The 109,449-nt window shown below is 44.9% G+C and overlaps 2 protein-coding genes across 2 annotated transcripts; both read right to left on the bottom strand.

The window, feature by feature from the left end:
* Positions 1–9,973: 9,973 nt before the first annotated feature.
* LOC309547931 (cell surface glycoprotein CD200 receptor 2-like) lies at positions 9,974–23,177 on the bottom strand (the record flags this gene model as incomplete). Its single annotated transcript, XM_082247929.1, has 3 exons — positions 9,974–10,242; positions 10,921–11,223; positions 23,126–23,177. 3 exons carry the CDS (start codon positions 23,175–23,177, stop codon positions 9,974–9,976), a joined length of 624 nt encoding a protein of 207 aa, XP_082104055.1.
* Positions 23,178–25,039: 1,862 nt separating this feature from the next.
* Positions 25,040–78,848, bottom strand: LOC309547930 (cell surface glycoprotein CD200 receptor 2-like; the record flags this gene model as incomplete). Its single annotated transcript, XM_082247928.1, has 4 exons — positions 25,040–25,191; positions 28,500–28,754; positions 64,243–64,545; positions 78,788–78,848. The coding sequence occupies 4 exons, from the start codon at positions 78,846–78,848 to the stop codon at positions 25,040–25,042; spliced, it is 771 nt and encodes a 256-aa protein (XP_082104054.1).
* Positions 78,849–109,449: the final 30,601 nt, after the last annotated feature.

Genomic DNA, 109,449 nt, shown 5'->3' with positions numbered 1-109,449 from the left:
ATCTGTCTAGGACATCATACAATCTGCTCGCATTCAGGAACACATTATTACTATGTTTTGACCTGCAGATACCATCTTTCAATCATCTGCTTCATTTTGTTGTCTGCTATAGCTACTGCTTGCAATAAAACCTATGTGGATAGAAAGAAACAATGTCTGGTGAGTTCAGCTATCTGATAACGATTGTCTGCAGTGATTGCATCTGCTTATACAGGCCAGGAATTTGTCTCAGCAAGGGATAAGTAACTATTACAACAATTGGAGTCAGAATAATAACATTCAAGCTGCATAGAAAATAGTCCAATAATATTCACTTTTTCCTTCATCTTCTGTACATGCAGTTTTGTAGGATGAAAATCTAAGCAATTTTATTTATAAATACACCCTTTAACCACTTAAGCCCCGGAAGATTTTACCCCCATTCCGACCAGGGGGTATTTTGCGATTCGGCACTGCGTGACTTTAACGGACAATTGCGCGGTCGTGCGACGCTGTACCTAAACGAATTTGACGTCCTTTTTTTCCCACAAACAGAGCTTTCTTTTGGTGGTATTTGATCACCTGTGCGATTTTTTGATCACGCGCTATAAACAAAAAAAGAGCGTCAATTTTGCAAAAATAACAATATTTTTCACATTTTTTTATATGAAATTCCCCCCCAAAAAAAAGTAAAAATCAAAATTTTTTAACATTTCCGGCCAATTTGTTTTATGCTACATATGTTTGGTAAAAAAAATCGCAAAAAGCGTATTTTGATTGGTTTGCGCAAAAAGTTATCGCGTTTACTAACAAAGGGAAAGATTTTTGTCATTTTTGTTGTTTTTTTTTTTAACGCGTAATGGCGGCGATCTGCGATTTTTTTTGCGGTACTGCGACATTGGGGCGGACAGATCGGACCCTTGACTGACATTTGTGACACTTTTGGGGTTACCAGTGACATTTCTACAGTAATCAGTGCTATACATATGCACTGTTACTGTAAAAATACACTGGTTGTGAAGGGGTTAACTTTATTTGGGAGGGAGGGGCTGTGTGTATCCCTAGGGGCGTGCTTTCTACTGTGATTGGCTGTGGCTTGAGCTGTAAGGACACTGATCAACGGATCTACATACTAGATCCGTTTGATCAGTGTCTTTACAGTGAGGAGAATGACAGGTCGCTTGTTTACACAATCTGCCTGACATTCTCCCTCTCCCCCGTCGATCGCCGAGTGACCGGCGGACATCGGGTCCGCCGGTCACACGCGCGGGGGGGTCCGTGACCACGCGGGAGCGGGAGCGCGCCTCCGGGGGCGCGCGCTCGCTCCCTAGACCCTCACAAGCTAGTGACGTAGCCCTACGTCACTTTGCCTGTGAGGGGCTGACTGCCGACGTAGATCGGCGTTAGGTAGTCGGCAAGTGGTTAAACTACACACCTGTATTCATTTTTATTTATTTATATGGAAACACAATATATCAGTTGTTTTTAATGTAAAGACTAATGATGGATCCCTTTTTTTGCCATTATAACTAAATCTTGTCTAATTACGGGGTGTAATTAAATTACACAGCTTTATACATTTTTAATTTTTTATATATAAAAACAAATTATACACTTTTTTAATGACAGGCCCCTTTTTATTTTGTTTTATTAAATTTAAATTTAATTTTTAAGCTACACATATTCACTACATAACCAAAAGTATTGGGACGCCTGCCTTTACACACACATGAACTTTAATGCCATCCCAGTCTTAGTCCGTAGGGTTCAATATTGAGTTGGCCCACCCTTTGCAGCTATAACAGCTTCAACTCTTCTGGGAAGGCTGTCCACAAGGTTTATGAGTGTGTCTGTGGGAATGTTTGACCATTCTTCCAGAAGGGCATTTGTGAGGTCAGGCACTGATGTTAGAGACAAGGCCTGGCTCACAGTCTCCACTCAAATTCATCCCAAATGTGTTCTATCGGGTTGAGGTCAGGACTCTGAGCAGGCCAGTCAAGTTCCTCCACCCCAAACTCGCTCATCCATGTCTTTATGGACCTTTGTAAAAAAAAAAAAAAAAAAAATGCACTTCCACCCTTGTGTTGACAGTTTTGGGGAAGACATTTTTCTGTTTTGTGGTGACTATGGATGGAACAGAACACTGTATGGGGGGGGGGGGGATGTCAGATTTTAGGCTGCTGGGAAAAGACACATGGCTGTACTGTTACTGGCTGTGGCTGTGGCTGGGAGTCCAGTACTACATGCTGCAGTGATGGGTCTATGAGACTATCTGCTGTGAGATTCTGTGCTAAGAGAGCTGCTGGGGTACAGTGACACCAGAGGGCCATGTGCTTTAAGACTGAGCTCTGCCATTTTCCAAGGCTGCTGGCGCTACCCATAAACTGAGCTGTTGTTCCAAGGAGCCTCTGTTCTATTGTTCTGGTCTACAGACATTGTCCATCATTGGACCATCAGGAATGGTGAGAGGCCTCTTATCATTTGCGCTTGATTTTTGTGATCCTTTGGATTCCAAATGCCCTCCAGAGTTCCACTTTAGGTTATGTTTCTATTCCTACATATGTATGACCTTGGACTTGTATCTGCAGCACAAAAAGATTGCTATGACAAGACAACTGAAGAGGATGAGTGCAACAATCCTCCAAAAATAATGAGTATGACCTAAAGACAAAAGAAAAGGCACATTGAAGGTTACTGTCATCATTTATCATCATATTTACATTCTTGTCTGGGTTGGTTATGTCAATAATCTAATAATGTTATCTAAAGAAACACATTGGGGTTGGTTTACTAAAGGCAGATAGACTGTGCACTCTGCAAGTGCAGTTGCTCCAAAGCTTAGTAAATTAGGTAAAGCTTTACTTTGCAATAAATACCCACGTGCAAAAAAAAAAAAAAATCATCTTTGCTTGGATATGATTGGATGATGGAATTTAGCAGAGCTTTTGCTCATTTACTAAGCTCTGGAGCAACTGCAAAGTGCACAGTTTATTTGTCTTTAGTAAATCAACTCCATACAGTTTACAGGCGGTCCCCGGATTACTAACATCCAACTTACAGACGGAGGGAGATAACAGGAAGTGAGTGGAAATCCGCCCCTTGTAAGGGAAATTCACTCCTGGAAGAGTTCTCATGGGAAAAAGGTGTCTCCACCGAAGCTTTATCACCAATCCTTCTTTCCACAACAACTAGTGTTGAGCGAACACGGACTGTATTATTCGTGTTCGTACCGAATAATTGGATTTTTGTTACCCGAACACGGATACGGACACTTTACTGTATGTTCGGGTAAAAAATCAGTGTTCGGTCGTTTTATTTCCGGGTTTTGCATGTTTTGGCGCTCTTTTCATGGCTGGCTTTCAACAGCCAATCAACAATCGTTTAACTGGTGTGCCTTAAGCTATCCCAGCCATGCCTGCAAATGTATGAGTAGCTGTGATTGGCCGTCTGAAGCATGTGACCAAGCCTTTATAAGTTCGAGGCAGCCGCAGTGGCGTCATTCTGTTGCTTAGCTCAGGGACAGAGCACACATACGTGCTGGCTGCTGATTAGGGAAAGACAGGCAGGAAAAACAAATTGGTGTCCGGATAGAATTTAGGGTCAGGTCGGAGTGTTTAGGCAGGGCGAGTTGTAGGCATTTTAGGGATAGAGTCTGCTGAATTATAGGGTCAGAGTGTTCTACAAACTACAATCGATATTGCTGTGTGGGGTGGGGTCTGCACTTAGTCCCGATCTACGATCTCTTCTCAATCCTGTTAGGGAGAGGCTGCTGCTGAATTATAGGGTCAGAGTGTTCTACAAACTACAATCGATATTGCTGTGTGGGGTGGGGTCTGCACTTAGTCCCGATCTACGATCTCTTCTCAATCCTGTTAGGGAGAGGCAGCTGCTGAATTTTAGAGAAAGTGTGTTCTACAAACTACAATCGATATTGCTGTGTGGTGTGGGATAGGAGATAGGCAGGTGTCAGTGATCCACATCCATTTTTCTGTGTGTGGGCTGCAGTGAACACAATCTTTTTGGGGTGCAGTGAACACAATCCTTTTGGGGTGCAGTGAACAAAATCTTTGTGGGGTACAGTGAACACAATCTTTGTGGGGTGCAGTGAAGACAATCCTTGTGGGGTGCAGTGAACACAATCTTTGTGGGGTACAGTGAACAGAATCTTTGTGGGGTACAGTGAACACAATCTTTGTGGGGTGCAGTGAAGACAATCCTTTTGGGGTGCAGTGAACACAATCTTTGTGGGGTGCAGTGAACAAAATCTTTGTGGGGTACAGTGAACACAATCTTTGTGGGGTACAGTGAACACAATCTTTGTGGGGTGCAGTGAAGACAATCCTTGTGGGGTGCAGTGAACAAAATCTTTGTGGGGTACAGTGAACACAATCTTTGTGGGGTGCAGTGAAGACAATCCTTGTGGGGTGCAGTGAACAAAATCTTTGTGGGGTACAGTGAACACAATCTTTGTGGATTACAGTGAACACAATCTTTGTGGGGTGCAGTGAAGACAATCCTTGTGGGGTGCAGTGAACAAAATCTTTGTGGGGTACAGTGAACACAATCTTTGTGGGGTACAGTGAACACAATCTTTGTGGGGTGCAGTGAAGACAATCCTTTTGGGGTGCAGTGAACACAATCTTTGTGGGGTACAGTGAACACAATCTTTGTGGGGTGCAGTGAAGACAATCCTTGTGGGGTTCAGTGAACAAAATCTTTGTGGGGTACAGTGAACACAATCTTTGTGGGGTGCAGTGAACAAAATCTTTGGGGGGTACAGTGAACACAATCTTTGTGGATTACAGTGAACACAATCTTTGTGGGGTGCAGTGAAGACAATCCTTTTGGGGTGCAGTGAACACAATCTTTGTGGGGTACAGTGAACACAATCTCATACTTCTGAAGATTTGAGGGTGCTGCCTGTTCCATACTCCTCCTCCTCCTCCTCCATCCTTTTAGGTGTACAAACAATAGTAATTGGGGCCTAGTGTGCTTCTGTACGTGTGAGATACATACACTTTTTTTGATCATATTTCCTATTCCGCTATTTAATAAAAACCTTTGGGAATCAATTAAATTGCGGGATAGTCTGTGTCGGTACGTGTGAGATCCACCTTTCCAAGTTTTTGGGGTTCATCTCATACTTCTGAAGCTTTGAGGGTGCTGCCTGTTCCATACTCCTCCTCCTCCTCCTCCATCCTTTTAGTTGTACAAACAATAGTAATTGGGGCCTAGTGTGCTTCTGTACGTGTGAGATACATACACTTTTTTTGATCATATTTCCTATTCCGCTATTCAATAAAAACCTTTGGGGATCAATTAAATTGCGGAATAGTCTGTGTCGGTACGTGTGAGATCCACCTTTCCAAGTTTTTGGGGTTCATCTCATACTTCTGAAGCTTTGAGGGTGCTGCCTGTTCCATACTCCTCCTCCATCCTTTTAGGTGTACAAACAATAGTAATTGGGGCCTAGTGTGCTTCTGTACGTGTGAGATACATACACTTTTTTTGATCATATTTCCTATTCCGCTATTCAATAAAAACCTTTGGGGATCAATTAAATTGCGGAATAGTCTGTGTCGGTAAGTGTGAGATCCACCTTTCCAAGTTTTTGGGGTTCATCTCATACTTCTGAAGCTTTGAGGGTGCTGCCTGTTCCATACTCCTCCTCCTCCTCATCCATCCTTTTAGGGGTACAAACAATAGTAATTGGGGCCTATGCCAATGCATGGATGTGTTTATGGGCTTCAGAGACAGCATCCCATGTTGAATTAGGCATGCATGGCTGCACCCTTCCTCCTCTGGGTGCATGCCAAGGCACGGCCCTTAAGGCCCTTCAAAATCCTCAGCACCAAGACCATGATGCTCTTAATCCGGCCCTGGTCCTCCTCCACCGCCGCTTCCACCTACACCGCCCATAGGTGTGCGCAGCCTATTGCATTAGGGTGTGCACCCCAAAGTTGAAATACACATGCATGTGTTTGCCTACATGTACATGGCCCGATACATTACTCTCCCTGCTGGCAAAGAGAAATAGAGCAGAGCAGGTCCGAGGGAGATCTTTCCCATCTCCTCACTGGCAAACAGAGCGATAATGCTATGTGCCCTAGGTGATTAGGGTGTGCCCAGGTACACCCGGCACACCCTGTGCGCACGCCTATGACACCGCCACATCCACCACCACCTCAACCTCCCTCCTACTCCATATGGGCCTCGTCCTTCAGAGATGAAGAACATTGTTTTATTTTTCTGTTTTTTTTTTGTTGTTTTAAGTTATTTCCCTATCCACATTTGTTTGCAGAGCACTTGCCATGCTCTTAACTACGTTTTGCTGCCATTTGCAGCACTCTAGCCCTTTCCATTGGTGTTTTAGAGCCATTTTAGTGCCTTAAAGTTCGGGTCCCCATTGACTTCAATGGGGTTCGGTGTCCGGGAAACGTTCAGTAAAAGTCCGGGACACGGACCCGGACTTTTTTTTAAAGTTCGGCCGAACCCGTCGAACACGGACATCCAGGTGTCCGCTCAACCCTAACAACAACCCAAAATGTTCAAAATCTAATTATCATAGGGACAGAAAGTTAGGTGAAATCTTCTGAACAGGGACATTGACAGCAAAACAAATGTTACAGGGGTGTCAACCCTTCCCTATGCTATCCAAAATACTTACAAATTATTTTTTGACTTTATTTTAAAGCATTTTTTCACTTATAGGTCACTAAAAAGTTCAACTTCCATAGCAACTTGACAGCAAAACAAATGTTACAGGGGTGTCAACCCTTCCCTATGCTATCCAAAATACTTAAAAATTATTTTTCGGCTAGACCTACACCTAAAAAATGTACTTGTTTCGAATTACAAACAAATTCAACTTAAGAACAAACCCACAGTCCCTATGTTGTTTGTAACCTGGGGACTGCCTGTACATTGCACGGTGCAGTGACCCTTGCAGGAAGCCCTTTTTTATTGCAGCATCCCAACATTAGGAATGATCGAACGGTTCGGGTCGATCATCGGTTCGGCCCGAACATTGGGTGTTCGAGGTTCGGCCGAATTTAGAACTTTTTGCCCAAAAAGTTCGGAATTCGGCAACCAGAACCGACCAAAATGCAATGGGACAGGAAATGGGCTTTAAAAGCCTGTGATTGGACCAGAACCATTAGCAAAAGCCAATTGAGGGGGCAGGAGAATGCTAGGAATGTGATTGGAGTGACTAGGGGGTCCCTAGGCCAATCAGTAGTGAATACGCCCCCCAGTATATAAGATAGCCCCCGCCAAATTCCTAGCATTGTTATACAGGACATGGAAGAGAATGGAAGCAGTTCTGTTAATTTTACTTTAAAAGTGTCATTTAGCATTTATTAGTGTGAGGAAAGGGATATCTAATGTAGTTAGAGTGCTCCTTTACACTTAAGTTAGCTTCAAAAATGTAGTTTCTGTAGGAAAGTGTGAAGTGTCAGGGTGACCGTAATGTAGTGTAGGTTGAACTGACAGTGACTGCTATGGCAGGGTGACCAAACCCTTCCATAGCAGGGTGACCGCTATAGAGAAAAGCTAGTTTCTCTTAAGTCACTTTCGCTGCAGTAATATGGCTTCGCCGCCGCCAGCACTCTTTTTGGCTGCAGGCGTTGCTAGTGATTTTTTGAGCACATGTTTGGAGTCAGACATGACATCTGAACATGTGTATAGGGGGTATATATACACACCCATGTCTGTATATATACACCTAGACATATATAGGTGTGAAAGGAGCAGAAAAAACTACTTGCGCTAATGAAATAATTAACACTAATATAGTTGCGCTCCTATCCCACCTATATATGTCTAGGTGTGTATATAGATATAAGTATGTGTGTATATACACCACTATACACAAGTTCAGATGTTTTGCCTGCCTCCAAAGAACCCAAAAAAATGCCCAAAAAAACGCTAGCGTCAAAAAAAAACAAAAAATGCCCAGGTGTGTTGTTGCAGGCATTTTTTGGGGGTTTTTGGAGGCAGGCAAAACATCTGGACTTGTGTATACGGGTATATATACCACTATACACAAGTTCAGATGTTTTGCCCAAAAAAATGCCCAAAAAAAACGCCTGCTACAAAACCGGCAAGGTGTGAAAAGCGAGAAGCCAACAACCTGTGTTCTAAGTGACAAAATACAAACAATCTTTTTTTTTATGGTTCTGGACATGCTACAGAGCTGAAACGTCACAGGTACACCTTTTAGACCCCCAGACACAAAATCACACAAAAAACAGTTCTTAAAAATTGTCATTTTTGATAGATTTTTGATAGAGAGCCAATTATTGAAAAAAAAAAAAAAAAACAAAAAAAATGAAAAAAATAAAAATTTCTTTGGATTTAGTATCGGGGGGGGGGGGGGGGGGTCTAAAGGGTGTACCTGTGAAGTTTCAGCTCTGTAGCATGTCCAGAACTATAAAAAAAATATTGTTTGTATTTTGTCACTTAGAACACAGGTTGTTTGCTTCTCGCTTTTCACACATTGCCGGTTTAGTAGCAAGCGTTTTTTTGGGCATTTTTAGGGTTCTTTGGAGTCAGAAAAAACATCTGAACTTGTGTATAGTGGTATATATACCACTATACACAAGTTCAGATGTTTTGCCTGAGTCCAAAGAACCCAAAAAAATGCCCAAAAAAATGCTAGCGTAAAAAAAAAAAACGCCCGGGTGTGTTGTTGCAGGAATTTTTTTGGGGGTTTTGGAGGCAGGCAAAACATCTGAACTTGGGTACACACACACACACTTATAGGTATTTTACATTTAGACATATATAGGTGTTATAGGAGCGTAACAATATTAGTGTAAATGATTTCATTAGCGCAAGCATATATTTCTGCTACTATCACACCTATATATGTCTAGGTGTGTATATACATATAAGTATGTGTGTATATATACCCGTATACACAAGTTCAGATGTTTTGCCTGCCTCCAAAGAACCCAAAAAAATGCCCAAAAAAACTTTTTTTTTTTATATTTTCAATAATTGGCTCTCTATCAAAAATGACAATTTTTAAGAACTTTTTTTTGTGTGATTAATAGTCCCTGGGGCATGACCCAGAACCCTAGGCACTATTTAGGGACATTTATTGGGTTTTTGGGGCTTCAAAATGGTGTTTTTGATTACCGAAGTTCGGGTCCCATTGATTTCAATGGGGTTCTGAAATCCAGGCCGAACTTTCTGGAAGTTCGGATGTTCTGGCCGAACCGAACTTTTGAAAAGTTCGATCATCCCTACCCAACATCCCTTTTCTATTGACACCCAGTCCCTAGTACAAATGGGATCCTATGGTAAGGTGGCCACATTTTCAAAATGAAATCTGGGATCCTCCTACTGGCCACATCCACTCACCCCCCCCCCCCCATTTATAAGACACCCTTAAACCCACAAGTCTTAGGAACAGGAGGCAGACATTCAAAGTACAAATGTAATATAAACTTCAATAGGAGACACCATGATATGCATGTAGCACATAGCGCACCACTGGCCGTACACCAGGAGGTGTGGTCAGTAAATCAAAGAGGAGAATTTCCTAATATGTATTAATAGAAATCAGTACTAGGAAAAATGGATTTTTCCATAACCAACCTGTAAGGGAATATTCTATCTATGGGGTATTTATAGTAGAACTATGGCCGCCCAGTGAAGTAAATATGTACTGCAGCATTTATAAAATGATAAGAACATTTATACATATACAGTTTTCTCTTAGCCATCCTACAAAGTCTCGCAAATACCTATTAGGCCTGCAAGTGAAGTCCACCTAATGCAATTTCTAGTGATGGGGTGGTAACACTGTTGCACTTCTGAATTTGGAGCAGAGTTGCCACTGTCATGTAGGCTGTGTCTGCTTGAGCTATATGGGAAAGAACTTTGAGGTCCATAGAGTGGGATCCTCCAACATTTTGGCTTTTGATTGTCCACCTTGTATAGTAAGAAGGTTGGATGTATTATGTCCATTAGAGGAATTTAACATACTTTACATACATTCACCATTTTTACCTGGTAATACAATTGACTGGCTCCAGAGATTCACAAATGTGGGATGAGACACAAAACATGTCACATCGTCTACATCAGACTTGTATGTGCTGATCACTGTCCAGGTATCATTCAAATCTTTCATTTCCGTAGTGTTTATATCATCTGAGTGGGGGATCCAGGAGATCTCTGCAGCTGGGAATCCACCAATGGCTCTACACTCCAGAGATCCATCACTCTTTATATCCAGAGACACAGAGGGCTGAGCTGGAGAAAGAAGAAGAACGCATTACTAAGCCATATATTACTAAATAATTGTTGCCATTGGTTTATCAGATGTACAGATGGATAAAACCTTCTTTGAAATATGCATCATAGGTATGGAAGAGCCCTGGGGCCTTAATAAAAAAAATGTCAAAGATTTCTGAGTTTGAAACATTTTTTATTATTTTACAGAATTCTGAGTTTGAAAGTCAGAATTCTGAGATTAAAAGTTTGGACCATGCTAAAATTTATTAAACACAATTCTGAGATTAAAAGTTAGAATTCTGAGATTAAAAGTCGGAATTCTGATTTTATAAATACAGTAGTCTCTATACTTCCACACTTCCATACTGGTCAGATCACCAGATGAAAAAAAAAAAAAAACAATGCAGCCATCACATCTAAGGACTGGTAAACTGCAATATTTTACATTTTTCTTTTAGAGTTAGATACACTTTAAATATAAATATCTGTATATATGTTAGATCATTGCATGCCATAATAAATGTATCAGGATCTGATTTTATTTTTTAAGAAAAACTATAACCACATACACAGTACATTTTAGGGATAATTATATTATTTTGGTTTTTGATTTGCTTTTATACAATATGGAAGACAGAAATAATAGCGCTGAATTGGATTGACTTTATCACAGTGGAGAAATCAGATATCACTCACCCAATACTTGTAGAATAGTTGTACTGATGAAGGTTCCTTCAGTAGTTGACAATTCACAGGTATAATTTCCCCTATCAGATATCTGGGTGTTGTGGATGGTCAGTGTTATATTGGTAAATGTCATTCTTGTGCTGCAGGTGTTGTATACCTGGGGTCCTTTTATTAATACAGCATATGAGAAAAAACATGAAGAATTATTATTGTGATGGATCTTCCATATTACTGCCGCTATTTGGTCTCCAGGATTTCCTCCACATTGTAGAAGTGTAGAATTCCCTCTTCTCCCCACCACAACTGTACCATCTGAAATCAGAAGATCGCATGTTTTAGCGCATTGTATGACCTACAAAGTCATGCGTTCTGTATTATCACCAGGATTTATATTTTGTCATGTAGATTTTGGTATGATATTTCTATACATATGAAGAGTCTTTTTAACCTCCCTGGCGGTATGATTCTTTTGGATTTTAGGTGCTGAAAGCGGTACCATTATTTTGCATGTAATTCTCGAGAATGAGCAGCCCAAACCAACTATTTACATATGATTTTTTTTTACTGTGCGTTCTTCTTTATAACATCTCGGGTATGATAAAGTTTTAAACACAAAATCATAAATTTTAATATAATAAAAAACTATAAATAAGGTAAAGTATGTATGTATGTATATATATATATATATATATATATATATATATATATATATATATATATACATAAAAAGTACAGTAAAACTGCCGGAAAGGGCACTGGGGGCAATGTAATGTGAATTTTTTTTATTTTGCATTGTATCAGTGTGTTTGGTGTGTTTTACATTTGAATTTGCCGCCGGTTCCACCCCCCTGCGAACGTCACGTCGCAGGAGACGGAAGCCGGGGCACGGAGAGGATCGGGAGGAAGATCCGCCGCCGCATACCGCTTGCATACATCGCTGGATCCCAGTGACAAGGTAAGTAACCTCTTTTACAGGATCCAGCGATGCTTCTGGTGGTACCCCGAGTGTGGCTCGGGGTTACCGCTTTTGGCTCTGAAATGTAACCCCGAGCCACACTCGGGAATACCGCTCAGAAGGTTAACAGATAGCGCTGGAACCTTCCCTGAGAAATAATTAAGATTTTTATTCTCAGTCTGGAAATGCTAATTACCTGGCTGTCATGCCAACCCTTGTCTATATTTCCAGTTACTGATTAGAACAAGAGTGATCCCTTCTTACTTTCCTCATATGCAAACTTGTTCCAGGGCTGCATATATCCCAAATTTAAAAACAAAAATACCTGTTGATCCTGCCAGAAACGTAGAACCTCCCTGTGTATTGTTCACTCAAGGAGTCAGATAAGCCCCCTTGGTTCTTACCTTAGAGCAGCCTTTTTCAGCCAGGGTACCCAGGCACTCTGGGGTGCCTTGAGGTTTCTCCAGGGGTGCCCTGGCAAAATGCTTAAAAATTGGCCAAAAATTGTATACAAGCCGGCGTGTGGATAAAGCTGCCTTTTAGTTCCACTAATCACAGGTTTTCATTGTGCACCATTACAACCTTCTAGCTGCCGGCGTCCCAACAACCAATGGCATCATCAGATGATAAGGAGGATGTCAGTCACCTGCATAGCAACCCTCCCCTGCCACTCTCCATCAAAGTTGGGGTCACATTAGCTGAGGGAGAAGAGAAACATTGGACTACTAGTCAGTACCAGTGTGCAAAAGTGTATTTGCTTTGGAAGAATAAATCACTAGAGATGTATAGAACTGTTCGCCGGCGAACAGTTCCCGGCGAACTTCGCATGTTCGCGTTCGCCGCTGCGGGCGAACATATGCGATGTTCGGTCCGCCCCCCATAATACATCATTGAGGCAAACTTTGACCCTGAACCTCACAGTCAGCAGACACATTTCCAGCCAATCAGCATACCTCCCTCCCACACCCTCCCACCTCCTATAAATAAGCAAGGGCAGCATCCATCTTAGATCATTCTGAAGCAGTGTGTGTAGTGAGAGTAGGGAGAGCTGCTGCTGCTGCTGCTGTTAAGCTAGGGACAGTTAGTCAGTGTTCCTGGTCTTGCAGTGTTCTTGGTCCACTACTGCTGTAAGGACAGCACCCCAAAAAGCCCTTCTAAGGGCTGGTATTTGTGTATTTTTTTTTTTTATATATATATATATATATATATTTCTAGCGTCCCCAAAAGCCCTTTTAAGGGCTGGTAATTGAGTTGTTTCTTCTTATATATATATATATATATATATATATATATATATATATATATATATATATATCTAGTGTCCCCAAAAGCCCTTTTAAGGGCTGGTAATTGAGTTGTTTCTTCTTATATATATATATATATATATATATATATATATATATATATATTTAGCGTCCCCAAAAGCCCTTTTAAGGGCTGGTAACTGGTAATAGAGTTTTTCCTATATATATATATATATATATATATATATATATATATATATATATTGTACACTGCAGTTGCCTGCCCGCTGTGTGTGAGAGGCCAAAGACCTACCACAGACTGTACTGTGTGCACACCACACTCATTTCGGGTGGCACAGGCACAGTACCTGGCATTTTAAAAAATATTTTTTTTTTCCTCTGTCATAATTGCAGTGAGTGCTGTGTCAGGTCCACAGAGTGCACTGTACCCACTGCAGTGCACTGCCCGCCACTGATATATATACGGTGGCACAGCATCTTGTTGCAATAAATTGAAAAAAAAAATATTTTTTATTATTGCAGTTGCCTGGGCTGCCAGTGACTGTCAGGTCCACAGAGTGTACTGTGCCCACTGCAGTGCCACTGTGTGCCCACCCACCACTGATATATAAGGTGGCACAGCAGCTTGCAAAGTAAAAAAATATATATATTTTTTTAAATTGCAGTTGCCTGGGTGCCAGTGACTGCTGTCAGGTCCACAGAGAGTGTACTGTGCCACTGCCCACCCACCACTGATATATAAGGTGGCACAGCAGCTTGCAAAGTAAAAAAAAATATATATTTTTTTAAATTGCAGTTGCCTGGGTGCCAGTGACTGCTGTCAGGTCCACAGAGAGTGTACTGTGCCGTGCACTGCCCACCCACCACTGATATATAAGGTGGCACAGCAGCTTGCACTCATAGTACAACAGTAACAACACATTAAAAAAAATGACAGGCAGAGGCAGGCCACCCCACAAGGGCCGTCGTGGTCGTGGTGCTGTGATTTCCTTAGGCCCTAGAATAATGCCCAGTGTTCAGAGGCCACCACAGACCCTGAACTCAAAAAATTCTGAGGCCATAGTTGACTGGCTTACACAGGACACCCAATCATCTACAGCTTCCGCTCGGAACCTTAATGTACCATCCTCCTCCAGCTCAGCTTCGGGCACCTCTCAATTTACCACTCGCCAGCCCGCCGGCACCACCACCAACACTAGCACCACAGCCGCTTCACTTGATCCATCAGAGGAGTTATTTTCACATCAGTTGGAAGAAATAAGTGATGCGCAACTATTAGTGCCAGAGGATGTAGATAACGGGGATATGTCTCAGTCAGGCAGCATTATACACATGGACGTACATTGTGATGATGATGATGTTGTACCTGCTGCTGCTGCCTTTGCTGAGTTGTCAAGTGAAGCGGCTGATGATGACGATGTGTCTGTGGATGTCACCTGGGTGCCTGCTCGAAGAGCAGAAGAAGAGGGGGAAAGTTCAGATGGGGAGACAGAGAGGAGGAGGAGACGAGTTGGAAGCAGGGGGAGGAGGTCATCGCAAGGAGCTAGTGGCGCAGTCAGACAGCATGTAGATTCGGCACCCGGGGTCAGCCAGACAGCACGCCAATCAACGCAAGCTGTTGCCACCACCAGAATGCCGTCCTTGCAAAGCTCAGCAGTGTGGCATTTTTTTTGTGTGTCTGCCTCTGATATCAGCGATGCCATTTGTAACCTGTGCCAAAAGAAACTGAGTCGTGGGAAGTCCAACACCCACCTAGGTACAACTGCTTTGCGAAGGCACATGATCTCACATCACAAACGCCTATGGGATCAACACATAAAGCAGCACACAAAGTAAAAGCCACCATCCTCCTCCTGGTCCAGCATCTTCAGCCACGTCAACCACTGCTGTCCTCCATGCCCCCTATCAACAACCCGCCCCTCCGCCTCTCACCTTCAGCAGTTCCTGCTCGTCACCTGCCCACAGTCAGGTGTCTGTGAAGGAAATGTTTGAGCGTAAGAAGCCAATCTCACAGAGTCACCCCCTTGCGTCTGACAGCTGGCTTGTCGGAACTCTTAGCCCGCCAGCTTTTACCATACAAGCTGGTGGAGTCTGAGGCCTTCAAAAAATTTGTCGCTATTGGGACACCGCAGTGGAAGGTACCCGGCCGAAATTATTTTTCACAAAAGGCAATCCCCAACCTGTACTCTATTGTGGAAAAGGAAATCATGTCCCGTCTGGCACACAGTGTTGGGGCAAGGGTCCATCTGACCACTGATAGCTGGTCTGCAAAGCACGGTCAGGGCAGGTATATAATTTACACTGCGCATTGGGTAAACCTGCTGGCGGCTGCCAAGCATGGAATACGTGGCTCTGCTGCAGAGGAGTTGGTGACACCGCCACGACTTGCAGGCAGGCCTGCTGCCACCTCCTCTACTCCTCCTACTCCATCCTCTTTGCTAACCTCCTCGGCTGAGTCCTCTTCTGCTGTTGCGTCTTGCTCCACACCAACTGCACCCCCCCAGCTCCCCAGGGGCTATTCCACATGCCGGATACGACAGTGTCACGCTGTCTTGGGGTTGACTTGCCTGAAAGCAGAGAGTCACACCGGACCAGCACTACTGTCCGCCCTGAACGCACAGGTGGATCAGTGGCTGACCCCGCACCAACTGGAGATCGGCAAAGTGGTGTGTGACAACGGCAGCAATTTGTTGGCGGCATTGAATTTGGGAAAGTTGACACATGTGCCGTGCATGGCACATGTGTTGAATCTGATTGTGCAACGTTTTGTGCAGAAGTACCCAGGCTTACAGGACGTCCTCAAGCAGGCCAGGAAGGTGTGTGGCCATTTCAGGCGTTCCTACACGGCCATGGCGCACTTTGCAGATATTCAGCGGCGAAACAACATGCCAGTGAGGCGCTTGATTTGCGACAGCCCGACACGTTGGAATTCAACACTGCTAATGTTCGACCGCCTGCTCCAACAAGAAAAAGCGGTCAACGAGTATTTGTATGACCGGGGTGCTAGGACAGCCTCTGCGGAGCTGGGTATTTTTTTGCCACGTTACTGGACGCTCATGCGCAATGCCTGTAGGCTCATGCGTCCTTTTGAGGAGGTGACAAACCTAGTGAGTCGCACCGAAGGCACCATCAGCGACATCATCCCATATTTTTTCAATCGTGCATAATATTTGCAATATTTATGATATCTGTGTTGTTTATACTAGTTTCTACCTTCCACACTTCTAACGCATATATTGGCAGCGCCAAGCACTTCTTCTTCTTTTTTCCTCTAATCATCCCATATGTTTTTTTCCTGGAGCGTGCCCTGCGAAGAGTGCTGGATCAGGCCGTAGATGAGCGTGAAGAGGAAGAGGAAGAGTTGTGGTCACCATCACCACCACCAGAAACAGCCTTACCATCGATTGCTGGACCTGCGGCAACACTGGAAGAGGAGTGTGAGGAAGAGGAGTCAGAGGAGGAATGTGGCTTTGAGGAGGAGGAACACCAACCACAGCAGGCATCCCAGGGTGCTCGTTGTCACCTATCTGGTACCCGTGGTGTTGTACGTGGCTGGGGGGAAGAACACACCTTCAATGACATCAGTGAGGACGAGGAATTGGACATGAGTAGCTCGGCATCCAACCTTGTGCAAATGGGGTCTTTCATGCTGTCATGCCTGTTGAGGGACCCTCGTATAAAAAGGCTGAAGGAGAACGACCTGTACTGGGTGGCCACACTACTAGACCCCCGGTATAAGCAGAAAGTCTGTGATATGTTACCCAATTACCGGCAGTCGCAAAGGATGCAGCAGCTACAAAATAAGTTAAAAAGTATGCTTTACACAGCATATAAGGGTGATGTCACAGCACAACGGGAATCCAACAGGGGAAGAGGTGAAAGTAATCCTCCTCCTACCACCACAACCACGCCGGCAAGGACAGGACGCTTTACAGACGTCTTGTTGATGGAGGACATGCAGAGCTTTTTTAGTCCTATGCATCGCCACAGCCCTTCGGGGTCCACCCTCAGAGAACGACTCGACCGACAGGTAGCAGACTACCTTGCCTTAACTGCAGATATCGACACTCTGAGGAGCGATGAACCCCTTGACTACTGGGTGTGCAGGCTTGACCTGTGGCCTGAGCTATCCCAATTTGCCATTGAACTTCTGGCCTGCCCCGCTTCAAGTGTGCTGTCAGAAAGGACCTTCAGCGCAGCAGGAGGTATTGTCACTGAGAAGAGAAGTCGCCTAGGTCAAAAAAGTCTTGATTACCTCACGTTTATTAAGATGAATGAGGCATGGATCCCGAAGGGACTGACAGTGGGGGATGCATTTGACTGAAAAAGGCCTGGTGATGACTGAGATGCCTTGGCCTAAAAATGGTCCACACGCTGCTGTATATAATCATTCTCTGCATGCCCGATGACTTACGTGACGTCTCCGCCACCAACTACGGTTTAAGCCGCAATTTTTTAGTGCACTTTTTGCCTTAAAACCTCAATTTTTCAGGCCGCTGCTACAGCAGCGGCTGCAACAATACCTACTTTTTCATGCATGTGTACATGCCTAATTTTTCTGGCCTCTGGTGCTACACTGTGGCTGCAAAAAAACAAAAAACAAAAAAAAAAGGCACATACATGTGTCAATTCCCCTTCGTGATCGTTACCTTGTCGTGGTGAAGGGGCTTACGCATCACAATGAAGCGATCACCTCTAGGATTGTGTTGGCACACCCCAGATGATAAGGTCGTTGCTTCATTGTGAACAGACCAAAAGCGATCCGCAGGATAATTTTTCATAGAAAAAACATTCATTTTCTTTCATTCTTTCTGCAGGGCTGGGTATTTTTTGGCCGCGTTACTGAATGCTCATGAACAATGGCTGTAGGCTCATGCGTCCTTTTGCGGAGGTGACAACCCTGGTGGTCATTCGAACCCAAGGCAACATCATCGACCTCATCCCATATGCGTTTTTTCTGGAGCGTGCCCTGCGAAGAGTACTGGATCAGGCTGTAGATGAGCATGAAGAGGAAGAGTTGTGGTCCCCATCACCACCAGAAGCAGCCTTGTCGTTGTCAATTGCTGGACCTGTGGCAACGCAGAGAGAGGAGTCTGAAGAAGAGAAGTCAGAGGAGGATGTTGGCTTTGAGGAGGTGGAATACCAGCCACAGCAGGCGTCCCAGGGGGCTTGTTGTCACCTTTCGGGGACCCTTGGTGTTGTACGTGGCTGGGTGGAGGAAGAGACCTTCAATGATGTCAGTGAGGACAAGGAACGGGGCATGGCTAGCTGGTATCCAACCTTGTGCAAATGGGGAGTTTGCGGTTGTGCAAATGGACTGACTGACTGTTAAACGGGGAGTTTGGTCTGTCAGAGTTTGGTCTGTCACTGTGAAGCGGGCGACGGGCGTAACCCTTACACTACTTGACCGATAAAACATCATACCTGATCGTATTCACACACTGGATGTTTTAGTGCTGGTTTACACTGCCGCTACCACTAAAGTAGCGTCGCTTCCAGTGCGACTTTGGCGCGACTTAGCGCGACTTTGGCGCGACCTCATCGCGAGGCGACTTTTTATTTGGCCAATCACAATATCATGTTTTGTGACCGTCACCTAATTTCCTTTTCCTGTTTTTTGTTTTACATATTTCCCCATGTGTGCAGTGTTGTCTGTGTCATAGCTCAACTGATAGGCATGTTTGCCTTGGCATATCATATTTCAGCTTGCCAGAAAGAAAAAAAGACAGCTGGAAAGACACTGCATTAGTTTTCTACTAAAAATTATAAGAAAAATGCTGTTTTTTTGGGGTTCTGGACATACTACAGAGCTGAAACTTGACAGGTACACTTTTTAGACCCCCCAGACACTAAATACAAAAAATGACATGCCTGCCTAAAAAAATGCCCGATAAATGCCTGCAAGAAAAAAAGCCAGCCGCAGAGAAGCCATATTCCTGAAAATATAAGAAAAATGCTGTTTTTTAGGGGTTCTGGACATGCTACAGAGCTGAAACTTGACAGGTACACTTTTTAGACCCCCCAGACACTAAATACAAAAAATGACATGCCTGCCTAAAAAATGCCCGATAAATGCCTGCAAGAAAAAAAGCCAGCCGCAGAGAAGCCATATTCCTGAAAATATAAGAAAAATGCTGTTTTTTAGGGGTTCTGGACATGCTACAGAGCTGAAACTTGACAGGTACACTTTTTAGACCCCCCAGACACTAAATACAAAAAATGACATGCCTGCCTAAAAAAATGCCCGCTAAATGCCTGCAAGAGAAAAAGCCAGCCGCAGAGAAGCCGTATTCCTGAAAATATAAGAAAAATGCTGTTTTTTAGGGGTTCTGGACATGCTACAGAGCTGAAACTTGACAGGTACACTTTTTAGACCCCCCAGACACTAAATACAAAAAATGACATGCCTGCCTAAAAAAATGCCCGCTAAATGCCTGCAAGAGAAAAAGCCAGCCGCAGAGAAGCCGTATTCCTGAAAATATAAGAAAAATGCTGTTTTTTAGGGGTTCTGGACATGCTACAGAGCTGAAACTTGACAGGTACACTTTTTAGACCCCCCAGACACTAAATACAAAAAATGACATGCCTGCCTAAAAAAATGCCCGCTAAATGCCTGCAAGAGAAAAAGCCAGCCGCAGAGAAGCCGTATTCCTGAAAATATAAGAAAAATGCTGTTTTTTAGGGGTTCTGGACATGCTACAGAGCTGAAACTTGACAGGTACACTTTTTAGACCCCCCAGATGCTAAATCCAAAGAAATTTTTTATTTTTATTTTTTTTTAATTTTTCCAATAATTGGCTCTCTATCAAAAAATTATAATTTTTAAGAACTTTTTTTTGCGTGATCCCTCTCCGGCATGCCACAGTCCAGGTGTTAGTCCCCTTGAAACAACTTTTCCATCACTATTGTGGCCAGAAAGAGTCCCTGTGTGTTTTAAAATTCGCCTGCCTATTGAAGTCTATGGCGGTTCGCCCGGTTCGCTGGTTCGCGAACATTTGCCGATGTTCGCGTTCGCCGTTCGCGAACGGCGAATTTTAGGTTCGCGACATCACTATAAATCACCCCTAACGTTGGGTGTCCTACTTGGACTTGTGGATGTTGTTGCACTATTAGAATAGTTGTTACATATTAGAAAGGGGTGCCTCAAGACTGTCCATAATTATTAAAGGATGCCTTGACTGAAATAAGGTTGAGAAACCCTGCCGTAGACTACAATACACCTCCTTCTATGGTATGGAGAGGGATCGGGATTCTCTAGTTAGAAAAAGGCAACTGGACAGGGCTGACATCATTTCTTTGGATTTTGGTATAGAAGAGACAGTGGGGTTTATTTGCTAAGACTGGAGAGTGAAAAATCTGGTGCAGTTCTGCATGTCAGCCAATCAGCTTCTAACTTCAGATTGTTCAATTAAGCTCTGACAATAAAACCTGGAAGCTGATTGGTCTCTATGCAGAGCTGCACCAGATTTTTCACTCTCCAATTTTAGTAAATAAACCCCAGTGTGTTGTCAGCTCACAACTCAAAATTAGGAGCTGAGTGCATTACTGCCGGGATCAACAGCCTGTGATTGGATAGTGAAGGAGAAGCGGGAGACTGATTGGCTCATCTTTCTGTCACTCTGCTCTCTCTTCTCCTATCAGATTGCCCCTTGTCAGCACACAAGCACTGGTAAACACCTGATTGGTTCCTTGTGCTGCTTTGTTTGCTTCCAGTCTACTCTGCTGTACAGGGATTGTGAGAGGCTGATAGCAGGTCACATTCAGGTATTTCCACTGCTTGTATTTAAAAAGAAATATAATCAATGACCAAAAGGCTGCATTCATTTGTGTCTTTTATATCTGCTGGAAGTTCAGCTTTCAGGATCCAAAACTACAAAGAAAGTTTCTGCTTTACGTAACATTAACACTTTCCCACCTGGCTGTCAGTCTGCTATAGGCTGGGTGGGAAGGTGTTAATGTTACGTAAAGCAGAAACTTTCTTTGTAGTTTTGGATCCTGAAAGCTGAACTTCCAGCAAATATAAAAGACACAAATGATTGCAGCCCTTTGGTCATTATGACTTTCCTCCTTGTGATTGGATGTCATATGATGTCCTCTCAGAAGGCGCAGCGGTGCGATCTGTCCACCAGACACAGCCAATGACTGATCACTTTACTCGCCGCCAGTGTCACACAACCTCTCTGACCAATCACAGCAAATCACATGGCAGTTGTAAACAATGATTGGCCTCATTTCATGCCATAAATTGTATACAATTGTGTTGCTAGCTGTGATTGGTCACAGTGATCACATGGCACAGACAGGGCTAATCACAGCCGATCTGTACCATGTGATTAGCTTTGGCCAATCACAGCTAATCACAACATAATACACTGATTGAATCAGTTTTATTCCGTAAAAATAGTTGCTTATACCAATAAAAAAAAAAATAATTATAAACCTGATCACTTCCCCACAGCAGTACAGTGTTATGTTACTATGGTAACACTGTATTACTATGGTCACAGTGTGTTAAAATAAAATTGTAAGAAAAAAAGTAATAAAAACATAAAGAAAAAATTGAAAACAAAATTAATTATTTTTTTTTTTTTAACATACTGTCACCAGTCAGTGACCATCATATAACAGTGTTATCATGTACCGGTGTTTTATGATAACAATGTACTGCACTGGTAACAGTATGTAAAAATGAAGGAAAAAAAAAATATTTTTTTTTTTTGTATTTTTTTTTCAAAAGAAATTGTGATACAAAAATGACAACTTCAAAACTTGTTGTCTCTTACTAAATACCATTGACTGCCTACTTTCCAAAAATGGGTCATTTGGGGGGTATTTGTACTGTCCTGGCATCAAGAAATGAGATAGGGTGTCAGTGCATTAGGATTAATCAATTTTCAGATATATACCATAGTTTGTGGACTCTATAACTTTCCTACATAATAATATACACTGATTTGGGAGGTTTTTTATTTCCAAAACTTTATAACAGAAACTAAGATTTTTTTTTTTCAAAAGAAAGCTCTATTTATGCAAAAAAAAAAATAAAATGATAAAAATATCATATGGGTACAATGTTGCACGATCGCTCAATTGTCATTCAAAGTGTGACAGCGATGAAAGCTGAAAATTGGCCTGGGCAGGAAGCGGGTGAAAGTGCCCGGTATTGAAGTAGTTAAAGTGACATTAAACTCTGGTATTAAAAAAAATGTAATTAAAGTACGCATTCTTGTCACTTTTGCTTTTACATACACTTTAAATACAAACTCCATTTTTATAGAAACATGGAAACATAGAATGTGTCGGCAGATAAGAACCATTTGGCCCATCTAGTCTGCCCAATATATCTGAATCCTATGAATAGTCCCTGGCCCTATCTTATATGAAGGATAGCCTTATGCCTATCCCATGCATGCTTAAACTCCTTCACTGTATTTGCAGCTACCACTTCTGCAGGAAGGTTATTCCATGCATCCACTACTCTCTCAGTAAAGTAATACTTCCTCATATTACTTTTAAACCTTTGCCCCTCTAATTTAAAACGGTGTCCTCTTGTGGTAGTTTTTCTTCTTTTAAATATGCTCTCCTCCTTTACCGAGTTGATTCCCTTTATGTATTTAAAAGTTTCTATCATATCCCCTCTGTCTCTTCTTTCTTCCAAGCTATACATGTTAAGGTCCTTTAACCTTTCCTGGTAAGTTTTTTCCTGCAATCCATGTACTAGTTTAGTAGCTCTTCTCTGAACTCTCTCTAGAGTATCTATATCCTTCTGGAGATATGGCCTCCAGTACTCCGCACAATACTCCAAGTGAGGTCTCACCAGTGTTCTGTACAGCGGCATAAGCACTTCTCTCTTTCTACTGCTTATACCTCTCCCTATACATCCAAGCAGTCTGCTGGCATTTCGTGCTGCTCTATTACATTGTCTTCCCACCTTTATAGCAGTGACCTCCCTGCCCCCACCCTCCTCTCCTCATCCCCAATATAAAGCTCTCACCTGAGGATGATACATCCCGGTATAGAAGCAGCAGGACAGCCAGAAGATACATTGTCTGCAGGTAAGACATTGACACTGAAAAGGAGAAAAGTGCTATGACCGTGTCACCGATACTCACAGCTATTACCGGAATCAAACATCCTGTGGTGACTTAACGGTAACCAGCAAAACCAAGAAAATGTTATAAATAAAATGTGAGAAAATACGGTATATTTAATGCTACAGTAAGAGGAGTATTTATAGAAAAAAAAAATTGTAGAGCTTTTCGTCCTTCAAAGCTGCATGTACAGTATGTTATTTTCTCTCCAGGTTGAATGTTATCCATTCCTAAAAAAAGTGAATAAGGAAAATAGCACATTATGGTAAATGGAACCGGTAATCATAGGTAATGAATACTTATTTACTATGATCGTCTTTTGGCCAAACTGGGGTATTTGCCTGATTCATTTTATCGTTTATGAATTAATAACATTCAAGCTGCATAGAAAATAGTCTAATAATATTCACTTTTCCCTTCATCTTCTATACATGCAGTTTCGTAGGATGAATAGCTACGCAATTTTATTTATAAATACACCCTTTGAACTACACACCTGTATACATTTTTATTTATTTATTTGGAAACATAATATATCATTTTGTTTTCAATGCAAAGACCAATGATGGATCCCTTTTTTTTTTTTTCATTTTAATTAAATGTTGTCCAATTACATGGTGTAATTAAACTACACATCTTTGTACATTTCCAATTTATTATATAAAAACAAATTATACATTTTTTTTTAATGACAGGCCCTTTTTTATTTTGTTTTTTACATTTGAATACATTTTTTTTAAATACACGCCTTAAAGCCGGTTCACATTGCCGCGACTTGTCAGCCTGACAAGTCGCGCTCCCTCACGGTCCATTGACCGCTACAGGAGCCGTTCTAATAGGAGCGACACAAGTCACTCCGACTTAGAAAAAGGGTCCTGTTCTACTTGGGGGCTACCTAGGAGTGACTTGCATTGACTTCCATTATGTGAAGTCCCTGCAAGTCGCTCCGAAGTCGTGGTTCATGGTAATGCACAAGTCTCCCCCGAAGTCGTGCAGAGTCGTGTCGCCTTAGTGTGAACCGACTCTTAAACTTCACTATTTTACCAAAAGTATTCGGGCGTCTGCCTTTACACGCACATGAACTTTAATGGCATCCCAGTCTTAGTCCGTAGGGTTCAATATTGAGTTGGCCCACCCTTTGCAGCTAGAACAGCTTTAACTCTTCTGGGAAGGCTGTCCACAAGGTTTAGGAGTGTGTCTATGAGAATGTTTGACCATTCTTCCAGAAGCGTATTTGTGAGGTCAGGCACTGATGTTGGAGAGAAGGCCTGGCTCGCAGTTTCCGCTCTAATTCATCCCAAAGGTGTTCTATCGGGTTGAGGTCAGGACTCTGTGCAGACCAGTCAAGTTCCTCCACCCCAAATTCGCTCATCCATGTCTTTATGAAAAAAAATGCACTTCCACCCTTGTGTTGACAGTTTTGGGGAAGGTCTTTTTCTGTTTTGTGGTGACTATGAATGGAACAGAACACTGTAGGGGGGGGGGGGGTGTCAGATTTTAGGCTGCTGGGAAGAACACATGGCTGTACTGTTACTGGCTGCGGCTGGGAGTCCAGTACCATGCTGCAGTGATGGGTCTATGAGAGTCTGTGCTAAGAGAGCTGCTGGGTACAGTGACACCAGAGGACCATGTGCTTTAGTGCTTTAAAACTGAGCTGTGTCATTTGCCAAGGCTGCTGGCGCTACCCGTAAACTGAGCTGTTGTTCCAGGGAGCCTCTGTTCTATTCTTCTGGTCTACAGACATTGTCCATCATTGAACCATCAGGAATGGTGAGAGGCCTCTGATCATTTGCGCTTGATTTTTTTGATCCTTTGGATTACAAATGCCCTCCAGAGTTCCACTTTAGGCTATGTTTCAATTCCTCCATATGTATCACCTTGGACTTGTATCTGCAGCACAAAAAGATTGCTATGACAAGACATTTGAAGATGATGAGTGCAACAATCCTCCAAAAATAATGAGTATGACCTAAAGACAAAAAAAAAAGGCACAGTGAAGGTTACTGTCATCATTTATAATCATATTTACAATCTTGTCTGGGTTTGGTTATGTCAATGATCTAATAATGTTATCTAAAGAAACAAATTGGGGTTGATTTACTAAAGACAAATAGACTCTGCACTCTGCAAGTGCAGTTGCTCCAAAGATTAGTAGATGAGGTAAAGCTTCACTTTGCAAAGAATACCCAATCACATGCAAGGGAAAAAAAAAAAAAAAAAAATCTTTGCTTGCATATTATTGGATGATGGAAGTCAACAGAGCTTTTGCTCATTTCCTAAGCTCTGGAGCATCTGCACTTTGCAAAGTGCACAGTTTATTTGTCTTTAGTAAATCAACCCTATACAGTTTACATTGCACGGTGCAGTGGCCCTTGCAGGAAGCCCTTTATTGCAGCATCCCAACCCAATTCCAGCATCCCAACAGTTCCCAACCTTTTCTATTGACACCCAGTCCCTAGTATGATTGGGATTCTATAGTAAGGTGGCCACATTTTCAAAATGAAATCTGGGATCCACCTACTGGCCACATCCACTCACCCCACATTTATAAGACACCCTTAAACCCACAAGTCTTAGGAACAGGAGGCAGACATTCAAAGTATAAAGGCAATGTAAACTTCAATAAGAGACACCATGATATGCATGTAGCACATAGCGCACCACTGGCCGTACACCTGGAGGTGTGGCCAGTAAATCAAAGAGGAGAATTTCCTAATATGCATTAATAGAAATTACTACTAGGAAAAATAAATTTTTTCATAACCAACCTGTAAGGGAATATCCTATCTATGGGGTATTTAAAATAGAACTATGGCTGCCCAGTGAAGTAAATATGTACTGCAGCATTTATAAAGTTATAAGAACATTTACACATATACAGTTTTCTCTTAGCCAGCCTACAAAGTCTCGCAAATACATATTAAGCCTGCCAGTGAAGTCCACCTAATGCCGTTTCTAGTGATGGGTGGTAACACTGTTGCATTTCTGAAGTCAGAGCAGAGTTGTCACGATCATGTAGGCTGTGTCTGCTTGAGCTATATGGGAAAGAACTTTGAGGTCCATAGAATGGGATCCTCCAGCATTTTGGCTTTTGATTGTAAACCTTATATAGTAAGAAGGCTGGACGTATTATGTCCAGTAGGAGAATTTTTTTTGTTTTAAATCAGAAAGGTTTTTATTGAACACAATAACAAAAAACATACACACTTTCCAATGTACAGATGTGTCAATAGCCTACAAAAAGCATAACAGATTATAGTCATCCCCGTGTCCCCATCAGCAGTCAAATCGTCCATTATCACTCACAGCACTGCCCACCCCCACCCAACAACAATATAGGAGAGTAGGAACAGTGCTTTGCTTATACATCAAACCCATCTCAGATTTATTGCAGTAGTCTGGACATCACAAGTTCCCCTGGCGTGTCCAGCCAGGGCGACCATATTTTATCAAATCTATGCGGGATGCCTCTATGATGATAAATATACTTTTCCATGATCAAAGTGCTTCCCATATGTGAAACCCAAGACGACACCGAGGGTGGCACGGAGGACTTCCAACCCAGAAGGAGGAGCTTACGAGCCTGAAACAGAGCTCTAGAGAATGCCACACGAACCGGCTCCTCCGGAACAACCCCCTTTAGAGCTCCCAGTATGCAGTCGATTGGATCTAGCAGGACCGAAATCTGGAACACCCGGTTAAGGGTGCCCAGCACCTCACTCCAGTACCTATGAAGCTTCGGGCATCGCCCACATTAGATGAATGAGATCCCCTGGTGGTGGCCACACCTAGCACATGAGGGGTCCGACCTCCCTCCCATCCTATGTAATCATACCAAGGTGTAATGCACTCAAAGGACTATGTACAACTGAGATACCCGTTGGGCAAGATAAAGTGAACATAGGGTAACAGAAAATAGGACGTCCTCCCATTGGTCATCAGTCAGTGGACCTACATCCACCTCACAAAGAGAGCACGCCCTCGTGGGATGGGACTTCAGATGGTGCCCTAGTAACATCTGATAACACTGCAATATGCTTCCCATAGTGTCTGGGCACTCCTGCAATAGATGGAAGATAGGAGTGCTAGACAAGGTCCAGCCGCTCCCCTCCCCCTGTGCGCCCAGTGCATGCCGAAGCTGCAGATAGGAGTATTGCATGGTGGAGGGCAGGTTGAATCTGCTCTGCAGCTCCGAAAAAGATAGCAGTCTGCCATCCACAAAAATGTGTGCCAACAGGGTCACACCAAACAGTTTCCACCTAGGACCGAGCTGCAACTTCGCCAGCTCGGCATAGGAAGAGTTGTGCCATATCGGGCTGTAAACAGTAAATCCTGTCTCACCCTGCATCTGCCTGCTTTTATTCCAGATTTTCTGAATTAAATTAAGGTGGGTAACTGTTTATTGGATTTGTGAAACTTCTGTGCCTCTACGTAAGCCCATAGTAACAGCAGCCGATCCAGACCCCAGCAGCATCAGCCGCACCAAAGAGCCAGCCGCATCATGAGAGAAGTAGCCTATCAGCTGCTGCAGCTGAGCAACAATATAGTATATCCAGGGGTTAGGGACTGCCAATCCCCCATTATCCTTGTGGCGCTGCAACTGTTCTAGTTTAATTCTAGGCGGACATGATTTCCACAATAATTTTCGAAAAAGGGTATTAACCACTCAAAATATCTTTAAGTGAATCACAACTGGGGAGTTATGCAAAAAAAAAGGCGCTGTGGCATCAATATAATTTTGATAAGGTTAGCCCTACCGGCTAATGACAGCTAAAGTGTATTCCACGTATTAATTTTGTCCCAAAAACGGTAAAGCAGGGGGTGTATATTTAACGGACTGTAATCCGCCAGTCGGGGTGAAACCTGTACACCTAGGTATTTGAATGAGCTCACTCACCACCAGTATGGGGCACGAGGTAGGAAGATCCGCACCCTGATCCCCATCCACCAACAACAGGGCCAATTTGGACCAATTAATAGTCAAACCAGAATACCATCCATAGTGCGAAAGTACCGACATCACCTCAGTAACCGAGGAGGCGGTGTGCCCCAAGAAAAGTAGCATATCATCAGCATACAACATGATCTTCTCCTGAAGGGACCCATATTCAAACCCTGAGATCCCCGGGTGAGCCCTAATTAGGGCCGACAAGGGCTCTATGGTGAAGAGCAGGTGAGACAGGGGTAGCCCTGCCTGGTGCCCCTGCCCAACGCAAAAACCTGGGACATCCTACCCGACACCATTAGGGGAATTTAACATACTTTACATACATTTACCATTTTTGCCTGGTATAGCAATTGACTGGCTCCAGAGATTCACAAATGTGGGATGAGACACAAGGCATGTCACATTGTCTACATCAGACTTGTATGTGCTGATCACTGTCCAGGTATCATTCAAATCTTTAGTTTCCGTTGTGTTTATATCATCTGAGTGGGGGATCCAGGTGATCTCTGCAGCTGGGAATCCACCAATGGCTCTACACTCCAGAGATCCATCGTTCTTTATATCCAGAGACACAGAGGGCTGAGCTTAAAGAATAAGGAGAAAGAAATTACTAAACCATATATTACTAAATAATTGTTGCCAATGGTTTATCAGATGTACAGATGGATAAAACCTTCTTTGAAATATGAATCTTAGGTGTAGGAAATTCGTTTTAATATAAAAAAGAAGTAGTATGGATATTTTTATGTAGTTACACTTGTCTGGATTGGACCAATGTAAGTATGTATGTTCCATACCTGTGGGATAGAAGCTGTAAATCAGTGTAGTAGACACCACTACTTCAGTGATCTCCACTAACTTCCAATTTATGGAGCAATGTAACTATGTAAAAATATCCATACCAGGAATTTTTGAAAGCAGAGTTCCACCCTGTATATGAAGTTTGGCCCCCAACGTTGCTGATTACATTTCCATTAATATTTTAGGTCACTAAAAAGCTTCACTTCCTCTGTACCTCACCGCTGTGAGGTACGTCCTTTTCGGCCACCAATTGGCTCCTGGGATATGTGTCATCAATCCCAGGACAAGTCTACGGGCAACCTGCAGTACCCAGAGTGCGCCGCGCTTTGTTCACACTGCACAGGTGCAAGATTGGGAGGTACACACTTGGTAGCCAGCTGCACCAGCGAGCTTCAGATGCCCACACTTAGGATGGAAGCTCACTGGATCTGGAGTACAGGGAGTACAAATAAACACATTAAAAAAGAAAACGTCTTAGATTTAGATTGCATAAGCTGCAACTATCACAAGGGTGAGGTGATATAAAAAAGGTCAGAGCTCTGCTTTAAGGATTTATGTAGACAAATGAGGAAACTTACTTTAATTGAATACGTTTATACAGAGACTGGGAGATACTGCTCCTGGATGTACTAGGAGTTACAGAAGTTATAAATGTCTTAGTGGGCTAGTATTGGTGCTGATAGGGTGGTCATGGATTCAATATTGTGAACTGTGAGACCCTGCGCTTATGGATTTTAGATATAGTTATTAGTGCTAAAAATAAATAATTATATATTTTAATCAAGCTGCTAGCTGCAAAAAAGTGCAAGTGCTCTTTAAATTGTGGAAATGTGAATGCAGCGCTGCTTAATAATATAAATAAATAAATACATACGAGTGATAAAATCTACTACCGATCATATACTCATATTAACATACAATTACCAAATTGAATAAAATTATATAAAACCAAATATATAAGATTAAATCAGTGTAATGTGTTTAAAATAAAAGTCCATAGGTTAATCCAGATGAAGCTGTGTGTCACAGCGAAACGCGTCTAGCGATAGGTAGAGCGAGTACCACGTGATCTCCGGCCGGAGGATTGTATGCTGCGGGAGCAGCACACCACTGAGCCGTCCTGTTATATTCTCTGCATGTTATTGTGTGATGTTTGTGAGTATAAATCCCCCTTGTACACCCAATAAATGTGATGTTTAAACGAACTTCACTATGAATAGTTTCTTTTTCTGAGGACATGGGGAATTTATCTTGATCTTCCAGCAACAGTCCTTTCCTGCTAAAGTGGAGACGCTGAATATAAAGTCTAATTGTTCATGCCTGCTTACATCTACTTAGTGGTAAGTAGACACCTGAAGGGGGAAACCCCATGCAAAGCACAGATCGAGCACTAAAGCACTTTATATATATTGGGGAAGGACACTACGGAAGGATTAACCTATGGACTTTTATTTTAAACACATTACACTGATTTAATCTTATATATTTGGTTTTATATAATTTTATTCAATTTGGTAATTGTATGTTAATATGAGTATATGATCGGTAGTAGATTTTATCACTCGTATGTATTTATTTATTTATATTATTAAGCAGCGCTGCATTCACATTTCCATGGATTCAATATTAATCATATCTGTACATAAGATAACACTACAAACAGTGACAAAGCCTAAATACTAGCACAATAAAAGGAAATTAATGGTAAATAAAAAGCAAAGTGAACAAGCAAAAAATTGGGGGAGCAAACCCTGAACATGTATATCTAAAGCCGGTGCAGCTATGGACCAAGCAAAATGTATATTAAAAAAGAATAGCGCAACCATGCAAAAGAAATGACTATTAAATATGGAGACAATCCATAAATAAAAATGGGGGTTTAGTCCCACCATATGGCCAAATTGTGCTCAAGCCCACCACTGCATCAAAGTACCCCATTGTCAGTGGGTCCTACACTATCCATAGAAAAGGGGTGAATCCAGCCTCTCCAACCCTTGGAGACAACACTCCTTGCTGGGATGGATGTGCTAATGCACTACAAAGGACTCCTCCTGTATCTACTTGATGGTGGACTCTGATAGAAAAAAAAAAAAGCAAAGTGCACCTATACAATATTTCTCCTAAAGCCTAACTCCAGGTGTGGCAACATTTCTCCCCACCCCCGATCCACCCACCCTCTGCCATTATATTTTTTACCTTTTCAGTGTCCATACCTTTATTCCCGGTGTCTTCTGGACAGTCACATGACAGCAGGATCCTTTTTTCCGACAGGGGCAATGCTAAATACTGCAGAGAACCGAGCTGACATTATGGTGTCAAAGCCATTCTCTGCAGCATTGTACTGTGTGAGCCCAAGCCAACGTCATATCATCTTTGGTTTTAGAGGACGTGGGTTGGATGGTGCCGGGTGTCATTACAGTAATAACGCAAAATGGGGTTCTAATCTTTGCCCACTGAAAAAAAAAAAATGGCTGCACTTGCAATTTAATTGTTTACCACTCCTGCACCCTAGTTGCTTCAAGTCAATCCCCCATTGGGAGTGTCAGAGCTGAAATAAAGCTGCGGCTCTGTTAGTCCCCAGGTACAGAGGAAGTAAAATATACACATAATTAAAATTAAAGCACACAGAATACAGTAAACCCCCCTCCATTGCGGGGGTTACGTTCCGGACCCAGCCGCGAAAAGTGAAAATCCGCAAAATAGAAAAACCCTATTAAAATGCATTGTAGGCATGTTTTTTTTACTGTCACTGTACGTGTAAAAGCAGTTTAAGGTCTCTAAACACACCTTTAAAACAATAGAAACTCATTTAAACACATAAAAGATACTAAGAGACATAGCAAGAGCTATGGAAATCACAAAAATATTTCATTTTTAATGATTTATATAGTAAAATAACATTACAAAAAAACCCGCAAATTACCGGGACCGCAAAAACTGAACCGCGATGGAGCGGGGGATTACTGTACTGTAAAAAGAATTACAATATTGGAAAACCTTGAAGTACACTGGTGCAAACAAGGACTGGCTTCAGGAAAAAGTCAGGAAGTGGCCTTTCTAACTGCCAAAGGGCTTATAGCAGGTGCAGTCTATTTTCTCAACTGCAGGGGGCGCTCACCCGCAATGGCAAAGTAGTGGAAGAGAATGTCAAGAGGAACATGGTTCGTCTATCTATGGTTTCCAGGGTCAGTGGGGAAGCTATCCAATTGGATGCTTCCACTTCATATGACTCTAGCAGCCACCTTGGATCAGGCAAAGCCTATTGGCCCTGGCTCCCAGGTTTGGAGTGCATTTCGTGTGTGGGTAGTGTAGGGAAAGGTCAGCTGTCTGTCAGGGACAGTATTAATGACAGGGAAACGTTCCAGATGAGAAGATAAAGCTAAGAGCTAAGGGTTTGCAATCATTTTGGACATCTTCCTGTTTGGGTAGGAGATGGCCAGGTCACATTATGCCCCCAGATACCTGCTCCACTACAAGCTGTTGGCATTGAGTGTTGTGAGTGTTCCCTTGTGCCGCAGGCTCTTTCACTCTGGTGAGGGGCTCCTGGCTGCCTACAACAGTTCTAACATTACTGCCCGACAAGGCCATTTTTAAACTTACCCATTGACATCAATGGTGTCACAACCGTGAGCTTGTAGTTGCGGCATGGAGGCGGCAGTAGTCGCTGCTATAAAGGAGGCAGCCTGCCAGTCGCTGTTATAAATCCCTCTGAAAAGTGGTAAGCGTTACCACTTGTCATTAAGAGCCATTAAACAGACTTTTCTTTTTACTTTGGTTTTGTTATACAGAATGTAAAATAGCAAATGGAGTTAAAAAAAACTTTGCAGTAATTTGCAAAGCCAGGATGTACATACATGTATAAATATTCTACTCTTTCTCTGGAAGAGCAATTTAGTGACTTCTTTTTCCTGTACCTTGTACCTTGTTAATTTGTATAATTATTTACAATATACACGCCTAAATGTAAACTTTATTTTTCCTTGTCTGGGAAACAGATTCAAAATAATTGTGATCACATTGTTTAGCATTAGATTAATTAACCCCGCACATTTTGTCTAAAAAACTGAAATTAGAATGGGTGTCCTTCCAATTTATCACTGATTTCTCACCCTATTACATTCCTTTCATGAGAAAGAGAAAAGGGAGGGGGTCATGTCTGGACACAGCTAACATGACACGCAGAAGATGTGGGACTAAAAGTTCCAGCATTCGCATACACAATTACCTCTCACATACATGTTTTCTAATTTTTTAAACAACACGTACTACCACCAAGCCTATTTTTGACACTTTTTGTTTACAAGTTTAAATCAGTATTTTTTGCTAGAAAACTACTTAAAACCCCCAAACATTATATATATATATATATATATATATATGTATATATATATATATATATATATATATATATATATATATATATATATATTTATATATATATTTTTAGCAAAGACTCTGGAGAATAAAATGGCGGTTATTGCAATATTTTTTGTCACGCGGTATTTGCGCAGCGGTCTTTCAAACGCTATTTTTTTGGAAAAATTACGAAAATGTAACGCCGAGTAAACAGATACCCAACATGTTACGGTTTAAAATTCCGCACACCCGCGGAATGGCGACAAACTACGGTCAATAAAAATCTCCATAGGCGACGCTTTAAAAAAATTTAACGGTTACCAGTTTAGAGTTGGAGTGAAGCTCTTTTTTTTTAAATTATTGCTCATGCTCTAGCGATCGTGGTGATACCTCACATGTGTGGTTTGAACAGCGATTTCATTTGCGGTGTGAATTCCATATACGTTTTCCTTTGTGCGCGAGCTAACGGCGATGGGGGTGGCTAAATGTATTTATTTATTTTTTCCTATTTATTTATGTATTTCTTTAAATTTTAACACAGGTTTTTAAAAAAAATAAATAAAAATCTGATCACTTTTATTGCTGTCACAAGCAATGTAAACATCCCTTGTGACAGCAATATGCAGCGACAGGTACTCTTTATGGAGGGATCGAGGGTCTAAAAGACCCCAAACCCCTCCTCTACACTTCCATGTATTTAAAACGCTGAAAATGGCATTTTTGAATACTGTCACTTTTTGAATCTGTCGCCTTTAGCAGCAGAGTAACCCGGACGTGACGTCATGGACGCCGCCTCCGGGTTACGTAATCGGAGACCCGATCAAAGCCTCTTCCGGCTTTGATCGGGACTCCATCCAGCCGGCGGACATGCAGGCTGGGTGCTCGGGTCTCCCGGTGGGACGGGAGACCCAGGCAAAGCCGCGGAAGGCGGCGGGAGGGGGGGACGTCCCCTCCCGCTCGCTGGGGTAATGATCGAGCGACTCCCGAGCTGCATCAGTCATTACCGCCGGAAAGCCGACTGCCGGCTCTAAAAAACGGTACTGGGATGATGCCTCTAGCTCAGTGGTTCTTAACCTTGTTGGAGGTACTGAACCCCACCAGTTTCATATGCGCACTCACCGAACCCTTCTTAACCACTTGCCGACCGCCGCACGACTATCTACGTCGGCGGTCAGCCCCTCACAGGCAAACTAACGTAGGGCTACGTTGCTTGCTTGTGAGGGTCTAGGGAGCGAGCGCGCGCCCCCGGAGGCGCGCTCCCGCTCCCGAGTGGTCACGGACCCCCCCGCGCGTGTGACCAGCGGACTCGATGTCCGCCGGCCACTCGGCGATCGGCGGGGGAGAGGGAGAATGTCAGGCAGCTTGTGTAAACAAACTGCCTGTCATTCTCCTCGCTGCAAAGACACTGATCACTCGGATCTAGTATGTAGATCCGTTGATCAGTGTCCTTACAGCTAGAGCCACAGCCAATCACAGTAGAAACCACGCCCCTAGGGACACACACAGCCCTTCCCTTCCAAATAAAGTTAACCCCTTCACTACCAGTGTATTTTTACAGTAACAGTGCATATGTATAGCACTGATTACTGTAGAAATGTCACTGGTAACCCCAAAAGTGTCAAAAATGTCAGTCAAGGGTCCGATCTGTCCGCCGCAATGTCGCAGTACCGCAAAAAAAATCGCAGATCGCCGCCATTACGCGTTAAAAAAAAAAACAACAAAAATGACAAAAATCTTTCCCTTTGTTAGTAAACGCGATAACTTTTGCGCAAACCAATCAAAATACGCTTTTTGTGATTTTTTTTACCAAACATAGGTAGCATAAAACAAATTGGCCGAAAATTTTTAAAAATTTTGATTTTTACATTTTTTTGGGGGGAATTTCATATAAAAAAATGTGAAAAATATTGCTATTTTTGCAAAATTGACGCTCTTTTTTTGTTTATAGCGCGTGATCAAAAAATCGCACAGGTGATCAAATACCACCAAAAGAAAGCTCTGTTTGTGGGAAAAAAAGGACGTCAAATTCGTTTAGGTACAGCGTCGCACGACCGCGCAATTGTCCGTTAAAGTCACGCAGTGCCGAATCGCAAAATACCCCCTGGTCGGAATGGGGGTAAAATCTTCCGGGGCTTAAGTGGTTAATTGAAAAAATAAAATATGATTTTTTCAAATTCAAAACATAGGTATATATTTAGATATATATTTATACATAGGTGCACAAAATGAACAAAACCATTAAAAAACAAAACCACAAAACCATAAAAAAAAAAGGCTCCATAGCTCAGGGGTTAGAGCACTGGTCTTGTAAACCAGGGGTCGCGAGTTCAAATCTCGCTGGGGCCTCCCTGCAAGTGTTGGCGACTGTATCTCAAAAAACAAAACCACTAAGAACAAAACCATTAAAACATGGGGTGTCAGGAGGGCACACACTGGGGTGGGGGGTTGGGAGGGCATACCATGGGGTGTCAGGAGAGAACACACTGAGGGGGGAGGTGTTGGGAGGGCATACTATGGGGTATCAGGAGGGCACACACTGGGGGGGGGGCTGGGAGGACATACCATGGGGTGTCAGGAGGGAACACACTGGGGGGAGGTGTTGGGAGGGCATTCCATGGGGTATCAGGAGGACATACACTGGGGGGGGGGGGTTTGGGAGGGCATACCATGGGGTATCAGGATGGCACACACTGGGGGGGTTGGGAGGACATAGCATGGGGTGTCAAGAGGGAACACACTTTGGGGAGGTGTTTGGAGGGCATACCATGGGGTGTTAGGAGGGCACACATTGGGGGGAGGTGTTGGGAGAGCATTCCATGGGGTATCAGGAGGGCACACACCAGGGGGTATTCACAATGCTTTATTGAGCTAAATTAAAAGGACATGCATTTCCATCTGTCAGCTAACAGCACCTCTATGCTAAGCTGCAGTAACTCAGCAGACGTAGCATAGAGGTCCTTGTAAACAAATCCACCATGTACAGCTAGCTGAGCCTACCTCCAGGAACATTCACTCGGCTCCCTCTGCTCAGCTGCTCACACTTCCCTCTTCCAGGCGGGTGCGATCTCCGTGGTCAGGTACATCCCCATCTCGCCCACTCACGCAGCAAGCAGCCTGCAGGAGATAGGCTGGAAACCTGCTGGGGGAGGTACAGGGGTCGGAGTGTCAAGTGTCTATGTATAATGGCTGTGAGTTGTCCCGACCGCAGCTCTGATTTCCCGGGGTGCACTCGGCCTCACAATCAGTAATATTTTCTCGGGAGGAGCAATTGCCCCTTTGTCCAACCCCCCCCCCCCCCCCCCCCGCCGAACCCCGGAGACTGACTCACCGAACCCCTGGGGTTCGATCGAACCCAGGTTAAGAACCATTGCTCTAGCTAGAGGTATCACCCCGGCACAACCAAGCAAAGTCAGCCGACGTAGGTCTACGTGGCTAGACGTAAAGTGGTTAACTTATTTCCCTGCTTAAGTTAGTTTTACCTCCCTAAGATCTGCTTTCCTTATTTTTTCTAAAATGCCTTTCATGCCATCTACTGCAATAAACTTAACTCTAGCTTCTATAAATCAGACAGGTCTGCCATACTGCTCATCCCATCTACCTTCTCTGACAACATATAAAGCATTTTGTATTGGGCCAGAGAGCCCCAAATTATGTTATTCCTATACATTTTCACTCTAATTTCTCTGTTTTGTTTTTTTCTGAGGTTTTAAAATTTACTAGATGTAGTGCCTGACTCTCAGTTCAACTAAACTACTTAACACTTCTCTTTATGTCTAGTATGTTTTCTTGTCACCCTTGATCCATCCTGCTCACATAGATGTTTCTATAATTATTTACCATATAAACTCTAGTATAAGCCAACTTTTTCAGTATGTTTTTTCATGCTGGAAAAGCCCCCCTCGGCTTATACTGGATTCACGGTCTCACTTACCTTTTCCCCTGTCAGTGTAATGTTCTGGTACCTCTGGTACCCTTGTTCCCTATTTCTCTCTTACTAAATTGCGTCCCATCTTGTTATCCAAGAGACGCATACACCTTTAAGACCGGATGACATCATTGCAGAGCGCCGCTATGAGCGACTATTTCAATCCCCGGCTTTCTCTCACTCATTGCTCGTTCAAACCACATGTTCACCGCACCTTCTCCTGTGAAGTCGGAGCTGCTGACATTTCCCTTTGCTGAACTGAAGCCGGAACCTCGCTGCTGATCCGTATCTCGCTACGGGATCACCTCTCTCTAAGGACACTGTTACTACTAACCTATCTAAGTGATAAGTACCCCACAGGGGATTCTTACTAACCAATCTCCTACTGTCATCTACTGCAATTACCAGGACTATCTGTATCTATCTATTTACTGTCATCTACTGCAATTACCAGGACTATCTGTATCTATCTATCTACTATCATCTGCATAGACAGTTAGCTCTTGGGACTACCTTCAACTATCTTTGCACTAGGTTACTCTGTCTAAGTATACTCCATCTGTGTCCTCTCACCATCTGCACTATACTTGACATCAGAACCTATCTGCTTACCATCACCTGCAACTCTCCTAATACTACTCTTAGTGTTCACCATACAATTGCCTGTCTCTCATCTATACATTCTCATATATTCTATCCCTCCATTAAACATCTGATTGAGTGTATGTATATTGCATAACAGGCTGTGCACTGTGATGAAGTCCTGAGAGTTGGATATGTTGTTCAACAGAATCTCTACAAGGCTACTGAGTGTAATAATTCTGCAGCTGTAAATCCATCCACTAACAAAAACGCATGAAAGTTACAGATTGAACGAGCCTTTAAAAAAAATATGGATTCAGCAGAATTACCCACTCATGTACTACAATTAAAACAGCAAGTAGATGCATTGATCCTTGCGCTCACAGAGGCACAAAACGAAAATCAGACCTTGAGACAGCAGGTTGGCCGTCTCACACAGCTTTCTGCTGCTCAGCCCCGTGAGCCTAAGATAAACCCTCCTATAGTGTTTTCTGGTGATCGGAGCAAATTTTGTGAATTTAAAAACGCATGTCGTTTGCTTTTTTTGTTAAAACCTCTAACCTACACCACTGACCAAATTAAGGTTGGTACCGTCATCTCCTATTTAACGGGTGAACCCCGGGCCTGGGCAGACGCTCTCTTTGAAAAGGATGATCCACTCCTTAATTCTTACCCTTTATTTTTAGCACAACTCGCTAGTTTATATGAAGACCCCAATAAGCAGAGTACCGCTGATACCCAATTACGGGCCTTAAAACAAGGAAGGAGACCTGTTGAAGATTTCGTGGCAAATTTTAAAAGATGGTCCCCTGATTCAGGGTGGAACGACACATCTTTGAGAACGCAGTTTAGACTCGGCCTATCTGAGGCCGTTAAAGACGAGCTCGCCCGAGCGGATTTACCTGGCACTCTAGAGGGACTGATACAGACCAGTATCAATATTGACAGACGACTACGAGAAAGAAAGGCTGAGAAGATGGGCTCACCATTTTCCAGTCCTTCGCGGATGTTGCCTGCTGACCCTACTCCTATGTAAGTAGGAATGATACGCCCACCTCTGACCCTTTCTGAACATGCCAGGAGGAAAACCGAACATCTTTGCATGTACTGCGCATCCCCGAATCATTTGATAAGCGGCTGTCCCCTTGTCCGCAGGAAAGAGGGTGAGTGTTCAAATGTCTTGCTAGGGGGACTCACAACTTCCTTTTCTAATCCTTATCTTTTTGTTCATTTAACATTGCAGTGGGACCAAACTAGGATTACCACCAAGGCTATGATCGACACAGGATCTTGTGGAAACTACATTGACATTTGTTTTGTCTCCCTTAATAAAATACCTATTGTTTCTAAACCCAAACCTGTCTCCGTTAGTTTTATTAACGGTACCCCTTTATCCTCTGGTCCTATCACCAGTCAGACACAGGCACTCCTTGTAACTGCTGACGAGTCTCATGTGGAGACCACCACCTTTGATGTATTAACTTCACCACATTTTCCAATCATTTTGGGACTTCCCTGGTTACACATACATCAACCAATCATCGATTGGAAAACAAGAACGCTAGCCTTCTCTTCTCACTATTGTGAAACGACGTGTAATCTCCCCACATATGATAGGATACTGTCTGTAGTGCCGGATGACATTATACCCAAGTGTTTTCAGGATTTATCGGAGGTTTTCCTTGAGAAAAACGCTCAAATGCTACCTCCCCATAGGGACTATGATTGTTGTATCGATCTACTCCCTAATAGCAAGTTGCCTTTCGGACATGTTTATCCTCTCTCGCAGGATGAACTCTCTCATCTTAAGGAGTATCTGGATGAGAACTTGGCAAAAGGATTCATCCGACCTTCTACTTCCTCCACTGCTGCTGGACTCTTCTTTGTCCGCAATAAGGATTCTAGCCTTAGGCCTATCATTGATTTCAGACAATTAAATGCCATTACAATAAAGGATCGTTATCCTTTACCTCTTATTCCTGAACTTATCGAACAGGTGCGTGGAGCTTCTTTCTTTTCAAAATTGGACCTAAAAGGGGCATACAATTTAATTTGAATCCGTAAAGGGGATGAATGGAAGACGGCATTCAGAACCAGATACGGACTGTTTGAGTACCTTGTAATGCCATTTGGGCTATGTAATGCTCCCGCAGCCTTCCAACGGTTTATAAATGAGATATTCAGAGACTTGCTTCATGTTTGTGTGGTAGTATATTTAGACGATATACTTATCTATTCTCATTCCTTACCTGAGCACATAAAACATGTGAGACTTGTGTTGTCAAGGCTACTTGCACATAACTTATACGTTAAATCAAAAAAATGTTTGTTTCATAAAGAGGAAGTACTATTCCTAGGATATATTATATCTAAAAATGGAATCAAAATGGACATGAGCAAAATATCCTGCATTCTGGATTGGCCTGTGCCAACCACTCGCAAAGCATTACAAAGGTTCCTAGGATTCTCTAACTACTATAGGAAATTCATTAAGAACTTCTCTGCGATTGTGAAACCTCTCACACAACTCACAAGCACGAAGAAACCATTTAATTGGTCAACAGAAGCAAATGGAGCATTCTGTCTGCTGAAATCAAGCTTTACTACTGCCCCCATACTATGCCATCCAGACCCATCCCTTCAATACATCTTGGAGGTAGATGCGTCAAATATGGCAGTAGGAGCAGTTCTCTCACAACGACCAACAAACACCTCACCTCTTCACCCAGTTGCTTTCTTCTCAAAATCATTAAGCAGCCCCGAGGTGAACTACCCAGTAGGTGAGAAGGAGTTACTAGCCATAAAACTGGCATTAGAGAATTGGCGACATCTACTCGAGGGCACTCAATTGCCAATCCTGATATATACTGATCACAAAAACCTTCAATACCTTCAGACTAATAGAACTCTTTCCCACCGACAGGTACGGTGGTCGTTATTCTTTCTGAGATTTAATTTTTTAGTGACTTACACGCCCGCAGACAAAAATAAAAAAGCAGATGCACTTTCACGACTAACCGAGAAGGATTGTACCGAGGTTCCCTCAGTTCCTATAATACCACTTGAACGTATTATCGGTGTCATTCGCTCCCTGAAGGAAGAGATTTTGCACAGCATAGGACTGGACTCACCTCCTGGACAACTAACTACTGACGCAGAAGGCTTCCTCTACTACAACGATAAATTATACATACCCCCTACTATGCGAACCAAGATCTTGGAATTGTCGCATGATGTACCTATGGCAGGACATATGGGTATGACTAAAACTTTCAATCTACTTACTAGGCAGTTTTGGTGGCCAGACATGAAGACACCCGTAAAAAAGTTCGTTTCATCTTGTGATATCTGTGCAAGGTCTAAAATTGACAACACGAAACCATCGGGGTTACTTTGTAGTTTACCGATACCCCAGGTTCCGTGGGAAGTGGTATCCTTAGACTTCATAGTGGAACTACCACCTTCCAAAGGATTCAACACCATCTTGGTGTCAGTGGACCATCTGACCAAGATGGCACATTTCACTCCTATCCGAAAACTACCTTCATCCAAACAAACAGCGGAATTGCTTGTGAAACATGTCTTTAAGTTACATGGTATTCCAAAAACACTGCTGTCTGACCGTGGTTCACAATTCATCTCAAAGTTTTGGCTAGCTCTATGTCAGATACTACGAATAGAGCGTAAACTTACTTCTCCTTACCACCCTCAGACCAACGTACAGACAGAGAGAGTTAACCAGTGCATTGAACAGTATCTGCGTTGCTATACTTCGTATCTACAGGACGATTGGGCAGATCTCCTCCCGCTAGCGGAATTCGCCTATAACAACGCGACTCATAGCACTACTAAACAAAGTCCATTTTACCTAAATTATGGGTTTCATCCCACACTCCTTCCTCCACGTATCTTGCCATCAAGTAATCCAGTGGCATCTGATTATCTTGCCCAGATAAAGGATTCTCTGGGATTACTCAACAATACCATATCCCATGCTCATAGCCAACAAAAGAAGTACTACGACCTCTGTAGGAAACCCTCTCCCCAATATGCCATTGGGGATCTTGTTTGGCTTTCTACAAAAAATCTGAGATTGAAAATCCCTAGTAAAAAACTTGGACCTCTATTTCTGGGACCTTTCCCAATAGAGAAGCTTATTGGAAAAGCTGCAGTACAACTCACATTACCAACGGACCTCAAGATACATCCCATCTTCCATGTGTCGCTACTGAAGCCCCATGTTCCTAACCAAGGAATAAGGCCTACTATCTCACCTCCACCTCCTGTACAAGTGGAAGGTGGAGAAGAATTTGAGATAAAAGAAATTTTGGATTCCCGTTTCCATAGAAGAAGACTCCAGTATCTTGTACGATGGAAAAACTATGGGCCCCAAGATGACACCTGGCTGGATACCTCCGATATACATGCCCCTAGACTGATTCACAATTTCCACTCGAAATATCCAGAAAAAACAGTTCTAGAGGCCTTCCGGAGCCGGCCTTAGGGGGGGGGGGTACTGTAATGTTCTGGTACCTCTGGTACCCTTGTTCCCTATTTCTCTCTTACTAAATTGCGTCCCATCTTGTTATCCAAGAGACGCATACACCTTTAAGACCGGATGACATCATTGCCGAGCGCCGCTATGAGCGGCTATTTCAATCGCCGGCTTTCTCTCACTCATTGCTCGTTCAAACCACATGTTCACCGCACCTTCTCCTGTGAAGTCGGAGCTGCTGACATTTCCCTTTGCTGAACTGAAGCCGGAACCTCGCTGCTGATCCGTATCTCGCTACGGGATCACCTCTCTCTAAGGACACTGTTACTACTAACCTATCTAAGTGATAAGTACCCCACAGGGGATTCTTACTAACCAATCTCCTACTGTCATCTACTGCAATTACCAGGACTATCTGTATCTATCTATTTACTGTCATCTACTGCAATTACCAGGACTATCTGTATCTATCTATCTACTATCATCTGCATAGACAGTTAGCTCTTGGGACAACCTTCAACTATCTTTGCACTAGGTTACTCTGTCTAAGTATACTCCATCTGTGTCCTCTCACCATCTGCACTATACTTGACATCAGAACCTATCTGCTTACCATCACCTGCAACTCTCCTAATACTACTCTTAGTGTTCACCATACAATTGCCTGTCTCTCATCAATACATTCTCATATATTCTATCCCTCCATTAAACATCTGATTGAGTATATGTATATTGCATAACAGGCTGTGCACTGTGATGAAGTCCTGAGAGTTGGATATGTTGTTCAACAGAATCTCTACAAGGCTACTGAGTGTAATAATTCTGCAGCTGTAAATCCATCCACTAACAAAAACGCATAAACGTTACAGTCAGTGCGCATGTGCTGCCGCCGCTCGGGTAAGCCCATGCATGTTTGGCTATTCCCGGGCAGACGGCGCATGCGCAGTGAAGTGTTGGCGCCAGGGGGCGCCATTTTTAAATGTAAGGTGGAAAGGTAAGTGAGACTCCTCCGCAGCCCCTGCATCTCCTCAGGAGATGCAGTGCTGCGGGCATGGTACAGGAGATTCTCCTGTACCATGCCCGCAGCACTGCATCTCCAGTACCATGCCTGTACCATCAGTGCCATATATGTGCCATGCCTGTACCATCTGTGCCATATCTGTGCCATGCCTTACCATCTGTGCCATGCCTTTACCATCTCCTGTGCCATGCCTGAACCATCTCCTGTGCCATGCCTAAACCATCTCCTGTGCCATGCCTGTACCATCTCCTGTACCATGCCTGTACCATTTCCTGTACCATGCCCACAGCCCTGCATCTCCGGTACCATGTCCGCAGCCCCTGCACCATGCCCGCAGCCCCTGTTTTGGGTCTCGTGGTGGTCCAGTTGGGTCAAGTAGCTGCTGCATTTTCCACCCTAGGCTTATATTCGAGTCAATACATTTTCCCAGTTTTTTTGTGGTAAAATTAGGTGCCTCGGCTTATTTTCGGGTCGGCATATACTTGAGTATATACGGTAATCTGCTTCATATAACCTGTTAACAGCACTATTCTTCCTTTTCTTATTTATAACAGTCCGGTGGACAGCAGACAGTGACAACATTACATATGACCACCAATAAATACAGTTGTAATACGGAGAATAAAATAGGTACCCTTTGTCCCGAAAATGCCTTACCGATCAAGGAAGTCGGATAACACAAAAGTAAGCAAAGGCTTACCTCAGGCGGCGGATTATTAGAAATTTCCAGATTGTCTCAAGCTCTTCATTTTGGATACCCAGGGAACCATTAATTCATCTTCCTAATAATTTACTATTTGCATGCGTACACAAACAGTTATGACTTAATTGGAACTGCACTGCATCTGAGCACCACAAACCAAAAATGCCATTTAATTAATTTTTAATATTCAAAGCAAACTCCCCCATCTATCCATGTCTCCATGCTTTATTTTGCTGAGAAATCATTTTAAAAAATAGCCCCTAGCAGGCCCGGACTGGGACAAAAAATAGGCCCGGGCATTTTAGACTGAGCAGCCTTTTTTTTTTTTTTTTTTTTTATTTAAACCAAATTACAAATAATGACAGCTACCAGTTTCTCAATGTCTTTCAGTTCTATTTAGCCTACTACAGTCACTGCTCACTGATTGCTAGAGGTTACTGCACATTTTTAGCACTAACCCATTGGTGGCTGGGGAGGGGGGAGGTGTAATCAGTGGCAGTACTGGGGAGGGGGGAGGTGTAATCAGTGGCAGTACTGGGGGGGGGGGTGAATTGAGTGGCAGTGCTGGGGGGGAGGAATGAGTGGCAGTTCTGAGGGGGGGGGGGGTAAGAATTAAGTGGCAGTGCTGGGGAGGGGGGGATGGAATCAGTGGCAGTGCTTGGGGGATGGGGTCAGCGGCAGAACTGGGAGGGGGGGGTGGAATCAGTGGCAGTACTGGGGGGGGTGTAATGAATGTCGGGGGAGTTTGGATGTGATCAGTGTGGAGGGTAGGATGGAATAAATGGCAGTGTGAGGGGATAGGATGAGTGACAGTATGAGAGGAGGGTGAAATGACTGGTAGTGCTGGTTGGTTGTTGGGATGAGTGGCAGTGCTGAGGGGGATGAGATCAGTGGCAGTACTGGGGGGATGGAATTAGTGGCAGTGTTGGGGGGGGGGGGGGTTGGAATTAATGGCAGTGCTGGGGGGGATTGGATGGGATCAGTGGCAGTGTGGAGGGATGGTGGGATCAGTGGCCGTGCAGGGGGGGATAGGATGAGTGACAATACGTGGAAGGTGGAATCAGTGGCTGTGCGGGAGGACGAGATGAGTGGCGGTGCTTGGGGGAATTGAATGGGATCAGTGGCAGTGCTTGGGGAGTGGGATGAGTGGCAGCATGGAGGGAGGGGATGAGAGGAGTGGCAGCGTGGAGGGAGGGGATGGGAGGGGATGGGAAGAGTGGCAGCGTGGAGCGAGGGGAGGAGTTGCAGCGTGGAGGGGAGGCAGTGTGGAGGGAGGCAGCATGGAAGGAGGGAGGAAAGGGGAGTAGTGTCAGTGTGGACAGAGGGGAGGAGTGGCAGCATGGAGGGAGGCAGTATGGAGGGAGGGAGGAAAGGGGAGTAGTGTCAGTGTGGAGGGAGGGAGGGAGGGGAGGAGTGGCAGCATGGAGGGGATGGGATGAGTGGCAATGCTGGTGGTGGGTGGCATCAGTGGCCATGCTGGGTGGAGGGATGGGATCAGTGACAGTGTTGGGGGGGGTCAGTGGCAGTGCTGGGGGGATCAGATCAGTGACAGGGCTGGGAGGGAGGGATTGGATCAGTGACAGGGCTGGGGGGGATCGGATCAGTGACAGGGCTGGGAGGGAGGGATTGGATCAGTGACCGGTCTGGGAGGGATCGGATCAGTGACAGGGCTGGGGGGATCGGATCAGTGACAGGGCTGGGGGGGAGGGATTGGATCAGTGACAGGGCTGGGGTAGGATCGGATCAGTGACAGGGCTGGTGGGGGGGTCAGATCAGTGACAGGGCTGGGGGGGAGGGATCGGATCAGTGACAGGGCTGGGGGGGATCGGATCAGTGACAGGGCTGGGGGGGAGGGATCGGATCAGTGGCAGGGCTGGGAGGGAGGGATCGAATCAGTGACAGGGCTGGGGGGGATCGGATCAGTGACAGGGCTGGGAGGGAGGGATCGAATCAGTGACAGGGCCGGGAGGGAGGGATCGGATCAGCGACAGGGCTGGGGGGGATCGGATCAGTGACAGGGCTGGGAGGGAGGGATCGGATCAGCGACAGGGCTGGGGGGGATCGGATCAGTGACAGGGCTGGGAGGGATCGGATCAGTGACAGGGCTGGGAGGGATCGGATCAGTGACAGGGATGGGAGGGATCGGATCAGTGACAGGGCTGGGAGGGATCGGATCAGTGACAGGGATGGGAGGGATCGGATCAGTGACAGGGCTGGGAGGGAGAGATCGGATCAGTGACAGGGCTGGGAGGGAGGGATCGGATCAGTGACAGCGCTGGGAGGGAGGGATAGGATCAGTGACAGGGCTGGGAGGGAGGGATTGGATCAGTGACAGGGCTGGGAGGGAGGGATCGGATCAGTGACAGGGCTGGGAGGGAGGGATCGGATCAGCGACAGGGCTGGGGGGGATCGGATCAGCGACAGGGCTGGGAGGGAGGGATCGGATCAGTGACAGGGCTGGGAGGGAGGGATTGGATCAGTGACAGGGCTGGGAGGGAGGGATCGGATCAGTGACAGGGCTGGGAGGGAGGGATTGGATCAGTGACAGACCTGGGAGGGATCGGATCAGTGACAGGGCTGGGAGGGATCGGATCAGTGACAGGGCTGGGAGGGATCGGATCAGTGACAGGGCTGGGAGGGATCGGATCAGTGACAGGGCTGGGAGGGAGGGATCGGATCAGTGACAGGGCTGGGAGGGAGGGATCGGATCAGTGACAGGGCTGGGAGGGGGGGGGGGTCGGATCAGTGACAGGTCTGGGGGGGATCGGATCAGTGACAGTGCTGGGAGGGGGGATCGGATCAGTGACAGGGCTGGGAGGGAGGGATCGGATCAGTGACAGGGCTGGGAGGGGGGGTCGGATCAGTGACAGGTCTGGGGGGGATCGGATCAGTGACAGGGCTGGGAGGGGGGATCGGATCAGTGACAGGGCTGGGAGGGGGGGTCGGATCAGTGACAGGTCTGGGGGGGATTGGATCAGTGACAGGGCTGGGGGGGATGGGATCAGTGACAGGTCTGGGGAGGATCGGATCAGTGACAGGGCTGGGAGGGGGGATCGGATCAGTGACAGGGCTGGGAGGGGGGGGTCGGATCAGTGACAGGACTGGGGGGGATTGGATCAGTGACAGGGCTGGGGGGGGATCGGATCAGTGACAGGTCTGGGGGGGATCGGATCAGTGACAGGGCTGGGAGGGGGGGGGGGGTCGGATCAGTGACAGGTCTGGGGGGAATCGGATCAGTGACAGTACTCCCTCAGGGAATTCAATGTCCATTCTAGGATCTTGGGATCTTCAAGGCTGAAGCTCTCATGGCAACTTTACAGCTAAACAACTTCTTCTTCCCAAGATCCTAGTGAGCCTCAAAGTGGGACACAACGTTGTTGTAGAGGCTAATCTGTGTGACTGACTGTCAAAATAGGAATTATTTTTTGTGGCATAGTAGTCACTCAGTCACTTCACTTACTTTGCAGGACAGGGCAGGCCTTGGGGTGGTGCGGCGCCTGACACTGTTCCTTCCTTCCCGCCATCAAGCACTATGCAGAACTCAGAAGGGGTCTCCTCTAGCTCCACCCCCTTCCTTCACAGACAGTGACGAGACTCACGACGAGTCACCTGCTGACCTGACCCCTCGTTTCCAATTCCACGGTGGTACGGTCCACCCCTCCTGACTGAGCTGCCTAGAGAAGGCTGGATGGCTGCGGAGCCGGCCGCAGTGAGCGGCGCTGGGCTCAGCATCAGCCCGGCTGCTCAGTGGGGAGTGGACTGTCACTGGGACATACCCGGCCGGCCACAACAATATGCGGCTGCGGCCCTCTCCGCGGAGTCGGCCGCGGAGAGGCCAGCGGCCGGCAGCAAGTGATTGGGAATCAGAGGAGGGACGGTCACGGAAGTGAGAGTGACATGCGGTGCGGGCGGCCCACCGGGCATATGCCCGGTCTGCCCAATGGTCAGTCCGGCCCTGGCCCCTAGCATTTCTGGCAGTGGCCATCCTGAGTAAGGGCTGATGATTCATGTATCATTTACTTCCTGAGATCCATTTGCTCTTAGCTCAGGGATAGGCTGAGCTTCGAACCCTTCCTCCCCTCCTGAAGACTGATGGGATTTATGATATAATTTGCCTTGGCATAAAAACCAGGAAGTAACTAAAGAAATGTAAAAACAAAGTTTAAAACAAGTAAATATTATATACTTTCCTGTGACAAACTCACTCAGGACAGAGACTTTTGGAGGGGACTGCAGGCTAGCCTCTTGCTTACTGACTATGGGCCCATGGAACCCAGCTTGCCTCAGAGGGATTGAGAGATCCCTGTCTCAGCTCCCTATGTCCCTCTTATATGTAAAGCCTAGTACACACGCAACGATTATCGGCCGACCAGTCGTCCATATTTTGTCCAGAGTGGTGTTTTGTTGGTTGCAATGTGCCTAGACTGCACACGAATTTTCTCGCCCGACAAAATTCTACTTCAGAAGTGATGTCATGTGTTGGATTGCTTTCTTTGTGTTCTTTCTTCTCTGAGCATGCCTAGACTTGCTCATAAGATTTTTCCCTGTCGAAATCTGTACTGACTGCATGAAAATCGGCCGTGTTTTGACAGCAGACAAAAATTTTATAGCCTGCACACCAGATTTTTTTCGGCCGAAAAGTCGGAGTCAGTTGTCGGAAGCATCATACTAACAAGCCGAAAATTGGCAGATCGGTCATCGGATGAAAATTCCCTGCCGATTTTCGACGCGTGTGTACGAGGCTTAAGTCACCCTGTACATAACCTGAGCTAAGCTCACTTCCCAACTCCACAAAATATTTAAAATAAAGACATTATCTTAAGGTGCAACTCTACATCTACTATAAAACATTATTTTACACTTAATTTCTCTTTATAATTTACAATAGCAATGTTTTTAAGAATTAAATCTATCTGATCAGGTTCCTCGGGAGAAGAATTTCGGTAGCCTTAAATACATGCAATTTAGTAGTGACAACACGTTTCTCACAAAGTATTGAAATTAAACAGTGCATTGGAATAGGCTCAATAATATGAGCTCATCACATTCCATAAACTTACCAATAGTTGTTGGAAGCTGCAAAGTCTTAACACGCAAAAACTATAATATGTGATGAAAGCTTACTATAAATAAATTGTGAACACATTGAATTACTTACATTTCCCTTTTCCTGTTATTAGTACACTTAACTAGAGGTTAGCCCAGTTCTGTTACGAGGCAACGGTACCTATCCAGTTACGGTTGTCTTTTTATTATTATTATTTTTGTTGGCTGCCCCTGCTCTACACAGTTTCTTGTATCCCCCATATGTACTGCTGTATTCCCTCCAAATCTCCCCTGATAGACAGAGAAATGTAAAGGGGCCCTAGTCTCCAGAAACTCTCAAGAACAGCCTCAAATCGAAGCGGGAAACACCCCATATTTCCTAACTCACATTCATTTATGGAACTGCGGTACTCACCAACCCTGGGCTTATGGATATACTAGAATGGGGTACATATAAAAATTTGATGTTTTTCTTGAGGGTTTTTAATATATCAAAATAATGTTCACACTGGGCAAGGAAATCCCATGTTGTTTTCAAAAGGGTATTTATTGTATTCTGTATTATATCCTTCCGCTTTTCCTTCAACTTCATTTTATACTTCAAGAATTGAGCAATTTGTGAACCTTCCTGAACCTCCTCTATTAACTGTACATTTTCCCTATTTTCCTGTGACTCATCCCAGTAAGGGAAGAGCGCATTATCTCTCTCCTTCTCAGAAGGGAATGATATAAAACTGTCCACTGACTAAAGGGCCATACACACTATAAGATTTTCTGAAGACTTTTTCCTTCAGATTTACCTTTTCTATGTAGTTCAAGTGCCTGCCTGATTGCATACAAATTGAAAGTGTTTAGGTTTGACCTCATATTATATGGTTTTGGTAAATCTAAAGGAAAAAGTCTTCAGAAAATCTTATAGTGTGTATGGTCCATGAGTCCTAAAAAGACCTTCCTCATTTCTAATTTCTGTTCTCCTCTTAGCAACCTTCCTGGTTATTCTCTTCAGCACTTTCGCTTTTTGAGTTCTCATTTTAGTTAATGATTAAATTCTAGTTTCCAGTGCAAAAAAACCTTTCCTTACATAGTTTCTGTAACAATATATGTTTTCTTAACACCCTATACGATGCTATAGATAAATGTGAGACCCTCCCTTTACCTAAGGAACCCTTCACCCTGGAAGGTAAAAAAAATACAAAAAACAGATTATGCGAGCAGGCCTATGTACTGTATTTCTGATAGCACAACTACTCACTGGCTAGGATGTTCAACCAACCAGGTGTCTCTCTCGAAACTTAAAGTTGTCACACTCAAAAATATGCTATACTGATTATGTCAATCTGCCTACTGGCATTCACAAGACCACGGTCAGGCAAACCTTTGCCGAGGAACGTGGTGCGCCCCGACAGTCCCTAGAAATGTATCAATAAAGCTACTTAACAATTACTAGTTGTATGCATAAAATAATCCCTTATCACTTTAGGATTATTCACAAACGTACATACATAACACTTACCACTCAATTTTCTGGGTGTGTGGAAGGGAGTTTCCTATCTTACTTATGTCTCTATGTCCCTACCTGCCTAGGCTTCATAATATCCCCACAAGCTCCAAGCTTCATGGTTCCTGCACAAGCTTTTAGCTCAAGTACCTGCACGAGCTCCAAGCTCCAGTGCTTCTCTCAGCGCTACCACAGCGGTTGAGGCTCTTGTCCGAGAAGGGAGGGCAATTGGGTGCAACAATATGCACTAAAGCATCTTATCACTAAAAAAAATCCCAATCGATCATGTCCAACTCCACAAAAACAATACTAAAAACACTGCTAAAATTACGGACAATATGCTTTTGTGATGATCGCCATGCAGTTCTTCTGAGCAACCAGAGAGGACATATGCATTTAAGCAGCTGCCGTCCACTTCTCTTTTACTCTTAACCCACTTTGAGTCCATTATAGAAGGGCAATCAAAGAAGGTGGCCTCTACCTACCCCAAAACACTTCGGACACCAAAAGTGAAAGGATACTACAACCTGACTTACAACAATCCAATAGTACCTATCTATCATTAACCACTTCAGCTCCAGAAGGTTTTACCCCTAAATGACCAGGCCATTTTTTTTGATTCGGCACTGCGTTACACTAACGAAAAATTGCGCGGTCGTGCGACGCTGTACCCAAATAAAATTGAGGTCCTTTTTTTCCCACAAATAGAGATTTATTTTGGTAGTATTTGATCACCTCTGCGGTTTTTAGATTTTGCGCTATAAACAAAAAAAGAGCGTCAATTTTGGAAAAAAACACCATATTTTTTACTTTCTGCTATAAAACATTACCAAGTTATAGAGTTTACAAAGTAAGGGATAGATTTTTGGAATTTTTATTTATTTTTTTGTTTATATCAGTAATGGCGGCGGTCAGTGTTTTTTAGTGGGACTGCGACATTGCGGCGGACAGGTCGGGCCCCTAACTGACATTTTTGACACTTTTTGAGGACCAATGACATTCATACAGTAATAGAAGGGAAAAAGTCGCGCTAATGAGATCTGATAAATATATTACACCAATCTCAATATTGAATGATGAAGGTTATTTTAGGGAAGACAATAATGGCAACAGGTGCCAGATGTGCATCCAAAACGTTATTAAATAGACAAATATCTGCTAAATCATAAGCATTGCAGAATGAACATATACATAAACAAATGTGCCGCAATAATATTGAATATGTTAGGCCAGGAATCAAAAACATATAAAGTTCATATAAAGTTCATATGCAATAATCATAAGGTCCCAGAAATGAGTTTCAAGATCGGTGGAGTGAAAGAAAATCCAAAAAGGCTAATCACCACGGTGCTGCACACAAGTGACATGCATATCTTCTTACCAGATGGATATGTAAATGAGCATCTAGTGGTAATTCCTCGCGGTGCCACTCAATGGATCACAGCAGCAACAAGCCTCCAGGACACAGCCAATAAGATGGTGATACCAATACTAGCCACAGGATGAAGCTCAATGCGTCATAGAAAAAAGAAGGGGACTGGATAGTGTAACACCGTACAGCCTTTATTTAATAAATATTAAAATAACACTCACATTGTGGAAGAGAGAGAATCGCATAAACAAGCCGGCCGGCTCTCATGTAGCCCGTTCCTCGGGGCAGCGTAGTGACGTCAGCACGCCGTACCCTATGCGCTCGTCTGCAAAGACTTCTAATGGGGAAATATTATGCACTGTTACTGTATAAATGACACTGGCAGGGAAGGGGTTAACACGGGGGGTGATCAAAGGGGTTAATATGTACCTAAATGTGATTGCTAACTGTGTATGGAAAGGGATCTGTGACAGGCACAGAGAGATCGAAGTTTCAGCTTAGCTGAAACTCCTGATCTCTCCCTGCCTGTGTGACAGAAGACTCGCCTGCTTTGTTTACATAAGCAGCCAGGTCTTCTGTCAGTTTATCTGACGATCGCGGGAGGAAGGCACACAATTGCTAGAGTATCAAAGGTCTCAGGTTTCTCCGTCACTGGAGAGCTGAAGACAAGCTTCATGGGGATGTATCCATCATAAGGGAACTTCTGTGTCCCAATTTCCCAAATCTCTAGTTCTTCTAGCTTTTGGAGGGATATGTGCTTCAGGTATTTATCATATAAGTCTCGATCCAGCAGTGTCATTTGGGTGCCTGTAACTAACAGACCTTTTGTATATATTCCTTCAACTTGAATAGAAATTACTGGCGAGGGGCCCACTAATTGTTTGGGCAGTTTTTTGGAGATGGGCTTTGTAGTCTGCACCCGCACATTTTTCTTGCCACCTATTTGTCTCTGCTGAGGCCTTTTCTTGAGCCCAGCAGAATGGTGTGCATCGATCTCCCTTGTCTGTTCACCTGAGGGCATTTTGCAAGAATTTGGCTGTGTCCCTGTTGGGCAGTCTTGAGACCAGCTTCTCAATCTCCACCTCGAATGTTTGAGTTTTTCTAGTCTTGGAGCTTTCGGGCTGTGGCTCCTTCACTGAGGCCCCCTGAAGTTTCCCTTCTGCTTCCTGAGAAACAGCTTCTTTAATGCTTTCACAACTTCTGCTGTAAGGTCAGCCACATTCTCGCTGTTGGGACATTGTGCTTTGATGTGACCCACTTCCCCGCATCCGTAGCATCTTATCCTAGATGAGGTTGAAGTGGAACTAGGTCTAAGTTCTTTGGATACTTTCTTTCCTGTGGCCAAATTCACTGTTGTCTGTTGGATATCTGAGAGAGACTTCTGCAAGTTTGTCTGGGTCTCCACTACTTGCATAACGTTTTTTGCATCTCAAGCTGTGCCTGCATTACTTGAGCTAATCCTCTATATCTATGCTATCCCCATTCCTCCTGAGGGTCCACTTTTTCTTTGATAGAGCATGTAAGAGCTTTCTCTTTCCTGGGTGTTTGTTTGGTTCTGATGCAGGGGCTTGGGTCTCTCTTTTACAACAGAGCTTCCTCTTCCCTCACAATCCTAATAAGCTCTGGATATGTTAAGGACTGGCATCGCTCAGAGGTTTTTATCTGGATCCATATTGGATCGGAGTGTAGAACGCCTCTCAGGATTTGTTTTATTCTGGCTTGGTCTAGAGCTGTAGATTCTATTCCTTCCTTAAAGCGGAGTTCCAGCCTCAAATACCTTTTTAAATTAAAAATACCCCTATAATACTAATCCATTGCCCTTTACAGAACCGCTATTCTCATACTTACAAGGTGTACAGTATTGAATTTTAGTCAAAATCTTACTTTTAAAAACGCTGCCTGGGCGTGGCCATCTTGGATGTGGGCATCTGAAGCCGCAGTGTAATCTGCTGTGTCCTTCTTCCTGATTCCAGGGAGTGTTCTGGGAGTTCTTCCTGATTCCAGCCTCCTGGGAGTGATGACAAACTCCCAGGATGCAATGCAAAGGCGGAAGTGATGTCGGTGGTCGTGGCCACGGGGGGGGGGGGGGGGGGAGGAAGTACAATCAAAAATGCCCTGAAAATAAGGTAAGGGACCCCCGAAAAAAATTTAAAATGCCCAATTGTTGATCAGCATAGAATCACTAAAGTCGCAAAATAGGCTGGAACTGCTTTAATACAATTTGATTCAATATTTTGTTAAGCCTTCTGGTGTACTCAGACAAAGGTTCACCTTGATGTTGAAAGGTGTGCTCAAATTGATAAACTAGATCAGAAGTCTTTTCTGTTCGACCAAACTCTTCCTGCAACATACGATAGTCGTAGGCCGTGCAGGTCTTTTAGCTGAATTTAAGAATTCTAATGACCTCAGCAGCAGCTCCCCTTACGCACTCGGTGATCCATTGTTTCTTCTGAGCTTCAGAAACATCCCAGTTTGAGGACCTGCAGAGCCTGCGCTATCCAAGTCTAATTCTTTTCCTCCCGTTTTGGCACTGGCTAAGCTCCCAAAAAGAGTCCCAGCTTTCTGTAACCAGCTCTGGAGTGGGTGACGTTGGTCTGATTACACTTAGTCATGAAATGCCATCAGTTAGTTAGATGTTTGGCCCTTGAAAGAAGGCAGGGATTCCCCTCCTCCACTCCAATAGCACGAGAGTGTGGGAAGTGTCCTGACTCATCTTCAGATTGAATACCGACACCTTCCTCCCAGGGGCTAAAGCCTCCACCGCTTGTTGGATTTGCGCTTCTGTCCATGCAATCCTGGGGTTCGCTGCCACCACACTTAGCTCCAGGTGGCCATTTTCCTCCTCGCACCACTGAGCTGCAGCAGCAGCATCCATGTTGATTGTCTTTGGCTCGTTTTCTTTGGGTCTAACTGACAGAATAGAGGATATCCTGGATGAGCCCCCGCATGTAGCACTACCCCCACAGGAGCTGCTGGTTTAATTGGGTCCTCTGTTCTTACCTTGACCTCTACAAAGACCTCTGACACCTCGGGTATACCCATCAACAAACACAAATTGACAACGTTTGGTAAATACCTCAGGGTCACCCTGAAAAGAGACTCGAGACCTTGAAGTATGATAATAAGTTATATTAAGAATAAGAGTAGTCAAAACGAAATCACAATGCAGTACATGTTTTGTCATATACAATTTCAAGTATCAATTAATGCAATAGGAGTACCTCCTTAGATTTTGATAAAGCTACATAAACTGTAGCATAACCCACTGGAAATGAACAACATAAGGTGATGGTGAATTTGGTATCAATAGAACAATGACTGAGTCGCCTAGAGTCACTTATGGTGAGGAGGCTAGGGCCTAGGCTACAATGAAATGACTGTAAAATACCTATAAACTCTTGACTGAACAGGGTAACAAGTGCTCTAATGCAGTCCTCAAAATAAATCTACAGCCAGCCATGTTGGAGTTTTTGAAAAGTTTAGGAAATAAAGAGAATGCTTTCTGTAATAGAAAAACAGTTGTAGAACACTGATTTCCTAAGGGTACAGAGTGGCAAAGTGTCCAGCAAGGGGTTAACTATCAGGAGTATAATGTTAGAAGTATTTCAGATGTTCAAGGTTAAAATCCTGAGCAGCAGGATGGTTGCAGAACATCAAGGGATAGTTGGTGGCGCCTTTAAGAGGGATAGTGTGGTTTGTCTTTCAATAGATTAACCTACAGTATCAGTCAGGGGGATGCAAAGGATGCTTATTCCATTCACTAAACAGCACAGTATCTGTTTAAGCAGGTCTCCTTCGGTGATGAACGGGGACCCCCTTTAAGATTTGTAAACTTTGGAAAGGATTCCAGGTGTACTCCTGCCGTATCCAGACAGCAGTGCCTCTGCGATGCAGCAACAGCCTTTAGATAGTTGCCAACATTTAAAAAAAAATTCCAGGGACAGTTTGCAGCACAGCTGTCAATTACCCACCACACCCACTTCCCTAAAGCTCCGCCCACTCCGCATAATTACTCTCCACCTATTTATCATCAGATTATAGGGTCTACTCAATAAAGAGAGAAGTACAGAAACTACTGTTGGGAATCGGTGCGGCGTTGCACAGATGCAGATGGTGCCATTGCATTGCATGTCAAATCAGACCAATGTGAACGTGGGCTAATAGAGGGGTGCTCAACTATATGAAAACAAGTCACATCTGGGTGAGCCAAGATGGTTTTTATAGAGAAAAAGGTATTTATTCAGAATTACCCCATTAAATACATGGCAGTTAGGGATATAGAATTGTTGCCAAACTTCACAACTTCATTACAAACTTTGCTGATGATTGTTTAGTAAATAACTATCTGACCCGAATAAGAAGCTGTGTGAGAAAGCGGCTAATTTCAGCAGTCAAATAAGAAGCTGGCTGAATAAGGAGCCAACTTCAGCATACTAAACAAAACATGAGGCCTCTGCATTGTAAGATCAGTGATGAGAGAGATGACTTACCTGAACTACTTACCCATCACCCCAACCATGACCTGTTACCCCTCCAGTCACCCCAACCCTGACCCCCCCCTCAATCACCCCAACCCTGACCTATAACCTCTCCATCGCCCCCATCCCTGACCTGTGACCCCTCCATCACCCCAGCCCTGTGACCCCCCCTCTGTCACCCCAGCCCTGAACTACCCTTACCTTAACAATGTGGGATGATCTCTCTGAATCGCATATATACGGAGTTTGGGGCCCATTCACACCAGAGACCCGGTTTCATGCAAATTTGCTGTGCCTTTTTATGTACATTAAGGACCCTTTCACACAGAACACCATTAACTGCATTTTGAACTGCACTTAGACTGTAAAGATGGCCCAAAACCAAGGTAATCCTATGGGCATAGTTCAGGAGGACATGGTACAAGAGATGATCAGAGACTGAGGACATGATACAGTAGATGGTCAGACACTGCAGACGTAATACAAGCGATGGTCAGAGACTGCAGACGTGATACAGGAGATGGTCAGAGACTGCGGACATGATACAGTAGATGGTCAGAGACAGAGGACATGATACAGGAGATGGGCAGAGACTGTGGACATGATACAGTAGATGGTCAGAGACTGAGGACATGATACAGTAGAAGGTCAGAGACTGAGGACATGATACAGTAGATGGTCAGAGACTGAGGACATGATACAAGAGATGATCAGAGACTGAGGACATGATACAGCAGATGGTCAGACACTGCAGACGTAATACAAGAGATGGTCAGAGACTGCGGACGTGATACAGGAGATGGTCAGAGACTGCGGACATGATACAGTAGATGGTCAGAGACTGAGGACATGATACAGTAGATGGTCAGAGACTGAAGACATAATACAAGAGATGATCAGAGACTGAGGACATGATACAGCAGATGGTCAGACACCGCAGACGTAATACAAGAGATGGTCAGAGACTGCAGACGTGATACAGGAGATGGTCAGAGACTGCGGACATGATACAGTAGATGGTCAGAGACTGATGGAATGATACAGTAGATGGTCAGAGACTGAGGACATGATACAGTAGATGGTCAGAGACTGAGGACATGATACAAGAGATGATCAGAGACTGAGGACATGATACAGCAGATGGTCAGACACTACAGACGTAATACAAGAGATGGTCAGAGACTGCGGACATGATACAAGAGATGATGCAAGACTGAGGACATGATACAGTAGATGGTCAGAGACTGCGGACATGATACAGTAGATGGTCAGAGACTGAGGACATGATACAGTAGATGGTCAGAGACTGAGGACATGATACAGTAGATGGTTAGAGACTGAGGACATGATACAGGAGATGGTCAGAGACTGAGGACATGATACAGTAGATGGTCAGAGACTGAGGACATGATACAGGAGATGTTCAGAGACTGAGGACGTGATACAGGAGATGGTCAGAGACTGAGGATGTGACACAGGAGATGGTCAGAGACTGAGGACGTGATACAGGAGATGGGCAGAGACTGAGGACATGATACAGGAGATGGTCAGAGACTGCGGACATGATACAAGAGATGATGCGAAACTGAGGACATGATACAAGAGAAGGTCAGAGACTGCAAACGTGATACAGGAGATGGTTAGAGACTGCAGACGTGATACAGGAGATGGTCAGAGACTGCAGACATGATACAGGAGATGGTCAGAGACTGCGGACATGATACAAGAGATGATGTGAGACTGTGGATATGATACAGGAGATGATCAGTGACTGAGGACATGATACAGTAGATGGTCAGAGACTGAGAACATGATACAGTAGATGGTCAGAGATTGACGACATGATACAGCAGATGGTAAGACACTGCAGACGTGATACAAGAAATGGTCAGAGACTGCAGACGTGATACAGGAGATGGTCAGAGACTGCGGACATGATACAAGAGATGATGCGAGACTGAGGACATGATACAGTAGCTGGTCAGAGACTGAGGACGTGATACAAGAGAAGGTCAGAGACTGCAGACGTGATACAAGAGATGGTCAGAGACTGCAGACATGATACAGGAGATGGTCAGAGACTGTGGACATGATACAGGAGATGATCAGAGACTGCGTACATGATACAGGAGATGATGCGAGACTGCGGACATGATACAGGAGATGGTCAGAGACTGCGGACATGATACAAGAGATGATGCAAGACTGAAGACATGATGCAGTAGATGGTCAGAGACTGAGGACATGATACAGTAGATGGTCAGAGACTGAGGACATGATACAGCAGATGGTCAGATACTGCAGACGTAATAAAAGAGATGGTCAGAGACTGCATACGTGATACAGGAGATGATCAGAGACTGCGGACATGATACAGTAGATGGTCAGAGACTGAGGACATGATACAGTAGATGGTCAGAGACTGAGAACATGATACAGGAGATGGTCAGAGACTGAGGACGTGATAAAGGAGATGGTCAGAGACTGAGGACGTGATACAGTAGATGGTCAGAGACTGAGGACATGATACAGTAGATGGTCAGAGATTGAGGACATGACAAAGTAGATGGTCAGAGACTGAGGACATGATACAATAGATGGTCAGAGACTGAGGAGATGATACAGTAGATGGTCAGAGACTGAGGACATGATACAAGAGAAGATCATAGACATGATACAGTAGATGGTCAGAGACTGAGAACATGATACAGGAGATGGTCAGAGACTGAGGACGTGATAAAGGAGATGGTCAGAGACTGAGGACGTGATACAGTAGATGGTCAGAGACTGAGGACATGATACAGTAGATGGTCAGAGATTGAGGACATGATACAGTAGATGGTCAGAGACTGAGGACATGATACAGTAGATGGTCAGAGACTGAGGACATGATACAAGAGAAGATCAGAGACTGAGGACATGATACAGTAGATGGTCAGAGACTGAGGACAAGATACAAGAGAAGATCAGAGACTGAGGACATGATACAGCAGATGGTCAGACACTGCAGGCGTAATACAAGAGATGGTCAGAGATTGCAGACGTGATACAGGAGATGGTCAGAGACTGCGGACATGATACAAGAGATGATGCAAGACTGAAGACATGATACAGTAGATGGTCAGAGACTGAGGACATGACACAAGAGATGGTCAGAGACTGAGGACGTGATACAAGAGATGGTCAGAGACTGAGGACATAATACAGTAGATGATCAGAGACTGAGGACATGATACAGTAGATGGTCAGAGACTGAGGACATGATACAGTAGATGGTCAGAGACTGAGGACGTGATACAAGAGAAGGTCAGAGACTGCGAAAGAACACCAGAGGCGACGGAAATCACAGGGGAAGCAGAGAGCACTGGAGGAACTGAAGGGCAAGGGGGGGGGGGGTACTGAAGAGAATTAACAGGGGGTTTGGAAAGCATTGCAGGGGGGTTGGAAACATAGAAACATAGAATGTGTCGGCAGATAAGAACCATTTGGCCCATCTAGTCTGCCCAATATATCTGAATCCTATGAATAGTCCCTGGCCCTATCTTATATGAAGGATAGCCTTATGCCTATCCCATGCATGCTTAAACTCCTTCACTGTATTTGCAGCTACCACTTCTGCAGGAAGGTTATTCCATGCATCCTCTACTCTCTCAGTAAAGTAATACTTCCTCATATTACTTTTAAACCTTTGCCCCTCTAATTTAAAACTGTGTCCTCTTGTGGTAGTTTTTCTTCTTTTAAATATGCTCTCCTCCTTTACCGAGTTGATTCCCTTTATGTATTTAAAAGTTTCTATCATATCCCCTCTGTCTCTTCTTTCTTCCAAGCTATACATGTTAAGGTCCTTTATCCTTTCCTGGTAAGTTTTTTCCTGCAATCCATGTACTAGTTTAGTAGCTCTTCTCTGAACTCTCTCTAGAGTATCTATATCCTTCTGGAGATATGGCCTCCAGTACTGCGCACAATACTCCAAGTGAGGTCTCACCAGTGTTCTGTACAGCGGCATAAGCACTTCTCTCTTTCTACTGCTTATACCTCTCCCTATACATCCAAGCATTCTGCTGGCATTTCGTGCTGCTCTATTACATTGTCTTCCCACCTTTAAGTCTTCTGAAATAATTACTCCTAAATCCCTTTCCTCAGATACTGAGGTCAGGACTGTGTCAAATATTCTATATTCTGCCCTTGGGTTTTTACGCCCCAGGTGCATTATCTTGCACTTATCCACATTAAATTTCAGTTGCCAGAGTTCTGACCATTCTTCTAGTTTTCCCAAATCCTTTTCCATTTGTTGTTTCCCTCCAGGAACATCAACCCTGTTACATATCTTTGTGTCATCAGCAAAAAGACAAACTTTACCATCGAGGCCTTTTGCAATATCACTTATGAAGATATTAAACAAAATTGGTCCCAGTACAGATCCCTGAGGTACCCCACTGGTAACATGACCTTGTTCTGAATGTTCTCCATTGACTACAACCCTCTGTTGTCTGTCACTTAGCCACTGCCTAATCCACTCAACAATATGGGAGTCCATGCTCAATGACTGCAGTTTATTGATAAGTCTTCTATGTGGGACAGTGTCAAAAGCCTTACTAAAATCTAGATATGCAATGTCTACTGCACCTCCACCGTCTATTATTTTAGTCACCCAGTCAAAAAAATCTATAAGATTTGTTTGACATGATCTCCCTGAAGTAAACCCATGTTGTTTTTCATCTTGCAATCCATGGGATTTAAGATGTTCCACAATCCTATCCTTTAATAGGGTTTCCGTTAATTTGCCTACTATTGATGTCACTCACTGGTCTATAGTTGCTCGATTCCTCCCTACTACCTTTCTTGTGAATGGGCACGACATTTGCCAATTTCCAATCTTCCGGGACGACTCCTGTTACTAATGATTGGTTAAATAGATCTGTTAATGGTTTTGCCAGCTCACCACTAAGCTCTTTTAAAAATCTTGGGTGTATCTCATCAGGACCCTGTGACTTATTTGTCTTCACTTTAGATAGCAATCTTAGAACGTCTTCCTCTGTAAAGACACATGCATCAAACAATTCATTAGTCATCCTTTCAAGTGGAGGTCCTTCTCCTTCTTTTTCTTCTGTAAAAACTGAACAGAAGTATTCATTAAGACAGTCAGCTAGCCCTTTATTCTCTTCTACATACCTTCCGTCCTTTGTTTTTAATTTAGTTATTCCTTGTTTTAATTTCCTTTTTTAATTTATATATTTGAAGAATGTCTTATCCCCCTTTTTCATAGACTGAGCTAGTTTTTCTTCTGCCTGCGCTTTAGAAGTTCTTATAACTTGCTTGGCTTCTTTCTGCCTAATCTTGTAGATTTCCTTATCTTCATTGCTCTGGGTTTTTTTATAATTACAAAATGCTAGCTTTTTATTTTTAATGATTTGGGCCACTTCTGCTGAGTACCACAGTGGTCTCTTCCTTTTTTTGCTTTTACTGACAAGTCTTATGCAATTTTCTGTTGCCTTCAATAATGCATCTTTTAAGTAGTCCCATTTCTCCTGGACTCCATGTAATCCGTTCCAGTCTGATAAGGACTCATTTATGACTAATTTCATTTTTGAAAAGTCTGTTTTTCTAAAATCTAAAACTTTTGTTTTTGTGTGGTGTGACTCTTTCACAGTTCTTATATTAAACCACACTGACTGGTGATCACTAGATCCCAAGGTTTCTCCTACAATGACATCATATACCGAATCCCCATTTGTGAATACCAAATCCAAAATGGCCTCCCTCCGGGTTGGCTCCTCAACCACTTGTTGCAGAGACAACCCCAGTAGGGAATTTAGAATATCTGTACTCCTGGTAGAACTTGCTATTTTGGTTTTCCAGTTTATATCTGGAAGATTGAAATCTCCCATAATGATAACTTCTCCTTTCATTGTAATTTTAGCTATTTCTTCAACTAGTAGATCATCTAGTTCTTTAACTTGACCAGGTGGTCTATATATCACACCTACACGAGTTACTGCATGATTAGCAAACTGCAACGTAACCCAAACTGACTCTATGTTGGCCTCACCAACTTGTATTAGGTTAGATTTAATGCTATCTTTCACATACAGGGCCACTCCTCCTCCTTTCTTGCCTTCTCGGTCTCTTCTGTATAAGGCGCATGGGGTGGAGAGCACTGGGGGGGGGGGCAGGTAGCACTGGGGGGGGTGGGCAGGGAAAACCAGGGGGATGAAGAGCACGGGGGGAGGGGGAACTGGAGAGCACTGGGGGGAACTAGAAATTACTGAGGGTGGAGCCAGGGAGCACAGGGGGGTGGAGAGCACTGGGGGAGCCAGAGAGCATGGGGGGGGTGAAAATCACTGTGGGAAGCTAAAGAGCACAGGGGGGCTAAAGAGCACTGGTGGGGGGGGGGCTATGGGGCACTGAGGGGGCTAAGAGCACTGAGGGGGGTTAAGAGCATTGAGGGGGGGCTGTAGAGCACTAGGGGGCCAGCAAAAGAAGTTGTATAGGAGGGGGATGGGGCAGCTGCATATAGAGGATTTGGTCTTTCCCTATTCTTCCTGCAGCCGCTGAATACCTGCAGGAGGGAGAGGAGGAGAATCAGGTATTCAGTGGCTGCAGGAAGAATAGGGAAAGATCAATTCCTCTATATGCAGCTGCCCCATCCCCCTCCTATACAGCAAACACACTGACCCGGGCATTCACCTTCTTCCCGCTGCGGCTCCGCCCCCCCCCCCCCGAGCAGTGCGGACTGAAGGAGCAGTCACTTTACACTGAGATGCCGGGATCTGACAGCGCTCCCCTGGCACGCCATTGGCCCTTACTATGGAGAGAGGGGCAGATATAGACACACAGGAGAGAGAACCCCTCACACAGCTCCTTACCAGGGGGACAATGGCAGACTTTGGGCGGAAAGACACAGCGCATTCTCGGCTCATAAATTTTTATTCAAATTATACCGTAGCCTTCATCTCACGATACGGCACTGCCCCCATGTGCTTACAGAGAACTATAATTGGTTTTGAGTAGTCCCGCATTATGATGGGCATCTTCTGTATCCAATGAGGTTTAGCAAATTACGGGCAGCCCGCGGCAACACTGATTTGCCGGGACTAGTCCCGGCAGAGTAAATTACACGGGACAGGGTCCTACTTGCTGGGATTGTCCCGCCAAAAACGGGACAGTTGGCAAGTGTGCCTTTATATAGACTCAGCAGCGTCACAGCAGAAATCAGCAGGTCTGAGTCTCTGGCAGCTCCAGTTCTAGGCCTCAGGATGATCTCCGGCTCCCGCATCTGTGTGAGAGGGACACAGACTTTGCTTGGCAGATGGCAGCAGCTTTACCAGCTCTCCGGGACTGACAGGCACTGTCTCTACTGTAAGGCACAGTCTTGTCCTGCATCTTTCTCCCTGTCTCTCCCCCAGACAGGGCCTGCTCTTCTTCACCCACCAGTCTCTTTCTCTGGACTCCCCTCTGACTTCCTGGGTTCTCTAATTTATATAACCCCTCTCCTACACCAGCATGCTGGACTTTGAAGGTTTTTTGTGTCTATTTAACCATGGAGTTCTTTCTGGCTGGGACCACAACTCCCAAAATGCAATCCTCTAACCTGATGATGAAGCCAAGCTCACAAAGCTCCATCTTGTGGCAGAAAAAGGGAACTTCTTGCAATAAGGATTAACTATGATAATGCATTAGTAAACCTTAACCTGCACATTTTGGTTGCATACGCTTTTATACAATATGGAAGACCGAAATAATAGTGCTAAAATGGATTGATTTTATCACAGTGGAGAAATCAGATATGACTCACCTAATACTTGTAGGATAGTTGTACTGATGAAGGTTCCTTCAATATGTGACAATTCACAGGTATAATTTCCCCTATCAGATAGCTGGGTGTTGTGGATGGTCAGTGTTATATTGGTAAATGTCATTCTTTTACTGCAGGTGCTGTTTATCCGGGGTCTTCCTTTTAATAAAGCAGCATATGAGGATAAACAGCGATAATTATTGTGATGAATCTTCCATATTACTCCCGTTATTTGGTCTCCAGGTTCACCTCCACATTGTAGAAATGTAGAATTTCCTCTTCTCCCCACCACAACTGTACCATCTGGAAATCAGGAGATCACATGTTTTAGCGCATTGTTTGACCTACAAAGTCATGCGTTCTGTATTATCACCAGGAACATTTATTTATTACATATGAAGAGTCTTCATATTACTGGAACCTTCCCTGAGAAATAATGAGTATTGTTGTTCTCAGTCTGGAAATGCTAATTACCTGGCTGTCATGCCGACCCTTTTCTATATTTTTAGTCACTGACTAGAACAAGAGTGATCACTTCTGACTTTCCTCGTATGCAAACTTGTTCCAGGGCTGCATATATCCCAAATGCAAAAATAAAAATACCCGTTAATCCTGCCAGAGACATAGAGCCACCCTGTGTCTTGTTCACTCAAGCAGTCAAATAAGCCAACTTGGTTCTTAACTTAGACTACAAAACACCTCCCTCTATGGCAGGTATCTCAAACTGGCGGCCCTCCAGCTGTTGCAGAATTACAAGTCCCATTATGCCTCTGCCTATGGGAGTCTTGCTTCTAACTGTCAGCCTTGCAATGCCTCATGGGAATTGTAGTTCTGCAACAGCTGGAGAGTCACCAGTTTATGGCCCCTGCTCTATGGTATGGAGGGGGGTCCTCTAGTTTAGAAAAAGGCAACTGGGCAGGGCTGACACCATTTCTATGGATTTTGGTATAGAAGAGGCAGTGTGTTGTCAGCTCACAACCCAAGATTAGGGTTGAGCGAACAGGGACTGTATTATTCGTGTTCGTACCGAATAATTGGATTTTTGTTACCCGAACACGGACCCGAAAACTTTACTGTATATTCGGGTAAAAATCCGTGTTCGGTCATTTATTTCTGGGTTTTCTATGCATTGGCGCGCTTTTCATGGCGGGCTTTCAACAGCACATCAACAAGCGTTTAACTGGTGTGCCTTAAGCCATCCCAGCCATGCCTACAAATGTATTAGTAGCTGTGATTGGCCATCTGAAGCATGTGACCAAGTCTTTATAAGTTCGAGCCAGTGCCGCTGCGTCATTATGCTGTAGTTCAGGGACAGAGCACACATCGTGCTGGCTGCTGATTAGGGACAGAAAGGCAAAAATCATTTGTGTCCGGATAGAATTGAGGGACAGGTCGGAGTATTTTAGCAGGGCGAGTTGTAGGGCATTTTAGGGTGAGGCTGCTGATTTTTAGGGTCAGTGTTCTACAATCGATTTTGCTGTGTGGGGGGGGGGGGGGGGGGTTTGCAGTGACCGATCTTATCAATCCTTTTAGGGAGAGGCTGGAGATAGGCAGGTGTCAGTGGTCCACATCGATTTTGTTGTGTGTGGGGTGCAGTGAACACAATCTTTTTTGCCCACTGAGGAGGAGGGAGAAAAGTCATTTTCTATCAGTCACTGTGTGCAGCGTTTTTCCTTCAGTGCTGCTGTGCTGACTGTGATAATACACTGCTGTGTTCACATGTGCTACTATTGAGTGATTTCAAAAGTTATACACTTTTTTCTATTCCACTATTCAATATACACCCTTGGGTTAAAAAAATTCAATTGTGGCATAGTCTGTACTAATCTAGTTAAAAATTACAAACTTAAAAGGGGAATTTTTTTTTTCCCCCTCCATAGCCTGCAGCAGAGCTGGTCCACATCGATTTTGCTGTGTGTGGGGTGCAGTGAACACAATCTTTTTTGCCCACTGAGGAGGAGGGAGAAAAGGCTTTTTCTATCAGTCACTGTGTGCAGCGTTTTTCCTTCAGTGCTGCTGTGCTGACTGTGATAATACACTGCTGTGTTCACATGTGCTATTATTGAGTGATTTCAAAAATTATACACTTTTTTTCTATTCCACTATTCAATATACACCCTTGGGTTAAAAAAATTAAATTGTGGCATAGTCTCTACTAATCTAGTTAAAAATTACAAACTTAAAAGGGGAATTTTTTTTTTCCCTCCATAGCCTGCAGCAGAGCTGACTGATATAAGATACTGCTGTTCACATGTGCTATTGATAAATCACACCAATTTTATATCATATTTTCTATTCCGCTATTCAATAAAAACCTTTGGGTATAAACAATTAAATTGCGGGATAGTCTGTGTTGGTACGTGTGAGATACACCTTTCCAATTTTTGGGGTGCATCTCATACTTCCGAGGATTTGAGGGTGCTGCCTGTTCCAAACTCCTCCTACTCCTCATCCTGCCTTTGGGGGTGCAAAAAATAGTAATTGGGGCCTAGTCTGGTTCTGTACGTGTGAGATACATACACCTTTTTTTGATAATATTTTCTATTCCGCTATTCAATAAAAACCTTTGGGTATAAACAATTGAATTGCGGGATAGTCTGTGTTGGTACGTGTGAGATACACCTTTCCAATTTTTGGGGTGCATCTCATACTTCTGAAGATTTGAGGGTGCTGCCTGTTCCGAACTCCTCCTACTCCTCATCCTGCCTTTGGGGGTACAAAAAATAGTAATTGGGGCCTAGTCTGGTTCTGTACGTGTGAGATACATACACCTTTTTTTGATAATATTTTCTATTCTGCTATTCAATAAAAACCTTTGGGTATAAACAATTAAATTGCGGGATAGTCTGTGTTGGTACGTGTGAGATACACCCTTCCAATTTTTGGGGTGCATCTCATACTTCCGAAGATTTGAGGGTGCTGCCTGTTCCGAACTCCTCCTACTCCTCATCCTGCCTTTGGGGGTACAAAAAATAGTAATTGGGGCCTAGTGTGGTTCTGTACGTGTGAGATACATACACCTTTTTTTGATAATATTTTCTATTCCGCTATTCAATAAAAACCTTTGGGTATAAACAATTAAATTGCGGGATAGTCTGTGTTGGTACGTGTGAGATACACCTTTCCAATTTTTGGGGTGCATCTCATACTTCCGAAGATTTGAGGGTGCTGCCTGTTCCGAACTCCTCCTACTCCTCATCCTGCCTTTGGGGGTACAAAAAATAGTAATTGGGGCCTAGTCTGGTTCTGTACGTGTGAGATACATACACCTTTTTTTGATAATATTTTCTATTCCGCTATTCAATAAAAACCTTTTGGTATAAACAATTAAATTGCGGGATAGTCTGTGTCGGTACGTGTGAGATACATACACCTTTTGATATCATATTTTCTATTCCGCTATTCAATCTACACCTTTGGGTAAAAACAATTAAATTGTGGGATAGTCTGTGTCGGTACGTGTGAGATACACCTTTCCAATTTTTGGGGTGCATCTCATACTGCCGAGGGTGCTTCAGTCTGCCTCCTGCCTGTTCCGAACTCCTCCTACTCCTCATCCTGCCTTTAGGGTACAAAAATTGTAATCGGGGCCTAGTTTGTGTTTGTACGTGTGAGATACACCGTTTTGTAAAATTTGTCCTATTCCGCTATTCAATATACACCCTGTTTGAGTGTAAAAAATAAAATTGCGGGATAGTCTGTATCGGTACATGTGAGATACACCTTTTTAAATTTGTTTGGCGCATCTCCTTCTACCGCCGAGGATTGCAGGGCGCTTCAGTTTGCCTCCTGTTTCCAATTCCTCCTACTCCTCTTCCTCATCCTGCCTTTAGGGTACAAAAAATTGTAATCGGGGGCCTAGTTTGTGTTTGTACGTGTGAGATACACCGTTTTGTAAAATTTGTCCTATTCCGCTATTCAATATACACCCTGTTTGAATGTAAAAAATTAAATTGCGGGATAGTCTGTATTGGTACATGTGAGATACACCTTTTTAAATTTGTTTGGCGCATCTCCTTCTACCGCCGAGAATTGCAGGGCTCTTCAGTTTGCCTCCTGTTTCCAACTCCTCCTACTCCTCTTCCTCATCCTGCCTTTAGGGTACAAAAAATTGTAATCAGGGCCTAGTTTGTGTTTGTACGTGTGAGATACACCGTTTTGTAAAATTTGTCCTATTCCGCTATTCAATATACACCCTGTTTGAGTGTAAAAAATTAAATTGCGGGATAGTCTGTATCGGTACATGTGAGATACACCTTTTTAAATTTGTTTGGCGCATCTCCTTCTACCGCCGAGGATTGCAGGGCGCTTCAGTTTGCCTCCTGTTCCTAACTCCTCCTACTCCTCTTCCTCATCCTCTACCGCCTCCTCATCCGGTCAGCGTAACACCTTCACCACCAACTTCAGCACGGCCAGGGGTAAACGACAGAAGGCAGTTTTAAAACTTGTCTGTTTGGGGGAAAAACCACACACCGCGCAGGAGTTGTGGAGGAGCATGGAACAGCAGACAAATGAGTGGTTGCTGCCAGCGAGCCTCAAGCCCGGCCTGGTGGTGTGCGATAACGGGCGAAATCTCATAGCAGCTCTGGGCCTAGCCGGTTTGACGCACATCCCTTGCCTGGCGCATGTGCTGAATTTGGTGGTGCAGAGGTTCCTTAAAAACTACCCCGATATGTCAGAGCTGCTGCAGAAAGTGCGGGCCGTCTGTGCGCACTTTCGGAGTTCTCACCCTGCTGCTGCTCGCCTGTCAGCGCTGCAGCGTAACTTCGGCCTTCCCGCTCACCGCCTCATATGTGACGTGCCCACAAGGTGGAACTCCACCTTGCACATGCTGGAAAGACTGTGTGAGCAGCAGCAGGCCATAGTGGAGTTTCAGCTGCAGCACGCACGCGTGAGTCGCTCTGCGGAACAGCAACACTTCACCACCAATAACTGGGCCTCCATGCGAGACCTGTGTGCCTTGTTACGCTGTTTTGAGTACTCCACCAACATGGCCAGTGCCGATGACGCCGTTGTCAGCTTAACTATCCCACTTCTATGCCTCCTTGAAAAAACAATTCGGGCGATGATGGAAGAGGATGTGGCACAGGATGAGGAGGAGGAGGAGGATGAAGAGGTAACATTTCCAAGGCTTTCAGGGCAGTCATTCGCAAGGGGCTCCGAGGGTGGGTTCCTGCACACACAAACGCCAGGGACACAATTGTCCAGCAGGGGCACAGTTCTGGAGGATGAGGAGGATGAGGAGGAGGAGATGGAGGAGGAGATGGAACCATGTTCACAGCAGGGTGGCACCCAGGCCAGCTCATGGCCATCACTGGTGCGTGGCTGGGGGGATACAGAGGACACAGACGATACACCTCCCACAGAGGACAGCCTTTCGTTGCCTCTGGGCAGCCTGGCACACATGAGCGATTACATGCTGCAGTGTCTCCACAAGACCGCCGAGTTGCCCACATTCTAACTTGTGCTGATTACTGGGTGGCCACGCTGCTGGATCGCCATTACAAGGACAACGTACCGTCCTTAATTCACTCACTGGAGCGCGATCGCAAGATGCGCGAGTACAAGCGCACGCTGGTAGACGCGATGCTGCTGGCATTCCCACCTGACAGCGGGGCCACAGTGGAAGCACAAGGCAGAGGAGGAGGAGGAAGAGGTCGCCAACGCAACCAGGGCACCGCCAGCACCTCAGAAGGCAGGGTTAGCATGGCCGAAATGTGGAAAAGCTTTGTCAGCACGCCATAACAAACAGCAGCACCAGCAGCTCATATGGAACGTCTTAGCAGGAGGCAGCATTTCACCAACATGGTGGAGCAGTATGTGTGCACACGCCTAGACGTACTGAATGACGGGTCTGCCCCCTTCAACTTCTGGGTCTCCAATTTGGGCACATGGCCTGAGCTTGCCCTTTACGCCTTGGAGGTGCTGGCGTGCCCTGCAGCCAGTGTATTATCTGAACGGGTATTTAGCACGGCTGGGGGCGTTATCACAGACAAGCGCAGCCGCCTGTCCAGAGACAATGTGGACAAGCTCACGTTCATTAAAATGAACCAGGCATGGATCCCACGGGACTTTTCCGTACCTTGTGCAGAATAGCGATGGATACCGACCTTACCCAGCCATTGTTCTATTTTTGCTCTTTCTCACTCTTTTGGGGTGTACCCTCATTTAAAATTTCTGAAAAAAAGCAGTGTTGGCTACCTCGTCCTCCTCAGGGCCAGATTAACGTAGGGGCTATTGGAGCTGCAGCTCCAGGCCCCTACCTTAATATAGGCCCCGGGTTGGCCATATTCACTGTTACCGCTCTTCTGTCACTTGTAAACACAGAAGTCTGGCTTCTATGCTCGCTTCCCCAGGCAGCTCCCTCAGAACCTCCCCACACAGCACGAAGGCCGGACAAGGAGGGACAGTTGCCGATGCATGGATGTGTTTATGGGCTTCAGAGACAGCATCCCTTGTTGAATTAGGCATGCATGGCTGCACCCTTCCTCCTCTGGGTGCATGCCAAGGCACGGCCCTTAAGGCCCTTCAAAATCCTCAGCACCAAGCCCATGATGCTCTTAATCCGGCCCTGGTCCTCCTCCACCGCCGCTTCCACCTACACCGCCCATAGGTGTGCGCAGCCTATTGCATTAGGGTGTGCACCCCAAAGTTTAAATACACATGCATGTGTTTGCCTACAGGGCAGGCTGGATCTTCTAGGGCGCTGACCACGGCAGACACAGGAGTGATAGGAGGACTGAGGACAAACAGTGAGTGTTTGGTGGACCGGTCCGGTGGTAAGTCATGGAAGAAGATAACCGTATATATAATATTTTCTAATTTTATATTTGTATAAAATAGTTAGTATACTGTAGATGCATTTTCTTGGGTGTTATTTTTTTTTTGGGGGGGGGGCAGCATTTTATTTTTGGTCCCAGGCAGCCCTGTCTATCCAAAATATTGACTGGGGAACCAGGGGAAGGCTGTTAATCCTGGCAGTAATCTACTCAGCTCTTAATTTTCTACTGTGAGTAGAGCTGCACATTTCTAGATGATATAGGAATCACAATTTATTTGCCTAAAATAAAGATCACGATTCCCTCACGATTCTCGGCGTAACATCATCTTTCACATTATACAAAAAAATGGGCTAACTTTACTGTTTAGTTCTTTTTTAATTAATTGAAGTGTATTTTTTCCCCAAAAAATTGTGTTTGAAAGACCGCTGCGCAAATACAGTGTGACATGAAATATTGCAATGACCGCCATTTTATTCTCTAGGGTCTCTGCTAAAAAAAATATACATAATGTTTGGGGGTTCTAAGTAATTTTCTAGCAAAAAAATGCAAATTTTAATTTGTAGTTAACAAGTGTCAGAAAAAGGCTTAGTCTTTAACCATTTGCTGACCGCCTGCCGCATAATTACTGCGGCAGACTGGCTCGGCTGTGCGAAATGAGGTAGCCCTACGTCGGTCGCACACGTGGTGCTGGGGGGCAAGCCCGTGCCGCCAGTGGTGAGCTCCCACCCCCACTAGGCAGTGGGGATGCCAATCCATGGGACCGGCAGCCGTGATTGCCGCCGGGCACCAGCGATCGCTCTCCGCTGAGAGAGGACGATCTTCTGTTGTAAACACAGCTGACCGTTCTTCTTTCTGAAATTATCACAGAGCACCTGTGATCCTTCTATATAGGATCACATGTCTCTATGATCATTTCACAAGTCCCATCCCCCATACAATTAGAAAACACCCTCTAGGCTCACACTTAACCCTTTGATCGCCCCTGGGTTAACCTCTTCCCTGCCAGTGTCAATATTACAGTAACAGTGCATATTTATAGCACCGATTACTGTAGTAATGTCACTGGTCCCCCCAAAAGTGTAAAAAATGTCAGTTGGGGGTCCAATCAGTCCCTCTAAAAATCACAGATCGCCGCCATTACTAGTAAATAAAAATAAAAATGACATAAATCTTTCCCCTAGTTTTTAGATGCGATAACTTTTGCGCAAACCAATCAAAATACGCCTATTAATGAAAAGAACCTCTGTCCAACTGTTAAGCATGGGGGGGGGGGGTATAACGCCCCCCAAGTATGAAAGGGGTTACAGTCGTCTAGGATAATCCGCTCCCGAACACTAGGACAGCTATCGACCACTCAAATCCGCCATACATGAAGCCCATCAATAATCCCCCCCCAAGTACGAGACAAGGATCTGTAGTGAGGTTCGATCAAGAGTAACTCTCTTCTCCTTTTATTGAAAGAAACACAGCATTTATATATACTTTGAGAATACCAAATGAACAATGACTGTGTAATTACCTCCCTTAGTAGACAGCCAGGTGAGCTTGTTAACATGCTTATCAATAGTCTCAGACCCAATTAACATACTCTCCTATTTTAGACAAAAGCACTTAGTTAATCAGTAGACATTCTTTAAGAGGGGCTGCTGGAAACAATCTCCCCCTCTCTGCAGCTAATACACATTGATTAGCAGACACAGTGTCTCTCCTATTTCCTGGACGCCCAAATTAGGAGTTGCACTTCCTGTGCCTTACAGTGTACAGGAATAAGGTAGATCTCCATATTTCCTGAGAGATATTGGTAATGCATATACTGTCCCATTTGAAATAGTCCAAACCATATTCTCAGTGTACACCACCCTCCCGGTCACCCTGAATCCATAAAAGATGCAGGATGACTTAAACATAAGAAAGCCACACAAGGCTGGTGTCTCCCAACCTCTTTAAAGGAATTTGGGGTCCACAACCCCCATGCCCAAAGTGACTCCTGTCACATTTCTCCCCTTTCGGCAGGACAGCAACACAGAAGGAGACCCCAAACGGGTTTACTTCGAAGTTAGTCCGTAGTTCCAGTCCTCCAATGTCTGCACCCACAATGTTCCCCAAACAAATTGTCCGGGACAGAAGAACTTCACTCACCCAGCCAACCTCTGCCTCTCTGTTAGAACATCTCCTCTGTGGGGAAGAAGCATGAACTGGCCCTTCTCCCAGGATTCCTTTCAGCTGCTGGAGAGAGGACAGGGTGGCTGGGCTCACTTCCTCATGCTGTTGGGAGTCTGGGCCGACTGCCCAGCATCCCTGGGGTATACAGGTGGAGATTGTAGTCTCATCCACCTTCTCAGGAAATCCATCCTTAGTAAGTTTAGGGCAGAGGCCAGCAGCACTCTGCTCTGTTGCCAGCCCTTCTGCTGGGTTGGTGTCATCATTCTGGGATACACTCTGCTGCTGGGAAGGGACCGCCACCTTTTCATCCTGGGCCTCCAGAACTACCACAGGTGTAGGGCAGAGGTCTTGGACCCTCTGTCCAGTTGTCAGCGCTTCTGCTCTAGAAGTTTCTTGTAACTCCACAGATGCTGCTCTTGGTGTTGGACAGAGCTCAGTGATATAAGGCCCTGATGTCAGTGGTTCTGCTGGCAAGTAAATTGCAATGCCAGTGGCCTGGCACACACCTTCCTGGATCACCAATTGTTGCCTCCAGAGGTCAGCAGTGCTATGCCTGGATGGCTGCTCATCTGCTGTAGGCTCACTGGGAGGTTCCTCCTCAGCAGAAAAGTCTAATAAATCTCCAGTCTCTGGAATTGCTGAAAGTCCAGGACACAGACTGGTGGCACTTGGGCCCAGTGCCAACACTTTTGCAGGTGATTTATAATCCAAATCATCCTCTGATGGAAAGTCCATTAAATTTGTAATCTGTGGTTGGGGAATGAAGATGGCTTCCTCTTCTCCCATACCTTTATCCTGCTGCTGGACAGACACATTCCTCCATCCAATCTCATCCTGTGCAGAAGCAGGTTCATCCAGGTGAGTCAACACTTGCTGCATCTGTCATAAAACCTCTGTATTTAAAGCTGGGGTTGCAGGTGAGCAAAGCACACTATTACTGTGCCACATTGCCCAATCTTCAGCCAGGATTTCCAGACTGTCAGCTGGTACTTCTGGATTTTCCTAGGCAAGGGGAGCCCAGCCCTGGTGCTGAACGGAGTCAAGCAGCCGCATGTAGGCGATCTCCAGCTCCCATTCCTGATTGGCTAGAAACTCCAAACCTCACAGTGCCCAGTCTATATCCAAGACATCCATCATCTCTTCTCTATAATCTGCAATTTCCTCAAAGCGCCACTCCAAATCGCTCCCAAAGTCAGGGTCCTTGGACAGCCTCTCTAATAACAGCCCCAGGCCGCCGTGGCCAAAGCCTTCAGTTGGGTTGTCGTCCGCTTTCCATGGGCACACTTGGGTTATATACCAATGGAGTGCTCTGTAGTCCTCATCCAACCGTATCTCCGCCTGGACCAGCCTGCTTAACTCGGCTTTCCATTCCTCATGCGGTTGTCTCCCCAAAAACTCCATTCGCACTTCATACTGTGACCAGTACCTTTCCTGGTAGGAGGGGAGTATTTTTCCCTGGCGTCGCTGCTCACAGCAAGCGCTTCTTTCCAGAGTTCCCAGCAAATTGAATTACCCAAACGTAGTAGGACCTGCTCTGACCCTGGTTCCCTGCGATCTACTGGTATCTCTCGCAACCTCCTTTCGAATTCCGCTTCCATGGCTTGTGTCCTCTTGTAGCTGTCCTTCTGGGCTGTGGAAGTCATCCCACCGCTGCCGCCAACTATAACGACACCCCAAGTATGAAAGGGGTTACAGTCGTCTAGGATAATCCGCTCCTGAACACTAGGACAGCTATCGACCACTCAAATCCGCCATACATCAAGTCCCATCAATAATTCCCCCCCAAGTACGAGACAAGGCTCTGTAGTGAGGTTCGATCAAGAGTAACTCTCTTCTTCTCTTATATAAACTTTGAGAATACCAAATGAACAATGACTGTGTAATTACCTCCCTTAGTAGACAGCCAGGTGAGCTCATTAACATGCTTATCAATAGTCTCAGACCCAATTAACATACTCTCCTATTTTAGACAAAAGCACTTAGTTAATCAGTAGACATTCTTTAGGAGGGGCTGCTGGAAACAATCCCCCCCCCCTCTCTTGAAGCTAATACACATTGATTAGACGCCCACATTAGGAGTTGCACTTCCTGTGCCTTACAGTGTACAGCAGGTATATTGAATTAAAATTTACAAAGGTCCAGTCAGTAAATTATTCTTTCAGCAGAGGTCCATATTGCATATTTGAGCGAAGATTGCCCTGTATCCTCGCAACCAATCACCTGCTTGTTAACTTTGGTAGCCCCTGCCCTCTGTCTATAGCTGTCCTGCCTCCAGCTGTTGGCTCTGTGAGACTGACAGTGGTGATGGCTGCGGGAAGAACGACTCTAAAGGGTGGGACCACAGGGGTCCGGATGAGACATTAACTGGGTCCGGATACGGACCGCGGTCCGCCATTTAGTGATGCCTGGTATACAGGAATGAGGTAGATCTCCATATTTCCTGAGAGATATTGGTAATGCATATACTGTCCCATTTGAAATAGTCCAAACCATGTTCTCAGTGTACACCACCCTCCCGGTTACCCTGCATCCATAAAAGATGCAGGGTGACTTAAACATAAGAAAGCCACACAAGGCTGGACATGGTGTCTCCCAACCTCTTTAAAGGAATTTGGGGTCCACAACCCCTATGCCCAAAGTGACTCCTGTCACGGGGGGGATCAATCATGCTTTGGGGTTGTATTGCAGCCAGTAGCACAGGGAACATAGAAGGAAAAATGGATTCAATAAAATTTCAGCAAAATTTGGATGGTAACTTGATGCCATCTGTGAAAAAGCTGAAGTTAAAGAGACGATGGCTTCTACAAATGGAAATTTGATCCTAAACACACCTCGAAATCCACGGGGATTACATCAAGAGGCGTAAACTGAAGGTTTTGCCCTGGCCTTCACAATCTCCTGGCCTCAACATAATTGAAAATCTATGGATAGACCTTAAAAGAGCAGTGCGTGACAGACAGCCCAGAAATCTCAAAGAACTGGAAGACTTTTGTAAGGAAGAATGGGCAAAGATACCTCAAACAAGAATTGAAAGACTCTTGGCTGGCTACAAAAAGCATTTACAAGCTGTGATACTTGCCATAGGGGGCAGTACAAGATATTAACTTTGCAGGGTATCCAAACTTTTGCAGACGCCATTTTTTTTGTTTTCTGTTATTTTGAAAGTGTAAATGATGGAAATAAAATCTAACTTTTGTTGACCTATTATAAGAATGTCTAATCTGTAATTTGATGCCTTTTGGAGATTTTTCCATCTTTCCTTGGCTTCTGTATGCACATTAATATAAATTTGTACCTGGGGTGCCCAAAATTTTCAATCACAACTATATATATACAAGATTTTGGGAGGGGGTATACGTTTTAGGGGAGCGCATGACGCAGCGTCTTTGGCGGGAAGCAGAGTCCCAGGAGAGTGTCTCTCCTCCTGTCAGCAGGATCGGGTGTCCCGGGCGGCTTGCCTGAGGGGACGGAGTGAGCTGAGCTGAGCTGCAGAGAGGATCCGGTGTGCCGAGGACCAGCGGAGCTGAGGGGGTCCAGTTTCAGGAAAGCATTCCCAGTTCGTGAGTACTGTAAACTGCCTCTGGGGGTCTGCCTAGCAGAGGGGACCACTCCGGTGAAGGTCCAAGGGATCCAGGAGCCAGCTAGCGGTAAAGGGGGTGCCAGTGTTGACCCTGAAGTTCAGAGGGGTGCCTAGTGAGAGGACCCTGAAGTGTCAGAGGGGGTGCCTAGTGAGAGGACCCTGAAGTGTAGAGGGGGTGCCTAGTGAGAGGACCCTGAAGTGTAGAGGGGGTGCCAGCGGTTGGGCCCTGAAGAGTTAAAGTGTACAGCATGTAGTGTACAGTGTTGAGAGTTGCAGCAGCACAAGCAGTTACAAGGAGCCACCTCAGTCAGTGAAGGGCTGGAGGGAGCTGTTCACAGGACTTTTGAGCTAACCAGAGTGTCAAGAGTCAAGTTTAAGCACAAGTTCAGCAAGTCATTATTTTTCAAGCTCCAGCAAGCGTTGGTCGGCATTCAGCTGGCCTCAAGACAGCGCTAACAGGCATTTTTCTGCAAAGTGTCCCAGTTGTACCTAGTTGAGCCAGAGGAGTATCCCACTCATTCCCTTCTACCATCCCCATTATCAAATAAACAAAACAAACCAAAGATGCCGGAATGGTCATTGTCTCCAATCTCAGACTTGGGTATTCAGCTTAAATGGGCTGAGGGTGTCACCGGTAACAATGGCAGTCCCACATCAAGCCCAATGCCTGGAAATCCTGCTACATTTATATATATCCATTAGTAATATTGGAATCCCACCAAGTAGATAAAGCCAACTGTACATGTGCTTTAGGCTTATTTTAGCATAAATGGCTAGTGTTAATGGATTAGGAGGGAGGGTACCTTTCCCTGATCCAAGATGGCTGTTAAGCTAGTGACGGCTTGTGGCACATACCGAGGTGTGGTTACTATGGATGTTTGGTATATAATGCGGTGAGTCAGCATGCTGTACGTGCCCCAAGACGACGTTATCTATGACGAAACACGTTGGGTTAGCGACGTGCTGACGTCACTGCGCTCTGCGAGACCCCGGAAGGATGGGCATAGTTGTGTAGCCAGCCAGCTTGTTTTAATGCTTCTGACCACTACGTATCTGTAAGTACATACTAATTTATCTGTTAATGAACCATTGTACGTTTTTACACTATGATGCACCTTCAGTTGTATTTGATGGGGAGTACTATCATTTGATAAGCTGCCTACAAGTTGGAGGTACACAGAGGAGAGGTCTTCACTTTCCCCTTGGATATCACGGCCCTTGTTGGGATATATACCAAGCAAGTGCTGTGGACCCTTGAGGTCTCTATTTCTGGTAAGCAGGTTACCTATTAGTGGTGGTGGAAACTGCAATCAGTGGTGGAGTTTTTATTTCTTCACAGATACAGTCCAGGTGTCATTTACATGGTTGGAAACTTACAAGTTCACAGTTTGCTGGACTGTCACTGGTGTTCACGTTGACCAAGAGCTTTGGTCACTTTTTGTCTTTTCTGGTGCTATATTACCTCACTTTCCATTTCTTTTTTGTCACAATATAATTGTTTATTTATGTCAATTTCATCACTCCTTCACATTTAACGCAAATTACCTTTTTTGCATATTGTATGTCGCTGTATATCTCACTTTTAGGTTTCTACTCTTGGTTGTACATTTAGCGCAGTTTATTTTTTTTAAATTACTTTTATTCCTGACCTGTCTGGTGTGTTCCTTGGTCTTCATGATGCTGTTTGTTCACTAAGATTATCTAACAAACCTCTGAGGGCTTCGCAGAACAGTTGTAATTATACTGAGATTAAATTACACACAGGTGGACCCTATTTATTATTTAGGTGACTTCTGAATGCAATTGGTTCCACTAGATCAGTGTTTCCCAACCTGTGTGCCACGACAAAATGACCCAAATGTGCATTAATCCTAAAGAAATGTTTTCCTTGCAGTAATATTAGCAGACAAACCGTTCTACATTCTGATTCTGATTGTGCCAGAAGGGACGGCTAAATTTCGTTCCGCTGCCACTTGCGTTCCGGAAGCTGCGCCGGCCTCCCGACAGCATCTATGCCAACCGATGACGTCATCGGTTGTTATGCGAGGATCGGCAAGTGCTTGCTGGGAGGGGAGAGCCATGGTCCCGGAAGCTGCTGCTGGCGCGCTTTTCAAGTTCCAGCAGAGAAGAAGAACAGGAGTGGCTTCAGTGGCTCTGTGAGTTAATTATTAATTATAACATCAGAATATCAGAATGGATGGACTGTCACTATCTTAACTTTACGTTCTTGCTTTCACCATTTCACCAAGTAATATAAATATACATGGGTTTTAAATGCTGTATTATTGTTAATAGAAACTGCATTTTTTTTTATGTTGTATTCCGCTTGCGCATGTGCTTCTGTTTGCAACAACATTAAAAAAGAAGTGCAGTTTCCATTAACAATAATACAACATTTAAAACCCCCATATCTTATCTATGTATATTTATTTTACATAAAAAGAGTAAAAAATTGGTAATTACATTTAAAAGAAAAAAAAAAGCAATCATCTGTATTATTGTTAATGGAAACTGCACGTCTTTTTTTTATGTTGTATTCCGCTTGCACATCTGCTTCAGTTTGGCCGCAGCGCAGGTGTAGCGCAGAATACCCGCTGTTTTCATGTGCGTTACCTGCGGCTTCTCAAAAAATTTTACTATGCCCTACATTTTTGGTGCATTTTCTGAAAGCACACCAAAAATGAGGGACATAATAGAAGTAGGAAACCACAGGAAACGCACATAAAAACTGCGGGTATACTGCACTGCGGCCAAACAGAAGCAGATGTGCAAGCGGAATACAACATTAAAAAAGAAGTGCAGTTTCCATTAATAATAATACAGCATTTAAAACCCCCATATCTTATCTATGTATATTTATTTTACATAAAAAAGAGTAAAAAGTCGGTGATTACATTTAAAAGCAAAAAAAAAAAAAAAAGCAGTCATCTGTATTATTGTTAATGGAAACTGCACGCCTTTTTTTTATGTTTTATTCTGCTTTCACATCTGCTTCTGTTTGGCCGCAGCGCAGGTGTAGCACAGAATACCCGCTGTTTTCATGTGCGTTACCTGTGGCTTCTCATAAATATAATTTTATCGACATTTTTGGTTGGTGTGCCTCGGGATTCTGCCAGTTTGTAAAGGGTGCCTTGGTTGAAAAAAGGTTGAAAAACACTGCACTAGATTTTAGTTGGGGATATCAGAGTAAAGGGGGGTGAATACAAATGCACGCCACACTTTTCACATATTTATTTGTAAAAAATGTGGAAAGCCATTTATCATTTTCCTTCCACTTCACAACTATGTGCCACTTTGTGTTGGTCTATCACATAAAATCCAAATAAAATACATGTATTTAACCACTTAAGCCCCGGAAGATTTTACCCCCATTCCGACCAGGGGGTATTTTGCGATTCGGCACTGCGTGACTTTAACGGACAATTGCGCGGTCGTGCGGCGCTGTACCTAAACGAATTTGGCGTCCTTTTTTTCCCACAAACAGAGCTTTCTTTTGGTGGTATTTGATCACCTGTGCGATTTTTTGATCACGCGCTATAAACAAAAAAAGAGCGTCAATTTTGCAAAAATAGCAATATTTTTCAAATTTTTTTATATGAAATTCCCCAAAAAAAAAATTTAAAAATCAAAATTTTTTTACTTTTTCGGCCAATTTGTTTTATGCTACCTATGTTTGGTAAAAAAAATCGCAAAAAGCGTATTTTGATTGGTTTGCGCAAAAGTTATCGCGTTTACTAACAAAGGGAAAGATTTCTGTCATTTTTGTTGTTTTTTTTTTAACGTGTAATGGCGGCGATCTGCGATTTTTTTTGCGGTACTGCGACATTGGGGCGGACAGATCGGACCCTTGACTGACATTTTTGACACTTTTGGGGTTACCAGTGACATTTCTACAGTAATCAGTGCTATATATATGCACTGTTACTGTAAAAATACACTGGTAGTGAAGGGGTTAACTTTATTTGGGAGGGAGGGGCTGTGTGTATCCCTAGGGGCGTGCTTTCTACTGTGATTGGCTGGGGCTTGAGCTGTATGGACACTGATCAACGGATCTACATACTAGATCCGAGTGATCAGTATCCTAACAGCAAGGAGAATGACAGGCAGCTTGTTTACACAAGCTGCCTGATATTCTCCCTCTCCCCCGCCGATCGCAGAGTGACCGGCGGACATCGGGTCCGCCGGTCACACGCGCGGGGGGGTCCGTGACCACGCGGGAGCGGGAGCGCGCCTCCGGGGGCGCGCGCTCGCTCCCTAGACCCTCACAAGCTAGTGACGTAGCCCTACGTCACTTTGCCTGTGAGGGGCTGACTGCCGACGTAGATCGGCGTTAGGCAGTCGGCAAGTGGTTAATTAAGGTACTTATATAGCACTTTCCAATTACACAGCGCTTTACATATACATTGTTCATTCACATCTGTCCCTACCCTCAAGGAGCTTACAATCTAAGGTTCCTGACATTCATACATACACATAGTAGGGCCAATTTAGACCAGATCCTATTACCTACCAGCATGTCTTTGAAGTGTGGGAGGAAACCGGAGTCCCCAGAGGATGCCCACGCAGGCACAGGGAGAACATGCAAACTCCAGGCAGATAGTTATATGTATTGTGTTATGAGTCACGCGCTGTCCAAGGAAATGTCTAAATTCAATAAACACTTCCTAGATGCTGCATGTACTGTTACTGAAAACCATGCAGTAAAGGAACTAGTAGTGAGGGCTGGGGGGTACAGCGCTTCTGGGAAGTGATGAAGCTAATATTAAAATTAAAATGGAACTCCAATCGGAGTGTGATAAATGTGAAAAAATTAAACTGTATATCTTATTTATGTATCAATATACCTTGTGTAAAGTGCATAAGTGTGTTCAATAATTAGAGTGGATCATATAATAAAACAACATCCACTATAACGTACAAAAAAGTAAATAAATAGATAAAAGATATACGCAATCTTGTCTCAATCAATGCAATATAAATTAGATATATTCAGGTGCAAGGTAAAGTGCTCAGTGCAATCCAAAATCCATTAATTTCCAATCATCAAGTGTAAAACCGATTAAGTGACAGGTAAAGTGTTAAGTGCATTAAACAGTGGTGTGCATATTCTCACACAGTCCTTTAAAATACTGCAGGTGACTCAGACAGTTCAAAGGTGGGGAAAAGGGATGTACTCCAATGATGTATCTAGATAAAGGTAATATCATATAGGGTTTTTGCCCTCCACCTCACACAGTGTAGAAAATAGTGGGGTGCTTCTTCTCACTTTTGTGCCCCTATGGGTTTACTAATCTCTCACCTCCAAATATCTCATTATTTTAAACTCTGACCCGGGCTCCTCTCCACTCCTTCCCTGTTTTCCAATGAATAATAATGCCTCGGATGGATCAGCTTTCAAAACTTTCCCAATGGCCAACGAATCTCGAAAGTAAAGTGCTCACAATAGTGCAATATTGCTATATAAATTCAATTTTTATTGAAATAGATTAAAAAGACTTACATTTGTCTTTAAAAAAAAAACGCCTTAGGTTAGCAAACAAAGAGGATCACGGTCCTCACTTCCGCGTTTGTACGTCACTTCTGGTAGCGGACTTTGAGGTCATGGTACAGTCATGACACAGGTGATGGCATAGGCATGGCACATGTGATGGCATAGGCATGGCACAGGTGATGGCATAGGCGATGGCACAGGTGATGGCACAGGTGATGGCATAGGCATGGCACAGGTGATGGCATAGGCATGGCGCAGGTGATGGCATAGGCATGGCACAGGTGATGGCACAGGTGATGGCATAGGCATGGCACAGGTGATGGCATAGGCATGGCACAGGTGATGGCACAGGTGATGGCATAGGCATTGAACAGGTGATGGCATAGGCATGGCACAGGTGATGGCACAGGTGATGGCATAGGCATGGCACAGGTGATGGCATAGGCATGGCACAGGTGATGGCACAGGTGATGGCATAGGCATGGCACAGGTGATGGCACAGGTGATGGCATAGGCATGGCACAGGTGATGGCATAGGCATGGCACAGGTGATGGCACAGGTGATGGCATAGGCATGGCACAGGTGATGGCACAGGTGATGGCATAGGCATGGCAGAGGTGATGGCATAGGCATGGCACAGGTGATGGTACAGGCATGGCACAGGTGAGGGCACAGGTCGGCTTCAATCACTTACCTTCTGACGGCGGCGGGATGGCGGGATTCCGGGAACCGAGACGAGCAGCGCCGTGGACGTCCTCCTCTTCAGTCTTCTGTCTTCCGGTCCGGGCGGCGGGAAGGAGATCGGGCGGTGACGGTGCGTGACTGACGCACGCACCGGCACCGCCCCCATTGCGAGTCAGCGATGTCCTGGATGATGATTGGTCCAGGCTGGAGACTGGACCAATCACAGCCAGGATATCACGAAGGTGGGGGTGGCTCAGCGCTTTTTCATGCGCCCAGGTTACGCCCCCAGAAGGCAGCCAATCAGCGCCTCTTCTGGGTCGTAAACCCCCCCCCATATCCACCAGGCCGAGCGCATAGGCCTGCGAACACTATTTTTTTTTTTCAAAACTTTATTATTTTTTTGTCTTTTTTTTTTTTTTTGTCTTTTTTTTTTAGGGGGGGGCGGCGCTCCGCGCCCCCTATGCACGGGCCGCCACTGTTTGGATTGCACTGAGCACTTTACCTTTCACCTGATTATATCTAATTTATATTGCATTGATTGAGACAAGATTGCGTATATCTTTTATCTATTTATTTACTTTTTTTGCACGTTATATTGGATGTTGTTTTATTATATGATCCACTCTAATTATTGAACACACTTATGCACTTTACACAAGGTATATTGATACATAAATAAGATATACAGTTTAATTTTTTCACATTTATCACACTCCGATTGGAGTTCCATTTTAATTTTAATATTAGCTTCATCACTTCCCAGAAGCGCTGTACCCCCCAGCCCTCACTCCAGGCAGGTAGTGTTGTGGTTGAACAAGTGAAAGTGCTCACCAGTACACCACTGTGACACCCAATACATGTACGTTTTTGGTTGTAACATGTCAAAATGCGGAAAATTTCAAGGGGGATGAATACTTTTTCGAGGCACCGTGTATATATATATATATATATATATATATATATATATATATATATATATAAATATGTGTACAGTATCTCACAAAAGTGTGTACACCCCTCACAACACTGAAGAAATGACACTTTACTACAATGTAAAGTAGTGAGCGTACAGCTTGTATAACAGTGTAAATTTGCTGTCCACTCAAAATAACTCAACACACAGCCATTAATGTCTAAACCGCTGGCAACAAAAGTGAGTACACCCCTAAGTGACAATGTCCAAACTGGGCAATATTCCCTACCCGGTGTCATGTGAATTTTTAGTGTTACAAGGTCTCAGGTGTGAATGGGGGACAGGTGTGTTAAATTTGGTGTTATTGCTCTCACTCTCTCATACTGGTCACTGCAAGTTCAACATGGCACCTCATGGCAAAGAACTTTCTGAGTATTTGAAAAAAAGAATTGTTGCTCTACATAAAGATGGTCTAGGCTATAAGAAGATTGCCAAGACCCTGAAACTGAACTGCAGCCTGGTGGCCAAGACCATACAGCGGTTTAACAGGACAGGTTCCACTCAGAACAGGCCTCGCCATGGTCGATTAAAGAAGTTGAGTGCATGTGCTCAGCGTCATATCCAGAGGTTGACTTTGGGAAATAGACGTTTCAGGTTGAAGGGGTAGGTGGGGGCAGCCTGTCAGTGCTCAGACCATACGCCGCACACTGCATCAAATTGGTCTGCATGGCTGTCAATCCAGAAGGAAGCCTCTTCTAAAGATGATGCACAAGAAAGCACGCAAACAGATTTGATGAAGACAAGCAGACTAAGGACATAGATTACTGGAACCATGTCCTATGGTCTGATGAGACCAAGATAAACTTATTTGGTTCAGATGGTGTCAAGCGTGTGTGGCGGCAACCAGGTGAGGAGTACAAAGACAAGTGTGTCTTTCCTACAGTCAAGCTTGGTGGTGGGAGTGTCATGGTCTGGGGCTGCATGAGTGCTGCCGGCACTGGGGGGCTACAGTTCATTGAGGGAACCATGAATGCCAACATGTACTGTAAAATACTGAAGCAGAGCATGATCCCCTTCCTTCGGAGACTGGGCCGCAGGGCAGTATTCCAATATCATAATGACCCCAAACACACCTCTAAGACAACCACTGCCTTGCTAAAGAAGCTGAGGGTAAAGGTGATGGACTGGCCAAGCATGTCTCCAGACCTAAACCCTATTGAGAATCTGTGGGGCATCCTGAAACGGAGGGTGGAGGAGCGCAAGGTCTCTAACATCCACCAGCTCTGTGATGTCATCATGGAGGAATGGAAGAGGATTCCAGTGGCAAACTGTGAAGCTCTGGTGAATGCCATGCACAAGAGGGTTAAGGCAGTGCTGGAAAATAATGGTGGCCACACAAAATATTGACACTTTGGGCCCAATTTGGACATTGTCACTTAGGGGTGTACTCACTTTTGTTGCCAGCGGTTTAGACCTTAATGGCTGTGTGTTGAGTTATTTTGAGGGGACAGCAAATTTACACTGTTAGGGCCCTTTCACACGGGCGCTCCGTATGTCCGCAAATCATCCTATTTTTTTGCGGATGATATGCGGACATAATGTAAGTCTATGGCATTGCGGATGTCAGCGGAATACCATCCGCTGACATCCGATTTTCTTCCTTTCAGTTCTGTTCCGTTTTTTGGAACGGAACAGAACCCTATTTTTTCATCCGTTTAAAAAACGGAAAGGAAGGAAAATCGGATGTCAGTGGTGTCATCCGCTGACATCCGCAATGCCATAGACTTACATTATGTCCGCATATCATCCGCAAACGGATGGGATGATATGCGGACATACGGAGCGGATGACACAAGTCCGCAGCGGAGAATAAATCCGGAGTGGCCGTGTGAAAGAAGCCTTATACAAGCTGTATACTCACTACTTTACATTGTAGCAAAGTGTCATTTCTTCAGTGTTGTCACATGAAAAGATATAATAAAATATTTACAAAAATGTGAGGGGTGTACTCACTTTTGGGAGATACTGTATATATGAATCCTATAGGATGAATTTTACACAAAAGGGTACTTTATGAACTTTAGGATGACTGCTGCTGATTTGTGAAAATTATATGGACTCAACTAAAAAAAAAAAAAAAAAATCCCACACCATCATTACAAATATGTATCTTTCAGTTTTCTTTACCTAATGAGTGAAATACATTTTACAGTTTTGCATACTTCTTGTATCGACTTCCTTTGCAGCTCCTAGCATTTGACCACATAGATCAGGTATCCTCAAACTACGGCCCTCCAGCTGTTGTGGAACTACATATCCCATGAGACATTAGCCCCGTACACATGCACCGAATGTTGGCCGAACGATCGGCCGTCTTTTGTCCAGTGTTGTTGTGTTGGTTGAAAAGTGCTAAAGGCCGCACATGAATTTTGTCGGCCAACAACAACCGACTGCAGAAGTAATGTCATGTGATGGTTAACTTTCCTTGTCTTTTTTCTTTTCTGAGCATGCCCAGTCTTGCTCATCTGCTGTTTGTCGGCCGAAATCTGTACTGACTGACGAACAATCGGCTGTTCTGGTGTTGGCCAACAAAAATTTTAAAGCCTGCACACCCGATTCTGTTCGGCCGAAAAGTCGCAGTCGGTTGTCGGAAGCATCATACTAACAAGCCCACAATCGGCCGATCGGACGTTGGCCGAATATTTACGGCCGACAATCGCTATGTGTGTACGGGCCTATTGTAAAACTCAGACATTCACAGACATGACTAGGCATGATGATGAGAATTGTAGTTCCCAAACAACTGGAGGGCCATAGTTTGAAGACCCCTGACATAGATATTATCACAGCATTCAAAAGCATTTTAGACAATTGTGGGCTTTCAAGCTTGCAGTGACAATTTGGGGAAGGCCCGTTTCAGTTTCATGATAACTATGTCCTTGTGAAAAAAAAATCAAAATCTAGGCTGACAATGACTCGACTTTGGTTTGGTGTGGAGGAACTTGAGTGACCTGCAAAGATGAATTCGAACAATGACTGCAAGCTAGGATCAGTACCTGACTTCACAAATGTTTTTTTTTTTTTTGCTGAATGAGCACAAATGTTCACAGAAACACTCCAATACCTTGTGGAAAGCCTTCCAAGGAAAGTGCATGTAGGTATAGCTACAAAGAGAAGACCAATTCAATAATAATGCCCATGTTTTTGGAATAATATGTCCAACAGACCTATGGAGGTGGGATGGGCATGTGCCAACAAAGTTTTCTCTATATAATGTACATCATTATTGAAGTGCATATTCCACCTGGATTTGAGATGTCCATATACTCTCCAATTTCACCAAAAATACAACCCTTGACTAGGCCTAATCTATTATTGTAAAAGAAGCTGGAGAAGGACATTTCCCCAAGGCATCCACTATTGTCTGGTTATAGAGTATCTATTCATATACCTCCATTAATATTATAATTTACCTTACATGCTACAGTGTCCTACACTCCTAAATTTCAGTTTGGATCATGGAGAGAAAACATCCATCTAGAGCACAGGTGTAAAACACAAGGCCCGCGGGCCGAATACGCCCCCCCCCCCCCCCCGGCCACTTCACGTGGCCCTTGCACCTCTCCTGCAGCTGCGGAACCCACATTTTCTCTATCCCCACCTTGTCTCTGTAGTCGGCATAAGAGAGGACAGAACTCCTTTGCCAGATTCTGCACTCCCCTGTACAGCTGCAGAAAGGCTCATCTTTGCCCCCCCCCTTCTCAGCAGAGAGGTGGGCAGAACTCCTCCTACAGATCCTTCACCTCACTGTACAGCCGCAACACCCCCTTGCTTCTGCCTCCCCTGGTGTCAGCATTCAGCAGACTCTGGAAGCTGACTCCAACCCTCCTCTGGTTCTCCTCCAGACCCTATGCTTTTTCCCAGATCCACCTGCATCTTCTTCCTGTCAGAAGCACAAGGTAAGGGTGTGCATTGTGATGTAAGGGTGGGTGACTCTTGACTTCTGATGTAAGGGGGCGTGGGGTGCTCTGGACATCTAATCTTACAGATATAACCAGCCCTTTGAAGGCAACCATAATGCTGATGCTGTCCGCAATGAAATTGAGTTTGACACCCCAGATCTAGAGGTTGTAGAATAACACAAAAACATTTGAGTCAGAGGCGTAATTGGAACCTTCAGGGCCCCGGTGCAAGAAACCATGAAGGGCCTCCCGGCCCCCTGGCCGGGGCCTTTCACTTCTTAACTGGTCCCACTGATCCTGGGGCTCTTACTCTCATTGCGAGACCTTTATCACAGTCCCACAGCAGGACCCTTTCACAAGTTCTGCAGTGGGCCCCCTTCCTGCCATCTTGTGGCCTCCCCACAGTGGTGGAATGCCAGGGCCCGGTCGCGAGTGTGACCTTTGCGATCCTGGAAGTTCACTCACTGGTGTCAAAAGGTTTTATTTTTTGGTATTTTTATTGTATTGTTCTTTATCACTTTAATTTTATTTTTTTACAATGTCACTGACTATGACTCTGTCCATTCAGAAAAGGAAGGAGCTGGTAAATTACATATTTACCAACCCCTTCCTGGTTCTCTATTGTGACACATCCCCTGCAGCAGCCGGCAGGAGAGGGGAGGGAGCACAGTGGGGGGGGGGGGGGCAGCACAGTGGGGGGGAGGGGGACCAGGGGAGCACACAGGGGCCCAGAGACAGCAGAACACAAGTGAACTGGATAGGAGGAGCGGCGGGGGCAGCATTCAGAGGAACCAATCTCCTCCATTTTACTCCTGCAGCTACAGGAGGAAAAAGGAGGACAGTGATTTCTCTACATGCTGCCCCCGCCGCCCCTCCTACCTACTGTAGGTGTACAGGGGAGCCGCACAGGCCCCCTGGAACATGGGGCACGGTTGAAATTGCAACCCCTGTAGTTATGCCCCTGATTTGAGTACTGTATGCTGCTTCCCTTCCAACTCCAGCCAGGGATTCACGCATATATGCATTTCTTTTTTTTTTTTATATTTTTCAGACATCTTCAGATTGGACACAGGGTGAAGAGCAGCTTTGACAAGGTTGAACGATATTGGGCACCATATGGCTGAGGGCATTTTGTGGCAATAAAGATGCACTGCAGGGGGACATCCCTGGAATGAGAGTGAGGATTGCAGTTGCCTTTTTTTTTTTGCAGCCTGTTCAACTTAAAGAAAAAAAAGTCATGAAATGGGCTTTAAATGCTGATTTTGTGGACTTTGTGTACAACGTCTGGACTGGCAATCTCTGTAGACTTGTTATGTTGAGTTGTTTCAGCTCATTTCATTTCATTGGTTCCATGGTCAGATCTGGTTAATACCTCATTCTTCTCTCAGACCTGGCTATCTTGTTCTTCATCTTCCTCAAGTCCAATAATATGCAGATAATGAGCGCAGTGTAGAAGACACAGATCGCACCGCATGACAGGAGGTGACCCCAACTTGACCACATCACAGTCCAATGCTCTAAAAAATGGAGTTACATAAAATTATTAAAATATGGGTATACAATGTGACAGTTATACAGGACAGTGATCTATAAAATACAGTTAGATGATTCAGTACAACAGTGTGAATGTAGCTGTACAGCTACAATATTTGCAGATGTTGGTTGTCGTCAGAGTTGTATAAAGTACTCAAAACCCATACTTGAGTAAAAGTACAAGTGCTCGATCAAAAAGTGACTTGAGTAGAAGTACTAAAGTATTCAACATTTTTTGTACTTAAGTATTGCAAGAAGTTTTTTTAAAAATTTTGCTACTCAAGTACTGAAAGTAAAAGTACAAGTACTGTGTTATGTAGTTATTAAAGAAAGAAGTCAAAAGTTTGAACATCATATTGTTTTTTAGCATTTCAAATGCAGCTTTTATTTATACATACAGTAGCTTTTATTTTTGTATGCGCTGATAATACACATGTTTTGAACTTCATGAAACCTGCCATCTACTGTTCTGGCAGTGGTAATTTTTATAATAGTAACGAGTAACTATGCAGCACAAAAAAAAAAATATCGGAGTAGAAGTATTGAAATCATTGAAAAAATGTAGTGAAGTAAAAGTGGAAGTAGGAGAAAAAATTATACTCTAGGAAAGTACAGATACCGCCTTTTGCTACTTAAGTACAGTAGTGAAGTAGTTCTACTTCGTTACTATACATCTCTGGTTGTCGTGAAACCAATTCCAAGCAAACAGCTAAATAGACAGAGGAAATAAATATACAGGAACTGATTTAGCTGCTAAAATGTTTCCCTTCATCCGGTCATGAGACTTGTGACTTGTGGTCTTGTGACTGCACAGTGAAAGGAGAAGCAGCACACTAATGAACTCATCCCTCTGTCATTCTGATCTCAACACCAAACTGCATGCCTTGTGCACTGTAGCACACCTAAATGGCTTCTTGTGCCCCCCCCCCCCTTTTCTCCCTATCTGAGCAGAGTGTACTTACATGGCTTGCAATAAAATAAATACATTTAAAGTGACACTATGACCAAAAAAAAGATACAGTCTGTCAGTAGCATTAACACTGTAGTTTCCTTTTCTTTAGCCCCCCAGGCCATTTTTGTGATACGGCACTGCGTTATTTTCACTGACAATTGTGCAGTCATGCAATGCTTTTCCCAAATAAAATTTATATCATTTTTTCCCCCACTAATTGAGCTTTCTTTTGGTGGTATTTGATCGCCACTGGGTTTTTTATTTTGTGCATTATATAAAAAAAAGTCTGACAATTTTGAAAAAAAAAAAAAAAAACAATATTTTTTTATTTTCTGCTATAAAACATATCTAATAAAAAATGTAAAAAATCTAATTTCTTTAACAATTAAGGCCAATATGTATTCTGCTACATATGTTTGGTAAAAAAATCACAAGAAGCGTATTGATTGGTTTGCGCAAAAGATATAGGGTCTACAAAATATGGGATATTTTTATTATTTTTTTACTAGCAATGGCGGCGATCAGCGACTTATAGCGGGACTGCGATATTTCAGAGGTCATCCTAATACTAATTGAAACTTTTGACAGTTTTGGGAACCAGTGACACTAATACAGGGTTCAATGATACAAATATGCACTGTCACTTTACTAATGACACTGGCTGGGAAGGGGTTAAACATCTAGGGCAGGGATATGCAAACTGTGGCCCTCCAGCTGTTGCAGAACTACAAGTCCCATGAGGCATAGCAAGACTCTGACAGTTACAAGCATGACACCTAGAGGCAGAGGCATGATGGGACTTGTAGTTTTGCAACAGCTGGAGGGCCACAGTTTACATATCCCTGATCTAGGGTGATCAAAGTGTTAAATGTGTGCCTAGCCAGTGTTTTAGTGTACAGTGTAAGGTGCTTTAACTTGGGGAAGACATGGATCCTAGTCCCTGTTTTGCAGGGACACAAATTCCATCCCTTCCCTCCTGTCACAACACGATCTGCCTTGTTTACATAGGCAGATCGCCGTTCTTGCTCTCTGCTTAGCGAGTGGTAGGTGCCGGAGGACATTGAGTCTGCGGTACCCGCACATCAGCTCCAGATGTGTGTAATCAGCCAGCGGCATGCATGCGTGTCTCCTACCCGGAAGACACTCTAAGACTGGAGGCATGTTATTGTCCAATCACCAAGAGAAAAAAATAAAAACCTAAAAAAAAAAAAAAAAAAAAAGAATGCAGCCACCATATCAAATAGTTGGTAAACTGCAATATAATACATTTTTGTTTTTGGGTTTAGTTATGCTTTAGGCTCCATTCCCATTTGTACGACTCCAAAGTTGGGCTGATTTTGAAATGCAACTTTGACACAACTTTGGATAGGTACGACTTGGATACGACTTTGGCTACGACCAGTGATAATGGACAACTGTTGTACCATATAACATTCAGGTACGACTTTCATGCACTTTTGAGGGTTAATATTGAAGTTTATGGCCCTCAAGTTGTGCGAAAGTCGGACCAAAGTAGTGCATGAACTACTTTAAAGTCGCTGAAACTTTAAGTCGCACATATATGAATGGTTATCAATGGAAAACGACTTGCCATTAGACTTTGATGTCCAAAGTTGCATGACAAGTCGCACAAGTGTGAATGGAGCCTAACTGATGTGTTAATGAATACAGAGCTGTATTCATTTGTGTCTTTTATTTCAGAAGTTAAACTTTGATGGTCCTTTAGTATTAGGTGACCTGATTTTTAAAATTAAATCTTGGGACATATTTTTTTTATTACCAAATGGCATAGGACTACAAAATACACAGAGCACTTGGCGCAAGACTGCATAATACATAGAGCGCTGGGCACAGGACTGCATAATACATAGAGTGCTGGACACAGGACTGCATAATACCAGTGGCGTAGCGTGGGGGGTGCAGGGGGGGCGGCCGCACCGGGCGCAACATCTGGGGGGGGGCGCATCCGCAGTGTCACTCTGTCTGTCTGACTCTGACATACACAGTTCACACACTGCCTGCGGCTGCCTCCATCTTTAGGCTGGGAGATGTCCAGCGCGGCCGCCCTATGGCTGAAAATGGCGGGTTGGGCTGGACTGTGCCTCACCTGTCTATTGGTGTAGGGTTGGGTGGCGTTGCAAGCCAAGACCCGCCTATGTCGCCTCTCTTCACTGCTCAGTCAGTTTAGCAGCGAGTGAGTCAGCAGCCTGGCGCTGCCACAGAGTGGGTTTTTTTGTTTTTTTTAATCACCTGATTAGAGCCAGAGGCTCTAATAAGCTTCAAAAAAGGGTGGACCCGGGGCGCAGAGCAGTGCGCCCTGAGCCCACCCATTGTGTGACAATAGCGAATGAAAATTTGCTATTGTCACACGGATCCTCCTCCTGGCCACCCGCTTCCTGATTGGCCGAAAGGCAAACGCATGCCATTGGCTGAGGAGGAGGCAGGAGGACTCGAGGAGACGCGGGGAACTGAGGAGAATCCGCCGCTGCAGGTAATTCTCTCTGCATTGAAGGGAGCACATTGGTCTGTCTGCATTGAAAGGGGGCACGCTGGTCATTCTGCATTGAATGGGGGCACGCTGGTCATTCTGCATTGAAAGGGGGCACGCTGGTCACTCTGCGAAAGGGGGCACGCTGGTCTCTCTGCATTGAAAGGGGGCACGCTGGTCATTCTGCATTGAAAGAGGGCACGCTGATCACTCTGCATTGAAAGGGGGCACGCTGGTCTCTCTGCATTGAAAGGGGGCACGCTGGTCATTCTGCATTGAAAGAGGGCACGCTGATCACTCTGCATTGAAAGGGGGCACGCTGGTCATTCTGCATTGAAAGGGGGCACGCTGGTCATTCAAACTTGTATTTAGATGCATTTTACTTTAATTACATCAGTATTTTCATAACAACAATACATGTGCTTAGGGGGTAAGGGTTTCTTTAACTAATCTAGTGGAAGAGACTCGAGTGCTAAAATCCCGCGGGTTAGGGGGCGCAAATTACTTGCCTTGCCCCGGGTGCTGACAACCCATGCTACGCCACTGCATAATACACAGAGCGCTGGGCACAGGACTGCATAATACACAGAGCGCTGGGCACAGGAATGCATAATACACAGAGCGCTGGGCACAGGACTGCATAATACACAGAATGCTGGGCACAGGAATGCATAATACACAGAGCGCTTGGCACAGGAATACATAATACACAGAGCGTTGGGCACAGGACTGCATAATACATAGATCGCTGAGCACAGGACTGCATAATACACAGAGCACTGGGCACAGGACTACATAATACACATAGCACTGGGCACAGGAATGCATAATACACAGAGCGCTTGGCGCAAGACTGCATAATACATAGAGCGCTGGGCACAGGACTGCATAATACATAGAGTGCTGGGCACAGGACTGCATAATACACAGAGCGCTGGGCACAGGACTGCATAATACACAGAGCGCTGGGCACAGGAATGCATAATACACAGAGCGCTGGGCACAGGACTGCATAATACACAGAATGCTGGGCACAGGACTGCATAATACACAGAGCGCTTGGCACAGGAATACATAATACACAGAGCACTGGGCACAGGACTACATAACACACAGAGCGTTGGGCACAGGACTGCATAATACACAGAGCGTTGGGCACAGGATCACATATTACACAGAGCACTGGACATAGAACTACATAATACACAGAGCGCTGAGCACAGGACTGCATAATACACAGAATGCTGGGCACAGGACTGCATAATACATAGAGTGCTGGGCACAGGACTGTATAATACACAGAGCGTTGTGTACAGGACTGCATAATACACAGAGCGCTGGGCAGAGGACTGCATAATACACAGAGCGCTAGGCACAGGGCTGCATAATACACAGAGCGCTCGGTACAGGACTGCATAATACACAGAGCGCTGGGTAAAGGACTGCATAATACACAGAGCGCTGGGTACAGGACTGCATAATACACAGGGCACTGGGCACAGGACTACATAATATACAGAGCGCTGGGCACAGGACTACATAATCCACAGAGCACTGGGCACAGAACTGAATCCGGGGACAAAACCGGGGACAGACTTGGTCTTGGGACAGTGTCCTCAGTCCAGGGACTGTCCCTGGAAACCAGGGACGTCTGGTCACCCTACTTTAGTAGCTAAATTAGTAAACCCAGCAACTAGAAAAAGCTCAGATTATCATCACAATGAACGTGGACTGTGTGAGGACATGGCAGTGTGAGAGAGTCTCCAGCCATTGTATTACCTGAATTAAGATTTTATAGTAATATGCCCACTAATTGAATGTAGAGAGATGGATTCTCTCTGCATGGTTTCGAAAATCTTCTGACCTTAAACTTGGTATACTATTGGTCCTGATCCCAGGAGCATCCAGGTAACTGCCAGATTTTGTGTGTCTGGCAGGCCGGACCCCAAACACTCAATTACTACAGAGCTCTTCTAACATCCATCACTAATTCCATTTCTCATGGGACATCGTCTACTGTTGTAGTGCAGGTATTGACTCCACCATGCTTAGGGAAAAAAATGTTATACCATGACCAGGCACCAAGCTGGACGCGTACACTTTGGTCAAATGTACTATTTATCATCCAGAGAACAGATGAGTCTCATTCAGTTTAGTTCCTAACAGGAAGCATGAAGCACTGTGTAACACTTGGGAAGATCAGGAAGCACAGTGTAAGACTGGGGAAGGACAGGAACGACAGTGTTAGACTGGGGAAGGATAGGAAGCACAATGTAAGCCTGGGGAAGGACAGGAAGCACAGTGTAAGACTTGGGAAGATCAGGAAGCACAGTGTAAGACTTGGGAAGATCAGGAAGCACAGTGTAAGACTTGGGAAGATCAGGAAGCACAGTGTAAGACTTGGGAAGATCAGGAAGCACAGTGTAAGACTGAGGAAGGACAGGAAGCACAGTGTAAGACTTGGGAAGATCAGGAAGCACAGTGTAAGACTGGGGAAGGACAGGAAGCACAGTGTAAGACTGGGGAAGGACAGGAAGCACAGTGTAAGCCTGGGGAAGGACAGGAAGCACAGTGTAAGACTGGGGAGGGAAAGGAAGTGCAGTGTGAGGCTAGGGAAGGACAGGAAGCACAGTGTAAGCCTGGGGAAGAACAGGAAGCACAGTGTAAGCCTGGGGAGGGACAGGAAGCACAGTGTAAGCCTGGGGAGGGACAGGAAGCACAATGTAAGACTGGGGAGGGATAGGAAGCACAGTGTAAGACTGGGGAGGGATAGGAAGCACAATGTAAGACTGAGGAGGGACAGGAAGCACAATGTAAGACTGGGGAGGGACAGGAAGCACAATGTAAGACTGGGGAGGGATAGGAAGCACAATGTAAGACTGAGGAGGGACAGGAAGAACAATGTAAGCCTGGGGAGGGACAGGAAGCACAATGTAAGACTGGGGAGAGATAGGAAGCACAATGTAAGACTGAGGAGGGACAGGAAGCACAATGTAAGACTGGGGAGGGACAGGAAGCACAATGTAAGCCTGGGGCAGGACAGGAAGCACAGTGTAAGACTTGGGAAGATCAGGAAGCACAGTGTAAGACTTGGGAAAATCAGGAAGCACAGTGTAACACTTGGGAAGATCAGGAAGCACAGTGTAAGACTGGGGAAGGATAGGAAGCACAATGTAAGACTGGGGAGGGACAGGAAGCACAATGTAAGACTGGGGAAGGACAGGAAGCACAATGTAAGCCTGGGGAAGGACAGGAAGCACAGTGTAAGACTTGGGAAGATCAGGAAGCACAGTGTAAGACTGGGGAAGGACAGGAAGCACAGTGTAAGACTGGGGAAGGACAGGAAGCACAGTGTAAGCCTGGGGAAGGACAGGAAGCATAGTGTAAGACTGGGGAGGGACAGGAAGTGCAGTGTGAGGCTAGGGAATGACAGGAAGCACAGTGTAAGCCTGGGGAAGAACAGGAAGCACAGTGTAAGCCTGGGGAGGGACAGGAAGCACAGTGTAAGCCTGAGGAGGGACAGGAAGCACAATGTAAGACTGGGGAGGGATAGGAAGCACAGCGTAAGACTGGGGAGGGATAGGAAGCACAATGTAAGACTGAGGAGGGACAGGAAGCACAATGTAAGACTGGGGAGGGACAGGAAGCACAATGTAAGACTGGGGAGGGATCGGAAGCACAATGTAAGACTGAGGAGGGACAGGAAGAACAGTGTAAGCCTGGGGAGGGACAGGAAGCACAATGTAAGACTGTGGAGGGATAGGAGGCACAATGTAAGACTGAGGAGGGACAGGAAGCACAATGTAAGACTGGGGAGGGACAAGAAGCACAATGTAAGCCTGGGGAAGGACAGGAAGCACAGTGTAAGACTTGGGAAGATCAGGAAGCACAGTTAAGACTTGGGAAAATAAGGAAGCACAGTGTAACACTTGGGAAGATCAGGAAGCACAGTGTAAGAATGGGGAAGGATAGGAAGCACAATGTAAGACTGGGGAGGGACAGGAAGCACAATGTAAGACTGGGGAAGGACAGGAAGCCCAATGTAAGCCTGGGGAAGGACAGGAAGCCCAATGTAAGCCTGGGGAAGGACAGGAAGCACAGTGTAAGACTTGGGAAGATCAGGAAGCACAGTGTAAGACTTGGAAGATCAGGAAGCACAGTGTAAGACTGGGGAAGGACAGGAAGCACAGTGTAAGCCTGGGGAAGGACAGGAAGCACAGTGCAAGATTCGGAAGGGACAGGAAGTGCAGTGTGAGGCTAGGGAAGGACAGGAAGCACAGTGTAAGCCTGGGGAAGAACAGGAAGCACAGTGTAAGCCTGGGGAGGGACAGGAAGCACAGTTTAAGCCTGGGGAGGGACAGGAAGCACAATGTAAGACTGGGGAGGGATAGGAAGCACAGTGTAAGACTGGGGAGGGATAGGAAGCACAATGTAAGACTGGGGAGGGACAGGAAGCACAATGTAAGGCTGGGGAGGGACAGGAAGCACAATGTAAGACTGGGGAGGGACAGGAACGACAGTGTAAGACTTGGGAAGGACAGGAGGCACAGTGTAAGATCAGGGAAGGACAGGAAGCAAAGTGTGAGAGGGTAAGGACAGGAAGCACAGTGTAACAGGGGTAAGGACAGGAAGCGCAGTGTAAGACTGGGGAAGGACAGGAAGCACAGTGTGAGAGAGGAAGGACAGGAAGCACAGTGTAGGAGGGGTAAGGACAGGAAGCACAGTGTGAGAGGGGAAGGACAGGAAGCGCAGTGTAAGACTGGGGAAGGACAGGAAGCACAGTGTGAGAGGGGAAGGACAGGAAGCACAGTGTAAGAGGGGTAAGGACAGGAAGTGCAGTGTAAGACTGGGGAGGGACATGAACGACAGTGTAAGACTTGGGAAGAACAGGAAGCACAGTGTGAGAGAGGAAGGACAGGAAGCACAGTGTAAGAGGGGTAAGGACAGGAAGCACAGTGTAAGACTGGGGAGGGACAGGAACGACAGTGTAAGACTTGGGAAGGACAGGAAGCACAGTGTGAGAGAGGAAGGACAGGAAGCACAGTGTAAGAGGGGTAAGGACAGGAAGCACAGTGTGAGAGGGGAAGGACAGGAAGCACAGTGTAAGACTGGGGAAGGACAGGAAACACAGTGTGAGAGGGGAAGGACAGGAAGCACAGTGTAAGAGAGGTAAGGACAGGAAGCACAGTGTGAGAGGGGAAAGACAGGAAGCACAGTGTAAGACTGGGGAAGGACAGGAAGCCCAGTGTGAGAGGGGACGGACAGGAAGCACAGTGTAAGAGGGGTAAGGACAGGAAGCGCAGTATAAGACTGGGGAGGGACAGGAATGACAGTGTTATACTGGGGAAGGACAGAAAACGGAAAATTGTATCATATTTACCGTAATTTTCCTTTCCTGGTGCCTATCCATGGCAGCATACAGGTGATAGAGCTCCGCCTCAACTTCTCCCTCAGGACCAGTGAATAGCATAAAAGAAGACCTGGCCCCCTATCCCATCATTCTCAGTAATATAGAATACCAGGGTGGGAGCGTATGCTGCCATGGATAGGCACCAGGAAAGGAAAATTACGGTAAATATGATACAATTTTCCGTTTTCCTGGTGCCTCCATGGTAGCATACAGGTGATAAATAACTAGCTCAGACGGGTGGGATAATGCTGAACTTAAAGTATTTTAATTGGTTATAGACATTGCCGCTTGGATTGCTCTCTTTCCAAACTCCACCGTTGTGAGAGCACCTGGATCGATATGGTAGTGTCTCAGGAATGTGTGGCGAGAAGACCAGGTGGCGGCCCTGCATACTGTTTCCAAGGAAACGTTAGCCCTTGCTGCCCAAGAAGCCGAGACTGCTCGAGTTGAGTGAGCGTTCACCCGCGCCGGAGGGACCATGTTCCTCAACTTGTAAGCTTTTTGAATCAATTTTACAACCCAAGAGGCTAACGTTCTGCTGGTTGCCTCTTTTGCTCGGTTTTTGCCGAAGGGAATTGTCGGGCCTGTTGGGGGTTATTAAAATAATAATAGGTAAAAAGAAAAATGATTTTAAAAGCCATGTATATTTCATATTATGCATATAAGAGATTCTGAACAGGATGGCGTCCATCTTGTTTTTAAGGTGAAACAAAGTTCATATATATACTTGTTAAACAAAATGTCTCTCACAGGCTTACAAAGAGTCTATGGTTTCAACAGAGATCTTTGTATTTCTATGTAATCGTAAATAAGATCCCTTTTGACATCTCGATCAGATAAAACTTAGTCAGTCTGACGCTATGTTAAAGGGGGTGATATCTCAGTCTGTCTATAGGTATTTAACCAGTTTACCACCGGAGGATTTTCCTGCTAAAAGACCAGGGGTTATTTTGCGATTTTTTACTGCGTGACTTTAACGGACAATCGCGCGGTCGTGCGACGCTGTACCTAAACGAATTTCACGTCCTTTTTTTCCCACAAACAGAGCTTTCTTTTGGTGGTATTTGATCACCTGTGCGATTTTTTGATCACGCGCTATAAACAAAAAAATAGCGTAATTTTTGCAAAAACAACAATATTTTTCACTTTTTTTTATATGAAATTCCCCCAAAAAAAAATGTAAAAATCAAAATTTTTTAAAATTTTCGGCCAATTTGTTTTACGCTACCTATGTTTGGTAAAAAAAATCGCAAAAAGCGTATTTTGATTGGTTTGCGCAAAAGTTATCGCGTTTACTAACAAAGGGAAAGATTTTTGTCATTTTTGGTGTTTTTTTTTTAACGAGTAATGGCGGCGATCTGCGATTTTTTTTGCGGTACTGCGACATTGCGGCGGACAGATCGGACCCTTGACTGACATTTTTGACACTTTTGGGGTTACCAGTGACATTACTGCAGTAATCAGTGTTATACATATGCACTGTTACTGCAAAAATGACACTGGCAGGGAAGGGGTTAACAGTATTGGACAGGGAGGGGTTAAGTGTGTCCTAGGGGCGTGATTCTAACTGTGCAGGGACAGGTCTACTAGTGTAAAAACAAAGATCAACAGTTCTACATAGTAGAACTGTTTGATCTTCACTTTTACACAGGGAGAACTGACAGGTGGCTTGTTTACACAAGCCGCTCTGTCTTTCTCCCGCTGTACCGGCGATCGTAGTGTGACCGGCGGACATCGGGTCCGCCAGTCACACTCCCGCACTCCTCCGTGAACGAGCCGAGGCGGGCGCGCGCCTCAGCGGGCGCGCGCCCGCCCGCTATTGGCTCTGGAAGGAGTGACAGGCGAGCGACGTAGACCTACGTCACTCTGCCTGGCCGGGGCCGACTGCCGCAGTAAATATACTGTGCGCAGTCGGCAAGCGGTTAACAATAGACAATGTTATGTGTTTTTCAGCATACATTTAAAGATGAACCATATAAGTTTTCATAGATACATTATTATATGTGAGAAGATATTAGCTATAATTATATCATTATATTATGTAAGGCATATACATATATATTTAGGAACATTGTATCACGTTTTAGGTTTATATTCTCATAGTAGTATCTTACTTAGACTTAAAACTAAAGTGAAAACGAATTACTTCATGTTAAGGCATGTGGTAGGAGTGTTTATATAAGAATTGCTTTGGACTGGTTTAGTGCTCAAGGTGTCGTAAATATTCCCAAACCTAGACTATTTCTGACAGCCCTATGGCATAGTCAAATAAGTAATTGCTTTTCACTAGCCGACAGGTCAGAGGTCATGAGATAAGAAGGATGGGTAATTGTTTCAAATTATGTTAAATACAAAATCTAATGAACGGTACGATACTGCCCTCTGGAGGCGAAATACCAGGTGCAGTCTTGAGATAATTTGAGATATTCCAATATAAAAATATTATATTGTGTTAAATAATATAATTATTGAAATGGCATTACTTGCCAAGATGAATGATGGAAATACAGGTGGACATTTATGTATGTACTGGTAGTCTGGACAAAGTTTTATGTTGTGTTATATGATTAATCTTACATATAGAGGAATCATCCTTAATTTTATTAGACCAAGTATGGGGTTAATTATCAAAAGGGGTGTGTCTCTGACCTCACTAGTTTAGGTATAGAATATCCTGACCAATAGGGATAATGTTTCATCCCTCTAGGTTTAACTTATGGTAATTTTTATAGCTCTTTGTTCTTACCATATAAAAGACCAACCCAGATGAGAGAGAGGACACATCACTTTACACTACTGACAACACACCTCACACTTACACCACACACGCTATTACATTTTTCAATAGACTCATCCAGACATACTCCCTAGTCCATCATTCATCTGAAACTTGAAGGGAATCCACCATCTTAAGAAAGGCATCCATCTTAGGACTCTGGTAACGATTTGAAGCTAGCGGCTATCTTAAGTGTGGTAATTATGCCTTGCTATGTTATTTGATTTTATTTAACAATTGTTTATTCCTTCCTTATATGTTTTATATTGCATATTTAAGGGTAATGAGATTACAATCCCAGCCGTATAAGCCATGGTATATTTTTCTCTAAAAAGCTGATTTTTGTTTTTATACATTTTTATTAATATCAGATTCAGTGCATTATTTGCAATTTTAAGTCTTCCGTTTTGCATGGCTTATTCTCATTCCTTCTGCAGTGGAATAACTTTGGGCTATGTGATTCGCAGACCATTGTAGTCTGTTTATATAGAACATTAGTTTATGGCTTATACTATACCTGGGAAGAAATGGTAATCTTGCTTTTACTTTGGTTTCACTTTCACTTTGTTTTAGTTTCACTTTGTTTTACTTTCACTTTCATTATTGAGCTAAACATCACATTGCATTGATTATTTGAAGTTAGTATTTTTATGTAGAGTTATTTTTGTGTCACTTCTTGTTTGATCATATATTGTGTTTGCATGTCTTGAGAATAAATATTTTTATATATATTCCACGCTGTAGACTGTACTCACTAAGATTGGTATATGCTTTTAAAAAGAAATTAATCAATTAAAAAGAATTCACGACATTGATTTATGGCAATAGGTGAAGACTCTCCTTTTTCACAGATCTTTGCTTATTAACCATAAATAAATACACTGCTATATTCAGAGCAGTATAAATATTCTGACATAATTAAGTACGAGCGCAAGATATTTATTATTAAATATTCTTACAGAATCACAAAGAGTCTCTGAGATTTCCTGAAGGATCTAGTAGATTCCAGGTAGGCCCTTAGAACTCTAGAGAGGTCCAAGTCGTTACATGCCCCTGAATCCGTATCCAAAAATACCGGTAATGCCCAGGGTTCCAGGAGATGACACGGGTTGTGACTTTAGGCGTAAAACCACGCAGAGGGCGCAGTTCCACCCTGTCTGGGAAGAAAGAGATGTGGTCCTCGTCTATTCCCAAGGCGTGTAGCTCCGAAATCCTTCTCCCTGAAGTAATGGCCAACAGGAACGTGGTCTTCAGGGTCAGGTTCCACAGTGACGTATCTTCTGAAGAGGAAAAAGGTTTATCCGATAAGGCTTGCAGAACCACCGACAGATCCCACTGAGGATATGTGGCCTGATTTTCAGGACTCCCTTGAGAAATGTTATCACTAACGGGTCTTCTGCCCATCTCCTGTTGGTTGCGGCTGAAATGGCTGCTACTTGTACTTTTAACGAGCTTAGGCTCAGTCCTAGGTCGAGACCTGTTGGAGGAAGTTCAGTATATCCGTTGTGGAGGGCGTGGCTGGATCTACCCTGCGTCCCGTGGCAAAGGATAAGAATTTGTTCCATATTCTTGAATATACCACATTTGTGGATGGCCTTCATTAGGTAGCTATAACCTCTGAGGAACAACCTAAGGCCTGAAACCTCTTCCTCTCAAGTTCCAGATTCGCAGGTCCAGTTTCTGGGGATCTGGATGGGTCAGTCCCCCTTGAGATAGAAGGTGAGGGAAGGGGGGGGGGGATTCTGACTGGAGTGCTCATCGAGAAATACATGGCCAGGGGAAACCAAGGTCTCTTCGGCCAAAATGGTAGGATCGCCAGTATCTGTACATGCTCCCTCAGGAGCCTCTGAAGAAACTTCAGTATCAACGGCCGAGGAGGGAAGGCATATGCTGTTCTGAACTCCCACGGGCATGAGAGGGCGTCCACTGCCTCCGCCTGGGGATGTGGTAGACGAGAGAAAAATCTCGTTAGCTTTGTGTTCTACACTGTGGCAAACATGTCCACCTGGGGGATTTCCCAGAGTTTGCAGATCTGGCTGAAAATGTGGGGATGTAATGACCATTCGTTGATGTCCACAAATGTTCTTGACAGCCTGTCTGCTTCTGAATTTGCGCTGCCTGGGAGGCAAACTGCCCTCAGGTCTACGAGATTTTTTTCTGCCCAAAGTATTACTGGCTCCACTTCCCTGAGCAGAGATCTGCTTCGGGTTCCTCCCTGCCTCTGCAGGTAGGAGACTGCTGCTCTGTTGTCTAGACGGAGCACTACTCTTTGACCCTGTATCAGCGAAGCAAATTATGTTAGCGCTAGGAAGGCTGCTCTCATCTCTAGGATGTTCGAGACTATCCCCCTCCTGGGGTAGGACCATCTCCCCTGTACACTGACTTCCCCGCAGTGAGCTCCCCAGCCTAGGCCACTGGCATCGGACGTAATTATGGTCCAGGGGAATGAGCCCAGTTGACGAGAATTGGATAGGTTCTTCCGATTCGTCCACCAGTGCAGGCTCCTGCGCATCAAGCTGGATAGAAAGATCTTCTGAGAGAGACACCGTTTCTTCTATTGCGACAGGAAGCCCGTCTGAAAATATCTTAAGTGCCAATGGGCCCATGGAACCACAGGAATACACGCTGACATTGTGCCTATGAGGCTCAAACACTGGAAAGCTGTTATCTGGTGGGCTGACATAACCTTCTTCATTCTTTTCATAATGACCTCTATCTTCTGGAGGGGCAATGACACAGTTCCCCTCTGCGTATCGAACAGTATGCCCAGATAGATCATCTGTTGGGAGGGGACGAGATGACTCTTGGCATGGTTTACGAGCCAACCTAGCTCCGCTAGGGACTGTAGCAGTATGTCCCTGTGGGAAATGAGCTGTGCTGGGTTGTTGGCTAAGAGGAGGATGTCGTCCAGGTAGTGGTGTACTCGTAAGCCCCTCTCTCCGTAACGGTGCCAGCGCTAAGATGAGGATTTTCGTGAACACCCGAGGTGAGAGACCAAAAGGTAGAGCCTGAAACTGCAGGTGAGTCTGTCTTACCGCAAACCTCAGGAATCTTTGGAATCTTGGATTGATCGGAACATGCAGGTAGGCATCTTGTAAGTCGACCGAAACCATCCAGTCCCCTGGTTGCACCACCTGGATGATCGTCTGCAACGACTCGATCTTGAAGCTCTCCAGACTTATATACCTGTTGAGCCTTTTCAGGTCTATGACAGGTCTCCAGTCTCCTGTTTTCTTCTGTACCAGAAAAAAAATGCAGTAAAAACCTGTGAAGCGCTCTGTAGCTGGCACTGGAATAGCTGCCCCTTGTACTTGAAGCAATTTTATGTACTGAAGTAAGGTTTGAGCCTTCTGAGGCGATGTTGGAATTCTTGTTTCTTGAAATAAGGATCGAGGAGGAAGATGACAGAAACTCCAGGAGTGGCCTGAACGAATTGTAGACAGGACCCAGGGATCCTGACAATGCTGGACCCACTTTGGCAGAAAGAATCTCAATCTTGTTCCCACCTGAAGGTCCAGCGCACTCCTGGCGTCAAAAGGGCTTAGCGGGTTCTTGCGGAGCCGATAGGGTTCTGTTTTTACGGGAAGTCAGGAAGGTAGACTGAGTGCCCCTCCAGGGTCTTCTACCGTCTCTGTGAGGTTTTGGGTTTCTGAAATCCCTGACATTGGTTGGACGAAATCTTGCTGTATGAGCTCTAGGATTTCTCACCTTTCGATCTTGAGGTAAAAGACCTGATTTTCCTCCCGTTACTCTTGAGATAGCCTGGTCTAGATTTTCTCCGAAAAGAGCTTTACCATTGAAAGGTATCTTACACCATGACTGCTTGAACGTCATGTCGGCAGCCCAGGGTTTTAGCCAAAGGGCTCTTTTAGCCATAACCGAGTGTAGCATAGCCCTGGCTGAGCAGCGAATTGTGTCGATGGCTGCTTCACCAACGAAATCCGCTGATAGTCTGAGCTCCTCTAGTGCCTTGATTATATCTTCCCTGGGGATGTTTTGTCGCAAGGCTGTCTCAACGTTATCCATCCAGGTTTTGATAGCGTTTGAGACCGAGGTAAGTGCAATTGCTGGTTTGCATGCTGCCCCCGCCACGAGATAGCCTCTCTTGAGGTCTAAATCGATCCGTCTGTCCAGGGGATCTTTGAAGGCGGCAGAGTCATCCAAAGGGAGGGTGACATTTTAGGCCAGACGGACTACAGCCGCATCTACCACCGGCATAGAATTCAACATTTGAGAATCAGATTGTCTGTTCTCTGCCACTCATCCTGGATTACCTCCCTGATTTCTCCCATCAACGGGAAAACAATTTGTTTCCTTTTGAGAAAAGGAAAATATTTCTTAGATGTTTGAGGAGGTTCCTCTGCGTCTTCCCAATCAATTGCCGTTTTAACCGCTTGAATGAAGGAAGGAATCATCGTATAGCTGAACCCTGAAGGTTCCGATTCTTCTTCCGACTCCTCTGAGTGTTCCTCTGGGGAGGTCTCTCTGGCTTGACGGGGTTGAGGAGGTAGGAGATGGCTGGCTGATGACGGGCCTGGTGCTTCGGAAACTGCCTGCTGAGTCTGGGTGCCCGGCGTGAGTGTCTGAGCGGGAATCAAGGGGGCCAGTTCCAAATGGGAGTCCCTCATTGTCTGTTTCAGAAGGTCAGCAACTTGTTGGCTCTCTGACTCTCGATCAGCCGCGTATTCCCTAAGGCAACTCCTGCAGACTAGTTTGTCCGGAAGCGGGGTACCTCCGTAGGCCCAGCACTTCTTCCCTGAGGAGCGGGAAGGAGGTGAAGGAGAATGGTATTGGTGCCGTGACCTTGACCTGTCATGGGATCTGTGCCGAGATGATCGGGACCTTTGATCCGGGCTGTAGTCCTCACGCTGTCTGGAGGAGTTCCCAGATCTCTTGGAGCGTGCAGGACTGGAGAAAGAACAGAACGAATATCTCCATCAGCCGTGCTCTTTTTTTTTTTTTTTTACTTACCAGTAGTTGGTCACATACCTATTGCAGGGAGGATCTTGATTGCGGGATGAATGGCTCATGGTAGGACGGCCGGAGGGTCAGCTTAAAGGATAAAAAAAGAGAGCGAGAAGGAACAAGTAAGAATTTGTCCTGATATTACTGGTGGAAAGGAAGAACTATTTCCTCCCTTCCATTTCCCCATATATATTCATATATTTACCAGCAGGGCTTTCAGATTTAGGAGAAGCAAGGCGCCACCTAAATAGAAGAGGCCCTGAACTGCTCCCTGAGGTTGCTTAAATATACTAAGGATACTAATTAGGGGTGGGGGAGGAGGTCCAGCAACCACTCAATTTTAATTAGTAGCTTTTAAAAGGGGAAAAGGGCAAAAATCGCCCTTTTTCCCTCATCCAAGATGGCCGCCGGAGCCTCCCAGGAGGGGGCGGTGCCTCGGATCAGGAAGTGTTTGGAGAGTGGAGCTGCGAGCTGCTAGAGGGGGCATCTATACGTGCTGCTGCGGCATTACAGAGGTATACATACCTGAATTCAATAACTTTAACTCATGTAAAGCCTAGGAAATGATCCAGAAAGAAGGGAGGTGGGAGGGAGGACAGAAACCCCCTGTAAGAAAGGGAAGGACAATGATAAAGCTGATCCCCCAGCAATCCCACGCTGCCAGACATCAAAAAAGAAAGGCAGGATGGTGTTCCTATGAGGAAACCCTGCAAACAATGCCCCAAAGATCCACAGAAGGGGGCTCCCAGTCTATTTAGTGCTTTGAGCGACCAGAGAACAGGGACTGCGCACGGGAGAGGCTCAACCCGGCGGAAGCTGCCAACGGCAGAGGTATGGACATGCTGCTATTCTTCACCAGTCAAGAAGGTATGAGGAAAAAAAGGAGAATGATGGGATAGGGGGCCAGGTCTTCTTTTATGCTATTCACTGGTCCTGAGGGAGGAGTCGAGGCGGAGCTCTATCACCTGTATGCTGCCATGGAGGCACCAGGAAAGCACAGTGTAAGACTGGGGAGGGACAGGAAGCACAGTGTAAGACTGGGGAGGGACAGGAAGCACAGTGTAAAACTGGGGAGGGACAGGAACGACAGTGTTAGACTGGGGAGGGACAGAATCGACAGTGTTAGACTGTGGAGGGACAGGAACGACAGTGTTAGACTGGGGAAGGACAGAAAGCACAGTGTAAGTCTTGGGAAGGACAGGAAGCACAGTGTAAGACTGGGGAAGGACAGGAAGCACAGTGTAAAACTGGGGAAGGACAGGGAGCACAGTGTAAGAGGGGATGGACAGGAAGCACTGTGTAAGATCAAGGAAGGGCAAGAAGCACAGTGTAAGAGGGGTAAGGACAGGGAGCACAGTTTGAGGAGGGTAAGGACAGGAAGCACAGTGTGAGAAGGGAAGGACAGGAAGCACAGTGTGAGAGGGGTAAGGACAGGAAGCACAGTGTGAGAAGAGTAAGGGCAGGAAGCACAGTGTAAAAGGGGTAAGGACAGGAAGCACAGTGTGAGAAGGGTAAGGACAGGAAGCACAGTGTGAGAAGGGTAAGGACAGGAAGCACAGTGTAAAAGGGGTAAGGACAGGAAGCACAGTGTGAGAGGGGAAAGACAGGAATCACGGTGTAAGATCAGGGAAGGACAGGAAGCACAGTGTGAGAAGGGAAGGACAGGAAGTACAGTGTAAGATTAGGGAAGGACAGGAAGCACAGTGTGAGAAGGGTAATATCACGTACCTGGCGGGTGGAGCCTGAATATGCTGAGGGAGGCCTCTCTTACACCTCTGACTCGGGCCCCCTGGTAGTGTAAACAGGAGGCGCAGGAGTACAAAGTCGCACGAGTGCCTGATGGCGTGCTGGTGCTGGTTAATAGCAGAGTAGGATGTCAGGTGGCCACAGAACTCCAGTGGAGAGAAGGCAGCGGGTGTGACTGGGAGCTTCCAGGAACTGAAAGTAAGCAGAGTTATACAAGCCAGGTCATACACAGGAAGAGCAGATCAGATTAAATCGTTGGAGCAGAAGGATGGTCAAGGTCAAGCCGAGGTCGATGCAGGCAGAAGGCAGGGGTGGTCAAAAGCAAGCCGGGTTGGTATTTCACAGGAGACAGGTAGCAGATGCAGGAACAAACAGGGGAAGCTGAAGACGAGACAGCACTGAACCTGTGTTCTGATCCAGCTTAAATAATGCTGTTCCTTGATGAGAAGGGTGGAGCCAGGATTAGCCTGTGGGTTTAACTAATCCTCTGCCAGAGCTTTCCTGACATGGCCCCCCCCCAATGGGCAGCCTCCGGATGCCCAACTGGGCCATTCTTGCTGGATGGGCCCGGTTGAAAGCCTGTATGAGTCTTTTGGCATGGATGTTTTCTTCAGGTTCCCAGGAATTGTCCTCAGGACCATACCCCTTCCACTTAATCAGGTACTGTACCTGATTCCTCCTTTTCCTGCAACCCATAATTGCCTCGACCTCAAATTCCTCTTCACCGTCCACAATTACTGGCTCGGGGGGACCTGTATTTCGCTCAGGAAAAGGATCAGGGGTGGCGGGTTTTAGCAGGGTGACATGAAAAACCGGGTGGATTTTAAAGGAAGCTGGTAGTTCCAATTCATAGGCTACGTTGTTAATTCTCCTTTTTACTGGGAATGGTCCTACAAATTTAGGTCCCAATTTCCTTGAAGGACAGGCTAATTTCAGGTTAACTGTGGATAACCATACCTGATCGCCAGGTTCCAGGATTAACTCCCCACGTCTTTTCTTGTCAAAGTTTCTTTTACTGTATTCCTGTGCCTTGGTAATTGCTTCCTGTAACAATTTATTGTTAGCCTCGAGGAAGGTTACTGTTTCCATCACAGCTGGAACGGGACATTCAGGGATAGAATTGGGTAGAAAAGATGGATGAAAACCATAGTTAGCAAAAAAAGGAGCTTGCTGGGTAGCTGAGTGTTTAGTATTGTTATATGCAAACTCGGCTAATGGCAGCAGTTTTACCCAGTCATCTTGAGAGAAGGAGGAAAAGCACCATAAGTATTGTTCCAGAGTCTGGTTCGTCCTTTCCGTCTGTCCATTTGTTTGAGGATGGTAGGCTGAGGAAAAGGATAACTCAATCTTCAGGGCCTCAGATAGAGCTTTCCAGAATCTTGAGGTGAATTGTACCCCTCGATCAGATACAATATTATTCGGGACTCCATGAAGCCTCACAATTTCTTTAATGAACACTTGTGCTGTTTCCAACGCAGAAGGGGTGCCTTTCATGGGTAAAAAGTGTGCCATTTTAGAGAGCCGGTCGACGACTACAAAAATGGCTGTACACCCCTCAGAAGGGGGAAGTTCCACTATAAAGTCCATTGACACCATTTTCCAAGGTCTGTCTGGGATGGGCAGTGGTTTGAGCAAACCCCATGCTTTCGTCCTGCTGCTTTTGTTCCGGATACATGTGGTGCATGCCCCCACATATTTCCTACAGTCTTCCTGTAAATGGGGCCACCAAAATGTACGGAGTACTAATTCGGCTGTTTTGCT

The sequence above is a fragment of the Pelophylax lessonae genome (genome assembly GCF_965119305.1).
Source record: "Pelophylax lessonae genome assembly, chromosome: 2".
In the NCBI taxonomy this organism is placed as follows: domain Eukaryota; kingdom Metazoa; phylum Chordata; class Amphibia; order Anura; family Ranidae; genus Pelophylax; species Pelophylax lessonae.
Note: the sequence above shows the minus strand (reverse complement) of the source record. Positions and strands in the feature narration are given on the sequence as shown.